Genomic DNA, 144,179 nt, shown 5'->3' with positions numbered 1-144,179 from the left:
ACGTAGACAACCACACAGTAAGAGTGGGAGACTTTAACTCTCCACTGATAATATTAGACAGATCATCAAGACAGAAAATTAACTGTATCAAGTGGACCTGACAGATATCTACAGAACTCTCCACCCCAAAACAACAGGATATACACTCTTCTCATTGCTGCTCACAACTTATTATAAAATCGATCATATAATCAGAAGTAAAACATTCCTCAGCAAATGCAAAAGACCTGAAATTATAACAGTCTCTTAGATGACAGTGAAATCAAATTAGAACACAATATTAATAAATTCACTCAAAAACACATAACTACATGGAAATTGAACAACCTACTTCTAAATGATTCAGGAAAATAATAAAATTAAGGCAGAAATCAAGAAGTTTCATGTAACTAATGAGAACAAAGATACAATGTACTAGGAACACTAGGACACAGATAAAGCAAGGAAAATTAATGGCATTGAATTGCCTGCCTCAAATAACTAGAAAGATCTCAAGTTAACAACTTAATATCACAACTAAAAGAACCAGAGAACCAAGAGCAAACCTGCCCCAAACCCAGCAAAAATAATAATAATAATAATAATAATAATAATAATGAAGATCAGAGCTGAACGAAGGAGATAGATACCAAAAACAAAAACAAAACTTTCAATCAACAACGAATTCAAATAAATCAGTAAGAAAAAAAAAAAAAAAACTCCCATCAAAAAGTGGGCTAAGATCATGAATAGACAATTTTCAAAAGAAGATATACAAATGGCCAATGAACATATGAAAAAATGCTCAACATCACTAATGATCAGGGAAATGCAAATCAAAACCACAGTGCAATACCACCTTACTCCTGCAAGAATGGCTGTAATCAAAAAATTTTAAAAAAGCAGTAGATTTTGGCGTGTGTGTGGTAATCAGGGAATGCTGTTACACTGCTGGAGGAAGATCAGGGAATACTTCTACACTACTGGAGGAAAATGCAAACTAGTAAAGCCACTATGGAAAACAGTGTGCAGATCCTTAAGAACTAAAACTAGAACTACTATTTGATCCAGAAATTTTACTCCTGGGTATTTACCCAGAGGAAAATAACTCATTATTCAAAAAAGATACTTGTACATGCTTATGGTAGCACAGTTCACAATTGCAAAATTGTGGAAGCAACCCAAATGTCCATCAATCAATGAGTGGATAAAGAAACTGTTATAGATACATAAGAAGGAATACTGCTCAGCCATAAAAATGAATGAACAGCATTTACAGTGACCTGGATGAGATTGGAGATTATTATTCTAAGTGAAGTAACTCAGCAAAGGAAAACCAAGCATCATATGTTCTCACTGATATGCAGGAGCTAAGTTATAAGGACACAAAGGCATAAGAATGATAAAATAGATTTTGGTGACTTGGAAGGAAGAGTGGAAGGGGTATGAGGGCTGTAAGACGACACATATGGTGCAGTATATACTTCTTGGGTGATGGGTGCACCAAAATCTCACAAGTCACCCCTAAATAACTTATTCATATAACCAAATATCACCTGTACCTTAATAATATGTGTAAAAATAAAATAAAATAATTAAAATTTAAAAATTAATGAATTCGGGAACTGGTTTCTTGAAAAATTAATAAAATAGACAAATTGCTAGCCTATCAATGGTAGACTGGATAAAGATAATGTGGTACATATATACCATGAAATACTATGCAGCCATACAAAATGAGATTACGTCTTTTGCGAGGACCTGGATATAATGTGAAGCCATTACCCTCAGCAAACTGGTGCAGGAACAGAAAACTAAGCATTACATGTTCTCACTTACAAAAGGGAGCTTAATGATGAGACCACATGGACACATGGTGGGGGAACAACATACACTGGGACCTGTGGAGAATGAGTTTCAGAAAGAATTAGCCAATGAATGCTGGGTTAACACTGAGGTAATGACATGATCTGTGCAGCTAATCACCATGGCATACGTTTATGTAACAAATCTCATATTCCACACATGCATATTTGGCTGTTGTCATGCTGCTAATAAAGATATACCGAAGACCAGGAAATTTACAGAAGAAAGAGCTTTATGAAACTGACAGTTCCATGTGGCAGGGAGGCCTCACAATCATTATGGAAGGTAAAAGGCACATCTCAAATAGTGACAGATAAGAGAAGAGCGCTTGTGCAGGGAAACTCCCATTTTTAAAACCATCATATCTCATGAGACTCATTGGCTATCATGAAGACAATGCAAAGACCTAACCTCATAATTCAATCACCTCCCACTGGGTTCCCCCCATGACGCATGGGAATTGTGGGAGTTACAATCCAAAATGAGATTTGGGTGGAAACACTGCTAACCCATGTCATTCCACCTCTGGTCCCTCCCAAATCCCATGTCCTCACATTTAAAAATCAACCATACCTTGCCAAGAGTTCTCCAAAGTCTTAACTCATTCCACCATTAACTCAAAAGTTCACAGTTTACAGTCTCTTTCCAGACAAGGCAAGTCCCCTCTGTTTATGAGCCTGTAAAATCAAAAGCACTTCAGTTACTTCCTAGATACAATGTGGGTACAGCCATTGGGTAAATATAGCTGTTCCAAATGGGATAAATTAGCCAAAACAAAGGGGCTACAGGCCCCATGCAAGTCTGAAATCCAGTGGGGCAGTCAAATCTTAAAGCTTCAAAATGATCTCCTTTGACTCCATGTCTCATATCCAAGTAACGCTAATGAAACAGGTGGGTTTCCATGGTCTAGTGCAGCTCTGTTACTGTGGCTTTGCAGTACAGGCCCCCTCCTGGCTGCTTCCATGGGCTGACATTGTGTTTGTGGCTTTTCCAGGTGCACAGTGCAAGCTGTTGGTTAATCTACTATTCTGGCATCTGGAGGAAGGTAGCCCTCTTCTCACAAGTCCACTAGGAGGTGCCTCAGTAGGGACTTTGTGTGGGGGCTCTGAACCCATCTTGCCCTTCTGCACTGCCCTAGCAGAGGTTCTTCAAGAAGGCCCTGCCCTTGCAGCAAAATTCTGCCTTGGCTTCTAGGCATTTTGATACATTTTCTGAAATCTGAGCAGAGGTCCCCAAACCTCGGTTTTGACTTCTGTGCACATGGGTGCTCAATGCCATGTGGAAGCTGCCAGGGCTCTGTGCTTCTATCCTCTAAAGCCACAGCCCAAGTTTTACCTTGGACATTTCTAGTCATGGCTGGAGCAGCTGGGATACAGGATGCCAAGTCCCTAGACTGCACATAGCACAGGGACCCAGGGCCTAGCCCACGGAACCATTTTTTCCTCATAAACCTCTGGGCCTGTAATGGGAGGGGCTGCCATGAAGGCCTATGACATGCCCTGCAAACCTTTTCCCTATTTTCTTGGTGATTTAACATACAACTCATCATTACTTATGCAAATTTCTGTAGCCAGCTAAATTTCTCCTCAGAAAATGGGATTTTCTTTTTTATCACACTGCCAGGCTGCAGATTTTCCGAACTTTTCTGCTCAGCTTTCCTTATAAAACTGAATGTCTTTAACAGCAGCCAAGTCACCTCTTGAGTGCTTTGCTGCTTAAAAATTTCTTCCACCAGATACCCTAAATCATCTCTCTCAAGTTCAAAGTTCCACAAATCTCTAGGATAGTGGCAAAACATCGCCAGTCCCTTTACTAAAATACAACAAAAGTCACCTTTCTTCTATTTCCCAACAAGTTCTTTATCTCCATTTGATATTATTTCAGTCTGGATTTAATTGACCATATCATTATCAGCATTTTGGTCAAAGTTATTTAACAAGTCTCTAGGGAGTTCCAAACTTCCTCAAATTTTCCTCTCTTCTTCTGAGTCCTACAAAGTGTTTCTTCCTCTGCCTGTTACTTAATTTCAAAGTCGCTTCCACATAATTGAGTATGTTTTTAGCAGCACCTTACTCCTGGTACCAATTTAATGTATTAGTCCATTTTCTTGCTGCTGATAACGACATACTTGAGGCTGGGTAATTTACGTAAGAAAGAGATTTATGGCACTCACAGTTCCACATGTCTAGGGAGGCTTCACAGTCATGTTGGAAGGTAAAAGGCACATCTCACGTGGAAGCAGATAAGAAAAGAGAGTTTGTGCAGGGAAACTCCCATTTTTAAAACCATCATGTCTTGTGAGAATCATTCACTATCACAAGAACTGCACAAGAAATATCTGACCCCATAATTCAATCACCTCCTATTGGGTTCCTCCCATGACAAGTGGGAATTGTGGGAATCACAATTCAAGACAAGATTTGAGTGGGAACACAGCCAAACCATATCAACCAGTACCCCGTAACCTAAAATAAAAGTTGGAAAGAAAAGAAACTGTAAGGTCATTGGAGACTTTGAAGAAAGCAATTTATTTGTGATAGTTTGAGCAACATCCTAATGAAAATGAAAATAAATAAGCTTTGGAGGAGCTGACATCAAATGTAGATGGCTATTTTTAAGACCTTTCCTGGAAAGGAGAGCAATGAAAACGTAATAAATGATATAAAATGGAAACTCCAGCTTTGTTTTCTCCAGTGTCTTAACATCAAATTTTATTTTTAACTGAACTGTAAATTCAAACCTACTCTACATTTTAGTAGAAATATTAGGTATAACTTTTATTGCTTTTGATGATAGCTTTTGTATATTTTATCTGAATTGCTTTTAGTAAGCTTGTTTTAAATAAATTAAATAAAAAACAAAAGCTTAATTTGCTAAGTAATTTTTTATATATTGTTGGATACTTTTTCTCCCTGAATCATAACTATTTTGAAACATATTATTCATAGTATGAACTTCTCTGAATGATTCCAATTTATCAATGTATTATTCTTTTATGCATCATTTTAATCATTCTATTTTCTAAAATATAATTTTTACTTTTGTCACAGTTTAGAAGCAAAAATAATGATTTTTTTTTGTTGCTGTTATTTTTGTTGTTGTCCTGCTAATTCTTAATATTGGTGCTATGAAAGCATAAAATGCTGGGCATTTTTCCTTATGGTATTTAGCTATATAAAATTAAATTATTAAGATAACTATATGTTGAAAGTTAAGAGATTTCATATAACAATTAGTAATTCACTGCATAATTTTACAAATATGTCAAGTTTGGAAATTTTGAAACAAATATTACCTTTAATGTAATACATATTTTTCTTTGTTTATATACCCAGAAACAGCCTATATGACCATTGCAGCACTACACAACAGCAAAGATGCAGAACTAATCCAGGTGTCCATCAACAGCAGATGAGAAAATGTGGTATATATTCGTCAAAGAATATTATGCAATCATTAAAAATAATGAAATAATGGCCTTTGCAGCAACACAGATGCAGCTGGATGTCATTATCCTAAGCAAACTAACACAAAAAACAGGAAGCGAAATACAACATGTCATTTATAAGTGGAAGCTAAACATTGGGTACACATAAACATAAAGATGGAAACAATATGGAGATCAATGAATACTGAGTGCTAATTGAAAGTTACACAGCTTGATTTTGTGGTTTGCTATGAAATTTTAACTTTATAAATATTTATGCAAATATGTATATACATACATCTGTGTATATTCATGTATATTTTCAAATATAAATATATACATATTTACATGCATAAATTTAAGGACCACCAAAAAATAGCATCTATTTATTTCTAATTTTGTTAAGTTGTGTTAAACTCCCTCTATCCCTCATCCACAATTGGTATTTAAAATGTTCTGAAATGTTTTGTTCCAGTCTACCATTATCTGATTATTTTTGAAACTTTTGACTGTGTATCTTGCCTTTTTAGTATTATATATTCATATTCTATTTTATCATCTATAATTCCATCATATTAAGAATACAAATACATGCACATACATGTGTGAATGGGCTTCAATAAGTTCATGGATAAATAGAATTAAAACATACAAATATAAACTTTATTTCTCAATAGCATCTTCATCAAGATCAAGATACTGTTGTGAGTGATTATTACAGCCATTTAGTCTAGCCCTAAAGATCTTAGGAACCTGAGAATTTAGCCGTGTTAATTCAGTGATTTTTTTCTATTATCAACTGAATAAAAGGTGTCCTTTAAAAATGTTTTAAGATTAGAAACAAACAAACAAACAAACAAAAAAAGCCAGAAGTAGCCAAATCACAACTAAGGTGGATATCTAATAATTTATCAACAAAATTATCACTAATTACCTTTTTTGATGAAAGAAATGAACAGAGGCATTGTTGTATTGGACAAAGACTCTTGATACAGTTTGGATCTGTATCCCTGCACAAATCTCATGTTGAATTGCAATCCTCAGTGTTGGAGGCAGAGCCTAGATGGGAGGTGATTAAATCATGGGGGAGGATTTCCCCTGGGTGCTGCTCTCATTATAGTCAGTGAGTGCTCCCAAAATCTAGTTGTTTAAATAAAAGTGTGTAGCAACTTCTTCCTCTCTCCCTTCCTCTTGCTCCAGCCTTGTAAGTTGCATCTGACTTCCCCTTCATGATTCTAGGTTTGCTGAGGCCTCCCCAGTTATGCTTCCTATACAGCCTGCAAAAACATGAGTCAATTTTACCTTTTTTCTTTAAAAATTATACAGTCTCAGGTAGTTCTTTATAGCAATGTGAGAATAGGCTAATACAATTCTATAGTGAAGATTCCTGGCATTTTTCCTGCTAAAGCTTTGGCTAACTTTCTCAAAACACTCTCATAACTAGCAGATGCTATCATTCTTTTGCTGCCTAGCAAGTCAACCAAAATGCCTTGAACTTCACAAAAAACAATTGCCATGACCTTTCTCTTCATAGGTCTGTTTTTGTTACAACTAGACAACCTCTTGATAGCTTTTGCTTTGATTGTCCTCTGTGTTCATAATTGTATGGGTAAAATCATGTTTCATCTTCCGTTACAAATCTTCAAAGAAATGCTTTATAATCTTGTTTTCACTTGTTTAAAATTTCCATGGAAAGCTCTGCTATTTTCTGCAGCTGATCTGGGTGCAATGGTTTTAGCCCACATTGAGTGGAAAGTGCGCTCAACTTTAATTTTTTTCATTTGGAATTGTGTGTGCTGAACCACCTGGGATGTCTGTGGGGCTGACTTCATTTTCTCCTGTTAAACATTAGTCATCTTCACTTAGGCCGTGAACAAGATTAATTTTTTCCTTGTGAAGTGATATGGATGACAAAATTCTGCAGCTGAAAATTCATCTTTATCCTTGTCTCTTCACTTCTTAAAATGAATTATCCATAGGCAAACAAATTGTTGATTTACTTGGAACATTGTTCACATCAAGTTTTCATAATCAATGATGTCACTATTCCTCTCCTCAAGCTTCACCAAACTATGACGTTTGTACTTTCTTCAATTGTAACAGAATTCTTGTGGCTTGGGAAGGGGTCTGTTTCAAACGAATGTCTTACCCTTCTTAGTTCTCAAACTAGATGCTGTTCAGACGTGATATAACAAGTTAGTACAAGTTTATTTTGGTGCAAAATGTTTTTGAAATCCATGCATAGTTTTCTCCTAATGCACATTTTTCATGAGATTTTGGGAAACCTCTTCATATATATGTTTTAGTGTTTGTATATGTGATATACGAATTCCTTATAGTAATTTGTATATAAACTTTATGATCCTTTTCTGTGACATATTTGCTGAAGAACATTTTCTCTGGAGTTTTACGAACTCTCCTGAAAAAGTAGAAGTCTTCTAATATTACCAGAATCCAGCATGCTCTACCCAATGGTAGTAACAATTGCATGTGAAACAACCAGACATCAGATAATGTCCCATGTTTTTTACCTACATTATTATATGCATACTTTCACAACTTTATGAGTTCTGTGTTTCTCCAATTTTGCATATTGTCAAACAGAACCACACAAAGTTGAATAGCTTGCTCTCATTCATACCCCCTTTAAATGCCTCCTAAGCCAAACGTTTTTAACCTCCAAGGTATTCTTCTCTCTGACAACCTTCTTGAATATCTAATTTTCATACGAGATATATCTGTTTCTATTTTCTCATGATTGGAGACCTTAAACCCTCAAAATCCTACCTTCTGCTTTAATGTGTGTGTTGTTTATGTGTGTGTGTGTTGGGGGGAGATGCCTTTTTTAATTGCCTTGAATTCTGGAACAGAGTTCTTTCACGTTTTCACTATGCTGCTAGATATTCTTCAGATTGAGAAAACGTCTAGGAGTGGAGCTTCAGTGTTTTCATTAGTCTAGAGATTGCTGCTGAAAGGAAAAAGATTAACAAAATAATTTTGCCATTGTGGCTTATAACCTGTTAACCCCCATGCTAAAGGGTTTGGAAAACACTTAATCTACAATTTTTACTTTTAAACATTATCTGTAACTTTAATCTTGGAAGGTTTATTTTGTTTGTTTATAAATTCTACATTATTCCTGGGGGAAATGATAACTTTCTCTATGAAAAATCAAATTATAATCAATGAAGGTGAAAGATGCTTACATGCATATTATCTTCCTAGCATAATGTGAAATCAAGAATTTGTTTTACCTTCATATCACAGAATCACAAACTGATTTAACCCATTGTCCAATCTCTAGAATGAAAACTGAGAAAACATCTGAACTCTTTAATAAAACCGAATCATTTTTAAGGTGAACATGACATTTTTGACATTAGAACTGGACGTCATTTACTTAAGGATTTGCATTACTGCAATTAGAGAACGTTAAGGCATATGGATGAAGTATGATTTATATATATATACTTAGATATGTATGTAATATAATAAAAATCATCTCACTAACATGTAGAAGGTAGAAAAGTGGGAGGAGGTGGATGATAGACAAATCGTGAGGAAAGGAGAACAGAAAGATCATAAAAATAGCTTTTTAGTTTGGATTGAAACATGAAATTAATTTTTTTCTTCAATGCAAACTTTTTTTTTATAGAAAAGAATGAGAATGACTTGCTCAAATTTTTCAAAATATGTTCAGTAGATGTAAGCTTGGAGATGATGTATATGGTATGACTGATATGACTGATTAATTTGACCTAATACCAGAGGCAAAAATAAAGCTGATAATTTTTATACTAATAATAAAATTTTTATTTAGTAGTTCTGAAACACGGGTCTCCTTGTTATCAGTTCAGTGTTTTACGTGGGGCTTCACACCACAGATTTCAAATAATTCATAATAGTATTAATAGTAGTGACAATAACAAAATGACATAAAGTAAACCTAAAGAGTAGAAGAAGTTAATCCTGAAAGACTTCAGAAATAAAAATTTTTGGCCAGGCACGGTGGCTCACGCCTGTAATCCCAGCACTTTGGGAGGCCAAGAAGGGTGGATTATCTGAAGTCAGAAGTTCGAGACCAGCCTGGCCAATGTGGTGAAACTCCATCACTACTAAAAATACCAAAATTAACTAGGTGTGGTGGCAAGTGCCTGTAATTCCAGCTACTCGGGAAGCTGAAGCAAGAGAATCGCCTGAACCCAGGATGCGGAGGTTGCACTGAGCTGAGATGGCACCCGTTGCACTCTAGCGGGCAACACGAGTGAAACTCAATCTCAAAAAAATAATAAATATATAAATACATAAAAATTTTGAAGTAAGTCTCAAACCATAGTTCTCTAGATACATGGGGGTGAGGAAAGGTGGAAAGGTAAGTCCAGCTGGAAGAATGGCCCATGTGCATATAAGAAAGAGAGAAAATGCATGGCCAACTCAGGGAATTAGAATTATCTCTGGATGCTCACAGCTGTTCAGAAAACTTGTTGCAGTGTTTTGAGACCATGAGAAAAAGATCAGATTAGGGAAGCTTTGTTTGTCTCGCAGGAGACTTTGCATTTAAGAATATACAGAGTCAATGAGGGAATTAATGATGAAAATGGAAGGCCATGTGGAGGAAAATGCCAGTTTTCTCAGCAGTTTTGTTTTGTGTTTGTATGTGTTTGTTTTAAAATTTAAAATAACTTGCCTTTTTTCTATTTACCATCTGTGGAAACTTAGGCAAGTACATATTTCCTCAATTTTTATTTCTTCCTTGTAAAATGCAGAAAATGTTATATATCTTAAGGTGTTAGGAAGAAGACTTATTCTAATATTATTTTTGAATACAGCAGAGTGGATGCTATGCACAAAAATAATCTGCTTAATAAATAGTTAATTGCTAAATGCTATGTTCTCTCTACAAAGCTTATATCCCTAGTAATCCTATAAAATAGGCCTTATTGTTTTCAGCTTGCATATAAAGAGACTGAAATTAGGAAGTTTAAATCTTTCAAACCATAGAACCAAGATGCAATTGGTGAAGCTAAGATTTGAACACAGGAATTTGACTCTTGATATTGTACTCCACTACCTCTATTGATTGAACAGAACTTGAAGATTATACTCTGGAGGGCTTATATGGGGAACAGAAACAGCTTTTTATGGAGGACTGCAATCCCTAAGATAAAAGATAATGATCATCTTAATAATGGCAGTAATATTGGGGGTGATTTGGTTCCTCTCTCTTTAGTGAACACCGTTGCCTGTAAAGGGACTTACTTGGGGTCTGAGGAGTTAGACGATTAACTTTGGTGTTTGAAGTCACAAGATTAAAAGTAATTAAATGACCTTGGTAGTTGACTCCTTTGCTCCTGGTGGAAGATGTAATGATAATACAATCTCATCTAAGTTAAAAGGGAGAAGGAAGGCTCCAATAAAGTCTGACATTTAAAGATCAGGGAAACCTAAAAGGAGTGAAAGCTAATGTCCCCTCCCTGGGTGAATGTCCACTTCTAAGAGAGATTTGTCAATCTGCCCCCCAGACCTATGTAAGAAGGGAAATACAGAGTATTGGAGAGAAACAGCAGGGCAGAAAGAATTATACTAGTGAAAAGCATCTATCCTCATAGTTGGCTGGAAAATGTGCAAGTATTTTGCACTAGTGAATTGAACAAGAAAGAAGGTGGATAGATTACATATCTTGATGGTGTACCACTTTATGATTATCAGCATTGAACTCAGAGATGAAAATGGAGGAAAGCCCAGGGGAGCTGTGTGAGGAGGAGATCAAGCCAAGCAAATCTGCTTACAAAAAGTCACAAACTCAAGAATGTATTCTTCTGCTGGACTCTAAACATCTTAAAAACTCCCCACTACAATGCCACCCTTTAAATATTTGACACACAAAGCATATTGTTGGCCATTGGTGTACAGAAAACAAGCAACAACCAAAATGTGTGTTACATAGGAAGCCAGGTATATAATGTATTCTGTAAATTTTCCGCTATTTTTAGATTGACACAGAAAAGGGGAGAAAGGAGGAATGAAATAGCAGACTCCATCATGATCATACACATATACAGCCTTGATCCCAGACACGCACACACCCACACAGAGCAGTGGGCTATGGAAAATAAAGGGAATATGTGCATGCACCTGGAATTTCAAATTGAACAAGTTTGTTTTTTGCAAAGAAAGCCTCCTGACTCCTTATAAAGTGACAACAAATAGAGAGTCACAAAGCATCACCCAAAGAAATGTCAGCAAAAAAGTTTCACTTTCACATGACATCCAGATCAAGATCGTTTAGTCAAGATTATTCAGTAACTGGACGGCATCTTCAAGAATGTCCTGTTTTCAGAGTTTTGTCAAGGATGTCGTAGGATGATAGAATTACATTGTTTACAGCAAGTCCTTTCTTTTTCCTGGAGATAGTTAAAAGTGAAAGTGAGAGCCCTCACGAATCTGCCGTTGGTAATTTCAAGAACACTTAGCTTCTCTCTTCAATTTCCGTTTATGTTTTGACCATGAAGGCAGGTGTTCTGTGTTCTAGGGGCACGATTTCTGTAGGACGGATTTTGTTTTTTTTCTGTAGCTTTTGGCATACCTACAGCTGCCAGCTTCCCCCTGAAAGCCTAGTTTAGCATAACTTAGTTACTTTCCCATCTGTTCTTCCACTTTTTTTTTTTTAATATATATTCTGCATTGCATTGTGGGGAAAAGGCTGGGAAGGCCACTATACAAAGATCTTAAGAAAACAGATTATTTTTGACTTCATACCTAGTAAACTTTCTTTTACATTCTTGGTTCTTAAGAATTTCGACTGTATATATAAACAGAAAGAAATAAAGATTGCGAAGTATGAAGAATTATACAAAATAAGTTCCTATTTGTGGACTCTGAATTCAACAGATTTTGAGCCAGCAATGAAATAAAGAATTCCTCAACCTCCCCTCTTTGCTTAATTACCAATTGTAGGCTTTAGTAGCAAAAGCAGAAAATATCCAATGATGATTATACATCTCAAAAAGTTGACATAATTCTCTGAAGAAATTAGATTAAATTTTGACATGTTTTGAACCCCAGTGCAATTGCAGAGCTTTACCGATCTTTATTTACTTAAAAGTCTTTTCCTACCTACTCATAAGTTATTTTTTAACGTTCTGTTTTATACTAGAACTGGCATCATGTATCATTTGATGTGCCAGCTACTAATTAACTGAGTAAGTAAAATTTGAGTTTTCAGTGATTAAAAGACCTAACACTTTGTTCAAGTTGTATTTTCTATTTTATTTTTTTTTTCTTTGATTTAAAATACAGCTGGCAGTTGGTGATTCTTGAACACAAATTTTCCTTGTGACCTTGAAGGAGCTGTATTTCCTTATGAAGTTTATAGCCACCTAGAGATCTCAATACCTGTAATTCCTAAGTTTAAGAATTCTGTAGGTTATTGAAAAGATCTTACATTGCTAAGTTATGCTCAGGCCAAAAGAATGAGGACTATATTCAGGAATATACATTCTCTGGTGCATCTCATTGCAACCTTAACTTTTGAATTATTTTCACCTTCAATGTCATTATTGACTGAATTATGCTGTTCTATCAAAGGCCAATCCCTACCATATTCCAGTGGGAAACAAGACTTCATCATTTAGTTAATTACATTTGTCCTATTAAGCCTGAAATTCCCATTGACTCTCCAAGTTCTCAGTTTCTGTTGCTCATAGGTGAGTTTACTGATGGATCTTACTGCACACTGCAATCCACACTGAAGTGCACACTGTAATTCAATTGTCTCTAACACAAAAAATTCTTCAGCTCTGTAGAATTACAGGGGTTGAAAATTACAAACATGTTCCTGCTATTTCTGCTTGTCTGTATTTTAGTTTGTAAGCTGTGCCTCAGAATATGTCTGTCATGAAGTCTGCTTTTCTTCGAATTAAAGAGTAGTTTATATGACCTAGGTATTTACAAACTGGTCACACATATACATCATTATTTACTACTGTAAGTATCATCATCATCCCAAATCCACAGATGAAGAAATGAAGGCCCAGAAAGTGAGAGGACCAAAGTTACTCCGCCTAGAAATGTGGCTCCCATTTTTTTTTGGTTTTGTCAGCAAAAAACCAAAACTTGTGAAGTGATGCCCTATTTCACAAGTTTTGGTTTTTTGCTGACAGGCATTTTGGGAACACAAACACCAGAGGCAGAGTTCTAACATGTGAATCCTGGCTCTGGCCACTTAATAGTTGTGTAGTCTTAGTGAAGTTGCTTGCTATCTTTGTGCCTTATCCTCGTCTATAATGTAAGAATGAGAACATTATAATTGTTAACTCCATATAGAGTTGTTGTCAATATATGGTAACCACTTAGCCATGTAGAATACTATGATGACATTTAATTTTTAAAATATCCTCATCATTATGCAGGACAGTTCTCTTGCGACCTTAGACTTATCTAGTTTTCCCACTTTCTTGCTTGTAGTTCTCAGGAATTACTGTAGAATATGCTGGGAATGCAGTCTCCTGAGATAGGGAGGGACTGCCTGTAACAGCCCCAGTCTTGCTACTGTCTCTCCTGAGGACTGTAACATCTTGAGTTAGGGAAGAACTGCCCGGGACAGCCTGGGCTTTGGGCTCTGTTGCTTAGAACCGGGATGTCTTTCAGAGTTTTACTGAGCGAGTTGCATGGTTCCTGAAGATAACAACTGAGTTGGCTGTCTTTTGGGGTTCTCCAGCTGTGGTGCAAATGGGGTTCACCCAGTGAAGGCTACCTCTGCCTTGAGCAGTTTTCTTGAGTCTTAGGAGCCCAGCTCACAATGAATAGGAGACCTCTTTTGTCCCTTGCTTCCTGTCTGTAACTAATACAACCACTTAGCATAACACGTTGTGTGTATGTTCTGCTTCACCAGCCTCAAACAAATAGTTAACCAGTGTATGGTGGACAGAAACAGTAGCCCAGGATACTGCAGGCATGAGTGTATATGGACTTCTGTTTCTGGTGGGTGGGACAGTGATAATCTTTGCTATTCTCCAAGCAGTGGGAGTCTTCTCTTGGGATTGGAAATTAGCAAACCTACTTTGCACATTAATTACTGATTTTAATGAGACCTTTTTTTCAGACATCTTTATCTCTTGCTCCAACATCAAGTGGTCCCTTTCCGTGATATGAAACTCTCATGCTTTGGAATACTTATTCATTATCATTTTCAAAAATGTTCCTTGCCTCTCCCACATGTTGGAAAAACTCTTCTGCATCCCACTATTTTTTTCTTCTTTAGTCCTTATTAGAGAGAAGCAACTCATCTCTTAGTATCTTTAAAAGAGAGAGTGCTTGAGAAATAAAAGCATTGAGAACATATACAGATGAAAATGCCATTGTTAATAGTTTGCCTGGCTATTGAATATGTGGCTACCTTGGCTGAACTATAGAAGTGTAGCCCTCACTGTCTTTAAGATTACATTTTTTTCAATAAAAAATCCACTGTCATTCTGAGCACCAAACTTTTCTAAGTGACTTGTCACCAATATCCAAATATGTAAAGGATGCTTGGTGGGCTTTTATCATTCATTGTGCTAGACACATTTGGGGCCATGGCAATCTATCATTTTTTAACATTCAATCTGGGGAAATTGTTTTTTTTTTTTTTTTCCTATAATTTCTTCAGTTCCATTTTCTCTTCTTCAAGAGATTCTTGAAGAAATGTCAATTTAGGTACTATACTTTCTGGGTCTAGATTCTAAATGTCTATTTTTGTTGTCCTATTCTCTACTTTTTTGTTTTTGTTTTTTACCTTTATGTAATTTCATTCCTTTATCATCTTTCTTTTTGTTTTATTAATTAAAAAATTCTCCTGTTATGCATATCCAAGAACTTTTTAAGGTTACTGAATGTGTTTTGTTGCTGTTGTTTGCTTTGTTTCTATTTTTATTTTGTTTATTTATTTATTTTGGTTTGGAGTCTCACTCTGTCTTCCAGGCTAGCATGTAGTGGCATCATCTCAGCTCATTACAACCTTTGTCACCTGGGTTCAAGTAATTCTCCTGCCTCAGCCTCCCCAGTAGCTAGGAAAACAGGCATGTACCAGCATGCCTGGCTAATTTTTTTTTTTTTTTTTTTTTTTTTTTTTGTATTTTTGGTAAAGACAAGATTTTACCATGTTGGCCAGGCTGGTCTTGAACACCTGACCTCAAATGATCTGCCCACCTCAGCCTCCCAAAGTGCTAAGATTACAGGCATGAGCCAGGGTGCTGAGCCTGTTTCTATTTTTAATTCTCCTTTTCTTTTTTCAGGGTTGTAATAATTTTTCTTAGCTCCTTAAAGACTCTACTAAGAACTTATTTTTAATTTTTATATCTATTGTTTCTCCTTCCTCTGAGATTTTATTATTTATTTATATATTTATGTGTATTTAGGTCACCCTGTTGTATTAATAATCATATTGCTTTCTTTTCTTTTATGTCTATATTTTAAATTTTGTTTTGCATTGTTTGTTTGTTCATCTGATATCTTTTGATTCAACTTGTATTACATATTAGAAGACAAAATATTAACTCCAGTCTCTATGTTCATGTGTAAGGTTTATTAGCTGGTGTACTTCAATATAAAGGAAGTTTAATGATTTTCTTTTGGGTGTTTGTCAACCTTCACTATATGTCTGCAGTTTATGGGCACTGAGGATCTCACCAGAGCAGACTCACCCAATTCCCTGACTGAGTATTCTGGCAATAGGGAAGTGATTCAGGAAAATCTTATTATTCAGTATAGGATTTCCATTATTTTTCTGGTTTTATTTACGATATCGCCAACTTTAAATATGCCTGGTATCTCCTAACCTAATTATTGTTTTTTCAATATCTCCGGAGAGTAAGCTTGTTTTTAGCCCCATCTGCACCACCAAATTCAGTTAAATGGAACCTTCAGATCCCATATACTTCTGGAGTGATTTGATCCCAATCAGCCTTCACCCAGCTGAGCCAACTTATATTTCAGGAACTTCTGCACAAAGTCAGTTGTCACTGACTTATCTACTTTTCAGCTTTCAAAATGTGCGACTTCCTTATTTTTTTCTGTCTTTTTTGTCCTTGTTTCTTTACGCCCGCTTTTATATGCTTACAATGATTTTTAATGAGAATCACAAGATGTAACTATGAGCAGTCAGTCACAAAATTTGACAATATGTTTCCCATGTAAGAGAATGAGAACCAGTTACGGAAATTAGAAGTCTACATCTACCTTTGTCAGATGGAAACAAGACACCTACAGGCTCTTTATATCTAATTGCAAACATTAAAAAGCTCCATTGCTACAAAATTCTAATCACCGAAGTTATTGCTACAGCAGCTGCCAAGAGAAAATTATCACGAAATCAGTAAAACATTGATTTGGTCATTAAATGGTGAGAAACATTACTAATGAATATTTCCGCAAAATGCATGAACTACAATGTTCTTCACATAGTAATGAAGACAGACCAGTCACTAGCAGTGACTGTTAGCCCCTTCGTAAATTCACTTTTAAGCTGTTACATCATACAAGGAGGACTGTACATAGAGATTAAAGCATCTCTCTCGGCTACTTATTAGAACGTCATTTTTCTGATAATGAAAATGAGGCATATGATGACATAAAATGAGGCATATGATAGTTTGTGAAAGTTGACTAAGATGTTATGTGTGAGCACACCAAAAGTTGTACACATAACGCACTTAAACCTCATGGTGAAATGACCTAGCCCTGTGCCCCTTGTCCTTCTGGATTTCTTGTTCTCCAGCAATGTGTGGACAGCAGTGTACTTCCCTTGAAACAACAGTCTCCTGGCCTGACTTCAATATCAAATCTCACTCTGTGTATCTCTTCATGGTATTGAACTAACTAGCAAGGCGTCAAGAGAAAATGACAATTTCATACAAAACTCAACGTGTTGAGATAAAGTGCCTGTCAGAATCTCATTCCCTAAGGGAAGAGCAAAGCCTGCACATCAGAAAATGAGCAGCATGACACGCCGCGCTCTGCTGTGAACTGGAAGGAGCTGGGCCAGCTTCTGCCCCCAGGTGTTCATTCACAAGGCTCAAGGCCAAACACGTGAGTCAGGCAGGGGATGGCAATCCATCAAGGCCCAGCCAGCACCCTGTCGAGCTTGGTTATGGTAATTAAATGAATCTGTCTTAATATTTTTATGGATAAAAGAAGAAGATAATTATTTATCAAATTTTTGTACTACAGCATATTACTCAGTCTAGAAATAGATCTTAACGTTTTGCATGACATGAATGAGATTGAAAAGTGATTTGAAAAATGAAACCCTTTAATCATGGCAGCTAATTATCTTGCAGTTTCTTTTCTGTTCTCCTGGATTTCTCTCATGTCACCCCCACTCCCAATTTCTTAGTCTTTCCCTTGCTCTAAACCTCCCACCTTCGCCCACTCAAATCTGGCTTTCCAGGCATCTTTTGGGAGCACAGAACAGCCATGTGTGACAGTTCGCAACTACTTTAATTCAGATTTTTCTCCTTTCATGTATTAGATAAAAATTCATGCATCAGTACGAACATAATGCAGACTCTCTGTCATCTTCTCTGGCTTCTTAGATCCATGGTATAATCAAATTATACCAGGAAATGAACAGTAGAGAGGCTTAAGGAGAGATACCAGTGTTTTTGGTTTGTTTGTTTGTTTTTTTAATCAATTATATACCTTTTTCCTTTTTAGAGGAAGCCAACAGCTGGAGCCAGGATCTAATCATATCCACAACACTACTCATTCCTTCAATGTTTCACTTATTCATCCTCTACTAGATATCAAGTTCTGTGGTTGGCCCCGAGACTAATAATCACAATATAATTTTTTCTGATTTCCAAGAGCTTATAGGTAGAGTCAGGATTTAAATGCATGAATTTGGAGTATTACAGTGCTCCAAAAATAGTCAGTATAGGATTCTATATGTACAAATAATAATAATAATAATAATAATAATAATAATAATAAAACATTTGATTGCTGGGTTCAGAAAAGGTTCAAAAAGGAGATGAGGTCTGATAAGTATCTTTAAATGAAAGTAGCAGCTCTCCAGATGGATCCAGGCAGAAGCAGGAAAACTATAAAGTCTGTAAATGTGAAAAAAAACTTTGTTCAATAGAAAAAAAACTACCAAAACCAAAATGAAAAACTGCATTGAAAGAATTCTGGAAATTTATGTTTGTCCCTATTTATAAAAAGCCCAAAAGAGGACCTAATAGTTGTTAAGTTCCTCTATGCCAAAGTATAGAATTCAAAATTTAAGGAGCGTGATAAGGGCTTTTTGCAGATGAGTGTCCTGCTAAATTGCATTTTTGAAAAAAAGATTCTCTTTTTAACTTTTATAAGGTTAGGTGTACATGTGCAAGTTTGTTACATGTGTAAACTTTTGTCATGGGGTTTCTTGTACAGATTATTTTATCACCCAGGTATTAAGCCCGAGTACCTATTAGTTATTATTCCTAATCCTCTCCCTTCTCCCACCCTCCATCCTCCCATAGGCTTGCTAACTGAATTACATTTTAGAAACATCACTGTAACTACAGCGTGGCAGCATATGGAAATACTGGAAGTGGACACACTCATTTGTTAGCTACCACAATAAATCAGGTAAGAGCTACCACAATAAATCAGGAACTGACGTGAGGTTGTCAGGGAAGACACCAAATGGAGGTCATTCTTACAGATAATATGAGAGTATAGACATAAAATGGAAATGAAAGAGGTGGACGAGTAAATGATTATTTTGAGGTTCATGGGGAAGGCTAGAAGCACAAACAGAACAAGGAAAATTGGTGACTTCTGTGATTAGTTTTGGGTGTGTTTTGTTAAGTAGTGTTTCACTGTTTACTTATTTCCATCCTCTTGCCGATATCAAAAAGATTCAAGCATGATAGTTGAAATCCTGGATCTACCTGCTTGAAGCTGTGTTTTTTAGAGCCAGCCAGTTAATATCTTTGTGCTTCAAATTATTCACATATAAAATAGGATCAATTTGAGTATTTAACTTACAGGTTTGTGGATAGTTTATTACCAGGCTTGGCATATAGTAAGCACCAACAATGTTTATTGTTGCTGTTGTGTTGATGTGATACTTATCACCATCATCACTATGTTTCCCCCCAAGCAGGGGGAAGATATTAAAGCAATGGCAAAATAATTTACGATTCTAATGTTTCAGTTGCTATCTGTTTTTACTCACCATGTCATAGCTCAAGATTAACTTCCATAAACTATATCCCTATAAAATAAATTTGTTATGCCTCGTCAGCTCTATTTCTTCAAACTCTAGTCAATTACATAAAATTTCCTTGCCCCAAATTCTAGAATAACCAATTTTTTTTCAACTTCTACTGGTTGTCTTTATAAATTACATTCTTCCAGGTGACAATGAAATGATACTTTCTCTAAAGGTACATTTTGTGTTATCCCCTCAAATATTTCCATAATTTATGATCGATAGTCTTGTGTTTTTGAAGGATTTTGTATTTCCAATTTTTATTGCCTGGCATCGTATACTAATATGAAGATAGAAACGTACATCTATCATTCAACTCTTGCTAGTTATTTGAGACGGTTATTATGCCTTAGAATCTTCTTTCCCCCATTATTAAATGCACTAAAAAAAGTACCTTCTTCATAACACAGGTTTAATAAACATATTGAAAAAAATAAAGGTGTTAATGAGGGGATTAAGCACTCCATTCTATCAAAAATTAATACACATTATAAGACTTTTAAACCAGTTTGAATCAAGCGTTTTTGGTTTTGTTCCTCGGTTTTTAGGAAAGCAGGGTTAAGGGATCCAGTATTGAAATGAGGTCTCTATGTCTTCCAAACCTGCTTTAAAATTTTTTCTCCCTGGTTTTAAGTGTTAGGGAAAAGCAAAATATATTATTGTGCGTTATATAATTTTGCTTATGATTTTAATCATTGAACAGAAAATAGTTTACTCAACACAAATGCTTAGAAAAAAAGTTTGTACCTATAGAGAAAAGCAAATAAATAAAGAGTTTAAAAATAAGAGTAAAGAGAAAAAAAAAAAACATAGAAAACAGGTCAGAATTGGGATAATAATTCTAAGAAATTGGGAAGATTAAAGAAAAAATAGAATTAGTCACCAGAAAAAGAATGCTAGGGATTGATTCAAGAGAATTATGTAAAAACGCTCATGCGATGGTAATGTAGTAATAGCCTACTTTTACTCATACCTCATTGCTCCCATTTTATAAACAATGATGCCTGAGGACCTTGTTCTTCATTAACCTGTCTAACCTTGACATGTAGAAATAGTTTAATGTTTTTTTTCTAATGCCATTAGTAAGCAGAAGTAATTTCAATTCATAAAACTAGGGCAGGAAGCAATTGACCCAATCAGACGGTTGCATTCCCTGATGCCATTTTTTAATTAGAAGTTTGTAACTTTTTTTTCTAGTTCTGAATTTCAAAGACCTCTTAGATTTAAAAAGTCTGGTTATCTTACAAAAGTAAAATTTTGTGAGCCCCATGTCATGTGACAACTCTGAAAATGCAGCTCTACTGTTTAAACTGGAGTGTTTGATTGCACCAAAAATGGCATCAGATTTTTCCTCCAGATTTGCATGAATGACTCGTGGCAGATAAATTTTTACAATGCCACATTTGATGTGTTTCTTTCCTCTTGACTGTTATTTTTTGGATTCAGAGTATATAATTCTATTCTGAAAATACTAGTATATATCTACCAAGAAACAGAATAACTTGTACTTTAAATATTAGTCATGTTACTTTATTGGGAACCACAAGTCTCACGGACATAAATGTCTGAATAAAGAGAAGGAGAAAAAGGAAAAGCAGGACGGGAAGGAGAAAGAGAGGAAGAATGGTCTGCAAGCCTGAGATATCTTTGGAATATGTGAGTAACAAAATGGAAGGGAAAAAAAAAGAGAGGAAAGAGAAAGTAATATGAAGTGTACTTCAGTGGTGTTCTTCATTTTGGCCTTGGGAAACCTAAGACAAAGTTAAATTAGAGAGTAAAAATAGCATTATAAGTGACAGAATTTTTCCACTTCATTTTCCACGTTGTGGCCCTGACTGCTATTGTCTATATTTCAAGCTACTACTAATAATACTAAGTGAAAGTCTTTGAGAAATATATCTTTCTTTCTCCAGTGCAGTGAAAATAAATTAAAGCAAATGTCTCAATTAAGAGGAGCTCATAGTAATCACCAGTTTAAGGATAAATATTCTTCAGGAAATATATTAATCAGATAACTTTTTAGTCAGCAATAGTTCTAGAAGTATCTGTACAAAAACTCAGGATACGTTGGACGTTTAGTGGATAATCTTAATCAATTTAAACGCAGCTAATGTCTTGTCCTGAGAAGAAGAACCAGCCAAACAGAAAAGAAGGCAATTACCTTTTTCTCCTGCTTTCTAGTCAACTTTTTTTGTTTCTGGAATTCTCCACATTGGTAAGTGGTCCTATAATACCTTAATTCACAAAAGCTTAAAATATGACGTTCTTTCTTGTTTTCTTCCTCACCAGAATCTGATGTCACTACTTCTGATAACATGTATCTTTATTCAACACATATTTGGATATTTGCTATTTGATGCATACTATTCTAGGAACTCATGAATTACGGGTAAATCAAAGCCTAATACTCATCAGCATTTTAAAAACCATCCCTATTCCATTCTGCAAACAAATAAATAGTAGATGCCAGGTGTTAATATGTTATAATGCATTGGCCACATCTAGCATGCTGCCTGGTTCTGTGCGGCCAGCAAATAAGAAAGGTTTCTACATTTTTAATGTTTGGAATGAATAAAAGAAAAATAATAATCATGTGACAAATGAAAATAATATTGTGTGCCATATGAAATTCTAATTTTACATTTCACAACAAAGTTTTATTGGAACACACTAAAGCTCATTCATTTATATTGTCTACCTTGTCAGCTACAGAGACAGAGTTAAGTCATTGGGATAGATTGCCCACAAAGCCTAAAATATGTACTGCCTGGCACTTTATGAAAAAAAAAATGCTGACTCTGGGGATAGGCCCTTAATATATTTGTCTGCAGTATTGAATACTCTTGTTACTCACTTCCCTGCTCCCTCTCACTTTTTTCCTCAAATCCATCTTCTGCAGAGCTAGAAGAAAGATCTATCTAAAATGAAAATTTAGCCTTGTTACTCCCTTAGTTAAAACCCTTCATTGGCACTTCACTAACTACAGGGAAGTCCAAGCTTTGTAAACCATTCATGACTCAGGTATATGCTTGCTCACACACTTCCTTCACCATGCCGTGAGCAGTGAGACATTCCTATGAGGGAAAAAGGGCAGTCATAGTTGCTCTCTAGAATTAAGTGTTTTAAAGCAAAAGTAAAAAAAAAAAAAAGACAGAAAGTGATGGCTTAAAATAGTAGGGGCCACAGCTGAGAGAGGTCCCTGATGTTGTAGGAATGATATCCTTGCTTTTTTGCATGGTGTAGTAGAGGGTAGCTGAGCTAGCACCAGCTTCACTAATACCGGTAATTAGAAGTGAGAATAGGCCAGGTGCAGTGTCTCACGCCTGTAATCCCAGCACTTTGGGAGGTCGAGGTGGGAAGATCATGAGGTCAAGAGATCAAGACCATCCTGGCCAACATGATGAAACCCCATCTCTACTAAAAATACAAACAATTAGCTGGGTGTGGTGGTGCGTGCCTATAGTCCCAGCTACTCAAGAGACTGAGGCAGGAGAATCACTTGAACCTAGGAGGTGGAGGTTGCAGTGAGCTGAGATCATGCCACTGTACTCCAACCTGGGTGACAGTGAAACTCCAGCTCAAAAATAAAATAAAATAAAATAAAATAATACATAAAAGTAAAAGAAGTGGGAATAATACTGTCAATATGGACATCCACAACATCCAACAACAAATGAAACTACACTAGTTGAAGAACTATGCTAGATGTTGGAAATCAAATTGCAGAGACATATATAAGCTACAAGAATGTCATTAGCCTAACAGAAGTCTACTGATGATTTAAGTTCAGAGACTCCTAGAAATGTGGAGAAGGGACTCCCTAATCAACAGATAAAGGGCTAAGGAAGATTTCCTGTAAGAACAGACTACAAAAGAATTAAATAGGAGTTAGCCAGCAAATTCCAAGCTGAAGATATAGTATTTGTGAAAGCTTGGTAGCAGAAACAAACGTAATATAGGAAAGTCTAAAACTTCTCTCTTAAGGATTAAATATAAAGTTGTTAAGAGGAACTGACAATAGACCAAATAACAAGGAAAAAAATGTGTCCAAATTGATGAACATGCATATGGACACGGGAGCCTTGCAACTATAAGACTCAAGGATGAGCCAGATCACTGAAGTTTATAGACTATAAAGTAATAGAGGCTTGGAGGTTTTTGTGGGTGGGGGAGGTGGTGTTACGTGCTCTAGAAGCGTTGTGGAAAAGAAGCATGGTATATTAGTTTGTTCTTACACTGCTAATAAAGACATAACTGAAACAGGGTAATTTATAAAGGAAAGAAGCTTAATTGACTCACCGTTCAGCATGGTTGGAGAAGCCACAGAAACATATAATCATGGTGGAAGGGGAGGCTAACACATCCTTTCTTCAGATGGCAGCAGGAAGTAGCAGTGCCGAGCAAAAGGGGAAAAGCCCCTTAAAAAACTATCGGGTCTCATGAGAACTCACTCATTCCACGAGAACATCTGCTCTATTTTTACTTTCTTTTGTCTTTGAGGTTCTCTTTTCTAGATCTAAATAAGGAAGATAAAACTTGCCGTGTGGGAACTACAATTCAAGTTGTGATGATTTTTGGAGACACAGCCAAAATCATACCGCATGACAAGCAAAGACTGTACCGTTATGTAGATGAAGCCTCACAGATAGTAGCTCTCAGAAGAATAGACGGTAGCTGTGGTATAAGTTTCTCTGGTAAATACTTAGAAGTGCTGTATTTTTACTTTCTTTTGTCTTTTATTTACTCTTTTCTAGATCTGGATAAGGGACCTCAAAAAATAAAAATAAAAACAAACAAACAACAACAACAAAAAAAAACAGCATCAGAGCCCCAGCATCAGAATCATTGGAAGTGGTAGAATCATGGGCTGGTAAGAAGAATTTACCGACAACAATATAAATTTGAAAAAGGAAAGTTTATTAGAAGGAATGCTCTTTTAAGAGGCTGAGGCAGGTGGATCAGGAGGTCAAGAGATGGTGACCTTCCTGGCCAGCATGGTGAATCCCCGTCTCTACAAAAAATAGAAAAGTTACCTGGGCATGGTGGTCCATGCTTGCAATCCCAGCTACTCAGGAGGCTAAGGAGGAAGAATCACTGGAACTGGCAGTGAGAAGAGATGGCACCATTGCACTCCAGCGTGGTGACAAAGCGAGACTGCATCTCAAAAAAAAAGAGGAATGCTGGAAAAGGGTACAGCAGGGCACCTCAGTGAGAGAGGTCTTAGCATCGCAGTGGAATTTTCCTTAGGAGTGTTTATGGACCTTAAGGCAGGAGCTTAAGGGTAATTTGGACCGTACTAGCCACTTAGGCAATGATAAATAATCACATTTGTGGTAATTTTGGTGCCTTAATGTAAGCAAGGGTTGCACAATGGATTTTGGATATACAGATTCTAGCTATTTATAAATTTTAAGCTTAAAAGAGGTCTGGAACCAGATACCGACTTTAGATAGTAGTGAAGTTGAATTATTTTTTAATCCCCCAGTTTTGCCCGTTTGAGGGCCACCAGGTGGTCTCTGCTCCCTTCTAAATTCCTCGGATAAGGCACTTTGGTCTCTGGGGACTGTTCAATGGTCACCGGGTAATTTTGCTCTCCCCAATAACCACTAATGTGGATTTTCTCTGCAGTTGGAAAATTCTCCCACAAGAGGACAACTTTTCAGAGCTATTTCTGTGGTTTGTAGCCCCTCTAGATAGTCATAGCAAAATATGCCAAAGAAGTGTGAACCCAAAAGTGTTTGAGACAGATCTCAATTAATTTTGAAAGTTTATTTTCCCAAGGTTAAGGACATGCCCCTGACACTACCTCAGGAGGTCCTGGACATGTGCCCAAGGTAGTGAGAGCACATCTTGGTTTTACACACATGTTAGGGGGACATGACACATCAGTTGATATGTATAAGAGGTAGATTGGTTTATTCCGGAAAAGTGGGACAATTCAAGGTAAGTCTTCCAGGCTATAGGTAGGCAAGAGACAAAAGGTTGCATTCTTTCGGGACTTTCATCCTTCATTCACTGAATACACTACTTATATGTGAGAGGAGGATAGAGGAGTAGTCACTTATGCCTTTGTCTGACTCACTGAATATGCATTTTTACATAAGCCATAGGACAGAGGTGGCAATCAGATATGCATTTGTCTCAGGTCAGCAGAGGAATGACTGAGTTGTCCCTGTCTTCTATCCGGCACCTGTGAACATGGGCTATGAATTTCCGTGGCTGGGGTGAAAAATCAACAGAAGTGTTTTAAGGTAAGGATTTAGAGTCCCACAGGGAAATTCCTGTGGGCAAATTGTGAAGGAGGTGTGTTGCTGGTTTTGAATTTGTAGCTAACAACTTCTATAGGAATGAAATGGGAGGCAGGTTTGCATGATGCAGGTCCCAGCTTGACTCTTTTCTGGTTTGGTGATTTTGGAATCCAAAGATTTATTTTTCTTTCCCAGAAATATATTTTCAAGTAAAATGTGCTGGTTTCCTTCAGTTTCCCATTTGAAATTTAATTTCACATAATAGGGAATTGGTAGCTTTGTAGAGATTTGGCTTAGAAATTTTGAGACAGGAGGAGAAAACATATCGGAAAAAGCAGAAAAAAAGCCCACAAATTTGAGTACCTTGCCACATACCTTTTTAAATCAGTCTGTTAGTCCTGCGAATATGTAAGTTCAGTTAAACAGCTCTGTCTCTTCAGGAGGTGCATTGTAAATGGGACCTATCAAGTTTAGGTCCTATGTAGTATAAGAAAAAGGAAATTTAATGAGAGATTTTTCTATGTAAACAAACAGAAACTCACAAACCTTAATGTCTGGAGTCTTCTCCAAGCTACTCTCTGAGTCTGAATAGCAGTTCATTGAGAAGCTTTCTGAATCTGAGCTAAAGTAGTTCCAGTTGGAGCAGAGCAGGCAGTGACAAACTGACAGAATTTTCTGGTGTGCAGTTTAAATGTTTTAAACGTTGTCCACTCTCAAGCCATCAGGTAGTTTCTCCAAAGTCTCTTTATCAAGTTGACTAGCATCAGCATTCAAAGCCTCAGGAACAGTAGTTTCAATGTTAGTGAATATTGAAAAAATCAGAAGGATGGGAAGATATTTGAAAAATATTAGTTCTGAGATTCAAAACTTATTGATAAAAACTAAAAGAAATTAGTATCTAGTCCAGATTGTAGATAAAAAATAAAATCCTCAAAATAATGAGCTAGAATCCAATAACACATGTACTATAACTTATTTTTTAACATAATTTTTCTCTCTACATTCACCCCCATTTCTACCAAAGATATTTACATTCAGACTAATTTGTTTGAAAAGAACGTAAGTTTAGTCTCATTAACTTGGCAATATTATTTGCATAAAATGCAAAAAGAGTAGTGATTGATAATATGGGCTTTTAAAAAGTTGGCTTTGCTGAAACTTTTATTAAGTGACTTCAGGTTAGATTTTTAAAAGGTCTGTGAAGGCTAGGAGCCAAGAGAAAGCCTTACCATCTGACCGCATCTGTAATACCTCTATAAATTGGCAATTTCCTTTCTTCTAGAAGTTCCCAAAATATCTTGAAATTCCTAGGCCTGCCAGAAAGTTACATTCTTTACTTATCACAAAGCCAGAAACCCTATAAGGTAACTGTGTAGACAAGATATATCAGGCAAGTTTTACCGAGGGACCTTTATTGGCTTTATAATTCAACTTCGGTTTCTTAAAGCTGTCTGGTCAGATCAGAAAATACAACACTCTTTTCAAAACCTTGGTGAAAGAGCCAGCTTTTCAACTGCGTGCTGTTAAAATAGAGATTCTTGTTGAAATTATGTAAATAATTATATTGCCATAAAATGAGGATACTCATGAATAAATTCTAAATTCTAGAGAGATTAGGTAGAGAAGAAGGTAAATGTTTGAAATCTGTTTACAAAAATATGCATTCCCAAATTGCTGCAAATTATATATAGGTTAAAACAAAGTTAGCTTAAATCTGAAAAACTGAAACATAATGATCAATGTTTTGAACAAAAACCCTTTAAGAATTATAATATTTTTGTCAGTTCAGTTCCATACAATTAATTCTTATTTTGCTTGATGTTAGGTCAGCAGTTTTTTGAGCCCAGTTTTTTTTTTTTTTTTTTTTTTTTTTTTTTTTTTTTTTTTTTTTTTTAACTAGATTTCTGGAAATTTAGTCTCATGGCACAGACTCAAAGTTATTAGAACCATGTATTTGTCAGGATTCTTTGTATTCTTTCCATATGCAGATATACCTCATTTTATTGGACTTTATTTTATTGTACTCTGATTATACCACATTTTTTACAAATTGAAGTTTTGTGACAGTACATTGCAGACTAGTTCTGTTGGTCCCATTGTTTCTAACAGTGTGTGCTCACTTCATGTTTCTGTGCCACATTTTGGTAATTCTTATAATATTTCAAACTTTTAAATTCTGATTATATCTGTTATGATGATCTGTGATCAGTGTTCTTTGCAATTACTGTTATAATCTTGGGAGGATACCAAAAACCAGACTCATAGAAGGCAGCCTGCTGCTGGCACTCAAGCGTGCCATTCGGGAACCTGGAGATGATCTTTTACTGTCAATCACATCCTGTGCTTGTGCACACCACTGGGGTCCTGAGGACAGGCCCACCTTACCTCGTGCCAACATCCTATATGCAGAACTCTGTCCAGGGATCTGAGGATCAATTTTCTTGCCTGCTGCTTTCGGTGCACACATGCACCATTAGGGGGCCTTAAAAAAGGCTCAGACTATCAGTCACTGGTGCCCAAACTTGTCACACAGTGGCCTGAGAATCACTCCACACTACCTACCATCATTGGTGTCTATGCGCTACTCCTGGGAGCCCTGATAACAATCCTGCTCAACCTGCTGCCACCACCACTGCCAACACCAATGTGTGCCATCTGAGAGCTGAGGGTTGGCCTGCCTTTGATAGTCATTGCTGATATAAAACATGCTGCTCACAATCCCAGTCCACTGTTATGGCTGTTATTATTCAAGCAAGCGGTCTGGAAGCTTAAGAATCAACCTGCCTAGTTCTTCTATCAGTACCCACTTATGCCTCAAAGGGACCCAATAGCAGAAAGGCTTGCCTAGCTCTCAGTGACAACTACTCGGGACCAACGACTAGTTTTTCTGACACCTCTAGTTTTTCTGACAGCTTTCACTAACAAGTGCAGCATAGGCAACTGTGGAAATTACAGACACCACTGATGCTGATTATAACCAAAGTAATCATACAAAACCTATACTGCACACATGCAGAATCAAGTCTAAAGTGTCCTACCCAAACAACATTGTAGATACATCTACAGAAAAAAAAAATGTCTACCTCTAGGAAAGAAAATCAAAAAGAATTGGAGGAAGTGGCTGTTACAACTAATGTGCAGATACAAACATATAGATACAAGAAACATGAAAAAGTAAGAAAACATGATGCTTTTAAAGTAACACAATAATTCTCCAGCAACAGATTTCAACAGCAAAAAAATCCATGAAATACCCGAAAAAAAAACAAAAATAATATTAAAGAAGCTTAGTGAGATAAGAGAACACATAAAATTAATAAAAAAAAAATCAGAGAAACAAGTTATGATCTGAATGAGAATTAAACAGAGATATAAAAAAACAGAAATTCTGGATTTAAAAGTTATAATAAATAAAACAAAATGTAATCAAGAGCTTTAAGCAGAATAAAGAATTACAGAACTTGAAGACAAGTGTTTGGGACTAACACAGTCAGTATATACATGTACACTGATATATATGAATTTAGTCTCTCTATCTGTAGAAAGAATAAAAATAATAAAGAAAGCTTACATATATATGGCACAATATAAATTGACAGAGTTTGAGTTTTGGGTCTTTCAGAAGGAAAAAGGATAGGCAGGAGTAAAAACAAAAACAAAATTCTACCTAACAACAATAAAAAGTAGCAGAAAACTTCCCAAGCCTGAGTCTTAGAGGAGATTTTGACATTCATACATAAGAAACTCAAAGCAAATAAATACAAAAAAGTCTTCTCATCAAAGAAGACTTTTATTATTATCAAACTGTCAAAAGTTAAAGACAAAGGGAAAACTGTGAAAATAGCAAGATAAAAGTATCAAGTCGCATATAAAGGAACTCCCATCAGACTAACAGCAGTTATCTGAGCAGAAATTTTAAAGCCAGGAGTGAATGAGAGACTATATTCCAAGTGTTGAAAATAAACAAACAACAACAATAAAAAAAAAAAAAAACTATACCCAGCAAAGCTATTCCTCAAAAATGAAGGATAAATCATTTTTCCAGACAAATAAGTAAGCAAATAAATAAATAGATAAATAACCTGAGGGATCTAATCACCCCTTAAATAAATGAGTAAATAACCTGAGGGACCTAATCACCACTAGATTATCTCAACAGAAAATGCTTAAGGGAGCCTTAAATCTGGAAGTGAAAGGATACTATCTGCTATCATAAAAACAAATGAAAGTTTAAGACTCCTTGTTACAGTAGACCCACAATTGAGAAAGAACAAAAACTCAAATGTTGCCCCTACTGAAAAACACCAACCACAAGGATAAACAAAAATGGAGAGAAATAAACAAACAATAAGAGAAAAAAGAAAACAACAAAAGATATACAAAACAACAACAAAATTAACAAGTGAAAAAAATTAGTTCTCACCTATTAATAATAATCTTGACCATAAGTAGCTTAAATTACCTACTTAAATGTTATAGACATGCTGAATAGATAAAAAGCATTACCTAATTGTAAGATGCTTACAGTAATTTCACTTCACCTGTAAAGGGACATGTAGACTGAAGGTGAATGGACAGAAGAGGATTTTCCACACAAACAGAAGCCAAAAATGAGCAGAAGTAGCTATACTTAAGTCAGATAAAAGAAACTTTAAGTCACAACCAGTACAAAAAATAAATAAATAAAATGAAGCACAATATCTAATAATAAAAAGATCTATTTAACAAGAAGATACAACAATTCTAAATATATATACACCCAAACCTAAGTATCCAGATATATAAGGTAAACATGATTAGATCTAAAGGGAAAAATAGACTCCATTACAGTAAGAGTTGAAGACTTCACCATCGCAGGCTCAGCATTGTACAGATCATCTAGACTAAAAATCCACAAATAAATATTGCATTTAAATTTCATTTAGACCTAACAGGCATTTACAGACTATTCCATCTCACAGAATACACGTTCTTCTCATGAGTACTTGGAGCATTCTTTAAGACAGAACATATGTTAGCCAAAAAAGTCAATTCTCAACAAAGTTTAAAAAATCAAACTCTTACTAAATGTCTTCTGAAACCACCATGATACAAAAATAAATAAATAGATCAAGAACAAGAGGAACTTTGAAAACTGTAATTAAACAACACAATCTTGGGTAGCCGATGGGTTAGTGAAGAATTAAGAAAAAAATTTTAAAAATACTTGAAACAAATAAAAGTGGAAATACAACATAGCAAAACCTATGGGATACAGCAGTAAGAGTACTAAGAGGAAAGCTTATGGAAATCTGCATATATATATATATATATATATATATATAAGATTTCAAACCTAATTATGCACCACAAGGGACTAACAAATCGAGAACAAACCAAACCTAAATTCAATAGAAGAAAAGAAATAGCAGAGATTAAAGCAGAATTAAATGAAATAAAGGCTAAAATTATAGTACAAAGAATCAACGAATTTAAAAGTTGCCTTTTATTTACTAAACAAAATCAAAACACAGCTTTCTAGACTAACCAAGAAAAATAGAGAATTCTGAAATTATAACATAATCATACATTAAAAAGAAAATATGAAAAATGATACACAGAAATACACACGACTTTTATAGATCATTATAAACAACTATATGCTAATAAACTGAAAGATCTAGAGGAAATTGATAAATTCCTTAACATATACAATCTGACAAGACTAAATCAGGAATAAATAGAAACCAGGTAATGACACTGAATCAGTAATAAAATGTCTCCCCCCAAAATAGTTCATGACCAGATGATTTACTGCGAAATTCTTTCACGCTTATAAAGAATAACATAAATTTTTCTCAAACTATTTTTAAAAATTGGCGAAGGAAATTCTTCCTAACTCATTCTACCAGGCAAGCATAATCCTGTACCAAACTCAGACATAGACATACACACACACATACACACACACACACCCCACTACAGGCCAATATCCATGATGAACAGAGGCACCAAAATCCTCAACAAAATATGAGTAAGCCAAATCCAAAGGCACCTCTAAAAGCCAATACAGTATGATCAAATAGGATTTATCCTAGAGATGCATGGATAATTCAGCATAAGCAAATTAATAAATGTGATACATCACATCAGCAGAATTAAGGATAAAAATATATCATTTTAATCAGTGCAGCAAAGGGATATGATAAAATCAACATCTCTTTATGATAGAAACTCTCAAGCATAGAAGAAACATACCTCAACATAATAAAGGCCATATCTGACAAACCCATAATTAACATCATACAGAATGGGGAAAAGCTTAAAGCTTTTCTCTAAGAACTGGAAGACACCAGAAACACGTACTTCAATGAATTCTATTCAACACAGTACTAGAGGTCCTAACTGAATAGGGCAAGATAAAGAAATACAGGGCACCCAAATTTAAACAACAAAGTAAAATTGTTCCCTTTTGCAGAGGACATGACTTTAAATTTAGAAAAACCTAGACTCCACCAAAAAATTCTTGGAATAGATAAACACATTCAGTCAAGTAGCAAGTTACAAAAGCAACTTGCAAAATTAGTAACAATTCTATATGCCAGTTCTGAACAATCTGAACAATAAACCAAGAAATAATTCACCAAATTTAAGTTCCTTTTACAATAGCTACATAATATACATAGAAATAAGTTTAACCATGGAGGGAAAAGTCCTCTAATAAGGAAAACTAAAAAATATTGATGAAATAAATTTAAAATGATACAAATAAATGTAAAAAATCTTATGCTCATGCATTGAAATAATATCATTAAAATGCTCAAAGTAATCTACAGATTCAATGCAATCCCTATAAATATACCAATGTCATTAATCACAGAAATAGAAAAGAAATACCTAAAATTTGTATGACACCACAAAAGAGCCCTAATAACTAAAATGTTTCTGAACAACAAGAGCAAAACTAGAGGCATCACAATACCTTATTTTAAAATATACTGCAAAACCGTAATAATCCAATAGCATATATTGGTATAAAAACAGACACATAGACCAATAAAACAAAATAAAGAACCCAGAAATGAATCCACATATTTACAGTAATCTGATTTGCAACAAAGGTGCCAAGAACATACATTTGGAAAAGGATGTCCTCTTCAGTAAATAGTGTGGGAAAACTGCATATCCATAGCCAGAAAAATGAAACTAGACTTCTGTCTTTCACTATATCAAAACATCAATTCAAAGTGGATTAAAGACTTAAAACTCAAAACTATAAAATTACTAGACAAAATCACGGAGGAAATGCCTTTGAATATTGGTGTAAGCAAAGATTTTATGGTTAAGACTTCAAAAACATAGGTTAAAAAAATAGACAAATGGGACCATATTAAACTAAAAGGCCTTCTATACAGCAAAGGAAACAATCAGCAGAATAAAGAGAATAACTGCTGAACAGGAGAAAATATTTTCAAACTCTTCATTTAATAAGAGACTAAAATTCAGAATATGTAAGAAATTCAAATAACTCAACATCAGTAAAATGATCACATTTAAAAGTGAACAGAATATCTGAAAAGACATTTCTCAACAGAAGACATACAAATGGCCAACACGAATATAAAGATATTCAACATCATTAATCAGCAGGGAAATTCAGATCAAAACCACAATGCGATATCATCTGACCCCAGTTAGAATGGCTATTATCAGAAAGACAGACAAACAAATGATGTTAAGAAGGCAGATAAGAGGGATTTCTTAAACACTGTGGTTGGAAATGTAAATTAATACAGCCATTATGAAAAACAATTTAAAAATTTCTAAAAAAAAAAAAAAACCCTACTATATGATTCAGTGATCCCATTACTGGGTATTTATTTAAATAAAAGGATTCAATATTTCAAAGGGGTATCTGCACTTTCATATTTATTGCAGCACTATTCACAGCAGAAAAGACAGGAATCAACCTTCGTGTCTAGCAACAGATGAACACATAAAGTAAGTATGGCATATATAATAAAATACTATTTGGCCATAAAAAATAAAATCTCATTTGAATGAAATTAGGAAATAATATATTAAGTGAAATAAACCAAGTACAGAAAAACAAAATGTGTGTTCCCACTCAAATATGAAAGCTAAAAATGTTGTTCTCATGGAGAAAGAGTAAAATAATCTCATACCAGAGGCTGATAAGGGTGTGTGTGTCAGGGTATAGGTGTGAAGGAAGGTAGACTATTGGGACAAACATGCATTTAAATAGAAGAAATATATTTTACTGTTCAATAGCACAACAGGATGAGTATATTTCACAATAGCTAGAAGAGATCTGAAATTTTTCCAACATAAATGAATAATGAATGTTTGGGTGACAGTTATTCTAAATACTCTGATATAATCAATACACATTTTTCTATATATTAAAATATATATACCCCATAAATATTTACAAATATGTGTCAATAAAAAAAATAGATACCAAGTCTTCAAAGGACAGGCCCCCATTTTTGTTAGAAGCTGTTGCCACTCATGACTTTAGCCTGAAGCCAATTATCATTTACCATTTCAAAAATCCTAGGGCTCTTAAGAATTATGCTAAATCTACTTTGCTCATGCTCTAAAACTGGAACAACAAATCTTGGGTGACAGCCCATCTGTTTACAGAATGATTTACTGAATATTTTAAGCCTGCTTTTGAGACTAACTGCTCAGAATGAAATACTTTCTTTCAAAATATTGTAGCTTTCAGACCCAAGAGGGCTGATGGAGAGGTACACGGATATCAATGATGTTTTCATGCTTGCTAACACAACAGCATTCTGCAGCACACAGATCAGGGAGTAACTCTGTCTTTCAAAACATATTATTAAAGAAACACATTTTATGTAACTATAGCTGTCACAAATAGTGATTTATCTAATGAATATTGGCAAAGTAAGTTTTAAACTTTCTGGAGAGGATTTATCATTCTAGATATCGTTGTGAACATTTGTGAATCATGGAAGAAGGTCAAAATATCAACATGAACATGTGTTTGGAAGAAGTTGATTCCAAAATTTATGGATGACTTTGGTGGGTTCAAGTCTTCAATGGAGGAAGTCACTGCAAATGGTGTTGACAGCAAGAGAACTGGACTTAGATGTGGAGCCTGAAGAAGTGACTGAATTGCTACAATTTCATAGTAAAATATGAGTGGATATGCAATCCTTCACCTGGATAAGGAGGGAAAGTGGTTTTGGTGAGATGGCATCTACTCGTGGTGACAATGCTTTTAACATTGGTGAAATGACAAAAAGTGTTCAGAATATTATAATAGTTGATAAGACAGTGGAAGAGCTGGCGAGGATTGACCTCTATTTTGAAAGAAGTTCTACTGTGGACAAAACACTATCAAACAGCATTGCACACTACAGAGAAATGATTTACTAAGAAAGAGTCAATTTATGTGGCAAAATTTATCGTTGCCTTATTTTAAGAAATTGCCACAACCACACCAAACTTCAGAAGTCATCACCATGATTAGACAGCAGCCATCAACACTGAAGCTGTATCTTCCACCAGCAGAAAGATTTTGACATGCTGAAGGCTCAGATGATCATTAACATTTTTAGTAAGAAAGTATTTATTAATGTACATACATTGTTTAGACATAATACTATTTATTGCACACTATATAGACCTCAGTATTGTGTAAACATAGTTGTTATATGCACTGGGAAATCAAAACATTTTTGTGACTCTTTTCATTGTAATATTTGATTTATTTAAGTAATCTGGACCCATGCTCTCAACATCTTTAAAATATGTTTGTATCTCCTTGAAGACACAACACTTTATCTTTTTCATTAGTTATATATTTACTAGAACTTTCATCAATAAATTTTATAGTTTTAGTTATATAGGTATATAATTATTATATATGTATAAAGTTATATATGTATAAAACTATGTATATATATACACATATATGTAAATATGACTATGTGTGTGTGCATTTCTTCTTTTTCAATTTTTATTTTAAAAGCAGGAGTGATGATGAACTTTTTTTTTCATATGTTTCTGGGCCACTTGTATGTTGTTTCTTGAGGTGTCTGTTTATATCCTTTGCCTACTTTCTAATGGGGTTATTTGCTTTTCGCTTATTGATTTAAGAATCTTATAGATTCTGGATATTAGACCTTTGTTGGATGCATAGTTTGTGAATATTTCTCCTATTCTATATACGATCTGTTTACTTCCATGGTAGTTTATCTTGCTATGCAGAAGCTCTTTACTTAGGTTCTGCTTATCAATTTTTGTTTTGGCTGCAATTGCTTTTGAAGACTGAGCAAGTTGTTAGGTAAGTGTCACACTCTGAAATCTGACTGTGAGTCCTTTATTGCTGGTGACCGAGAGTTGGCTCATGCTCAAAATCTCTCAACCCCGAGGAAGGGGTTTGATTGCCTTTTATATGTTGCTCAGGGTAAGGGGGCAAAGTGGAACTTTACAGAAGCAGGATAAGCAAATTAAGGGAGGAGGCTGGTAACTAGGAGGCAGAAGGCTCCCATGATTGCTGATTAACTAAGGAGGGTATACATAGACGGTTCCCATGACTGCTGGTTACCAAGGGCAGGTTGAGGGGGGCATTCAGTTCTTTCCATACAATCAATCAAGAGGGTATTCACAATAGCAAGTGGGCTTGTAAAGAAGGATATGGTTATAACAGTTATATGTTTCTATAGTTGTAAGCACAACATGACCCAGTACAGCTTGGCCCAGGTATGCACTGAAGGGAGAAATGGCAGGGGGAGAAGCCAAGATGGAGTCAGCCAGGCTTACATCTAAATTAGCTTGGTTCATCTCAGTCCTAGCAACAAATTATTTGCCAAGACTGACATTAAGGGTATTTCCTAGGCTTTCTTCTATGATGTTTATAGTTTGAGGTCTTACATTTGCCTGAATTCATCTTCAGTTAATAATTGCACATGGTTAAATGTAGAGTTCCAGTTTCATTCTTTGGCATAAAGATGGCCAGTTATTCCAGAACCATTTATTGAGAAAAGCATTTTTCCTCATTTATAATTTTTGCTGAGTTTGTCAAAGCTGTAGGTGTGCAGCTTTATTTCTGGATTCTCCTATTTTTCCCTTGTTCTATGTGTCTGTTTTAGTGTCGGTACCATGTTACTTTGTTTACTCTAGCTTTCTAGTATAGTTTAAAGCCATTCCTTTGGCTTTGTTCCATTATTTTAGAATTGCTTGACACACATTTTAGAATTATATTTACATGTTAAAAACATCTCCCCAACTCTGCCAACAACAACAATAAAATCAGAATAAAGTAATTACCAGTGGACAAAAAGACTTAAAGTGCCATGGTTAAGGACCTGGTGGGACTTTATTATAAGCCACAATTAAGAATAAAATTGGGTTATTTCTGTGGCATAAAATTTTAGCATAACAACCAAAATAATGACTAATAACATCAAATTTCTAGGAAGCTTATACAATTTTGGTAGAAATATATCAATAATATATTTATATAAATATTACTCAAAGAATGTTAAACATAATTTATTGACAATGAATTCTGTATAAGTTTAATATAGCAAATAAGGCTAATTAGCTTAATATATTTCTCCTATGATTACAGGGGCACTTCTGAATGTCCAAAGGTTAGTTTGAGGTTGAAAAGATTTAATTTAGTTCTTGGAATTTGATTTTGGAAAGTCTGCCAAATATACAAAGGTTTAAAACACTTGATTATAATAGAATTACAGACCATTATTAGATTGTAGTTATTAATTTAAACAAAACACTAAATAAAGACAGCCGATACAGAATGTCTTGCTGTCTTTCTTCCATGTTTTTCTTTTTCTTTTTTTTTTTTTTGTTTTTGCAGTTGACTCAAAAACTAAACAGAAATCTCTTACTATATCTTATCACTATTACACAAATGTGCTTAAAAGAAAAAACAAATTCTAGTTTACTATCAATGTAATTTTGGCTATTAAAGTTCAATTTTTTTAAGCTCTGATAATAAACTTTTTAATCTTAGTACATTTTATCACATGTAAAATTTATTTTATCAAATTTTACAACATTTTATGACATTGATATTCATTCAGCTTATTTATATAATTTATTTGTGTATTCTTTCACTCTGAAATAACCCTTAAAAATCCTGTAAAGTAAATATTACTACTTTTTCTTCAACAAAAACCACATCCTCAGGCTTTCATTATAAACCTGTTTACCAAAAATGTATCTTGCTTTTCTTGTACATTTTGCATACCAACTTTCCCCCCTATTTCTAGTAGTTTAAATTACAGATATTAATGACAATTTTAACTCTTAATGATATAGTTTGAATATGTGTTCCCATCATGTCTCATGTTGAATTGTAATCCCTACTGTTGCAGGTGGGGCCTAGTGGAAAGTGTTTAGGCCATGGAGCAGATGTCTTATGGTTTGATGCTATCCTCACAATAGTGAGTGGGTTCTAAGGAGATCTGTTTTTTTTTTTTAAAAGTGTGTGGCACCTCTCCCTTCTCTTTCTCTTGCTCCCACTCTCACCATTTGTTATGGTTTGACTGTGTCCCCACCCAAATCTCATCTTGAATTGTATGCTCTCATAATCCTCACCTGTTGTTGGAGAGACCTAGTGGGATGTAATTGAATCACGAGGGCAGTTACCCCCATGTGCTGGTCTTGTGATAGTGAGTGAGTTCTCACAAGATCTGGTGTGTGTGTGTGTGTTTGTGTGTGTTTGTGTGTGTGTGTGTGTGTGTGTGTGTGTGTGTGTGTGAGTGTTTTCTTTGAGATGGAGTCTCACTCTGTCACCCAGGCTGGAATGCAGTAGTATAAACTCAGCTTACTGCAACCTCTACCTCCTGGGTTCAAGCAATTCTCCTGACTCAACCTCCTGAGGTGGGGGCTACACCATCATGCCTGGCTAATTTTTGTACTTTCAATCGAGATGAGGTTTCATCATATTGGTCAGGCTGGTCTTGAGCTTCTGACCTCATGATCTGGCTGCCTCAGACTACCAGAGTGCTAAGATTACAGGTGCAAGCCACCATACCCAACTTATCTGATGGTTTTATAAGAGGCTTTTCCCACTTTTGCTTAGCATTTCTCCTTCCTTCCACTATGCGAAGAAGGATGTATTTGCTTCCCCTTCTGCCATGATTATAAGTTTGCTGAGGCCTCCCCAACCCTATGGAACTGTGAATAAATTAAATCTCTTTCCTTTGTAAATAACCCATTCTCAGGTATTTCTTCATGGCAGCATGAATGGACTAAAACATCATGTGATGTGGTGCCTGTTCCTCTTTGTGTTCCACCATGAGTAAAATCTTCCTGAGGCCTCTCCAGAAGTCAAGCAGATCCAGTGTCATGCTTCCTGTACAGCCTGCAGAACTGTGAGCCAATTAAACATCTTGTCTTTATCATTTATTCAGACTCAGGTATTTCTTTTTGGCAATGCAAGAGTGCCCTAATACACATAGTAACCTGAATTTCTAGTAAAAACCAAGATATTAACTAATTTTAATTGTTGCATACCAATATTTTATGAATATATACCTCATAATTTCTAAAAATATTAGAATCCTCTAAGTTCTGAATGTGGAACAGGACATACTAAGAGATCCAAAAATATTGTGGTTTTTTTTTTTCAAATAAAAAGCAAAAGTAAATATATTTAAGCCTGTTGTTAATGTTTCTGTATTTGATTTTATTTGGAAATTATATGAATAGCTATTACTCAATTTAACTTGATAAAAGTATAAGTGTATAGTTATGAATGATTTGGAAAATCTTTAAAGTAAACATCATTAAACATAATTATTGTAAAAGAAGTATGTTTATAGACTCCTACTACACCTGTATCTATTTAATTTCCTAATCCTTAACAATTACAGGAAATTTTTTGAGATATTAGACAATGCTTAGTCATTAGCTCCTTATTTTTCTATTAACCAGTTTTATAGTACATGTATATTAGGCAATTACCATGAAAGAAAAACCTCTAAAATTAGTTACGTATTTTGTTGACAAATGATCAGATAAGCTGTTTCTACTAAACCAGCAATGTTTAATAGTCTTATTCACAAAGATGTATCCATATCATGTGAACTTGAAAAGTTTTTGTGTTAGCTCTTTAATCTGGGAGAGTCTACATATTTCTCAGTTTGGTCACATGTAGACTATATACATGCACATGTATAGACATATATATATATATGTCTATATATACATATATATATATGTCTATATATACATATATATGTCTATATATATACATATGTGTATATATATATATATATATATATATATATACACATGTAGATGCAATGTACGATGCACACATGTATATATTCAAAAGCCCAGTGATCAGGGACCTCAGTGTAAAAGAGAGCAGAGTTTCAAACCTGAGAGAAATCCACCCACAGCTCCTTGGGCTTCGTGAAAAAAATAAGAGTCCCCCAAAAAGGGATTAGTGGTGCCTTTTCTGTGTTGCTCAAGGGGTAAAATGTTCTGATTTCTTTTGACAGTCTAAATCTGTGCACACAGATATGTTTGAACATACTCTGAGGTTAGAATCTATGTTTTATCTATTATATCAGAGTTCTTGTACTATTTTCTGCTGCTGCGACCAATACTAAAAATATCAATGCTCTGCATTTGTCTAAACATGGAAATCAGCTACATGCATCTCTTCACCTGAAACACAGGTAGTTAACAATGAAAAGTAAATGAGAATTAATGTTGAACAAGAACATAAAAAAGAGAGTGAGCATTAAAAATTCCATAGTGTGGAATGAACATAGAAGAGTATGAGTTTAACTTTAGGAAGTCTTTTACCAAGTTCTTTTGTGGGACCCCTTGTAGAGTATAAGAAGGCCTAGAAGTTTCAATTCCTCAATTCCTTTCTGCTCCCAGTAATAGCACTGAGCTATTTTTGAGGATGTTGTCAAAGAAGTCGCTGTGATACTCGTATACAAAAGGATGACTAGCAATCTGTGGAGGTTGGACAAGACATTTTAGAATTTCTATGATATGTCTCAGGAGTCTGTCATTTCAGGAGTGAATAATGAACTAATGAGGTAAATGTTCTTCTTCTGTTTTCTTAAAATGAGAGAGTCACCCTGTGTTAATGCCTCATTTATCCTGTGAGCTTCTTGTGTATTTTTGATCAGTTGCATTATTATGCTTGTATGTTTTTGCTTTTTTGTTATGTTTCATTTGTTTTACACATTTGTCCAAAGCCTGAGGGACAAAAGAATGTGCACCATAAGACTAGTAACAGTAAAAGGCTATTGTAGTAACTTTGTTTAGAAAAGCCAGGCACTCTTCTAATCCTCTTCTTAGTGCTGTGTATTAAATGAAAATATTCCTGTAAAAGTTGAAGCCCAATACTTGGCATATAGTAATCATTCAAAAGATGGTAGTTATATATTTGTCTAATACTGTCATTGTTTTTGTTATCACTATTTTTAAATTTTCTACAGTGTGAAAAAAATTACAAAATATGTGCCACCAAGTATGGCTTAGAAAGCTTTGCAATTTATTTGTGAAGTGTTAGATTAAGAGCAGATACATATTATAGAATTATTTAATTTCTGTTTTCAAGTAATTTATCTGGAGTAAAATTAATCAACTTGAAAGTCTTATTAAGACAAATACAGTAAGAAATATTGCTGGAACAATAACATTTTGAAAAAAAAAATATTAGAAAAGTGAATAAACACAAAGTCAGAGGTCACATTTGAAAATCTGCTTTTCTTCTTACTGCCTTTTTAAAATGTAACCTGGAGTTTTCAGTCTCCATATAATATAATGGTCTTGCGTCGGTGTAAATATCACAAGAAACAAGTAAACAAAGAAGGTAAAAATCTGGAACATAGCCTATAAGACAAATAGAAAACGGTTTATGTTTCATTGTTTCACTAAATAAGGCTATGTTTATGTAAAACATTTTTAATCAAATTACCTAGCTTTGTCCACTTTAACTGCTTGGGTATGCTAAGACATTTCAGTTCTCAGCTGAATTGAAATGGTCGTTTCACCTGCAAACGCATTATGAATAAAAACAGGTGTTGAGAGTCAGAAAAATATGTGTTTAAATCCTACCTGCACTAATTACCAGGTTACACGATCTCGGATAATCATTCTGTGACTCTTCCGTAAAAGAGAAATCACATCTAAGTCGGGGTTCCCCGATCCCCAGGCCAGGTGCTGGTACCAGTTCGAGGTCAGTTAGGATCCGGCCTTACAGCAGGAGGCCAGCCGCGGGCAGAGCGGCACGTGCTACCGCCTGAGCTCCACCGCCTGTCAGAGCACTGGCGGCTTCAGATTCTAATAGGAGTTCGAACCCTACTGTGAACTGCAAATGCCAGGAATCCAGACTGCATGCTCCTTATGAGAATATAATTAATGCCTGATGATCGGAAACGATTACAACTCAAACCACCTCCTCCCCCCACCCCCTTGGGGGAAAAAAATGGCTTCCATGAAATTGGTCCCTGTTGCCAAAAAAGTTGGGGACCACCGATCTAAATCACAGGACTGTTGTAGGAAGTGACATTTGTAGTCTGTAGGTAGCAGCACATAGCACAGTGCTTGGTACATAATCCGTGCCCAAAACCAGCAATGCTGTTTGTGAGTGTTCTGCTTCTCTTTTTCATAACCCTGCAATTCCCTCAGCACGTGCTTGAGAAGACGCCGTGAAATACCGACATAAAGTGCTTTAGGGCAAATTATAAGACATAAAAATAAGAGACAGTTTAAAAAAGAGAAGTTGATGAAAACGTATTTTCTACAGAATAGAAAGCAACCTTGAGAAACCAATACTAAACTTATAAAACTCTTAATTATTACAAACCACCGGCTCTGTGGTCAACATCTTTTCTAAGATACAATGTATTAAGTCGTGTAGCAGAAGAGCCCACTTGACTTCCCTCTCCAGTTTCACAAAGGAGGAATAAAATTGGGCCACTTCGTCCTGAGTTCTAAAGCATAATTCAAATGGTATTTTAACAAGTAGTTCAACTATCCTATTTGTCAAATAGCCTTTTGTAATATGGCCTAGGGGAGCTAACAGTCTTATAGAATATTATTTCTGAAAAGCGGAATTGTCAAGTTCCAAGCAATTGACTTATATGCAAATGTTAATGCTGTAGCGTTTGCTAGTTGGAGATGTTATGATTTAATATTAACACATCAGAATAACAAGGCATTTAAAAAATCTAGGCCTCTACAATTGATGGCTGCTTAAGATGTTTACTGACTCCTAATTCTCAAATGTTCTCTCTTCTGCCAACCCAGAGTAACACTGCAGTAAACCTATTTTAAGTACACCAGCAGAAAAAAAACTCACTGATTTGAAGGTGTGAGTTATGGCATCTAGAAAAAATGCTTTATATTTAGGGTTGCTAGATAAAATAAAAGACTCCCGCTTTAAATTTAGGATAGATTATAAGTACTTTGTTAGTATAAGCATGTCCTATGTAAAGTTTTCTAACTACTAAGACTTGATTACATTGCAGGATATATTATGTATGTGTTTGTATGTGTATGTATGCATTTATATACACGATCTATAGGATATATGTAAAAGTACACACATATATAGTCTGTGTATGTATATAAACATATATAGACTTTACAAAAATATATAGCCTTCATATCTATATATGCACATATATGTGTGTGTGTGTTATAAAACCTGTATGTGACACACACAACCTGTATGGCCTTGTAGAGCATTTTCTGACACCGCTTCTGACAAAATGTATCTTTTTTTGAGATGGAATCTCACTCTGTCACTCAGGCTGAAGTGCAGTGACGCAATCTTGGTTCACTGCAACCTCCGCCTTCCAGGTTCGAGCAATTCTAGTGTCTCAGCCTCCCGAGTAGCTGGGATTACAGGCATGCACCACAACACCTGGCTAATTTCGGTGTTTTTAGCAGAGATGGAGTTTCGCCATGTTGGCCAGGCTGGTTTCAGACTCCTGATCTCAGTTTATCCACCTGCATCGATCTCCCTAAGTGCCGGGATTACAGGCATGAGCCACCATGCCTGGACGTGTGTGTGTGTGTGTATGTGTGTGTTTTAAAACAAATACACATTTTGTTTTTACATCAAACAATTCTCCAACTCTCCAACACAAACTAGGTGTAGAAGAAACCCATACAATTCTGACACTAATTCCTGGAGTTAGTCCTGACCCTAAAGTTTAAGGACTTGGTCCCAGGAGCCTACCCCACAACAGAGATCAGCCATAAATAAGGTCCCAGACAACTTGCACTTCTTCCCAACTGGATAAACACTTGGGGGACGGGGATCCCAGGGCCTTCTCCTAGGTTTAATAATTTGCTAGAATAACTCACAGAATTCACAAAAGCACTTTACTTATCATTGTTGGTTAATTATAAAAGATGCAATTCAGAAAGAGCAAAACAGAATGATTCATGAAGCCAGGTGTGGGGTGGGAATGGGGGTGTGGTGTGCAGCCTGCCACTTTACCAGCACATTGCTGTTCAGCAACCTGGAAAGTCTCCAAATCTTATTGTTTAAGAGGTTTTCTAGCTCAATCTCCAGCCCTCCTCTCTGCCCAAGAGACTGGAAGATGTAGCTGAAAATTCCCATTTTTTTCATGACTTTGACCTTTTTTGTTGACCAGCTCCTTCCTCCTGCCCAAGTTTTGCACCATCACCTCATTAGCGAAACCTTAGGTATGGGCCGGGCATGGTGACTCAATCCTGTAATCCCAGCATATTGGGAGACCGAGACCGGTGGATCACATGAAGTCAGGAGCTCGAGATCAGCAAGGCCAACCCAACATGGTGAAACCCTGCCTCTACTAAAAAATGCAAAACGTAGCCAGGTGTGGTGGTGCACACCTGTAATCCCAGCTACTCTGGAGGTGAGGTAGGAGAATCGCTTGAACCCAAGTTTCAGAGGTTGCAGTGAGCTGAGATTGTGCCACTGCACTCCAGCCTGGGTAACAGACCAAGTCTCCGTCTCAAAAACAAAACAAAACAAAAAACAAAAAGCCTTCATGTATGGTTTATTATGAATAACAAAATTTACTTGTATCATTCAGTAAATTCTAAGGATTTTAAGAGTTGTGTGTGTGTTTATGTACACACAAATTTTATACATATACACACACATAATTTCACAATCTAAAACAAAGATTTGTAAATTATAAAAATAAATGCATTTATTTGTAAAATGTTATTTCAAAATAACATTTTATAAATGTTATTTTGTTAGGAATAATGATTCTAATCAAGTATCAGATATGTGGAAAAAGATACTGGAATATTTTACGTGAGAGTTATAGATTCAGTTCCACGCTTAACCTATTGTGTGATCATCACAAACGTACTTGACTTTACTGAATTGCATATTCCTTTTTCACTAAATGAGTGATTGAACTAGGTAACTGTCCATAAGCTTTCTGTAATTTGTGCTTTCAAAAATATAAAGAAGTATATTTAAACCAATGAAACACCAGATGTTTTCAATACTTACAAGCATGTCTCTTTATATAAATGAAGATATAAACGATGACTATACTAATAACTAGGTATTTTCTCCTATCAATTTGATAATATAAACATAATTCTAGGCCTTTATTTAAATGTATAAAAACATATTAATAAATATATTTTATAATTCAGATGCACCTTAATGTAGGTTATCAGAATTTTGTATTTCTGATCTTAGTTTTCCCCTTTCTTGGTTCCACCCTCTTTAATATATTCCTTTGTAAATGTTTTGTAAAGATAAGGTAGAAATAAAATATACTGAATTTGGGACTATGAGGTCATCATGAGACTATGTAGGGTGAACCATTGACATTTTATTCATCGGTTTGTCATTCATAGGCTCAATATCACTTTGTACTTTGAATAATGCTAGAGAGAAACAGAATATAAAATCCACTGGTAGGCTGGGCAAAGTGGCTCACGCCTATAATCCCAGCACTTTGGTAGGCTGAGGTGGGCAGGTCACCCAAAGCCAGGAGTTCAAGACCAGTCTGGCCAACATGGTGAAACCCTGTCTTTACTGAAAATACAAAAAATTAGCCAAGCATGGTAGCACATGCCTGTAATCCCAGCTACTTAGGAGGCTGAGGCGGGAGAATCCCTTGAACCTGGAAGGTTGCTGTAAGCTGAGATCGCACCTCTGAACTTTAGCCTGGGTGTCAGAGCGAGTCTTCCACTCAAAAAAAAAAAAAAAAAAAAGAAAGAAAAGAAAAAGAAAATCCACTGATATTCTGAAACTCAAGGGAGAGTTATGAACTGCAGATAGAAATCTAGCCATTGCTAGTAAGAAGAAGTAATTGATTTTAGTTACTTATTAGTATACTACTAATAATAAGAAGAAAGATGAAGGAGGAGAAAGAAGAAGGAGAAAGAAGAAGAGAAAAACAACCACTACAACCATCACAAATCCCATTTGAAAAATAATAATTCATTTATTTTATTTGTTTTATTCTATTTTTCAAGAAGGAACAAAGATAATAGAATAAGCAACCTACTTATATTACTAAGTTTTGACATCCGTACAACTGCGTATAATGTTAATATGCGTAAGATGCATTCAAGGTTCTCATTCTAAAAATTTAATCATCACCTAAGTTTATTTAGCAACTACTATACATTATAATTAAAACTTTGTTCAGAGTGTAGTAGGATTTTTAATAAATTCTTTATAATGGATTCACTATTTTAATATGTTATAACAAGAAATATGCACGTTATAAGCATCTTAATACTTATTATCAGAGATAACTTGATGCACAGTTGTACGTTTTTCATGAATACATTTTTTTAAAGCCATATACAGATAATAAACCATTAGTCAGCCAACCAAAAGATACTCTTGGGAGCTTACAATGTGCAATTCCAGGAGAGAACTAAGAGCACTGACTAGGTGACAAATTGTTGGAACACGTTTTTGTGTGATGTTTTGCTTTTGTTGTTTTTAAATATTGCTTAAATTTCTGACATCGAGATTCAATAGCATTAAATTGTCTAGCAAAGCAAATCTAAACATGCCTTTCTTTGGCTAAGCACATGATAGCCAGTATGAAAGTCTGCCTTGGAGAGCCAAGCACAGCCTTCCAGGAAGAGGACATGTGATCAGAGTCAACAAATAACAGGATTTTAAAAAATATAAACAATTTTATTTAATTTCATATGGCATTTATCTTATTTGCTTTTTAAAAAATCTTTTGAATCTCAAGTACCTAGAAGTTAGTCATATTTCTTTTTTATAATTGAGTTAAAGTACCTCATTTTAAAAATTCTAATATGTATTTTAATTAACAAATAAAAATTGTATATTTGGGGTACATGATGATTTGATATTTGTATATATTTGTGAAATGCTTGTCAAGCTAATTAACATATATGTCATCTCATATAATTAACATTTTTGTGGTGAAAACATTTAAAATCTCTCTTGGGAATTTTAAAGCATACAATATTTTATTATTATTGTTATTATTATTATTTTTGAAACAGAGTCTCACTCCATTGCCAGGTGCAAGGCTGGAGTGCTGTGGGCAATCTTGGCTCACTGCAACCTCTGCCTCCTGGGTTCAAGCAATTGTTCTGCCTCGGCCTCCCGAGTAGCTGGGACTACAGGTGCGTGCTACCATGCCCAGCTAATTTTTGTGTTTTTGGTGGAGACGGGGTTTCACCATGTTGGCCAGGATGGTCTTGATCTCTTGACCTTGTGATCTGCCCGCATTGGCCTCCCAAAGTGCTGGGATTACAAGCATGAGCCACCGTGCCTGGCCAATACTTTATTATTAAACACAGTCACCATGCTGTACAATAGATGTCCATAAGTTACTCCTTCTGTCTAACTGAAATTTGGGATCCTTTAGCCAGTATTTTCCCGTCTCCTCCTACCCTTCCAGCCTCCAGTAACTACCATTCTACTCTCTGCCTCTATGAATTCAACTCTTTCAGATTTCACTTGCAAATGTGATCATTTCATGTTTGTCTCTTTCTGTCTGGCTTAAATCACTTAGCATCATGTCCGTCAGGTTCATCCGGGTTATCACAAATGGCAAGATTTCCTTCTTTAATAAAGCTGAATAGTATTCTATTGTGTATACATGACACATTACTTTATTCACCAATTAATGGACACAAGTTAATTGCATTTCTTCGTTATTGTGAATAATAATGCATTGAGCACAGGAGTGCAGCTATATCTTTAACATATTGATTTCATGTTCTTTGGATATACATGCAGTAGTGGGATTGCTGGGTGCTACAGTAGTATTGCCTTTAATTTTTGGAGGAACTTTATTATGTGTTTTTCATAATGACTGTACTAATTTTAATTCTCACCAACAATGTATGAGTTCCTTTTTTTCTGCATTCTCATCAACACTTTTATCATTTTGATAAAAGCCATTCTAAGAGTTATGAATTAATACCTCATTTTGGGGGTGTGTGTGTGTATGTGTGTGTTTCTTTTGAGAAGAGTCTGTCTCTGTGGCAAACACTGGAATTCAGTGGTGAAATCTTAGCTCACTGCAGCCTTCACCTCCCATACTCAAGTGATTCTTGTGCCTCAGCCTCCAGAGTAGCTGAGATTACAGGCATGAGCCAACATGCCAGGCTAATTTTTGTATTTTTTATAGAAACGGATTTTCACCATGTTAGCCAGGTTGGACTTGAACTCCTGAACTCAAGTGATCCACCCACCTGGGCCTCTCAAAGTGCTGGGATTTCGGGCATGAGCCACCATGACCAGCTCATTGTGTTTTTAATTTGCAATTTTCCTAATGGTTAGTAATGTTGAGAATTTTTTTCATAAATCTGTTGGCCATTTTTATGTCTTCTTTTGAGAAACGTCTATTCAAGTTCTTAGCCCATTTTTTAAATTGGGCTATTTATTTTCTTGGTATTGAGTTGAGTTTTTAAAATATATTTTAGATATTAATCCTTCAACAGATGTTTACATAGAATCACAAAAGACCCAAAGTAGCCAAAATAATCTTGAAATAAAACAGCAAACCTGGTGGCATCACCATATCTGATCTCAAAATTTACTAAAATATGTAGTAATGAAATCATCATAGTACTGGCACAAAAACAGACATATAGACTAATCGAGCAAAAAAAGAGAGTACAGAAATAAATCCACATATTTATGGTCAATTGACCTTCCACAGCAGTGCCAAGAACACACAATGGGGAAAGAACTGTCTCTTCAATACATGGTGGTGAAAAACAGAATGTGCATGTGCACAGGCAGAAGACGGAAATTGGACCCTTATTTCATCCCTTATGAAAAAAAAAAATCAGCTTAAAGTGGTTTACACACTTACGTCTAAGACCTGAAACTACTCAAGCAGTAACAGCAAACACAGAGAAAAAGCCTCTTGACATTGGTGGTGACAAAGATATTTTGGTTATGATCCCAAAAGCACAGCCAGTCAAAGCAAAAACAGGCAACTGGGATTGCATCAAACTGAAAAGTTTCTCACAGAAGAAATGCTACCGACAATGACAACCACAAAATCAGTCAATAATGTGAAAACACGGGCTATGCAATGGAGAGAACATTTGCCATACGTAGGATACGGTATTACTATCCAAGATAAGAAGAATTTTCCAAGGAAAAAAGATCAAGGAGGAAAAGTTATAATGGAGTGTCAATGCATGCTGAAATGACCCTTTGCTCATTCATTTAACAGCTTTACTCTTGGTCCCTTTTATGTTCTGGGTAATTTTCAGATACGTTTATACACTTCATATTCAGAGAACTAAAGTAATTCAGTGTTTCTGAGGCATGACCTGTGCATATATTTAAAAAGATTGAGATAACAGAGGTGGAAGAGAGATAAAGTAATGTAGGCAGGCCAGAGGCAAATTGTGAAGGTTTATTCTACCATGCAAAGGCATTTCACTTAACCCTGTAGGGTCTGAGAGCCACTGAAGAGTCTCGAGCAATTGCAGCATTTTTAAATTTTAGGAAAATCACGTTACAGCAGAGTGACAGTTATTCAAGTGGGGTGATATTAGAAGCAAGGTTATTAATAGAGCGATCTTATTACATTTACTTTTTTACTAGAAGTCTTGCTGCATATCACTTCTTCATTTTCCTCCATTTAGCTTTGGTCTGCACCCACATTTAAGGGTGAAGGCAGAGAGGCTCTTTAGAGAGGTTGAATCCATGGGGTGCTGGAGTCTCTGGGGTTGAGTATTAGCTTAACCACCCACTACCTGCGTGAATGAATGCAAGTTATATAACCTCTTTGAGCCTCAGTTTTAACATCTGTAAAATGAAAAAAAAAAAAAAAAAAAAAAAGTAAAAATACCAGGCCAGTTTAAGAATCGAATGCATAATAATTTAAAGTTTAGACCAGGTTTCCACATGAATTACGGAATGTCTACTTAGATTTGAATTTTAGGTAAACAATAAATACAATAAATAAGTTTTATTGTTTAGTATCAAATGACTGTTAAAAGTATATAGTGCAATGTAAAGAAAGATGTGAAGAAATGTAGAAACATTAAAACAACATTGAACCTCCTTGAATAGTAGCTATATCAGATGTAATTAAAATATGGGATGCAATTGACTGTCACATACTTGAACCAGGGCTTTTATTTGTACTATATATGTGTATATATGTTTTTGTTTACAAATATTAAACACAAAATGAAATACTAAAAAAACAAAAAACAGTAAGTTAGTTTTTAGTGAAGGATGTTTCAAAGAATATTGCCAAATATTGCATGGGACATACTTATATTAAAAAGATAAACTGTTCATTGTTTATTTGAAATTCAAATATAACTGGCCATTTTTAAATTTTTATTTACTAAGTCTGCTAAATATCCTTGAATCTAGTAAGCACTCTATAGGCATTAATCCTTATTAGAATCAGCTTCTGTTATTAATTTACATTTACATTCAAACACCAGTAGGTACTAGGGTTTGAAATCTCTTTCTGGATTCTCTGAGATTTTTTCCTTTAATTGAGCACATTACCGACATTCTCTGAAAATAGGCATATTATTCTGATTTCTGTGAACTTACATGTATGTTATGACAGCTACAATTGCGCTTTCAGATTTCATAAAATAATTTCACATATGAGCTTACAGGAAATTTCTCAGATGTTTCTGTACAGCAACTCTCAAGAACATTCAATAGAGAGCTCAGTATCTTTTATATAATTAGGTACGTGGGTAAATTAGCCCAGAGCCTAGAGTCATATGCAAACGTTTTTTCTTCTTGAATAATGAGGCTTGCACTTTTTACTAGCCCCGGAACTATGCAGCCATCTTCTGTTGCGCCTTTGTTTTTGAAGGAGATAATGAAATTTTCTCTCCTCTTAATCCTAGTATTCTCCTCCCTCCCGCTATAAATGGACACTTTCCTCTTAATATTTTGGTAATAAATTTTGCTTTTGTTGTATTTGAGATTGTTATTGCAAATGATCTAAAATTACTTGGAGAAAGCAGCAGCATTAAAATCTGTATATATATATATATATATATATATATATATATATATATATATATATTAATTCTAAACTTATTCCTATTCTAAATAATCTTCCCTCTATTTGCTTATGGAGTTTCCAAAGCATTTTCGATTTCCGTAGCAGAAACGACAATCAGTGAATAAAGAACAATGAAAGGAACTCTTTTCTCTACCTTTGCGGTCTTGGTGGTGATATGTAAGTGCTGGGAAGGGAAGAGTGTGGTCCCTTTAAAGGACAAGGAAGGAGGGAAGGGAAGCATTGGGTAGAGGAGGGCATGATCCCTGGCTAGGGCTCCACCCACATAGACCTAGGTGACGACAGGCATTTCCTGCCCAAATATTGCATTTCCCAAGATCACTCTGGCCTGCCACGCCCCTAGCCTGGGCAGGGCCTATGAAAACCCGAGACCCTAGTGGGTAGACACAGAAATGGCTGGACATCATAAACAGCCTGCAGGGACCACAGGCCATCCACCAGTGGAACGACTCGGAGTTTGGCCCGAACTGTGAAAGGAGAGTTTGGGCTGAGTGATCAGAGAAGACTACAGGGGAAAATCATCTCAGGTCTAGCTCCCCCATCTGCTGAGAGCTCCTTCTACTTAATAAAACCTTGCACTCGTTTTCCAAGCCCACATGAGATCTGATTCATCCAGTACATCAAGGCAAGAAACCCCTGGGATACAGAAATCCCTCTGTCCTTGTGTTAAAGAAGGAGGTTTAATTGGGCTGGTTAACACAAGCCACCTATAGATGGCAACCTAAAAGAGCACCCTGTAGCACATGCCCACTGGGGCTTCCACTGTAAATATTCACCCCTAGACACTGCCACACTGCTGTGGGGTTGGAGCTCCATGACCTGCCCATCTGTATGTTCCCCTAAAGGTTTGAGCAGCGGGGCACTGAAGAAGTGAGCCACACCCCCACAGCACGCCCTGCCACAGGGATAAGGGAACCTTCCCATTTCAATATACATTGTTAGAATTATACACATTAGGTAAATTAGTTTACGAATTGGGATGATATTCATTCTATCTACCTACCTACCTATCTAATCTGTCTTTATCCTTCCAGTTTTATATATAGGGCTGGAAAATGAGAAAACAAACATATTATTACCATTTTGCAGGTACTTTTTTTTTTCTTTTTAAATCTCTTGCACACGTACTCCAGGTTCTATTGTCAAAGGATCTAATGAACTGATCCATGCCAAAATAATAACATCATTTACCTTCCCCTACATTTGCACACATTTTGTTTTGCAATAAAAGGCTGAGGTAAAGGGACCGTGATTAATAAAAATGCTCAGATATACATGGTAAGTTTCAGGCATTGTGGCACCAATGTCTGACTTAGGCTTCAGAGTATGAGAGCTTACCTAATACCTTTTAAATCAAAACACACTGCTGGTATTTCTCCAGTGTACTCACAGTCTGCAGACTTAGAAGAAAACTCTTCATGCAAGTGCCAGAGAGAAACCAAGAGAAGCCCTTTTCTCTTTGTTGCCAAAAAGGAGAATAAAACCTCAAGGATATTATTTAATTATTATTATGTGATAGAATGGCAACTAAATAGTGTCATTTAATTATAAGTAACCAATTGCTTAATAATAGAAGATACACAGAGATCAATGTTAGCAGTAAGGAACACACAGTGATTTTAGAAATAAATCACAAAACACTTCTTAAATTAAGCAAAATATATCCCTTCCTCTCTTTTACAATGCACCACTATGAAGCTTTAAACACATTGGTTAACAACATGAATATTAAAGAATTGCATGAAAACTTTCTTTTAAAGAAGTAATTTATTATTTAATGTTTATTTTCTTTTTATTATTGTTGCCTGGCAAGCAACTTTCTAGTGGTCAAATAAGAATGTTTTCATATTTTAGTGCTACAACATTAGTTCATTTATTATTAATACAACTCATAAATACTCTCACCATCAAAAATAGCCTCAAACAACCTTATCTGGGCAGACTCAGACTTTCCTTCTTCCCCAGGGTTTTCCAGTTTCTGGACTATAATTAGTTGTCATCTATTCTGATGCAGAAGATTCTACCAACCATCCCCCATGTCTCAATAATGTTCTTGACAGATTTTATATCCGGAGGCAACTTAAATAGTTTACTAAGTGAGACACACAAGAAAAGAAAGAAAAGATAGAACGAGCAAAACTCATTATTTTTAGCTAGAAGTTAATTAGGTGTTTTTGTGGGATTATTTTCCTGAAAGCATTCATATTTTGCCAAATGTGGGACTCAGGTTATGTCACCTTTTAGAACCATTTTAGCCACTTGTTTTCACACTCTAATTGTATGTCTGTATCTTAAAAAAAAGCATTTTCTTGTTAATTAAATGCCTCCTATTTAAAGTTTTATGCTGTTAAATAATTCTTTTAGATCTAACACTCATATGTTCTAGAAAATAGCTCAACTGTCATTTGTTTTCCACAATTCGTTGAGACCATAAATGGCCACATAAAAATTTCAGTAGTTTCTACTTCTGATAAATACTACTACTCTCCAGCTAGAGTTTACTTGAAGAAGCTACTCTTTCTATGACTACCTCAAGGAATATATAAGCTCATCCTCCACAGTGCAAGCACTGGCAAATGCTTCCAGAGACTAAAAATAATCACAGCATAATCAGGCCAGGACTTCACTATCAAAGTGAAGACAAAGGTAGAAATCAACTTTTTTTGAAAGGGAGATCTTGACTATATCATGTACAGCTGTGTATGAAACTTCTCGAGTGTGCAAGGTATGCAAATGAAGGACTTTTACAAAATAACTGTGAGCATCTTTTACGCATTGTGTGTTTATACTTGAAATAAAGCAGTGAATAACACAAGGGTCAGCTTTCAAGAAAATGTTTTGTGTTTAGAGTTCATAGGCAGATGAGTAAAGGGACATTTACGGTACAATGTCATGTGTACTGTGATGAGGATCTCAATACAGAGAAAAGCGGTCGTTTATCCAATTTGGAGTTGAGATGGTAATGAGAATTTACCAAGGTATTTCTTGAAGAAAGGACATCTAAACTATGTCCTAAAATGTATTAAATAACTAAGAACTCCTTAAGGTGGAGTTTGTGGTAGGAGTAGAGGTAGACCATAGATTGATCACCCTTGTCATAAGATGTTCTCTGTTGGAAATCACCTTTGCTCCTAGAAATTTTCTTATCTATAACTCTCCCTCAAATTGTGTCCCTCATCTTTTCTACTCTTCAGTTTAATTTGATTTTATAAGGCAGTGAATTGGAACAAAGTAGCATAGCAGGAAGTGGAGAAAAGCATGTTCTTGAGCACAAGGGAAACAGTTGGTCTATTGAGGTGGTAACACACTGGGGAAGAGCGTGAACAGGCCTGTTTCTATTAGTTGTTCAGTCCTAACACATCCTCTATGCGTGACTTTGAGCAAATGACTTAATCTTTCTATGCCTAAGTTTCCTTATATAAAACATTACCAATTTCACAAGGTTTCTATGAGTATTGAGTAAAACATTTAAGGTGTATAAAATATTCAGTGTTACCTGTGATTATGATGATGATAATCATCATCATCACCATATTGTTTTATTAGCTTAAAACTCGGGAGTGTACACTTAAACGTTAGTGTCTCCACAGAACACAGTATACCCGGTCTAGCATATTCAGTTAAATGCAGTTAAATTATCTCTATAAATTGACAAGTTAGAATTACTTATTTTCAAAAGCATTGCTTTGAGGTAAATGGAACAAACCATATATTTCCTGTTTTATTTAACTAGATGTAAATAAAATATATGTAGGATTTCCATTTTTAAAGCCTAACACAATTCCAGTATCATACCTATGCACCCTTTCTAAACAAGTATTAAAATACCCACAACATAAAAGTGTTCAAGCAGTAGACAACACAGAGTGTAAGACTTATTTTATTTGAAACAAGAGAAACACTTTAAGTGAGCTCTGCATTCACCCCGGCTTTTTTTAGACCACAGCAAAGAGAGGAGGAACCAGAAAGGAACCTTGAGTGTCAATGAATGAAATGGGAAGACATAAGAATTTAGATATTCTGAGTGGTGATAAGTTTATGAAGCAGGATAGTAGAAAGGAGAGAGAAGTATAGAGAAGAAACCCTTAGGCCAGCATGTTATATGTTTTTAAGCTGAGGATAACGCTATGCACACTCAAGGTGAGATTTTAAGGCCTTCTAAGAGCAGCTGCCAGGAGGCTAATGATTGAATAAAGACAGCAAATGTTGCTCAGTTCTAGGAAATATTTCAGTATAGCTGAACTAAAGAGGAGACTCTTTCTAAGTAGCAAGTAATCCTACTAAAGTACAGTTTGCAATCCAGAAAGTCATGCTTCAAAAGTTAGAGTTACAGACTATAAGAAAAAAATTAAAACAGATACACTAAAAAAAATAAAAAGACCCAAATGAAGACAGGTGGTGATTAATTATTCATTTAACTGTATGCCAGAAAAAACCACAATACTCTAAAGAAAGAAACAATCCAAACATCTTACAATATAGCAAACATAATTACTAGACATTAGAAAACCTGAAACAGGTATTTCACACTCAAGAGAAAGAGTACTATGTATTCTTCAGCCAGAAGAATAAAAGACAGAGTAGAAACAGACCCACGGATGTTGGAATGTGCATATAAAATCTTTGAAACAGATACAATGTGTATGTTCTAGTATTTGAAGGGAATGATAATCAAAAAATATTAAAAAAATGGGGCATCTCAGAAAAAGTAAACTGTAAAAAAGGAGTCCTAATGAATTCCCATAAAATAAAATATTAAATATCTGAAGTGAAAAAAACACAGGATCAACTGAAAGGAAAAATGAAAATATCCATTAACTTGAATTTAGGTTAATAGAAATTATTCTAACTGAAGCAAAATAGAAAGAAAGCTAGAATAAAAAATGAGCAGAGACTCAAATACTTGAGGGATCAAGTCAACTAACATACATATAATTGGATTTTACAAAGGAAAGAAGAGATAGAAAGAAACTTTTGAAGAAATATTTGTAAGGTTTATTGCTGAGGTAAAATGAGGAAACTGAGGCAAGTATAAGAAAATGAGAAGCTAATTTATTCACCTCCCGGGCGAGGTTCTGTGGTCCAGGAAGGGGCCAAAGAAGTCATCCGCGGCTGTTCAGGGCCTGGGGTTTTATGGAGAGGGAAGGCAATTGATTGGCTATTGGGGAAACAAAACAAAGGCAATTCCATTGGCTGTTGAGAAGCAGGAAAAACGTGGAGCTACTTGTCATTGGTAGGCAGGCGGGACCTTGGGTAAGTAGGTCTTGATTGGCTATTGGGGAAACAAAGTGAAGGCAATTTTATTGGTTGTTAAGAAGCAGGAAATACATGGAGCTAGTTGCCATCTGTAGGTGGGCGGGACCTTGGGTAAGTGGGCTGATGGTGGGGGCAGGCTTATGGAGCAGGGTTTGGTGGGGCTTCTTTAAAAATTTTTCTGCAGGGTTTTTCAACAGCGGGCTGGGGGTTGGATGCATAGTTTTGTGCTGAGTGTGGACTTAGGTATGGTATGCAGAGGCAGGTGCAGGGAAGCCATGTGGCAAGGCCAGATAACGAGCTTGGATGATGATGTAGTTAACAGGCATGGAGAGGGATGGATGTGTCCTTTTGACTCCCTGCGAGGCAACCAGCCTTACAATATTTGTCTTCAAACTTCCCAAATTTGCTGAAAAAGATGAACTCACAGTGTATCTTTTTTTTTTTTTTTTTTTTTTTTGAGACAGTCTCACTCTGTCACCAGGCACCAGGCTGGAGTGCAGTGGCACAACCTCAACTCACTGCAACCTCTGCCTCCTGGGTTCAAGCAATTCTCCTGCCTCAGCTTCCCAAGTAGCTGGGACCACAAGTGTGCGCCACCACACCCAGCTAATTTTTTTGTATTTTTAGTAGAGACGGGGTTTCACCATGTTGGCCAGGATGGTCTCCATCTCTTGACCTCGTGATCCAACCACCTCGGCCCACAGTGTATCTTAAAAGCTTAGCAAGCCCAAAGAAGGTAACTACTTTAAAACAAAACAAAAAATATACCAGGTACAGAGGTTCATACCTGTAATCCCAGCCCTTTGGGAGGCCAAGGTGGGAGAATTGCTTGAGCCCAGAGTTTCAGCATCAGCCTGGGCGACATAACAAGATCACATTTCTGAAAAAAAAAAAAAAAAAAAAAAAAAAAAAAAAAAAAAAAAAAAAAAAGGGCAGGTGTCGTAGTACACATCTGTGGTCCTAGCTACTTGGAAGGGGGATGCAGAAGGATTGCTTAAGCCCAGGAGTTTGAGGCTGTAATGAGTGATGATTGCACCACTGCATTCCAGCCTGGGCAACAGAAAGATGTTCTACTTCCCCCTGCACCCCCTCAAAACAAAGCCAAAAAACCCTCACAGATGCATATCATAGTAAAACTTCTGAAAACCTAACAAAACACAGTATCAATATCAAAAATTTCAGCAACCTTATTAGACAAAAGCATGATAAAACATCATAATATGTTTGATATGTTTTTACAAAGTAGTCAATTATAATCCTGTAGTTAGAGAAATTATCCTTCATAAATAGGACTAAATACAAAATACAGGATTTTCACACAAAGTGTGAAAAAATAGTTCCCAACAGAAAAACATTGTAAGAAATGATTAAGGATTTTCTTCATGTTGAAGGAAAATGTTATCAGATAGAAACACAGGTATACATGAAGAAATGAAGAAAACTAGAAAGGGAAAATAAAATTATAAATATATAATATTCTTTTTGCTTCATTTTCTTAATATATTTAAATAAAAATGGACTATTTAAAATAAAATGCCAACCTTATAACATATCTATATGTAACATATATGACAAGAAAGGCACAAAGGTTTGGACAAGTTAATGAAATAATATTGTTTTAATATTCTGCTGATTTTCTATTTTACACTTGATGTGAAGTAGTATAGTACTAAATCTAAGTAGTTTATTAGAAAAAAAAATATATATTATAATCCCTACAATAAATTTGTAAAAATTATCTCATCTGACATTAATAGGTACTATAGTAATCAAGAGAATTTAGTTTTTACGTAGGATTTTAAAAACTCATATTAATGGAACAAAACAGAATCCAGAAGTAGACTGGTATATATATGGTAAATTTGTTTTCAGTAAAGTTGTCAGTGTAGTGTAATAGCAAAAAGATTATTAGAATAACCATATTAAACAAACAAACAAAACATTTTTGGTCCATCCTACAACACATTAAAACCATACTTTGCAATAGATCATTTTTTTGCATAGATTGAAATGTAAAAGCAAACATTATAAAGGATCTAGATAAAGATTATGATGACTGCTTTCATAGCCAGGCGGCACAAGAAGCATTTTTAGATAGATCACAAAAGCACAGTTCATATAAAATCAGTCCCAAGGTCCATAAAAATGCTAGGGCATTGTGTCCAGAGCTTCCTGTCAGTGAACCAGTACCCGTGTCTGCATTGATCCACTCCCAACTTAACCGCCTATTGTTTCATGAGGGAAAATGGAACAGGTTTCTTCTCTTGCTTGCACTATCAGATTAAATGATTAAAGCCTTGATTGTTACTTGCAATATGTTTTGTTGAATTTATTGGCTACCCTCAACATCTGACATCTTGACTCTCTCTCCAGCTCAGCTGATCTCCTGACATACAAAAAGGACAAAAACCAAAAAGCAATCTTAAGTAGACATCTAGATCATGGAGACTCTTTTTAAGTTAAATATTAAAATTGTTATCAATATGAAAACTTGAAATTAGAAGGTTATCATACACAGATCATTTATTTAACAAACCCAATTTGGTAAACATTGATCGGGTAGTTAGATGTTCAATTTTGGGTTACTAACAGAGGCTCAGTAATAGTTTAAGATGTGGTAAAGGCCTTCATTTGATAACAAAACTTTTTTTCTGATGCATAAAATAAACAATAAGTGTAAAAAGTAAGTACGTAGTCTGAAGAAACACCACAAAATGAACACACCTGTGTAATACTGATAAGGTCATAAAATAGAACACTATCACCTAAGAACTCCTATGCCTTGCCCATCTTCTTAGTACCATTCTCTTCTTTCTGAAGTTAAGAAATGTCAAGACATCTAACATTATAAATACTGTTTTCCTGTTTTTTTCACTTTATGTAAATGACACCATAAGATATGTATTCTTTTTCTTTCTTTGAGTCTTAACATTGTTTAGACTCTTCTCCATTAGACTCTTCCAGATCATTTGTACTCCCATTCCCTCTTCATATGTTATCCCAGATATTTTCTGTATGTTATGATTCTTGAAAGATAAAATTATTAAAAATAAAATTAATGGATCTGATTAACAGCAGATCAAATGTAGCTGAAGAAAAAAATTGTGACTAGAAAGGACTAAAATTTAGTTCTGAAATTTTCATTTCATTTTTTATACTCTTTTTTCTTCAGTGTATTTTACATTTTTTTTGACTTATTAGTCAGTTTAAAGTCTATGTCTATAGCTCTATTATCTGAATTTCTTGTGAGCCTGTATTTATTATTTTGTTTTTGCCACTTGATTAATTGTTAAGCTTTGTCTTGTTGCATACTTGGTTATTATGATTTAAATGACATACATTGCAAATAAAAAAATATAGCTATAATTTAAGTGTTGTATCAATCCATATTGCCCAAGAGATAATTTTATTTTGCCTCTGATAGGCTGATAGGCTAGGGAAACCAGCAATTTCATTTTATTTTGATCCAACCAGGGAATAACAGTATTCAAGGATGAATTCAGTCCTTCTAAGGACAAGTCAAATTCCACTTCCCACATAATTCTGGCGGTTATCCCTTCGGAATCTTGACTGAATGCCTGAGATGTTTCTAGAATCTTTCTTCTTGAGTCACTGAACTTCACTTTGTGCCACTGTTCTCATTGGCTTCCTGAGTCTACCAAAAGCTCTTATCAGTTTCTCAGCCTATCAGACACTGTATTTTACATTACTGTAAAAAAATACCTGAGACTGGGTAGTTCGTGAAGAAAAGAGGATTATTTGGCTCATGGCTCTGCAGGCTGTACAAGAAGCATGGTGCAGTCACCTGCTTGGCTTCTGGGGAGGCCTCAGGAAGCTTTTAGTCGTTGCAGAATGTAAAGTAGGACCAAGTGTCTCAAGTGACAGAGCATGAGCCAGGGGTTCTGGGGGAGGGTACCACACACTTTTAAATAAACATATCTTGCAAAAACTCACTCACTATCACAAGGACAGCACCAAGCCATGGAGGATCCGCTTCCCTGACCCAAATATCTCCCACCAGACCCACCCCCAACATTGAGGATTACAATTCACCATAAGATTTGGGTGGGGAAACAGATCCAAACTATAGGAGATACCATTTAAAAAGCCTGTAACTACCTTAAGGGGAAAACATAAACATAATGATAAGAAGGTCAAATGAAACTTCCAAAATGTAACAACATAATACCTGAGATTAAAAATTTACTTGAGAGACTAAACTATAGACACAACGGAAGAAAGACCCAACAAAAAATATCCTTCAAAAACGTGTTTCTGTGTCTTTGATCATATTTCTATCTTTTTTCAGTGTCGAGGGACATCTAGATGTTGGAAGTCCCTTCAGATGGGTCCCTGGTGTGAGGATGTCATGCATCAGACTGCCTACTGAAGTTCAACCTGTGGTTCAAGACAGATAGGATCCTTTGATGTTGAAGTTACTAAGACTGGAAGTTAGTGTTCTTGTTTGTTTATTTTGTTTTGTACTGAAGCCTATTCTATACCCTCAGGGCTAATTAATATATTTTAACATTGGGAAATCTATAAATATAATTTTCCTTATAGTTTGTCAAGTTAAATGGGGAAATGGATTATATAAATATACAGGGAAAATATAGGACGGCTTTCATCACACATTCATATTTTAAAAATCTTAGCAAAACAGGACTAGGAGAAAATTATTTAATATTTTTGAAGGGTTCTAATAATACTTTTAATAAACATTTTAAATGCAATTTTTATTTTAGAACAGTTTTGGATTTTAAGAACAATTATGAAGATAGTATGGAAAGTATGCCCCAGATTCCTGTATTATTAATATATTACATCAGTGTGGTACATTTTTAGAAATAATGAACCAATAGTGACATGTTGTTTTTAACTAAAGTCCATTCGTAACTCAGATTTACTTAATCGTTACCTCTGCCCTTCCTGTTCCAGGATCTCATTCAGAATACTATATTGCATTCAGTCATTGTGACTCCTTGAACTCTCCTGACTGTGATGGTTTCTCAGATTTTCTTTGTCTTGGAAGATCTTGACAGTTTCGTCTGTATGTTTTGTTTTGTTTTGTTTTTTTGAGGCAGAGTTTCGTTCTGTCTTCCAGGCTGAAGTGAAGTGGCACTACCTCAGCTCACTGCAACCTCTGCCTCCTAGGTTCAAGTGATTCCCCTGCCTCAGCCTCCTGAGTAGCTGGGACTATAGGTGTGAACCACACCACCAGCCAATTTTTGTATTTTTAGTACAGACAAGGTTTCACCATTTTGGCCAGGCTGGTCTCAAACTCCCGACCTCAAGTGATCCACCCACCTCGGCCTCCCACAGTACTGGGATTACAGGCATGAGCCACTGAACCTGGCTAATTTGACAGTTTTAGGGGGTATCGGTCAGACATTTTGTAGACTATCTCTGTATTGGAATCTGGTTCATGTTTTTTTCATAATAGAGTTTTATATTTTTGAGAAAAAAACAACATTGATATATACTGTCCCATTTTCACTCATATCAGAGCACCAGCCAACACTAATAACATCATCTTAGAAGTGTTTTGTTCACTTGCCTTCTGTATATCACATTCTCTGATATTTTTTTTTGTATGATTCTAGTAATAATTTACCAGTTTGGTTAAAACCAATTTTCACCAATTTCTTAATTTTAGAGCAACTTATGGATAATTTTTTTAAGCTTTTATCTACACTTCCTCATTGGTGATTTCTTCTGGTTTCACAATTTCAATTGCCATCTGCATACTGATGACAAGTAAATTTATATCTCTGATTCAGATTTGTCCACTAAACTTGATAACACTATATATAACTGCATACTTGCTATCTTAGAACATCTCAAAGTTGATATGCTCAAGATAGAGCTGCTTATCATTCCAGTAGAACCTGATTCACTCACACACATTCTTCCTCATCATTGTAGTTGGTCATTCTAACCCATCCAGGGGGGAAAAAGAAACCCAATCAATCAGAAAAACCTGATTTATCCTTGAAATGTTATATTTGAATCCCACATCTAAAACATCAGCAAAATTGACTTTAATTAGTTAAATTTTTACAAAATATAGATAGAATCTGAAAATTTCCCACCATCCCACACACTTCCACTAATCTCCAAGGCACCATTAGCTTTCATACAGGTGAGAGTGATAGCCTCCTCTCTCACCCAGGTAACAGTGACAGCCTCTTTCTGTCACTGTTGCCTTCCACAGAGTCTCACTGAAACACAGCAGCCAACGTGACTCTTCCAAGATGTCAATGAGATCGAGTCCCTGCTCTGCTAAATACTCTCCAGTGGCTCCTCATCTGATTCAGAGGAAAGCCAGTGGCTTTTAATGGCCTAATATTTCCTGCACAATCTAAGTTCCAGTCAAAGCTCTGAGCTCATTATCTACACTGTCACAACACACTGCTTCCAGTTACTCAAATATGCCAGTGTGAGCAAGTCTTATTATTACTGTTCCCTTTTTTTGAAACACTGTGCCCAAGTGTCATTGTCTCCTCAGTTCCTATCCTGGTTTCTTAAACTTAAGAGAAAAAAAAAAAAAAAAAAAAGAAGGAAACTCTCATATGTCCTCCTCAGACTCATGATCATATTTTACATTCCCCCAGCCTGTCTCTTCTGCTAATACATTATGTCCTGAACTTACTTATGTTTACCCTCTTTATCTTCCCATTAATAGGTAATGAGTTTATGAGATCATGAGTCTCTCAGTTCTTACAGCTACGGTAATACACTATATAGTATTTGATACATTGTAGGGACTCTATAAAGGTTTTGTGAATTAACTAGTTAATGAAAGTTAAAAAAAAAAAAAGAAATAGTCCGGACCCCTGACAGCTTTGACAGCAGCAAGAAAACAGCATCGTCTTCAGATTTTTACGTATTTTAGTGTTAACTATTTAAATCAGCTAAATAATACAATAATAGAATCTATTTTTATTTTTAATTAGAGTCATGACTGAAAGCACTGCTATTCCCTAAAGGGGAAATTCCCTCATTTGCAGAAATAACAAAAGACTAAAAAATCTAATTATGTAGGACTCCTAAAGTATTAAAACACAGAGATAGAAGAATCAATTTGTAGGCAACATTTTTTTTTCAACATACACTAGCAAACAGATATGACCTTCAAAATGTTAATAAGTAAGGTCTGAACTTCATTTGATGAGTAACATGGCTGGCCTCTAAAAAGTCATCTTTATTAAGAGAACAGCAACTGAAAATACCTCAGCAAAGAAATCTCAGGGGATTCTTCCACCAAAGATAGTGGAAACAACCTATTTAGGCTGGGGTTTGGACATGAGTAGTTCAAAGTCAGTGAACTGTGGGTGGCATGCCGAGAATAGAGACTTTTTTTGAGAATGGAATAAAACTTATTCCAAAGAGAGATGTATCTGTCATTGATTTCTTATAGTCTAGTGCAATGGAAATGAAAGAGTATAGAATCTGTGTGCAAGATGAAAAACAGGAGTTTTCATGCTGGCCCTTTTACCACTTCTAAAATCCTTCGTGGAGTAACTATAATTATTATTGTATTTCCCTTGTTAAAGGGTATTCAGTAAAAAAAAAACTATTAAAAATTGTAAGAATCAGTGCCACTGTTAGCTTTCATTTTTCCTTGTTGTGGACAGTAAGATCTTAATCTTAGAAGACAAAATCTGGAAGCCGCTTTACTTGAACTTTAAACTAAACAAACCTATATATCTATTTTGCCCAATTCTAATGGTGGCATTGTATCATACAGTTTGTTAGAGATAAATGGATCTCAATTATCCTGTGAAACTTAAAGATGTGTTTATAAGTTAAACAGCAATACCAATTCTGATTGCAATTTATTTAAATAATTTTATTTTTTACAAGTGCATTCATTCTTCTACCCACATATTCATTTCTTTAAATCATTATCAAGAACAAGATATGTTGAGTATCCATTTCAACATACAGGGCGATTTTATATATCTTTCATTGTTGATTGTAAAAAAAAAAAAAAGTACTGGTTAAAAAAAAAAGTGGGGGAGTTAATTGTCTCCATTTCTTAGAGATGATTAAAGATAAAATACATACCCTTTGACCCAGTGTGCTTTGATTTTAAGTCTTGATTTTGGGTGGATAGTCTACATAATAAATTCTGTTGGCAATTTCATCTCTATTTTCCAAATCATCACACACAGATACACAAAACAGAATGTACTATCAATAACTAGTTATTCAAATATTGACTCTGACCATCACTCAGAATAAAAGTTTATAAATGTTGAAAGTGGAAATATATAACAAAAAAGTTAGGTTCCTTTTATTTGTAACAGTCATACTTTAAATAAAGTTGAACATATTTTCGTCAAATTGGGAAGCTATGTTTTGGATATGTAGTCTTTGTAGTGCAAACAAAATTCTTTGGGTGCACACTCAAAAGGAGCCTCAAAAGGTAACATGAACCGCCAAGAAAAGCAGAAACTTGTTGCCATTAAGAGACCTCTGTGAATGCAAATCAGGAGATGAACCATTTGTTATACGTACCACAGAGAGGGGTTTTAAATAACACTCTATAATTTGGAGTTATAAAAGTGCCTGTCCTAAAACACAAGCTCTGTTTTATGATTGAGCTACGTCTCACATGGGCAAGTCTGTATAGCAAGCCCCAATGTACAAGATTCAGAGAGTTAAGATAATTGTGCTTCATGATTCACAAGAAAAATACAGTCTATTTCTAAAATGAGATTTTGAAAAATGAAAGCTTAGTTTGTGTGCATGATTTACATGTAAAACAATTGTTTTAACTTCTAGAAAATAGATAATCCCTAAAGATCCTATTGTCCCAGTATATTTTCAGGGCCCAAAATTTTAGGTGAGCTTTAATTGTACCTATATTAATACATTTATCTCTATAGGACTATAGTATTTTGAGATACACCACACATTAGATATTCATTTTAAATATTCACAGAATAAGGCTATGTTAACAGGTAATTTCTTTACATCATTTGATTAAGGTATAATTCCATCCTGGCATGTACTCTCTCTTAAGTTGTATGGTGCTGATAAATTACTTGCTGACTAACAAGTAATTCGCAGCAATACAAATATCATATCTTTATATCGTTTACATAAAATGTCTCTATTTGTTCCTTCTTCCTATAATTCACAGCAATACAAGTAGTATATCTTTGTGTTGTTTACATAAAATATCTTTATTTGCTCCTCCTTCCCTCAACATTTCAACAGGCTATGTTTTAAATGGAGTAATCCAATGATAATAAGAGGGGGAAAAGTTCAATTTTGATTCCTGATGGCAGAATCAATGTTTAGATCCACTTCTCCAAAATGCTACTTAAGTCAAATAAGAAACGAGTGTTATAGCAAATATATCTTGCATGTCAAAAATGAAAGAAAAAATATATTTTGTATGAATTGAAGGAGATTGTGATGGAATTCAAGTATTTTATTACTAGCATATTAGTTTACTAGGGCTTCCGAAACAATCTCACCAACTGGGTGGCTTAACCAACAGAAATTTATTTCCTCACAATTCCTTAGGTTGGAAGACAGATGACAATGTTGGTAGGGTTGGTTTCTTCTGAAGCCTTTCTTTGTTGTTTGAGAATTGCAATTTTCTTCTTGGGTCTTCAGAGGATCTTCCTTCTGTATATGTTATCTATCTCCAAATATTCTCTGCTTATAAGGACATCAGTCATATTGGATTAAGACTCAATCCTAAGGACTTCATTTTAATTTAATTATCTCTTTATAGCCCCTATCTCTAAATACAGCCATATCTCAGGTACTGAGCATTGGGACTTCTATTAGTCTGTTTTCATACTGCTATAAAGAACTGCCCAAGCATGGGTAATTTATAAAGAAAAGAGTTTTTATTGACTCACAGTTCAATATAGATGGAGAGGCCTCAAGAAATGTACAATCACGGCAGAAGGCAAATGAGAAGCACAAGGCAGCTGGAAGAATTGCCCAGCCAAGGGGAAGGGCCCCTTATAAAACCATCAGATCTCCTAAAAACTCACTCCCTAACAGAAGAACAGTATGGAGGAAACTGCCCCCATGATCCAATTACCTCCACCTGGTCTCTCCCTTGATATGTGAGAATTATGGGGATTATAGAAATTATAATTCAAGATGAGATTTGGGTGTGGGGAACAAAGCCTAACAGTATCAGGACTTCAGAATACAAATTTCTGAGAAGCACAATTCCACTCATAATTCTTGGGAAAGGACATTTTTCCATGAGTTATATCATGATTTCTAACTACATTTTTAGGAGTTAAGCCTGTAGTTTGTAATGAAATGCAAGTTGTTAACCAGCGAAACAATTATAACTCCTATACAGAATTAAGGTATTGGGTGAATAAGTAGGTTGAATAGTCATAGAAAAATAAATGTTATAAATACATTTCATACCACAGTATGGCAAGGTTCACTTGAGACTGAATTGCGTTGGGAGTGATTGATCAAAGAAACTAGAATATGTCATTGGATAAGGAAGGGTTTTTAGGTGGAATTATTCTCCCAAAATACTGGATATAAAATCCTGGTAAGGACCCCAGGTAATGATGAAAATCCCCTACTGAAATGGGTACTTAAAGTTTGAAAGTAAAAAGGGGTAAACACTGGGAAATATTAAAAGGTTGACATTCCCATGGAATAAAATGGAGAAAGGGGTTTAAAAATTTGGGAATATGGACATGCTGAAAAAGATAAGCTATGTACATTCAGAATATATACCAGATTACTATGTTTCATGGAAAGGCCAAGCCACACCGTTTACCAAATACATGAGAAATCCACTGTTTAGAGGGATATCATAGGCATGTTAAGTTGTGGCTCTTCTACAGCCAGGACAGAGAGTAGGATAACAATGTTAAGAAACAAATCAACAAACCTGGCTTTATGTTAACTATGGATATGGTAGACTCTATAAACTAGAGGTGAAAACGCTTATGGGCAAGAAGCAAGAGGTTGCAATTATTGCAATAATCAGCAAGGTCAAGGTGGCTGTCAAGGTGGCCTGATATGCAGATATTTGGGGAGTAGTTAATAGAATACAGAATCTTGAAGGGCAAAAGAAATGGGCATAAAACACTATTAATGCTCAAATTGTAACAGCAGAAGAAATCAGTGATAGATCCTTGAGAACAGAGATCAGCCACAACCATAATAGTCATGACCCTATGCAGAGTTTCCACATTTTAGGTAGGTTTTAGATCCAGAAACAAAATACATGAATCAGTGGTGTTATATGCAGGAAGAAGATCCCTGAAACCCAATGCCAAATATAAATGGTAATGCTCACAAGTTCTGACCCTCAGGGACTTGTGATCATCTATTTAGGGAGCTGACCACTATGATAGGAGAATGCCCAGATTTTTCAAAAACTTGAAACACAGCATCTGAGTTGAAGGGTTACCAATAACTATGAAATATCATTAGGCACCATTTTCTCTGTCTTCCATTAGAATCCCCCCTACAAAATATTGTTAGATCCTACAAGACGACTGTAGAATATTGTAAGCTCATTTGCATGTAGGCCAAATTTATGACAGTTTCAGATGGTCAGATATGTGTCTTTGCTGGGGCTGAATAATAAGATCTCAGGTATGTGACTTGTAACAACTGATTTGGCAAACGATGTTTCTTCTACATCTTTAGGAAAGAAGGTTGGAAAAAATCCTGCATTCACATGAAATAGACAAAACTATTCATTTGCATTTTCCCCAGGAACGTGCTACCTTTTATATCTTCCGTCATAAAATAGTTCCAAGATATCTGAATTATATGGACGCTCCACATAATATAACATTGACCAATTACATGGATAGATTATATTGAATGAACTAAGTGAGCATGAGATGACATGCATTTACAAAGCCTTGCTAAGAAACATGTACGTCAAAAAGTAGAAAGTAAGTGATGCGAAAATCCAGTGACCTACTCTATCCATAAAATGTATATAATTGCAATAGTAAGGTAAAAGCCAGGACATGCCCCCAAGGTCAAAGACAAATTATTGCATCTTGAATTTCTTATCCTAAAGAACAAAACATAACCCCTGCCAACTTTCAGTGGCACCCAGATTAAGAAGAGGCTTTGTGGCTGGTTAACACTGATGCAAGTGGTCCTATCACCAGTGACATAAAATTTAATAAATCCAGTATATCTTATAGTGGTGGAATTATTTGTGGTACAAAAATATGAAATGTGGAATTTACATAAAGACTCAGTGCCAGAACTACAAGGCAGACCCCTGGGGCTTTGGAACAAGGGTATGCCATCTGCAGTAATTCATTATATTCCTTTAAAAAGTATCTTTTGGTCTATTACTAGGTCCCAGTAAAGACAAAATACATGGGACATCAAATGAGCATGGAGCTAGAATTGATCATTAAAATCTGGTCCTGATTGACCCGCGGTGGTATGCAGAAGAGTGCTCCATCCACCCACCCAAAGATGTTCATGCCCTAATTTGGTACCTGTGAATATTTTTCCCTATGTAGAAAAAGGAATTTTACATATATGGTTTCAATTACAGAACTTGCGATGGGGAGACTATCCTAAAGTATCTTAGTGGACTCAATCTAATTATGAGTTTTCAGAAGTGGAGGACCTTTCTAGGCTGTGGCCAAAATGACATATGTTGGAACAATGGTCAGTGAGTTGCGACCTCGGTGTACTGGGGATGGAGAAGATGGTCAGGAGAAAAAATAAAAAATAAAAATATGGGAGGTCTCTAAAAGCCAGAAAAGGCAAGAGAACAGATTATCCTTTACAGCCTTCAGATGGAATGCAGCCCTGCTGACAGCTTGATTTTAGCCCTTGTCAGAATTCTGACCTGCTAAATGTAAGATAACACATTTGTGTTGTTTTATGCCACTAAGTTTGTAGTAATTTGTTATAGCAACAGTAAAAATTAAAGAAAGATTTTTGTATAGGGATGGAGTGCTGCTATACTACATACCTAAAATTATAGAAGTAATTCTGAAATTAGCAATATGTAGAGGCTGGGTGAATTTTGAGAAGAAGGACAGAGACAACATAGATTGCCTTAAATATCCTGTTAGTAGAAACATGGATATTAACAATTCTACAAGTGAGTACTCAGGCAGAGGTGAGGAACATGGTAAGTGGAATATAAATCTCCTTAGAGAACACAGTCAGCCCTGAATATCCAAGGGATCCGCATTCATGATTCAACTAACACTAGATTTAAAATATTTTTTTAAAAATTAAAAATAATACAACAAAAAATAATACAAATAAAACTATACAGTATAACAACTATTAACATAGCATTTACCCTGTATCAGGTATTATAAGTAGTCTAGAGATGAATACTATACACAGGAAGATGTGCATAGGTTATATGCAATTACTACATGACTTTATGTAGAGCACTTGAGCGTGAACAGATTTTAGTATCTGTGTGGTCCTGGAACCAACCCCCTGCTGTTACTGAGGAGCAGCACTACCTAAATTGTTGTGAACAAAGTGTTATTAAAAGTACAAACATTAAAGTCTCTGTTGGTGAGGGCTTCGATAAAGAAAAAGAGGAACAGGCAACTAGAAATTGCAGCAACAAGGATTTTGTTTCATAATGGCAGAAAGCTTTGGGTAATTGTGTCCTGCAGTCATTTGAAAACCAATACTTATAAATGGCAAAAAAGAACAGTAAGCTGAGAAAATTTCTGAGGAAAGTGTTGAAGGTACAGCCTGGTTTCTTCATGCCATGTATAGTAAAATGAAAAAGTAAAGAGATAAATTAAGGGATGAACTGTTTGATAAAAAGAAACTAAGCCTGGAAGATTTGGAAAAATTCTCAGCCTATCCGTATTGCAAAATGTGGAAAATATGCTACATTTCACTGTCCTGAAAGGTGCCTTAGAAGAAAAAGCCAAGGATGTGGCTGTAAAACCTTTGCTAATACCTCAAAAAATTAAAAGATTGAAAGTTTAAAGTATTCAGACACATAAAGCCTCTTTAATATGATCCAGAATGTGATTATCTTATCCTTTCAATAAAATTACAGAGCGTCTAGGGAGCTTAAGGGTGTTGTCTTTCAGCCATTTCAGCAAGAGCCAATAATACATATGAAATTACATTACATTGTATGCATGTATTAAACTGTTAAAAATACCCCATAAATATACAAATATTATGTATCAATGAACAAATATTTTTAAAAGTGTGCTATTGAGACCCCTTAGTTTCTGGCGATTTCTTATGGCAACAGTAGAAAGCTACCATGTTCACCAAGTCATAAGGTTGGATACGAACAACAGTGATCCAACTCATCAAGGCTCACATGGTTTCCTTCTTCTACGGAAGAAGTACATCCACTGGGATTAAGTACAAGCAGGATCAGAGTGCACAAGAAAGCTGCCTGAATAGGTTTCCCTCAGTGCTCTGTCACCCACTGCTATTCTTCTCAGCTTGCAACCATAACTGCATAGAAAATCTGTACAGCTAACTGAAGGAGGAGCTTTGCTTCACATGTGGGTTAGCTTTGTAGGTGGTATGAGATAAAAAATGAACTGTATCTGTACTATGCCAGCACTACAGAGGTTGCCTTTAAACACAGTCATAAGAGAAAATGCTCTCAATACCTAGAGCTTCAGGCAGTGCACTTGATCTGTCACTATGGGTGAAAAGATGAGTTATTTGATGTTGTTATATATAGTTTATGCACCTTGGTTAATTTCCTGACCAGCTGGTTAAATGTGAAAGATAAAGGTTGTCAGATGAGAAATAATGAGTTCTAGTGACAGAGGCATGTAAATGGACACACGGCAGTAGACACGAAATGTGGTGATTTTTATTGGATATTAATACTCCCCATAGGATATCTTCCATGTTTAGGAAGTGGTCCTAAATAACAAAAGAGCTAAAAAGGCCTGGCCTGTTATCTTTAGTCAGTTTTTTACACTAGCCATGGCAAAACTGCCATGTGAGTGCAAAACAGCCACGTGAGTACACAACAGCCACACGAGTGCATAAACATAGTGGCTGCAGTGGCAGAGACAGAGGCTGCTCATGGGCACAGCACAATAGACTCCTACTTACCCAGCCTAATCTAGCTACTGTCACGCTGAGATGTCCAACTTGCCAGCTACAGACGACAAAATGAGTGCATAATAGAACATCATTGTTTAAGGAGACCAGTGGGCTGCTTGGTTACGAGCTGATTATATCCCATACAGAAGGGCTAACTGCTACATACATACTTCAGCTGTAAGATAATCCTGTCTTAAAAATATAATGCTGAAAAAGAATAGTTAAACAAAATGAAGTCGGGAATACATCTCTATCAAGATAAATTCAATTTACTTAGAGAAAATAATAATACAAGTTTTACGGTAATGTACAAATAAAAATAAATGATGTTTTCTCATAAGGGTAAGAGAATGGGAAACAAAACATGGAAGAAAGAAAGATATTTTAAAGAGTTGATTGAGTATCAAAGATAGTGTGGCATGAACAGTGGAGTGTGATTAACTCAACCTTTTGCATATGTGGTTCGAATTTAAAAATGGTATGTCTAACTAAAATTTAAAATTAATCCTTGATCTTTTATGTATATATTTCCTGTTGGATTAAGTTACAGAATAAAAAGGCTAATCAATGATTTAAGACACAAAATTAGGAAATGTAGCTGGATGCTGTGGCTCATGTCTGTAATCCCAGTCTTTTGGGAGGCAGAGACAGGTGGAAAGAGTACTTTCTTTTTAATTTTGTAAATCATTTTTAATTTTTTTCTCAACAGATATAGTTAATGCATGTTTACAGATTCGTTGAATTCATTCTTTAAGGATACAGATAATAATATAGAGTAAAATATATAGTTGCTAGAACTTCATTTGAAAGGCATGAGTAAAGGGAAAAGAGGGTATTAATAGTGAGGGAGGGCTCAGCTCTTAAAGGAAACAGGGAGGTATCCTTCACTTTAACATAAAGAAAATATATGGTCACAAATTTAGCTAGGTTGATAAAACTGATAGTGGCTTAATGAGATACTTCTCTTACTATCACATCAATGTTCTTATGACTTTTATATTGGGTCACCAATATAAAAGAGGGAGTGGAAACCTGAGATAGAGTGTGATGGTTAATATTGAATGTCAAATTGATTGGGTTGAAGGATGCAAAGTACGGTTCCAGGGTGTGTCTGTGAGGGTATTGCCAAAGGAGATTAGCATTTGAGCCAGTGAACTGGGAAAGGCAGATCCACCCTCAGTATGGGTGGGCACCATCCAATCAGCTACTACTGCAGCTAGAATAAAACAGGCAAATGAGGTGGAGAGATTAGACTGGCTTAGCCTCAGAGCCGACATCTTTCTCCCATGCTGGATGCTTCTTGCCCTCGAACATCGAATTCCAAGTTCTTCAGCTTTGCGACTGGGACTGGCTTCCCTGCTCCTCAGCTTGCAGATGGACTATTATGGCACCTTGTGATTGTGTGAGTTAATACTTAATAAACTCCCTTTTATATATACATTTATTCCATTAATTCTGTTCCTCTGGAGAGCCCTGACTAATACAAGAAGGAATTGGTTTCTGTTTAGGGAAGAGTGGTAGTATTGACTGGCATTATTGAGTTCATATTTAATATTTGTAACCACTAAGAAGAAGGTAATTCAGTCACCACTCTTGTATAGGTTTGTTCCTACAATATTCAAACATATAGGTCCAGGAAAACGATATAAAGGTAACTGAGTAAAGCCATAATTGAAGTTTTTAAAGGCAAGTAATTTGGAAAACATCAGTAAATAAGGCAACTCAACGAGAACATTAAGTTGCTGAAACATTGAAGGTACATGTAGATAGGAACAGTGATTAGTAGACTGAAACATAATCAGTATGAACAAGAAAACAAAATAATGGGGTTGATAAGTCAGATAATTCTTGGTTAAGACAAAACACAGCGAGTTAACTGAGAGATGGAGAATAGGGAGTGGGATGTTTGAAAATGGGGTTATATTTTTGTGATAACAAATTTTCTTGCCAGACTATGAAAATGGTGGCTGGGATAAAATTAAAAATAAAAAGAAGGAGAAGAAAAGAGAAATCACTGTGGGAGCTAAAGAGTGCAGGAACTGGGGGAATGAGAGTTCTCTGTGTATGTACCATTTACCTGGATACTGAAACAGCTAACATGGAAGAGGCAGACAAGTGAGGAGGAAGACAGTGAGTCAAGTGATGAAAGAAATGGTGGGAGGAATGGGCCGGGAGTCAGAGTAACAGCAACTAGGAAGAAGTGGGAAAGTCTGACTGCATACATATCATAAAGGTTGAGCTTCTGAGGAAGTATAAAGAAGAGTTTGATCAGCATCAGCACACAAGGAGCACATTGACCTTGCATACATGCAGGGTGGTAGAAAAAAACAGCCTGCACTTGTAAGGTCTTTGGGGAAAATCAGTGTTAATAGGAGCCAGCCAGGTTTCACAGAGCAAGAAGATAAAGGAAACCTGGAAAGAAAAGAGTGTATTGATCACGGCGTAAATGCTTCTATTTCAAGGTTGAAATATTTAAGTATGGCTGTATATTTGACAAGTAATCTCAACTTTTATTAAATATACTTTATTAAATTACCACGAATTTCTCAATTTCTCTTTTACATTCAAACAAAGGTTACTTCCTATTGATTAAAAATAGTTATTTATGTACATAACTACATAATCTGATTTTTTTCTGAATTACCTAGTCAGTTGAGATAATTTCCAAAAGGAGTTCTTATAAAACAAATTAGTAATTAATAAAATTCTCATATAACATAACCAGTATGAATTTTGTACTGGATGTTTCATACGTGAAAGTAAAATCTAGGCAAGAGAGCCAGAATGCTATAACCATACAAACCATCATACAAGAAAACCCATTTTTTCAGTGTAGAAAACTGGTAATGGGAATACTTAAAATCTTCCCATTTCCAAGCCAACATTCCACTCTGCCCTCAGAAGCACAGTCTGTTATCAGAAGGCTATCCTCCGTAAGTTTATTTTATGTGCTTGCTTTGAATGAAAGTGATTTTTTACTCACCTTCTCCAGTTTTTCTTTTCCCATTATCTATTAAGCCTTCTCTAGGACCCTAAAGACACGCTTATCGCCAAACTCAGTTTTCAGTTGTCTTCCACATCCAACTTTACAGCTCTTCACTGAGAGATCAGTTGGCAAAGATGACCACTCCATTCGGAAAATGCTTTTTTTTGTTTGGCCTCCAGTATATTGCCCTCATTTTAGTTCTACTTCTAGATCTGTGTCTGTTATACATTAATCACTTTTACAAATTCTTCCTCATCTTTACAAACTCAAATGTTGGGCTCCCTTCCGCTGTTTATTTTCTAAGTGATCTCATCTAGCCTCTAGTTTTACATACCCTAATACTCATATTTCTGTATCCAATAGCTACTCAACATCACCACTTGTATATACATATAATAAGCAGCTTCAATTTAATATTTTCCAAACAGAATAATTGATGTTCCTACAAAATAAATAAATTTTGCCCATCTCATTGCCTTCCTCATTTTAGTAAATAATAATTCATTTTTTTCTAGTTTCTAAGGCAATAAATCCTTATTGCACAACTCTTATCCAATCTACCAATAACTTTCTATTGAACATACCTGCATATTACATACAGAATCCTACCATGCTATTCTCTAATATTCAGTTTCTAGCCATCATTACTCATCATTATTAAAATAATAGCGATGTAAAATGTTATCCTCAAGAATTTGTTGGTCCTTTATAAAACTTTACTCTCAAAACAAGGCTTATCACTAAGCCTTGTATCTTACATCTTAGCATCTTACCTTATCCTGAGAAGTATCTTGTATTTCAGCAGAGGTCTGAGGAAAGTAAAGCAGCAAGCCATGACTATCTTGACTACATGACCGTATAGTTCTTTTGTTGTTGTTACCCAGGAGTAAATTATGAGAGCAGGGTTTCGAAGGACAGTTTGTGAAAAGCTGGTAGGTCTCAGAAGGATTCATAGCCAAAGTTCTTACTTCTAGGAAGGTATTCCTGGCAAGCAATATCCTTACCAGAGTGCTAACTTACTTAGTCATTATTCCCTGAATATGGCACATATTGCGCCATCATAATCATTGGTTTTGGAGAATTTGATTCAATGATTTAGTAAGTGCACAAACACATACAGTTCTTGATTCATGTCAGCTAAATTGAGTGTTGCCCTAAGAGCTGTTCTGTTTTCATTAAAGCAAATATTTACAAATATATTCTGTGAATATAACTCTATTTTAAAGAATGAACAACTGGATCAGAATGTATAAGATGCATTCATCAAAGCTGTCATTGTATTTTATGCTGTCTCACATCAGGACAAGCAAGTTGAAGAACTGCATTTTATTTCCATTGAGTTATTGCTATCATTTTAGTTATCCCCAGGATGACACAATTCCATTATAGTAGTCTTTGCATGACTAGGGTATTCAGTTAATGTAACCTCATACATTTATTGAAAGCCAAAATAAGGGCTCTTGTTTTTCCAGTGTTTTAGCAAACAATGAGCTCATATTGTTGGCTCTCAAAAATTTGCTTTAAAGTAATTAAAAGCAGTACTTACGTCACCCAAGGGCATTTTCTGCTTATTTATTTATTGTTTTATAATTTACCTTCATTAGTTCAGAATGACAGGGCTAACTATAGAACAAGTGTCAAGTTATTAGGATGTTATGACTACTGACTATTTGAACTCCCATATTTAGTGAAGTGAAAATTTCAACATGTAAATAGTATGCCCATTTAAAAGTTATTAAGGGAAGTTGTGTAGACCACAAACAGATGGAAAGCACACAACTAAATTTGGTCAGATTTATATCATGTTATATTGTTTGTTTGTTTTTTTCATTACATATTCTATGGGTACATGGGCAGGCTCGTTACATGGATAAACTATGAAATGATGAGGTTTTGGACTTCTAGTGAGCACATCACACAAAATGTGAACACATCACACAAAATGTGAACACATCACATAAAATGATGTAAACATTGTACCGAACAGGTAATTTTTCAACACTCACTGTATGCCCAGCCTCCCCCATTTTGAAGTCCCCACTGTCTATCATTGTCACCTTTATGTCCATGGGTACCCATTGTTTATTTCCCACATATAAGTGAGAATATACAGTATGTATAGTTTTGCTTTTGAGTTATTTCACTTAAGATAATGGCCTCCAGCTCAATACACATTACTGTAAAAGATGTGATTTCATTCCTTTTTATGGCTTCATAGTATTCTAGGATATATATAATATGCCACACTGAATCCAATTATTTGTAGATGAATAATTAGATTGATTTCATGTTTTTACTATTGTGAATAGTGTCCCAATAAAAACATAAATGTAGCTGTATTTTTTATATAACAATTTATTTTCCTTGGATAGATCCTCAATAGTGGGATTGCTAGGTTGAATGCTAACTCTATTTTTAGTTCTTTGAGAAATCTCTTACATTTAAGTCTTTAATTCACCTTGAGTTAATTTTTATATAGCTTCATTCTTCTCTACTCTAATTTTTTTATAGCTTCATTCTTCTCCAAGTCCAGCTTTATTCTTCTCCACTCTCACTACCCTATTAACATAGTCCTGGAAGTCCTAGCTAGAGAAATCAGGCAATAGACAAAACAGGTCCAAATTAGAAAAATGGAAATCAAATGATCTCTGTTTGCTGATGACATGATCTTATATCTAGAACACCTTGAAGACTCCTCTTTAGACTTCAGACTTGACAACATGGTGTTATATCTAGAAAACCACACTCTTCTTTAGACTTTAGACAATAATTGACTTCAGTATGATTTTAGTATATAATACTAGTGAAAAAAATCTTAGTAGAGTTGCTCTAAACCAATGTATATACATTTTAAATAAATAAAAATACCTGGGAATGCAATTAACTAAAAATGTAAAAGAAGTCTGTAAAATAACTACAAAGCACAGATGAAATTAATCATAAATGACCCATATAAATGGAGAAATATCTCATGCTCATGGATGGGTAAATCAATATCATTAAAATGTCCATAGTGGTCAAAGCAATCTACCCATTAAATGCAATTCCCATCAAATTACAAACATCACGTTTCACATAATCAGAAGTAACCATCCAAAAATTTGTAAGAAACCAAATCAAAGAAAAAAACAAAACAAAACAAAACAAAACAAAACAAAACAAAGCTGGAGGCATTTCATTACTTGTGGTATCACATTTTTTTGCAAGCACAGATATTATTTAAATTATACTACAAGGATATAGTAACCAAAACAGAATGATTCTAGAAGAAAAATAGACACATAGATCAATGAAACAGAATCGAGAACTCAGAAGTAAAGCCATTATCTCGACAATCTACTGATCTGTGGCAAAGTTGACAAAAATAAACAATGGGGAAAGGACACCCTATGCAATATATGGTGTTGGGAAAACTGAATAGTCATATTCAGAAGAATGAAACTGGACCCCTGTCTCTCACTGTATTTTTAAAATGTCTTTAGGGAAAAAACCAACCAACAAACTGAGCCTGAAACTGATTTCACAGATACATGCAGCATCATATTTAAGTAACCAATCTGAATTATTGCAGTGGAAATGTTTTATTGGTCAAAGTAACTAACCCTTTATTCAGAGTCATATGATATGACTATATCTGCATAAAACCAAATCAAAAAGTTATCTATGAATGGGCACCTGTATCTCTGTGTGTCTGTATTATATCTTGGAAAATTAGATAGGTCTTATTAAAATTAGATAGATCTTATTCGATAGATCTTAGGATCTATCCAAGGGAAACAAATTGTTATATATAAAATACAGCTACATTTATATGTTTATTGAGACACTATTCACAATAGTAAAACCATGAAATCAATCTAATTATTCATCTACAAATAATTGGATAAAGTGTGGCATATTATAATACCCTAGAATACTATGAAGCCATAAAAAGCAATGAAAGCATATCTTTTATAGTAATATGTATTGAGCTAAAATTTAAACTTCAGCAATCACTGAATAAAAATCCATCTGAAAGTTAAATGCACACTCCTTAACTAACTTCAGGAAATTAGAGATACATTTAGACATATACATTATTTTTCAAACCCAAATATTAATTTTCAAAAAGTTTATACACAGATATGTGTGAATATAAAAATACTCAAGTACTACTGATACTTCATCTTATCTAAATATTAACCAAAGGGAACCATTATTTTGTTATTTAAACAAACATGAACTCAGTACCTATAAACTCTGTAATTAGAGTTTCTGAATATTCAATAAAATATGCAAAATGTAATTTTCTGGTAGATTATAACATTATATTATTAAAGTAATAAGTAACTAGGTACTAAAACTAACTAAATTAGGTACTAGTACTATGGTAAATTTATTATATGTGTTATTGATACACAATTGCTACATAATTGATGGAATTAAGTTATGTCCCATAATTTGGAGATGATTTAACTGAATGAGAAATAAAGTAACTCCTCCATTTCACACAGCTTTTAGTGGTCAGAACTGAGAAATAAATGATACTTTTGACTTTTAGATCTAGGTGTCTTAATGGCTATATTTTCTTGTGCCTCTAGAGATATATAGAAAAAATATTTCTCTAAAAGTTTATTACAGATTGTGTGATAACTATGCAGAAGGACCAGTATTTAAAAAGCGGACAAAGCAAGGCAAGAAGTCAAGTATACTCTCTTAACTTGAATGAAGCAAGTCAAGAGAGTTTAGGCAGGATACCACCCAGTTGCTGGGCCTTGAAAGATTAGTCAATGTCCATGAGACAGATGGATTAACTGGCCAAGAAGCAGTACATAAATAAAGGATTCAGGTATAAAATATTCTAGCATCATGAAAGAATTTCAGGAGTTCAGTAAGGCCAGATGACATGATGCTATTAAGGTAAAGAAGAAAAAGGGAGGGGAGATAAGTCTGAGGGATAAAAAGGCAAATGTTAAACCACTTCATATTCTTACACTTCCAAATATAATACATATACAAGAGAATTCTTGGAGGAACCCCAAGAAACCCAAAATATATTTCTTTTAATACAAAAACAACATATATACTTTTTGAGCAGTCTAATGCTTATTTTGAGGCTAAAAATGTATATACATTTGAAATGATGAGGTGATATAAAGAAAACCATCAAATATATAATAATGCTCAAGTGTGGCACACAAAGTTTGGAAAAACATTGGGAAATTAAATTTATGTACAAAATAAGGAGCTTAACCTTTATCTGTTGAATAGTTAAGAGCAGTTGAAAGATTAAAAACATTTTTGTGTTAGAATTTTTATCTTGGAAATATTCACTTAGCCAGAATTTCAGGAGAATTTGGTCACTGGTAAAGTGTTGGAAGGTAGGCAGCAGATACTGATGAAGAAGACTCAGGTGACTGTGGCTTGGGAAAAATGGGGGTTACTCGTACCAGCCAATGAAATGCAGAATGATAACAACAGTTGTTTTGTTTTGTTACGTTGTATTTTGAATTTGATGGGAGCAGGTTAAAGATTTCCAACTTAGACATATTCAGAGTGAATGCTCAAGTGCAGATGACAATACAATGGGCATTGAGGATCACTAAGTGCTTTCATGGGGAAAGTGACTTTCACCACGGGGACGGTTGTACTAACAAGCACAGCACATGTTGAAATGGTCTAAATGTATTTTGCACTATGAGACTTCAGAAATCTTGTGATTAGACAATAGTTCAAGACAGTTGGATCAAAAAATATCAGGCACACACTAAAAGTAGATTCTTGTTTTCTTTACTGAACCTATTTAATCAGAATTTGTAGGTGCTGGGGCCTAGGAATTTGTATTTTTTGCAAGTTTCTCACATAATTTACAAGGATAGCCTAGATTGGAAACAATTACTCTTAAATTAATTTAATGCTTCTGGAGGTGCCTGTATTCCACACACCCTGCTACCATTCCTTGTGGTTAAGATAATATACAAAACATAAACCAGAGTAAGAGAAGGGATTATTTTTGCTCAATTTCAGTAATCGTCATAGAGGAGTCCACGTTTCAGCAAGATAACATTCATAATTAAAACAAATCAGATATAAGAGTTGGGTCCGCATCTCTCTTAAACTAAAGGGGACAGCTGGTACTACATGGCAGGTGATTGTCCTCTTGCTAGCATGTGGTTGCAGCGTCATAAATGTGTATATGTTTTAGATATTTAATTGACAACCAATCAAAATTAAAATAGACACAACATATCTACGGGCTGGTTTCAACTTGTTCATCTTTTTGAAGCTCTTGTCAAATGCATCCTCACCCATTGTTTTTTTATGGAGCAAGGAAGAATTTCAAATAATGGTATCCCTTAATTTTCAACCCCAGTACTGACATAATCATAATTCATTTGTAAATGAATACAAACATATGAAATGCACAATTATGCTTCTAAGGGTTGATGTACATACAGTAGGTCACCAATTGCTCAGACACTTGTCATTAATAATGGGCATTACTATTTTTTCACTAAATATCTCTCTTTGGTCTAGCATCTAGACTATAGCACTGTTTAATATATGATAGCTACCCCGAATCTTGGCATTCTAAAATTATCATATTTTATGCTGGCAACGTATCTCCCTGCTTAAGAAAAAAATAAACAAAGCTCAACCCCTTTGGTCCTCTAGATATGTCTTTCAGTGAAACAAAAGTTAGTTTCTTCAAATAATGACTCCGTGAGCTATTAATCATAATAGTGTCTGCTGAATGAATGTCTTCCGTTTGGCAGAAACGTACATAGTTTCAGACAGCAACTTTGGGCTTCTGTGCTAAATACCTTCAGTCTTTTCTTTCAAATTTTATTCTCTGTAATTCTCTACCTTACTTCTCTTCCCAGAAAGATGACCACTATGTTGCTATATCAGGTGGCTCTCTTGTCTTCTGGCCAAAGGAGAACCACAGGAGATGAAGAAGAGAAGTTTAAGAGTGAGATTGGAGTTTATTCTCCTAGCATCCTCCCTGAAGGCTTCCACACTCCTCACTAAATCAAAACTCCCTCCAGTGTGCCTATTTCTTTATTACTGCTCCTGAAAGTGTGATCTAAGGGCCAGTGCTGATGAGAAAGCATCTGGAAACATTAATTATAATTTTACAGAAAAATTGCAGGTCTACTGGGTTTAAATTTTAAAAGCAGACCTGGCATTTTGTGTTTTTAAATTTTAATTTTCTAGTAATTTATTTGGATTTTATTTTACAAAAGTATCTGTTTGCACAGGATTACAAAGTAAACAAAACAAAACTAACACACACACAAAATGGATTCTTCTTCATAAAGTTGCCAGACTGAACAACCAAAAATAAGTAAATCAGTTAATTGTGAATTTTAGAAAAACAATGAATAATTTGCTTAGTATAAATTATACGGTGTCCAAATATTACACGGATTTTCTTTGGCAACCCAACTACAGATGGTTCGAGAAGTGCTGCTCTGTGTGATCCTGTCCTCTCAGGTTCTAACATGCACTTGTAAGCTTTGCCCTTTTGGAGGTAGGGGTGGAAGAGCTCTGATGTCAAGAGCAGAGGCTTGCATGATTCCTGTGGTTCTCCAACATTATACTCATACCTTTTTCGAAAGTTCCTTTACTAAACTCTCCTTTGATGATCCTAATTTCAGTATGCCATCTGTTTCTTGCTGGGACATAGACTGATACAGCTCCCATGCTGAATTCTTTCAGTTATTTCTAAATTCTAGTATGCAATGCCCTTCCCAGTCTTCTCACTAGATTCTCACTCCTCAGAATTGCCACGTTGTATATACACCAACATGTTAACAAAAAGAATGGAAACAGTCACAGGATGCCTAATTTGGAGAAGACAAGAGCCATTAAGCTGCCAATCAACATTATCCAGATGTCTGCATCCAGTTACCTCCTTCCTCAAATCCTTTTCTCCCTCTGGCTAACCACTTTCAATATGTAGTTTACTTGCTCTCAGACTCTTGTCACAACCTTTTCTTAATTACCCTAATTCACTTCCTGCAACTTTGCAAGGGAGAAAATGAATAAACTTGCTGTGAACTAACAATGACTGAGTCTGACACTGAGCACTCCTGTTTTTCAGTTTTCGTTTTATACCCCATATGGGGACAGATCCAAGACTCTCCCAAACAGCAACGGTTTCTCTCACCTTCACAAAGAATGCGAGAACCCTTGGCTTGAAAATTCTTTGCTCAACTCTTTACAGGCAACTAGCTCAAATATGCGAAACTCTTAGACATCGTCTTAGGTTGAACTGAAATCTGCTTCCCTGTAACTCTGAACTATTACTTCCAGTTCTGCCCACTGTAGTAAAAATACTGTGTTCTCTTCTACACTAGACTTTATTGATTCTATCAACATTTACTGTGTGGCTAAAAAAATATATCATTGTATTAGACTTCTAATTACTATATACTTCAATGTAATGACCTTTTTTTGTGACTAATTATACACATACACACACACACACACACACACACAATTTGTATGTGTTTTTTAAAATCCATGTAAACTTTTAAGATATAATTATATCTATATGCAACTTAACCCTGCCTTACAGTACTAGTATTAAATTATATAGAGCCTCTAAAGATATTCTGTAAGCAAGCAAATAATTATTTTCTATTTGTGAGAAAAATAATGCTCCCAAAATTAAAAGGAAAAAACACATGCATTTGGAGTGAAATCCAAGTCTACCATTTATTAGGAGTGTGATCCTGAGCAAGCCATTTAATCACGTTAGAACTGGTAGATATAACACTTTTATTGCACTATTAGTAACAGAAAGACTCACTTGCATTTTTGCCAGGCATGTTATGCTATTTTGTGAATCTATTCTGCTCAACTTTCCTTCCTTTTTATGCAGTATTGGACTTGGTTTGCTCATTAGTTATCCAGAATTTTTGCATTTATTTTTACTCAGAATTAACCTATAACTTCCTTTCTCTCATCGTCTTTGCCTCATTTTGGAATGAAATGGGCAAAACAGACACAAAAGCAAACCACATCCATTGATCCAAATGGTCTTATCATTTCCCCCAGCTTGGCTAAAATTGATACCGTTTTTCTTCCTGACTCTAGACCTCCACCCTCCATTTTCTTAGAGAATTTACTTTAGAAACCTTGTACATTCATTCTCAGCTCCTTTGAAATGTAATTTTTTCCCAGTTTTACAACCACGAAAACTTTTCTTTAGGACCTGGGAGCCACCTTCTCCAAATGTCATCATAGAAGGAGACAGTGTCCTTGTCTCTCAGTCTTTGTGGGAAGGTGGAGCTCAAATTTGCTAAGTACCAATGAGCAAACACAGATAGTCACATTGATCAACCTCCCAATAATATTCTCCAGTACTTCTCCACTAGCTTCCCAGTGCTTAAAAGTTCTTCATTGTCTTTTGTTTTAGTAGAGTTGAGTCCAATCTCTCTTTCCTAGTGCAATAGTTTTAAATAACGTCTTATCTGCCTTTTAATGGTACACTTTTTCTTTAACAACATACACAGGTGTTGCTCTTTCACATCTTCTTTTCTCTCTATCCCTTAAGCTCTTTTCAAAACTCTCTTTCTTTTTTTTTTTTCTTTTTTTTTTTTTTTTTTTTGAGATGTAGTGGCACCTGTCACTACGACTAAGCCCAGCTAATTTTTTTGTATTTTTAGTAGAGACGGGGTTTCACCATGTTGGCCGGACTGATCTCAAACTCCTGACCTCGTGACTGGCCCACCTCAGCCTCCCAAAGTTTTGGGATTACAGGTGTGAGCCATGGTGCCTGGCCTAAAACTCACTTTCTTATTATAAAAAATGAGTCTAAGAAGTAAAGACATGTGTCCTATTTACCGTCTTTACCTAGAAATATTCCTCGGATAGATGTATTCAATTTCAAAAATGTTTTTCCAGGGCTTTCATTTCCTTGTAGTGAGAGGAGCATTTATAACCGCTGGGTACACAATGTTTTCTGACCTGATATCAACTATTCTTTTAGGAAAGAAGATTGTGAGTTATGATCTCAATGTAAGTTTTGTAAGCAACATTTATTTGTCTTTTATTTCTTTATACCCAACAACTAGCTCATGGCCAAGTACATATTAGGGACAATGTACATGCCAAATGATTTAATTAATTTACAAGTTTGCTTTATGTTATATCATCCATGATGACCTTTTGCAATTACTCCATACATAATTTCTAATGGAACTTGGTCCTGGGTTATAATGGATCTGTCTTTCTCATGTAGTGACCCCCAGCTTGATGATGTATTTCATGAGAGCAGTTACATTGGCTTCGTTTTACATATTCTTTACATATTCTAGTAAAGTGAATCCTAATTTTATCCGATTTCAGGAGCAACCTAGAGGCAATCCTTCGGTGTTCAAGGAACCATTGGGCTGTATAAGTCCAAATTTGGACAGATAACTTGAAAGATATAAAATTATTTCAATACTTTAAAAATACTTCAAATAATTTTACTCATAGATTTCCACTACATTCCACTATTTCTTCCCTATGTAAATGCCTCATAGTTGTTGAACATTAAGTTTGCTGAGAAAACATGGGGAGTTTTTTAATAGAAATGTTTAAGAAAATAAGTAATTATACAATTTTAAAAATTAACCTATGAGGAGAGGTCAGTGTCCACAGGAACTCCAAACCATTCAAACAGAAATTCTCATTTCTGTAATAGCTTTCTCTCCAAGCCATTATCCACCAAGTAGTCTTATTAGATATAAATGAATGAATGCCACTCTTCTGCTTAAAATACTCCAGTGTCTCCCTTTGTTCAATAAATAACAGGAAAATGTTCTTACATATTCTTAGAGATTCTACCCTGTTTTTTTTGTTTTTTTTTTTTTTTTTTTTTTTTTGGTGCCTGGCTCAGAACCTGGTCCATGTTAAGAATTTCGGTCCATATCTGTCAGTTACCTGGAGGAAATCATGATTCTCTCACTGACTTCACTTTTCCCTATTCCTTGCAATAAAAAAAAAATACACATTTTGAATGGCATTTGTAGCTAATATTTTCAATAGATATGTGATGTTTAAAGAGTTGAAGGTAACTCTTACTGAATGAGATCACATGATTCTTGATTTGGAGGATGAAAACAATTATAGCCTATATAAACATTTTTATGGTATTGAAATACTGCATGTGGCTGACATTGTTTCCAGAGTCTGCAGACTAAGTTCAGTTAGAGGAGGAAGTTTTTCATTTTGATAATTTGAGAACATTCTTCTAAGGGAGAGAATTATGTTACTGATATTGCCTCTTTTATGTTTAAAGAACTAAAGACAAGCCCCACTTTTATTTGACTCAGAAAGAAGTGACACCCTACTAAATATTTTTAAAAAGTCTGTAGCACCTTAGAAAAGGTTTGAATAAATTCTTCCTGGAAATAGCATCTACAGGGAAAGGGAAGAAATACATTAAACTTTAGCTTTATTGCAGTTTATTATAAGAATGTATATGAGACTATGAATATTATTTAATATACCATATAGTATCATACATTTCAATACATTTAAATAAAATATTCTGGAATTCTGTTCTAGGGAAGTATGACACTATCTGAAAATAAAACTGGCTAACTTTTACCCAAGCCCTATTTTGTCTTTAGCAACAATTTAAATGGCTTTTAGGCACTCACTCAAGGAGTCTTATACATTATTCTACCCATGATAAAAAAAAAATGTGTATTGATCTCCAAGTCTCACTTTACTTCATTGCTAAGTGCCTTACCAACTAGATTTTACACTGCTATATTTGTCTACATTCCTCTGCCTTTTAATTTAGGTGGGAAAACAGCATCACACCATTTCAGACGTCAGGAGATAATTATCCCTGTCTTCACAGAACCAGCTTCTTCAAAGGAGTCAGGAATTTTTATGACAGAAACTACTGAGACAATGCTAAGGAGTTTATAGGTTACTGAGAAGACAACTTCCTGCCCTCTGCTCGAGGAACCCGATGGAAAAAAGGAGAAGACTTGGTCAACACAGCTCATGAAACGCTGATTTAGCGTTACGGGATGTAAGGTGTCCTGGCCAAGTTATAGCAAAATGTAACACTTCTGAAGAACACCATAAAGAAAGAAAAACAAACGACTATTTTCTCTTTCCTTTTTCTTCTCTGTCAATCATCACACTAGAGTGGGGAATAAGGGGGTTATTCTTAGGCCAAGAAAGACAAACATTGCGTGGTACAGATTATATTTTCTCCACTAAATTCAACTTTGCTTAGTAAAATAATCATGCATCTTAGCCCATTCAGATGGGATAATTTACTAACAGCATAAATGTATTGCTTACAGTTCTTGAGGCTAGGAAGCGCAAAATGAAGGTGCAGGCAGATTTGCTGTTTGGTGTGGCTCTCCGCTTCCTAGACAGCATTTTCTCTGTGTTCTCACCTGGCAGAAGAAACAAGAAAGCTCCCTTTAACTTCTTTTACAAGGACAGTAATCCCATTTATGAAGGCAAATTAGCTTTAACTTATGAATTTGGGCAGGCGGCAGGGGCGGGGACACCAACATTCACATCATAGCACCATGTAATGGAAAAAGTAAAGATTCTAGTTATGGTATCTATGTACAAAAGCCCTTGTGTAAGATTCAAGAGGGCCGGTATCATGGCTGTGCCTTTGTACTACTAATATGGAATCTCATCACCCCAGGTGCAAAGTAGGATGAGATTGCTGTATCAGACTTCCTTTTGTACTTTATATCTCTTGTCTTAAATTTTAGTGCCCACGTTGATCACATGAGGAGGTTTCAGACATTCTAATGTACGGGTTTTATTAATTTAGATTAATAGCTCTAAAAATAAGGATTAGAAATCATGATTTTTTAAACCTTACCATATAATTATAATGTGCAGCCAAAGTTGATAAACATCAATGTATGAGTTTGTTTTCTGTTGCTTATAACAAAACATCTGAATCTGGGTAATTGACGAGAAATGAAATTTATTTCTTACAATTCTGGAGGATGGAAAGTCCAAGGTTAAGGGACAGCATGTAGTGAGAGCCTTCTTCCCTGTGGGGCCTCTCTGAAGAGTACCTGGTGCTGCAGGGAGGTAAAGCTGCTTACTCGCTAACACAGGTCTCTCTTTCTCTTCTTATAAAGTCACTAGTTCCCCTCCTGTGATCATCCACTTATCTATTTACTCACTAATCTATTAATCCATGAATGAATTAACCCCTTTATGGGGGCAGAACCCTCATGACTCAATCACCCTTAAAGGCCCCACCTCTTAGCACTGCCACATCAGTAATCAAGTCTCACTATGAGTTTTGGAGAGGACAGTCAAGCCAGATCAATTGATCTATACCATTTCTTGGAAGCTAGGCATAGCAAAGGAATATTTTAAATAAATATTATAATTATTTTATAAACACAATGTAATATCTAGAAAAAGTACCAATTTTAATTTAAGATTAGCTGCATCAAATCCCACCATCTTCATACACACTTGGATAGATTTGATTTTTGTCAACTATTAAATGGAGACAAAATTGCACATCTTACTGAAACCTTACAAGGATTATAGATATAATTATAAAACTCACATAATACTATATATCATATACATGAGATCATAATGTTTATATAAGAGTATAATGCTTAATATCTAGCTCATAATCATGGAATAAATAGCTGTTCATATAACAGAGATGATCTTGGCGTATCCCTGAAAAAAACATTATCTCACAGTAAATGTGTGTCCTCTCCTCCTACAACTTTGGTGAAGCAGAATCTATTCTTTGCTCCCTTGCCATCAGAAACTTGATGTTTGTGGGGAGCGTGGAGGGATAATTGTACTCAAACTTTAATTTGTATGTTGGTATTGTCTCATTTCTTCTCTGTCTACAAGTATGGATATGTGATTGGATATAACCCAATAAATACTGTATCCCATAAATACAGAGAGATGCAAATAACCCAGTGTGGGGAAATAAGAGTCTATTCCAGGAGTTTTGTTCAAACTTGAAGGACAAAGAACTTCCTTCCTGCTGGGCTTGGCACTGCAAAAATGTAAAACTATACTACTGGAGTCATTTTATCACCAAGTAGGTTCTAATTACATGAAGGACAGCAGAACTGAATGCAGTAAGGAGATCAAATCCTGGTATAGTTGTGAGGACATCTAGATAACATGGTAACTTAAGCTAAGTAAATTCATGAACTGTCAATATTTTTTGTTAGTTTTTTGACTGTTTTGGTTAAGACAGTCTACAGTCTGGATCACATTTGCTGACATTTTTGTTATAGTGAACCCCAAGTTTCTCTTCAAGAATTAGTATGTCAGTATGTTCAGCTCTCTTACTCTTTAATTCTCTATTTTGAGGTTTAGCTGCCTTGTAATTCCAATAAACAACCTTCTCCACCGGTTCTAATCAGTAGTTCACATATGTTCCCCTGGACCCCGGCTCCATCCTGACTCATCCTGGTCACCTGCTCCAGTGACCTGCTCCTGTCACCCTCTTTGACCTTGGTCAACCCTAGATACCTGCTCTGCCCCATGCATAACCATCCTACCTGCCAAAACACCCACCCTGCCACTCCAGCTTGGACCCCTGCTCTCTTTAAAATAGCCAATCCAGATTAGTCTACCTTGTCTAACCCTCCACAATAGGGGAATGACACAGGAGTAGGGACGACCCCTGTCAGGCATAAGTACCCCTTCCCCACTTGTCCAGTGTGGCCACCATTGTTCCATCTGTCCACCACTCCCTTCTCTAGAAGCAAATTGCCTTTCTTAGAGGATTTATCTTTGAGAGCTATTCCTTTTGTGACATCAAAATTTTACTTATAACAATTCCAACCAAAAATTACCAAATGTACATACATCTTTCTAAAATGTTTTTTTATTATTTTTGTTACCATTCTATGTGTACAATCTATAGCCTACAGATTACTATTTGTAATTTAATAACAATAGCTTATGTACTTTTGCTATTCTTTTCTTTTATGTGCTTTATTTTGGTAACAAATGGTTCATTAATCTGCCAGAATTTAGATCAGATGTTAAATCCTTATTTTTGCTTCAATGACCAATAAAATTTATTCTTCTCTACTTCTCTATTACCTTTTATTCACATTAATTAGTTAATTCTATTGTATACACCTGATAGTAAGATTAATTTTTTCATCTTTTAACTTTTGCATTTAGTATAGTGGCAAGTATACAATAGAAACTCTATTAATATTATTCAATTAATCAAATTGAATTTTTTCCCAAGTTAATAAAACTTCAAGTTGGCTTCTTAAACATAATTACAATTTTCAAAACAAGGACAGAAATGTCTCAAATGTTTAACCATACCTGAAACTTTGTGTTCAGTTCTGGTACAGACCTTTTGAAGGAATAGAATGGACAATAGCAAATTTAAATATTTCTGTAAGAAAGGATCAGGCAGAATTATTCAAACTGTTGTATTTAAAGCAACTAAAGAAACTTGAGATGTCTATTCTAATATTTCTTTTCAATATTTGAAGAATTGTGCATCAAACTAGAAAAAAAAAACTAAAGTCTGTGGTAGAAAATACAGGGCATTGGGAGTATGTGCAAGGTATATTGGGCAAATGGAGATATACACTCGGCATCTTCACATATTGTAAAAGCATCATGTTATTATAAAAGCTACCAAAGACAGATGAGAAGGTTAAAATAAAGGACTTCTAAAGTCTGGCAAGTATTCTGGATTATTTAATTTAGTAATAGGTTGCAAATGTAATTGACCCATAAACAGGAGACAAAGACAATGTTCAAATCATAGCCATCAAGTAGATCCAAATCCATTTAAATTTTTTTTTCAGGCATTGCTGTTTCATTTATTAATGATTGGATAAGATCTGAATAATCACAAATATTTTCCCAGCTTATGATTTGTATCTCTTCTATAATTTTCCTTAATCTTAATTAATATTCTACATTGATGAGCAGTCTGAAATCAAATTAGGGAAATAAATATCAATCTAAAAATGTTTACTTATATAGATAAATGAAAATAAAATACTAGCATGTAAATTAAAATGTTAAATTTCTGGGATAAAAAAAAAACCTTTTTCATTTTAATGTACTAAAAATAATTCCACAATTAGTAATTGAAGGAGCATATTTTTTATCTCTCTAATTTATTTTTTGTCACTGAGTGGAGGTATGTCCTTTGAAAATTTTTTCCTTTATATTTTACCAAGAGCAATACAAAGGTCATTAACTGACAGTGGTGTTTTAAAACAATGGAAAAAATTTCCATTAACTTTGTGAGGGAAGAGAATAGAAAACTATAATAAATCATGTAAGACTTTAAAGAAACTAAGAAGCATGCATTTTAGTAAAATTGAAATTATACATATTTTTTCAAGTAATTATTATGACGTTTTAAACATTGAAGAACAAGATTGGGTATTTTGATTTAGATTAGGGAGTTTCATAATTTTCTGCTTCATTGGAAAAGATTCTCCTAATAGAAATATCTTGAGAGCAAAATGTTCATTTTAATAGTCGATACAGTCGTTCCTTGAGGGCTTTATATACAAATGTGATCAGAAGGAATCAATTACTGCTTTTAGGAATTTTAAACAAATTTCTGTACCACAAGTAGTTTAAGAACTAAGTTAAAATTAGAACTTGGATGGATGTTTCTGCCTTAGTCAACATTTGTATAATGATCTGGAAGTGAAAGTATAGCTTGCCAATAATTCTAATCTCTCCCACATGTTGAAATATCAAGTCAACCGTGACCCATTTATAAATCAACTTTAAAATCTCACTATTAGGGTGAATGAGTAGGCATGTGTCAGTTAATAAAAGGACACATAAGGTTATAATTTGAAGCAAATAATTCAAATCATACTTGTATAAGAATAAAATTTGAGGGAACCAATTTGACACTCTCTGTCGCCCTCACCCCCCCGCTAACAACAATAATGAATTTTAAAATCTTTAAAGGTAATTCACTTGCATTATTGGGTCAATACGATGATTTAGTCTAAAAGGATAATATGTTTTCATACCACAGCAGGAAATAAATAGGAAACAAATAGATCAGCAATCATGATAATAATAAACAGTATCTTCTTTGTGCCAAACTAGTAAACATTCCGCATACATTAAATCCTCTTGAAAATTCATGGAGCTTTTTAAAATTATTTTTAAATATATCTGTGAAAATGGGACTCTGTTAGTTAAAAGCAGTGGTTCTCAGTCTAGGTTGATTTTGCTCCTCTGGGTACCTTCGGCAAATAAGTCTGGAGACAATTTTGGGTGTCAAGGGCGGTGGTGGTGGAGGGCTGCTACTGGCATCTAGTGGGCAGAAGCAAAGGATACCGCTGAACATCCACAAAACCTTAAGACAGCCCCTATCTCCGCAAAATACGAGCCAGCCCAGAGTGACATCAATAGTGATGATTTTTCCAACTCTGGCTAAGAAGTGAGTCCCTAAAACTTGTCTGGCAATCCTTAAGTGTTGCATTTAGAGTTGTTACACTTCGTACTTTATTCCTGTCCACTTAGGGAAAAGTTTTACAGGTCAATGAAGGATTGAAGAGACTTCAACATAAAGCAGGCTAATATCGGAAGAAAGTATATTAGTAAATGAAGAAAGTGAAGGAGACATTTTTTTTTTCATTTTATCTCATGAATTAAATAAACAAAATATAAAAATATTGAATTAAATGATAACAAAACTGGGAATCTACTCTCAAAGATTTTGAAATCATTTAGACATAGGTAGGTGCAAAAAGAAAAAAAAAACAAAGCAGAACAGAGCAAAGCATAATAAGTATAAGCAAAGTGTAATAAGTGTAAATACTTGAAGTTTTAAGTAGAGAAAAAGCATATTTGGCTAGAAAAATCAAAGCGACCTTCTAAAGACACTTAGATTTTATTTTTTTTCCTGATTATTTTATTTTATTTTATTTTATTTTAGTAGAGACAGAGTCTTGCTGTGTGGCCCAGGCTGGTCTCAAACCCTTGCCCTCAAGCCATCTACCTGCTGTGGCTTCCCAAAATGTTGGGATTGCAGGCAAGGGCCACCACACCCAGCCCACCGTTTTCCTTGAATAGGTGAACATGTAATAGAAAACGAAAGTGTCTATTTGGGCAACTGCATTTGCTCTGTGTTTTCTTTCCTTCTCTCTTCTCTCTTCAGCTCTCTCCTCCTTCCCTCTCCTCCTCTCCCAACTCATTCTTTACCCTTCTCTCCTGATATCTCTTTCTTTTTCCATTTACTTACTTTCCTTTTCTTCTTTGCTTTCTTCAACAAGCATATATTGAATTCTTGACATGTCCTACTTCAGATAAAAATGAAAGGACGTGGTCCTAAAAGGTTTCACTCAACGGGCATCACAATTATTAAAAAGTAATTATAAAATAACGTTGAAAGTATCACAAAAGAGAAATAATACAATGTGAACAATGTGCCATTTTGGGGGTAGCAGAAAGATGGGTTAACTACTCTGAGAAGAAAAGAGTGAGGAGTGTTTTCTGGGAGACGTAAATGTTGAGTCATGTGAAAAGGGAGAAGTGCATGAGAAAAAAGGTTCTCCGGGAAGAGGAGAAAGTTCAAGTAAGTCAACAAAAGCCTGGAAGAAAGAAAAGGTTCTGTTTATAATGTCCTTCCACTTCTTTCACTGCAAAGAAAGCGTCTACATCCTTCAATCCTTCAGATTTTTGCTCTGAAATTCCATCTCAAGGAAGTTTTCCCGATTGCTCTGACTTAATCTAACTCCTCTGTAATTGGTCTATAGAAATACCACGGTGTTCCCCCCTTTTATGCCTCTTGTCACAGTTGTGATTTTATATGTATTTATGTGATTATTCAATTAGTATCTGTCTCCCCATCAGACTGTAAGAATCACAGTATCAGAGACTAGGTCCAATTTTTCTCACCCAATACAGACCACAACACTTTCAGCAGAGCAGTTGAATAATAAATATTCATAGGAAAAAAACGGATACATAACATAATGAAGTAAGGCACAGAAAAATACTGTTGTAGTAATAAGTACTTTCCACAACGTGGCAAATTTTGATTTGGAGGAGAATAATAATACCAATTAGGAAAGGTTCTTTGTTTTGTCTTGCTAAAGGGCTTGAACCTTATTCTATGAGGACTGGAAAACCACTGAAACACTTGAACCAGCACTGTGGATTTGTGTTCATATTTCCCCTTAAATAACTTATTTAAACAACAATGTACAGAATGTGGTCAGGAAGTGGGTAAAAACGGAAAACAGTCTTGAAAATATTGTAGTCTAGGGGTGAAATAGTAAGTGCCTTAGTAGAACTGTGGTATAATGTTCATAAGAAAAAAAAATCAGCTTCAGAATTTGGGCTTAGAAACAAGAGGTAAATTAGAGCCAGATTGATTATGAATATCTTTTTGCATAGCAACTAATATTAAAATTCAAGTCAAGTCGGAAAACAATTTTCTTTTCTTTTCCCTGAGTGTCTGTTATCCTTTCCAAATGATCCTGGTACCATTGCGTATGGTGTGGTCATTATGTGTGTTCCATCCTTTTGATATTCCTTCTTTTGAGATAATTTATGATAAATCTATCAATGCATTGTTGTGCTCTAAAAAAAATATGTTTCTCAAGCATAAAGTCAGATCCTATCTTTATAAATAATGCTGCAAGAAGAAGCTAACTACATGATGTATCTTCGGAGTCTTAAGACAATTTATTGTGGTGGATTTGATTTTAAAATGAAATCATAAATTACAGGCAGCACTAAAAATTATAAGGTGTAATGATGAGCTTTACTGTAACTCTCATCTGAGACAAATGTTGCCATAAAACTCTAAAACAGCATTTAATGAATTGACAGAAGCTGGAGAATATGAGTTGGTGCTATGATGGGAAAGATTACAAAACATTTAAAAAGAACTCGGGTTAGCATTTAAAATCTGTGCTTCCTCCATTCAACCTGCTGGGCTTTGAGAGTCTCTCAAATTATCCCTCTCTAAAATATATAAAAGGTTCTGAGGCTGAGGCTTGATCTGTGCAGGAACTAGTCTCTCATTTTTTAATGCTCCAAATGAGACAAAGAATTAGTAGCTGAAGCATCTGTTCCTGCACATGCTGAACAATGGATAAATCCTATCTTTAGTGAAGTGGCAGACAAAGCAGAGTGATCCGGAAATGTAAATCACCAAAAGGATTTTCCCTGGAGTGTTAATAACAGGTCAGTAATTACTCTGAAAAGGAAGGAGGCAGATAACACTCTACTGAGAATCCAAACCACCCGGTTTTACACCCACTATGTTTTCTTTGGGGAAAGTAATTTAATTTCAATGGGAAAATATATTTTCTGGCTACAATCTCTATTAAATGTTTAATTAAAGTTAATGGAAGGCTTCCATTTAAAAAAGCAATTAAACACTAGAAAACTAGAAAGTGTTTTTTTTCCCCTTTTGATTTTTACTCTGTTGGAATCAACAGTATCATAGTTATCCTTAAGGTTAGAAAAAAATCCAAATGGAAATATATTACTTGGTCATTTTCCAAAGCTTAGTTTATATGTGAGAAGAAAATAACTCATTTTTAACACAATATGGAACATAATTATTTACGATAATTTTTCACTGGGAAATAAAGAAATTATACTGGCGATTACTTAAGACTATTATTCTTTTTCAATATTGCTAATATAAAGGCATTTACATAGCCAGAAAACCATGATCTGGTTCAGATGGCAAAACATAAGTAAAAGTATTTCTTTGTGAAAAGTGCTGAACAAGCCAGACTTCAAAAGAATGAGTATCTGAGACCTTCTTAAATATTATATTAACACTTGCCTTTTCCTCTTGACAGTGCTGGGAGAAAATCACACATTCAATCTTCTGGACTTCTAGGTATATTTAGAAATTCACAAAGAGAGATTCAATGGCCTGAATGTGTCCTTACACTTCCTAAACCACAAAAGACATAATGGAAATAGTAATATGTTTTTTTTTAATTTATTTATTTATTTATTTATTTTTATTTTTTTTTTTTTTTTGAGATAGAGTCTCACTCTGTTGCCCAGGCTGGAGTGCAGCGGCATCATCTTGGCTCACTGCAACCTCTGCTTCCCAGGTCCATGTGATTCTCCTGCCTCACCTTCTTGAGTAGTTGGGATTACCGCTGCACACCACTATCCTTGACGAATTTTTGTATAAGGTAGAGATGGGATTTTATCACATTGTCCAGGCTGGTCTCGAAATCCTGACTACAAGTGATCAGCCTGTTTTGATCTCCCAACTTGCTGGGATTACAGGCGTGAGCCACCTTGCCTTGCAAGTGACATGCTTTCTTAAAAACTCTACTCCAAGCCGGACGCGGTGGCTCACGCCTGTAATCCCAGCACTTTGGGAGGAGGAGGCGGGTGGATCACGAGGTCAAGAGATCGAGACCATCCTGATCAACATGGTGAAACTCCGTCTCTACTAAAAATACAAAAAATTAGCTGGGCATGGTGGCACGTGCCTGTAATCCTAGCTACTCAGGAGGCTGAGGCAGGAGAATTGCCTGAACCCAGGAGGCGGAGGTTGTGGTGAGCCAAGATCGCACCATTGCACTCCAGCCTGGGTAACAAGAGGGAAACTCTGTCTCAAAAACAAACAAACAAACAAACAAACAAACAAAAAAAAAAAAAAAAAAAAAAAAAACACCTCTCTACTCCACTCTGAGAGTCCATACAAACAGGACTATCTGTGTCTTATTCATCTTTGAATCACCAGCACCCAGTACAGTGCTTCTTACATAGTAGAAACTCAATAAAATGTTGTGAAATGAAGAAATGCATTTTTCCTGTATATTTCATGTTTAAAAAATGGATTTTCCACACAGCTGTAATATGAGTATGTGTGTGTGTTTAAAGCAATATTTTCTTTATTGATTCTGTTATTCATTTTGTCTCTCCTAAAATCACATTATGTTACTGTGAGTTCCAGAAAAAAATGGAGAAATAAATTCATGTCTGTAGTGTAGACAGCAATAGTCTTACTAAAATAATTGGAAGAGTGGCATATGTGTTATAAGCAATCATTCTTATTTTGATTTTGGCATTTACACTTAAGATCAGTGCAAAATGTGGTAGTGTAGAAACAGAGGAAAAAGCAATATAGTGAAAAGTGGTTGTGAATATTGTGCTGTTCAGCGTACCATCTCTTCTTTCCCTTAACCTACTCCTCTATACCTTAACACGCTAGAAATAGACTGGGCCACACTGCAAAATGAGGATGTGAACTTACGTTTTGCAGAAAACATCCAAACTTCCATTTCTCTAGAATAGAGATGATTAGGTGGACTTTCTTGTCCTCTACTCTTAAATTGGACTAAACCAAAAAACTTGCTCTGTTAGCAGAGTCTTTAATTGAGGGACCTATTTACCAATCTAGTAAGAATGTGAAAACAAGATGTAAAGGACAAAAGGCAACCTTTGTGGCAAGTGGAAAAGCAGTCTACAAAGGAGGAAGTGAAGGAAATTGGATTATAAAGGTGGATATCCAGGCATGCAGAAGTTGAAGTAAGGAAAGGTAAAAAAGAAAGTTTTAGGAAGAAGAGGGAAAAGAGAAAAAGCAAACAATAATAGAAATAGAAATGAAAATAAACAGACTTTATTTTTAAGGAGGCAGAATACTTTGTTTATATTTTTTAAAAAGATAAACTGCAAAAGGAAATATAACTGTACTATGGCAATATAAGAGAAATATGTTGTATTTTGTAAAATCTGAAATGAGAAGGTATACTTTTAAGTCCTAACAATAATTTTTATCTTGAGGAAGAGTTCCAAAAGCAGAAATTACTTGAGTTCTCTCTCTTTTTTATGCACCATACAGTTTCATGCAATTCTTGTTGGCATACCTCCTAACCTTATTTCACTTCTGTCTCCATTATTACCATACTACAGCAATCCATCCCATTATCTTCCTAATGAGCCACAGCCTTCTAACTAGACCTCTTACATTCCCGCTTAATTCTATACAATCTAATCTAATCTTGATATTGTCACTACCAGATCTTCGTAATTATAAAATATATTAAATCACTCCTCTACTTAAAAAAATGCTACAGTCTCACCAATGCAACTCAGTGTAGTAGTCTCTGGTAGCCTAAGGCAGTACCCAGATTCCTACAGTTGAATGCAAAGGCTTTTATAAGAAACTGGTGAGGGCTGGGCATCTTATTTCCATAAGGTGCAAATTTCTGGTAGCTCCATCCCATCCTTCTAGTGTGCATGCAGGCTCTTCCTTAGCTTGAGTTACTCCATATTGCTTTGTTCCCCTCACTTCGCATGTGACACAGGTTGGAATTTTCCATTGTGGGCATGTCTGGGAAAGTCACTTGTGTTGTTTTTCTTATCTGTGCAGCTGTGGCCATGTCTTTGGCAAGCCCCTCAGTGCAAAATTCCGTTTTCTGTGCCTGCAGGCTATTTTTTTTTTTCCCTCAGAATTTAACCAAGGACCTACCCTAACTGCCTGCCTGACCAGTTTCTTTCTTTCTCCACTCTCAACAATTTGATGATTTTCTGTCACACTAAAAAAAAGTCAAAACTCTTCATCTTGGCTTACAAAGCTTCATGGATTGCAACTGTTTTCAATAATCATGTTTCCTCCCCTGTAAGAGTATGATATTTCTGTTCTTATCATGGCTTCCTGAGAGGAAATATTCTCACCTATGCCACTGCTAGACTTACACATTTGTATTTTATTGGGTAAAGAAATCACAGGCCATTCTTAGGATTGTAAGAACACATAATATGCAAGAAGAAAGTATAACATCTACCACTGTCTCTTCGTTCAATCCAATCCCAGTCCACTCACACAAAAGCCTGCTCACCAAAAGTTCTGTAGTATCCATATTCTTAAGATCCAGAAAACATAAATTAATGCTTCTTTGGAATGGACACTGAAAAGTGCCCCTTAGGACAAAAGTTAGAAGCTTTGTCCTGTGGAGAGCTTCAGTACACTGCTGGTCATAATGACATCATAAGTGATTTAAGTGGAATGAATAGACCATATTTAACAGACCAAGAGAGAAAATAGTAGGTTCAGAAGCAAAACATTAGTATGCCAATGGGCATTAGCAGGCCAGTCTTCTCACAAACCTTGAACTGTTGAAACACGTTCAGAGAAAAATGACAAAACGGACATGACATCTGACATCACAGTGTAAGAGTGGAAAAACCCTGATAAACTCCCTGAAGTGTGTGATTTTATTTTTTTACATGAAGAGACACAAATCACAGCAGAATTCTTTGTTATAAGTGAGACTAAATTATTTACCATAAGATGGGTAATAATATAAATCTTTAAATCCTACCTCTTTGAATATATATCATGATTTCTACGAACCCCATCTTTACCTAAATCAGGTAAGATCAGGTGTTTATTAAATTTCAACAGCAGAATAATTTCATTTTGCGTTTTTGCAATATGATAAAGGTTATATTAAATTTTACTTTGGCATTGAAAAGAAATGGGCTCCTCTGATATTTTACACAAGAGTCTGAAGTTTAACAGATTCTTTTAAGCAAATCTGAAACAGAACGTTCATAAGTGCTTGTGAATTGAAGTTTCAAGTTACTTAATCTAAATCACAGCATGAGAAATTGTAGTAAATCCTCCTCACACAGCTAACAATTCACCAGAGGCCAGATCTGTGACAATCTTGTTCTCTAGGCTGCAATTGTGAATAGAACACTAAAAAAGACACTGCATTTGTGAACTTAAAGTGGTTTTATTTCTGCCTAGGTTATTTTCAACTTCACACTATTTATTCCATCAAATAAAATACATATAATAATGTTTTAATAATAATAATAATATTTTAGTAGTAAAGCATTTTGTAAAACAACTTTAAGCATAGTTTACTTAAGTTCTCATAAATGTTTAAATCAATATTCATGCTTAATTTTCGATTTTGAAATTAAATATTTGATTTGACTGACTAAATGAAACCTGCCATGAATTGAAGTTAAGAATTGAAGACTTACTTAAATGAAACATCATTGTCATTTTATAAAGTGTTTGAAGTAAATTACAGAAAGCAGTTTGGGACGTTAGTATTGATTTACAGACTAGTTTCATCACAGAGCAAACATGAATATTATGAACATCATAAAAATTAAATATGCATGCATTCTTGCATTTTGAGCACACATTGCATGAGTACTGTGTGCGAAATACTGCATTTGCAAGGTATTGGTAGATTAAAAGATAAAAGAATATTGTTTCAGAGGCTTGCCTTCTTTTATTTTGAGTGGGCTTATATACATTGCAGAGGATCTGAATGGATCTGTGACATGTCTGGATCTGAACTGTTTTCACTCTACAGAAGAGGTTTACTATAGAATACATGTACTGAGATACAGAAAAAAAGGGAATAACTTAGAATTTCAAATTTTTAAAGTTATTGTTACTGCGAATTTAACCAAATTACACAGGAATGTTAAATCCATCTATTATCCATATCACATTCTAAGCGTCAGTTCGAACTACGATTAAAATTTGTATATACAGTTGGTCCTCTGTATTTGCGAGGTCCACATGCTTGGATTCAACCAACATAGCACCAGAAATATATTTAGACCTACAACGATTTCCTCTGTACTGAATGTGTATAGACTTTTTTTTTTTTTTTTTGCTATCATTTCCCTAAGAATACAATAAAATAACTATTGACATAGCACTTGCCTTGTATGAGGTATTATAAGTGACCTAGGGATGATTTAGATTGGGGAGTGTGTGCTTGAAGAATATGCAAATACTATGCCATTTCGTATAAGGGATGTGAGCATCTCTGGATTTTGGTACCTGTGTGGAAGTAGGAGTTGCTTTGGAACCCCTCACCAGAGGTACTAAGGCACAACTGTATAAAGAAAGAGAGATACTTATTTTGCTGCACATAAGCATTGAATATGACAATTACCAACTGAAAAACAATTAAAGCTATACATTTAGGAAAGAGACTTTATATATTACAAAAGATTACATCCTGCAGGGATACCATTCTGACAGGCTAGGAAGCAGAGCCTCGGGCTGAAAACTAAAAGGCAGGTACTTTGAAGGAGGGGAGGGTGGAACAGGGATTTATGCTGAATGAGTTGGTCAAATATACAGACTCAACAGGGTATAGGAAGAGCTATGAATATTCATGAAAGGGGTCCTACTGCATGCATACCGAATAAACATATGTGTTATGAATAACCCATGTTTACTTCGGGGTGGAGACTTGACATTTACATATATGACAATTAGACCCTATACATCAGAAGGTGAAGCAAAGACAGGGAGATACGCAAGTGTATAGCCTCTGTAAACTGGCCAGAACCACTCATGGTCAGTCATCTTATCAGGAGAAAGATATTGAAACTAATCCCTTGTCAGGTCAAAGATGGAAATATGGCTTGTGGAACAGGAGGGTGGAATCAGCGTCTGGTTAGCTACAAGTTTTTAAACATTTATTATCTTAAGGCCAGTCCTTCTTTAATTGCAAGAGAAAAAAAATGAAAAACTTTGTGGCAATTAGAACATTGTTTACTCTTAAAGTACAGGAACACATGAGTTAAGTTTTGCCTGGCATGGCCTTAGTTCTTTTTTATAATTTGGTATCTTACTTCCATAGAGCCTATTCTGTCCATCTTTTTATTATTTTATTTTATTTTTTAAATTTTTTAAATTTTGAGATGGAGTTTTGCTGTTGGTGACCAGGCTGGAGTACAATGGCGCGATCTTGGCTCACTGCAACTTCCACCTCTCGGGCTCAAGTGATTTTCCTGTCTCAGGCTCCCGTGTAGTTGGGATTATAGGCATGCACCACTATACCCAGCTAATTTTGTATTTTTAGTAGAGATGGGGTTTCTCCATGATGGTCAGGCTGATCTCAAACTCCCAACCTCAGGTGATCCTCCCGCCTCTGCCTCCCAAAGTGCTGGGATTACAAAGCCACTGAGCCCAGCCCCATTCTTTCAATCTTATGACCTCTATTTTAACATTAATGATGATTATTGTGTTTAAACAGTGAAGGGGAGTGAGCATCAAGAGGTGTGTCTGACCTCCCATCCACCATGGTCAGGAACTCAGTTTATATAAGGTTTCTCTGGGGTCCCCTTGACTAAAAGGGGGTCTGTTAAGTTGGTTGAATGGTATTTAATTTTATGTTTAGTTCTCAAAATCTAGTGGTAAAATTATATTTTTTAGAGTTTCTATACAAACCTTCTCCTTTCAATGACAGGCATTTCTTTTTAATTTTATATATTCTAAAGCCATATGCTCCATACCTGGTACTGATAGTCATATATCAATTAGCATTAACAATATGAAGAAGCCCCATACAACTAGTGCTATATAAACCCACAATCTTTTACTGCTTTTGCAAAATTTTCTTAATCTTTGGTTTGAGTGTGTTAGATACTGCCAAAAAGTTTGTTACCTTGATTTAATGTTCTTATGGTGGACTATGATGGAGGCCATCCTTTTCTTCCCAGCTTTAGGATGAGAATTGAGTTTTATTTTCTGTTACTCTTCAATAGAATGACTGCATGTCTTCCCTCAAAATTCCTATACTGAAATCTAATTCCCATTGGGATGGTGTTTGAAGGTGGAGACTTAGGAAGTGTTAGGTCATAGCAATTGAGCCCTTATGAATGGGGTTAGTGCTCTTATAAAGGAGACCTCAGTGAGCCTCTTTCCCCTTTCAGCTATGTAAAGATGCAAGTAAAATATGTCCATTTATTTGCCAGGTAGCAGGTCTTTACCAGACAGACACTGAATCCACTAGTGTCTTGTTTTAGACTTTCTTAGACTTCTAGAACTATAATAGACATTTGCTGTTTATAAGCCACTCAGTCTATGGGATTCTGCTACAGCAACAAGAAAGGACTAAGACTCTTCTCTCTCCTCCCTCTTTCTTTCTCTGCCTCTCTTCTCACCTTATTCCTGATTCTTCATAACACCCGGGATATAACAGATACCATACTTAATACCAAAAGTCATCAGCAGAAGGCTGAGGAAGTAGGTTTATAGCCCTAACGTGTTACCAAATGATTTCCCTAAAAATACACAGCTCTGAAAGAACAGAATTCACATATATTTCTCTTAAAATGAGAATGGAAGAAAAATAAAATGAAGAGCTTTATGTTTCTCTGATCTCAACGTTAAGTTAGGTTCATACCTTGAAGACCCTTCACTGCCTTGCAAAATTTCCCATTTGTATTTGTCTGTGAAGGGCTACACAGCACTCTTTATAATATCTTAGCAGTGCCAGGCACTCAGAAGAAAACTCTGTATTAGCCTGAAGTGTCAACATATAATGCTATAGTTTCCAAGACGCTTTTAAACTGTACTGTGGTATATAATGCACATCCCTAAGCTGTCTGTGAAGAATATTTCTACAAAGTAAACCTCTAGGAAATCTCATCTGCTCTCCCCATGTTTCTTCATGAGCGTGTGCCATTAAAGGTTCTAATATATCCATAAGCTTTATGCTAATGAAAGATGAAACTAAAAAACAGAAGAGGGTGAATCAATAATTCAACAACATAATTCGACAGTATATTTTAATTCTATGGTCATGAGAGGACAAATTGTATTCTTAAAAGTTTATGCGTTCGATATGGCTAGCTAACTGCTCTCATACTTCTAGCCATACCCATGCTGAAATTGTAAATAGGGAAGTGCAATGACATTCATTATCACTGGAGAGAAGATACTATGAGGGGGTCAGACAATATGGCCTTTGGCAAACAAGGCTGCCGGGAATGGAAGCCTGCAAGTTCTGTGCAAACGCCCTAACCGAAGATGTCATGTAAATCATGAAGACCAATAACCAAGATGCATCAGTTTATAAATCAGATACTAATTTTATGTTTCCTCTAGATAAAGAAACACTCAAAAGATTTAAGGATTTTTTTAAAAACTGCAATTTGCTCTTAACATCCATGTAGTCCTGACAAAAGAAAAACAAATCAACAAAATCAACACAACGGAAGACAGAAAAACAAGCATATAATCACTTCAGTTTGACATAGTAGAAATAAAAAGTAAAAAACATTTTTTTTTTTTGGTAAATTTTTCTCAAAATGCTACCTGACAATATAATTCAATTAAATTATATCATTTCTTTTCTGCATAATAATTTGTACCATTTAATTAATAGACATGTCTAAATTTGGGAAGTAATTAATTTTGCTATTAGAGAGTTTTTTAGATATTGAGGAAAAGTGATTTTTAATCCTTTGAATTTGTATAAAAATACATTATTCCATCTGTCAGATAATTTCACTCCCAAATTGGTGAGCTCCAGGCTACTGTTATAGAACCTGAATTGTCAGGTCCTCTGAAGCATTTTGTTCATGCTTTAATCAGTATTTATAACCTTGCTGTGTGACAAAACTTGAAGTGATCATGTTATTATATTATATAAAACCTGTCCCAGAGCTCAAACTTAAGACAAGGCACAATCACAAATATAATACGTGAGAATTAGTCTATTCAAAACAAGAAATGCAAAAGCGATGCTGGGAGACAAATGTGATAAAGGGAGAATCATAAAACATGCAGTCTTTAGATACCTGCTGAGAGAAACCTGCCTGCCTGCCCCAAATTTTTCAGAAGACTTTCAAATCCTACTGTTCCTTTTCAGGTAGATGACCTACAGTGAATTTTATTTTGAATCTGAACCCCTCATATTAGCTTCCCACACTCAACGCAGCCTCCTTCTCTAGTGGTTTATATTGTCTGTATACATGGCAATCTCCTGTTGCTCAGGACCAAAATCTCAGAAGCATCCAAGAGCCTCTCCCTCTCTTGTACTTCACATTTCTCTTCACCCCTTGCAAATTATTCTAGCTCTACCTTAAAAATATGTCAACACATTGGGAGGCTGAGGCAGGTGGATCACAAGGTCAAGAGATGGAGATCATCCTGGTCAACATGGTGAAACTCCATCTCTACTAAAAATACAAAAAAATTAGCTGGGCATGGTGGTACGTGCCTGTAATCCCAGCTACTCAGGAGGCTGAGGCAGGAGAATTGCCTGAACCCAGGAGGCGGAGGTTGCGGTGAGCCGAGATCGCGTCATTGCACTCCAGCCTGGGTAACGAGAGAGAAACTCCGTCTCCAAAAAAAAAAAAAAAAAAAAAAAAAGAAAGAAAGAAAAAGGTCCACATATATGCAGAATCTAAACCTTCTTCATGGTCTCCCTCCTATCATCCTGGTCTGAGACACCATCACAAGTTTAGAGAACTCGGGGGTAGCCTCTCAACTAGTCTCATTTCTTTCCCTTTGCACCTAAGCTCTCCTTTCTCCATGTCCCTTGCTTCAGACTGTACTCAACGCAGTAGTCAACATGGCTGTGTGACAGACTGAGTCAGATACGTCACTTCACCACTGGAAACAACCAATAGCTCCCCAACTTAGTCTGAGTGAAAACAAGTCTCAAAGATGAGCTGTGAGATTTGAACTCCACACTCTAGACCTGCAGCGTCACAATCTCTAGGAAACCATTGCTTTGTCTCTGTTGCTGCCATATATTCCATTCCAGGCACATTGATGGATTGTATGCCACTCATCATTCTTTTTTTCTGGAATGCTTCCCCAATATCTGTCTGGGTTGCTGTCTCTGCCACTTCTAACACTTGCTCAGATGTCACCTTCTCCTCGATTTATCCTCCGACCACTGTATTTCACATTTTAACCCTGCTTCAATCCTAGACCTCCCAACCCTCATTCTTGATTCATATTTTTCTCTATCTTAAGTACTCCATTCATCATAAACATTGATTTCATATTTTTCATGACATTTTCAGGTAATATTCAGTAGGAATTATTGCTAAAAGTCAATCCTTTGGGCTAATAACCTCTTTCTTCCTTTTCAGCTCTTATTCCTTGATCAAGTGCTTTACATAGGGTATAATTGACTTGTAACTTAGCTTTTATACACCTTTTTCTAGAACATCAGTTTAATGAGAGGAGGATTTTTGATTTTTTTTATTAGCTTCCAAATGGTGAATATTTAGAGGTGTATTGGAACTTAATATTGCTCAATAAATAAGTAGTTGAATATACTTTGGAATTTATTATTTTAAAGAATAATAATGGCTTTTATTTATTCCTTCTCCTCAATATTTATTAGGCTTATAGATGTCAGGTTTTGTAGAATAGAAGGGAAATGTGAAGGATTTCCACAATTTACAACATGTCTTTCTTCCTTCTCTACTCCCAAACCCCCGATATTAGGATTTTAACTATTCAGGTTCATTTTGATAGTTGATATATTCAGTATGGGCCCTTGGCTAATGGGGTATTTAATAAATATTTTGGTTTGGATGAATGAGTCATAAATATACTTTCTTTTTGTTTTTTGTTTGTTTGTTTGTTTGTTTGTTTTTTGTTTTTTTTTTTTTTGAGACGGAGTTTCGCTCTTGTTACCCAGGCTGGAGTGCAATGGCGCGACCTCGGCTCACCGCAACCTCCGCCTCCTGGGTTCAGGCAATTCTCCTGCCTCAGCCTCCTGAGTAGCTGGAATTACAGGCACGCGCCACCACGCCCAGCTAGTTTTTTGTATTTTTAGTAGAGACGAGGTTTCACCATGTTGACCAGGATGGTCTTGATCTCTCGACCTCGTGATCCACCCTCCTCGGCCTCCCAAAGTGCTGGGATTACAGGCTTGAGCCACCGTGCCCAGCCTATAAATATAATTTCTATAAAAAGAATAGCTTGGTTAAGACGTGTTCCTCAATCTGGGTGCCACTGTCATTTTAGGGAACATTCTGGGTTACATGCTACACGCCAGTAGCACTCATCCAGGCTTTCAGTAGTGACAACCAAAACTGTTGTCAGGTATTACCAAATGTATCCTGGGGGCAACATCACTCCAGCTAGGAATTTCTGCTCTGGAAGATTCTAACATTTTACAAAATGAGGCTTTGAACTTATCATCTACTACCCTAATGGATGATCCAGGATTTTTATTCTATCTCTTGCTTTCTTGATTTCAACCACCAAAGATTTGCTGTCATCCACATGGCAGAATAAAAAGATGAAATATCAGTGAGTTGATCTATGTTGCCCTGATTCAAAGTTAGTGATACAGCCTTAGGGTTTTTGTGCTTGTAACTATTTAATCATCTCTGCCATAAACTCACTATTAAAGGTTTTGTTTCCTTATTATATGTGCAAAGGTGATATATAAACTAACAATACACTGAGGTGAATAGGTGTGCAGGTTGAAACATTGAACCATTAAATATCTGCAAAAGCCAATGAAAATTAACACTTAGCTTTTTCTGATATTATCTGGTTCTCAAGAGACTCTTGACAAACAGGGAATTATTAAGAAAACAGCAAGAGTATCAAATAGTTGATGTTTATATCATATCTTCAAACTGGTGAAATAATAATTAATACAATATTTCTGTTAGGACATGTTACATCCATAGAATGAATACTGTATATAGATTTTTTAAAAAAAACTATTTTCATCAACTACTATGCTTTTCTTTTACAATATTCCAAACAATTAACAAAAAACTTAAACTATTTCATTAGTGAAGTTCAGGCTCTGGAGAACTTCCATCAAGTTACTCAGCCAACAATTCAATGCCCTGCTTCTCAAGTCTCCATTATTTCACAGGGAAATTGGAATGTTGCTGAAACACTTTAGCTAAGCACATGCTGGCCACAGAAAATACAGTACAACTTTCAAGTCAATCATCAATGTGATTGACATAAAAAGCAGGACGATTTCTACCCTCATGCCCCTCTTTACCTTATCTCTGTCTCTCCACTACTGATAGCATAAGCAGAGCAATCCCTAGTCAAAACTGTAAAATAAATCACTTTAGGGGTTGAAATTTGTATCTGGCCTCTACATCCATCAGGATAGATAAGCAACTCCCACAAACTTACAAGTTTGAAACAACAAAAGTTTACTTATCTCATGCTACCTATCCATCTTGAGTCAGCAGGGGAGTTTGACTTGGAGACTCAAAGTGAGGGGATTCTCACTATCTGGAACATTGCTAAAAGGAACATAGCATGCTGAGTTGTGAGTTAGTACTTAAAGGCTCACATTTCATCGTCCAAACCATATCACATAACAGTGTATCACTTAAAGGGGAGTGAGGTAGGGCAATCCTGCCATGTGCCTCACCCATAGGGAGAGAATCATAAATAGGTGAAATAGAAATAATGGCCACCTCAGAACTCCTTTCTTTTTCAGGAATGTTTTGCTTTATTGTCATTACTTTCGTCATTTAAATCCCTGATATGTGATTTTTTTTTGAACTACTGAAATCTCTGTAATGATAGAAAAAAATGCAACTGACTATATGATTTCAACAGAATAGCTTTGCTTGTTCCTAGCACAGACATATTTTAGTCATCTTACTATCCTCAATACCTAAGACAATGTCTAAAATTAAATTTGGAAGCACTCAGTAATACTTGCTTAAGACAGATATGAAAAGATACTTTTCAAAAGAAGACATTTATGAGGCCAACAAACATGAAAAAATGCTCAACACCACTGGTCATTAGAGAAATACAAATCAAAACCACATTGAGATACCATTTTACGCCAGTTAGAAAGGCGATCATTAAAATATCTGGAGACAACAGATGTTGGAGAGGATGTGGAGAAATAGGAACACTTTTTTACTGTTGGTGGGAGTGTAAATTAGTTTAACCATTGTGGAAGACAGTGTGGCGATTCCTCAAGGATCTAGAAATAGATATTCCATTTGACCCAGCAATCACGTTACTGGGTATATACCCAGAGGATTATAAATCATTCTGTTTTAAAGACACATGAACATGTATGTTCATTGTGGCACTGTTTCTGATAATAAAGACCTGGAACCAACCCAAATGTCTATCAATGATAGAATGGATGAAGAAAATGTGGCACATGTACACCATGGAACACTACACAGCCATAAAAAAAAAGGATGAATTCATGACTTTTGTAGGGACATGGATGAATACGGAAACCATCATTCTCAGCAAACTGACACAAGAACAGAAACCAAATACCGCACGTTCTCACTCATAGGTGGGTGGTGAACAATGAGAAAACATGGGCATAGGGACGGGAGCATTACACACTGGGGTCTATTGGGGGGTGGGGGGCTAGGGGAGGGACAGTGGGGGTGGGTAGAAAAAAGAAATCTTCACCTACATTAATGGAAAGTCAATAAATAATATATGAAAAAATGAATAGTTTTTTAAAAAGTAGGGAATAAACATGACCTCTGAATATTAATACAAAAACAGTGATGAAATAATTACTTTCAATTCAAATATAAAGTGAAAAATCCAGAGTGTAAAGAATGTGTCAGACAACTTCTATTGTTATTGATTTCATCCTAATCGTATTGAAATTTCGATGTTGCCATAATTCTGCTCCCAGCCTTTTCCTGTCAGTATACATGCTCACGCAAAGTGATAAGGTAGAACCATGAGAGCAGAAACAACATTTACTTCTGTTTTTCTCTTATAATGAAGCCAGGCAACATTTTTTTTTTTTTTTTTTTTTTTGAGGTGGAGTTTCGCTTTTGTTACCCAGGCTGGAGTGCAATGGTGCGATCTCGGCTCACCGCAACCTCCGCCTCCTGGGTTCAGGCAATTCTCCTGCCTCAGCCACCTGAGTAGCTGGGATTACAGGCACGTGCCATCATGCCCAGTTAATTTTTTTGTATTTTTAGTAGAGACGGGCTTTCACCATGTTGACCAGGATGGTCTCGATCTCTCCACCTTGTGATCCACCCGCCTCGGCCTCCCAAAGTGCTGGGATTACAGGCTTGAGCCACCGCGCTTGGCGAAGCCAACATCTTAATCAGGACTCATCACGCAATGGACACTAAACTGAATGAATCGCCACCATTAAGGCTGAAGATATTCTCCCTAAGATTATAATTCCCAATTCTTACATCCACAAGCCCATAATCCCAGCACTTAGGGAGGCCGAGGCGGGTGGATCACGAGGTCAAGAGATCGAGACCATCCTGGTCAACATGGTGAAACCCCGTCTCTACTAAAAATACAAAAAATTAGCTGGGCATGGTGGCGCGTGCCTGTAATCCCAGCTACTCAGGAGGCTGAGGCAGGAGAATTGCCTGAACCCAGGAGGCGGAGGTTGCGGTGAGCCGAGATCGTGCCATTGCACTCCAGCCTGGGTAACAAGAGCGAGACTCCATCTCAAAAAAAAAAAAAAAAAAAAAAAAAATTCTTACAAATATCTCTCTTAATCTTCAACTGTGTGTGTGTGTGAGTGTATACACATACATATATCTATTCTTTATATTCTATGGACATCTCAAACTACACAAGTCCAAACTGGGTGCATTAACTCTTCCTTCCAAACATGATCTTATGGCCTACAGTTCCATGAAAAACACTATAAGTTATCTAAATGAGAAATCTGAGTATTATTTTTGACTATTTCCTCACTCTTACAATCCATAGCCAACTATCAGTAAGTATGGTAAAATATGCCTCTTCCTTATCTTTTAAATATTCCTTTCTTCTCCCCAGGTTCCTTGACAATGAGCTACATTAAGCCACCATTACCTCTCATGGAATTACTGGAACATTTTTTTGACTTTCCTCTAGAGTAGACCCTTTGCAATATTCTCTTCAAGTGACACTTGCAAATCTGTTTCTACCATTTTCTTGTTTAAAGTCATACAGTAGCATATTTTTGTCTCCAGTAAAAAAATCTAACACAAAATGTTTTCATTTAATATTTTTGAATAATAATTTTTTTTTGCTTCTGTGTTCCTTTTTAGCCTTACCTCTAAACATCGGCAGATTTGACACCACATCAAAACATTGGCATTTAACAGTGGGGATTACATAAATCTTTGATAGTTTAACTGATATGAAAAAAAAAGAACTTTTAGTAAAACAACACACACACACACACACACACACACACACACACACACACACACACACACACGATTTCTTCCTAAAGGAAAAAAAATACTAGGATAGATGGATGTCTGAAAATCCACAGAGGGGTAAAAATTGATGGATTTCATCTCATTAGCTGAGTCTGCCACTGATGTTCTCAGATGTTAGATATGGAGCTTGGATATTAGTCCATTTCTAAAATGCTATGAATTTTGTTAGAACACTCTTTGAAACACAGGGAATATATTATTTCTACATTGCAAATGGGGAAATCGAATGTTAAGTGCATTAGTAGATTTGCCAAAGGTCAGTCAATTATTCTGTGACAGAGAAGAGATGAGTCTTCAGTTTTTTCACTCTTTTTTCTACTCCAGTGTTCTTCTGAGACACACAAAAGTGTGGATAGGGATTGCCAATCTCTGCATCCTAGAAGATTAAATCTAGATCTAAAGGAAAAGGAGAATTAAGTAGGCTAAAACAAAAATTATGGTGATAATTTGACTTTAAAGGATGTCTTGCTTTTTCTGTGCTATACCATTTCTGCTAATAAACTATCATTTCAGTGTTTATAGTAAACCAGAGTGGTAGCAATACACTTGCAAAACAAGTGGTGAACACTTAAATAAGATTTTAAGATAATGCCATATACAACATGTGCTTCTGTACATTAACTCACTTACTTCTTAATAATAATTTTGCTTACTGATTGCCTGCATATTTCCTTCTGACAGCGCAAGTCTCCAAAATATGGGTGAGTTAGCACAATCTTAGATAATTTAGAGAAGACTGCATTGCTGTCACAGTGAATGCTAAATAACTCCTGAATTCTGCTACTGAGTTTGATAATACTTGTAATGTCTGTTACTTCTAAAATCTGTAGCTATCTTGCATTATACTAAATTATTTATTTTTTTAATCAGGAAATATTCTTTGGGATTTTTGTTTTTCTTGAAATTTTATACTTTTTTATGATCCTCACCAAAACCAATCTCTAGCTAATCACTTACTCCTTTCAAAATCATATTTTGAATATTTTGTTTAGCAAGTAGATTTTGCTAGAGTTTAGAACACAACACAATGAATAAATGTTTTTTAAAAAGTTTTGGATATGCATCTAACAACATGCTCTACAGTTTGGTCCTAAATCAATCCCTAGAGTTTCTAATATCTCCACCTACTTTTTAATATCCTACTGGTTCTAGAACATTTTGAACATGAACTATGTGGTAAGAGGCAAAAGATCTAACAAATATATGACGGTGTCACAGTTAAGAGTTTTAGCTGTAGTTTTTTTTTTTTTTTTTTTTAATTCCATTTCCCTCTAAATAAAAGTAGCACTATAACAGAATGAGTTTTAAGTGATCAGGCATTTTTCCCATTTTTTGTTTGTGAGAATGAAACAAATATTTGGTTGTCAATTTAAGTGAGTACCATAATTTGACAATGTCTTTTAAGCTGACAATGAAACTCACAAGTCACCACTTTCTTACTTACATGGCTGAAATCACTTTATTTATCTGCATTCAAATATTTTATCTGGGAAATGCTAGAAATAATATTGACCTTACTCACTGCTAACTAATAAAAGTGATCATCACGCTCTTAATAGATGCAAAATGCTATGCAAATGTAAGAGCTCAATGAGGCATTAGGTCTGATGGAATATTTTTCTGCTCTGTTAAAATGCTTGAATGTTACATCTTCATAAAATCAGTTCACATTACTACTAAAGATGTTTCATTAATAAAGCCATGGCAAAGGGTATTGATTTTTTTCAATTAAAAGGTAGGATACTACTTTAATGTAAAGTTGGGGTATTTGAAGATCATTTGTAGCAAAAGTCTATTAAAAATGCATATCCATGAATGATCAGTAAAACATTCAGCACGTTGTTTGAGCCAAAAGCCAAATTACTTTTTTAAAATAATGCTTTGTTTCTATAATGTGACAATTTCATTCCATATCTACGTAATTTGAAAGCTTATGGGTTTTTTCTACGATAGCATGAATAAAGTACACAAATATTTGAACTTTGTCATCATCATATTACTTTCAAATGGCAGCAAATTCTGCTATTTCTAATTACCAAATCACCTACTATTATAAATAGAAAATATTGAGATACTTACACATCACCTAATGCTCACTAGAATATCTGCTTATATGATTGGGGCTAGTAAAAACAAGGGATTCTGAATGTAAAAGATCATGCAACTGGATTTAATTGCTCTCTGAGCAAACCAATGTAGAATAAACTGGGAATTCATAAATAAAAATAAATATAACATTGCCAATTTTGAATGACTAAGGTGGACCAAGTACTTCACAATGGTACCACTATGAGATATTTATCAGGATAGCAGTTTTGGAGATGAGAAAATCGAGACTTACTGTGACTTTCTCAGGGTCATATTCTCTAAGGGGGTTACTAAGATTTCTTTTCATATCTATATAATTTGAAAGCTTCTGGGTTTTTTTTCTCCTATAGCATGAATAAATTATACAAATATTTAGACTTCTTGATCATCTATTACTTTCAAACGACAGCAAATTCTCATGAGGAATGGATTTGTAATTATTAGTTGTCAAATTTTAAGAATACACTTAAAATTGGTTAGGTCAAGAAGGGTTCATATATAAAACTTAAGCTGAACTCATATTTGTGGAGCACCTATTTTATACAAGGTGCAGTGCTTAATGCTGGAGATAGAAATAAAATATTAACTAACAGATACATTACTTTTGCATAAGACCTCACTCGAAGCATTTTACTTATTAATAATTCAATCCTTACAACCACCCCATGTGTTAGATATAATCACCACATTTAGTATTTAAAATAATGAGGATGGGGAGGGTATCATACTTCGCCTTTGAGACATTGGATCTCCCAATTGTGGAACCTGAAAGTCAGACATTTGTAAACAGGAGGGCAGGCTAGATACACAGGGAAGCGTTGATGATGATCTGAAATCTGCAGGATGGAAATTGAGCAAGGTTTCTATGTTACAGTTTTTCAATAGAATTATTTTCAATGAAGTCTGAAATCTGCAGGATGGAAATTGGGCAAGGTTTATATGTTACAGTCTTTCAACAGAATTACTTCAATTACTTCAACATTTAAATTCTTGAAGTAGAACTACTACTTCCAGAAGAAAGAGAAAACCTCCATCTGACTGGATGACATTCATCCACATTATGAAGAATAATCTGCTTTATTCAGCTTACTGATTTAAATGTTAATCACATTAAAAAAAATCTTCACAATAGCATTTAGACTGGTATTTAACCACACATGGGTACCATAGTCTAGACAAGTTGACACATATTAACCAGCATATCTTCATTTCATAAATGAGGACATAGATATAGAGTAAATATTTTTCACAAAATAAGCCAGCTATTAAATGGAAGAGACAAGACTCAAAGCCTGGTTCTCTTTTTTGAAGTTTCAGTTCTTAACTACAACTCCAGCATGATCCAATCTTTTTACCTTCTGTTTGCCTTCCAATCTAGTGGAAAGAGAGACAGTGAGTGTGAAGGCCACAGGGATTCTACTTTGGGTTTCCATGTTTTCATGTCACGTCTTGGGAAGATGATGAAGATGCGCTGCTCTTATCTAGTTATATCAGCTATTTTAATTATGAATGTTTTAAAAAAATTGCCTATAATTAAAGGTGATCAAAAGAAAATAGTAGGTAATCACTGTTATAAAAAATACATGAAGAGTTTGAAGTAGTTGGCCAAGTTGCATCTTTTTTCAATTCTGAAAGCTTAAGTGTCTATGTCATAGAATTGCTAGTGCATTCCTCACATCTAGCAAACCCAGAAGAGAAAGGGCACACCAAACTCCACAGCCACGACAAGCACAGTTCTCCCTTGTTGACAATTTGTTCCCTTACTACAGTCACTATCTATTGTGTCCTTGCTTATTTGCTGGATTATTTTGTTGCGTTTTGGATTTTAAGATCAAAAGGTATCTCAATTATGTAATTATTCCAACTTGTCAAGTAAGAGAAATTTTACTATGCATTTTAGTACATTACATTAAGTAAGTTATGTATTGCATGTTAATTGATTAGAATAGTTGCTGAAAAATGTTTGTTGTATTGTCATATAACTGACTGATGTTACCGATCAATTTTATAATTCGTATAAATATCAATACATATTGACTGTTGAATTTTAGTTGCATTTTTTGTTTGTTTATTTGCTAGTTGCTGTGTTACCCCAAAAGATTTCAAAACTAAGTCCTGGCTACAAAGAAAAAACTAACCTCAAAGCAATACTCTATATTTTTACAAATATTATTTTATAATTTATTTTCTGTATATAGAATGATGACTGCGATGAAACATTTCCCTAAAACTACTTTTAATGAAGAAATTGTGAGTTGTAGAATAGAGACACTGATAAGAACTTTTGTGATGTCTCTGAATATTGCTGGATTTTAGTCAAAGGATTTAGTTCCAATCCTTTCTATCAAGATGAGACTTTTGTTGGCAATTTATTTGCAAGTCTTGTTTCTGGATCCGAATTTAATAAAGTACAAACCTCTTGGATTTCATTCAGTTTATCTCCTATCTATTAACGCCCTTTGACTCCAGATTTACCAAAGGGAAAATTTACTTCAATTTTACTCAGAAATTATATTTAATTCATTCCCTGATAAAACTACCTGCTGATATCCCATCTGTTAATTTTCAATGTCCTGAGTGATAATCCTGTGAACACGTAAGCTAGATATAACCTCTAAGAAGACATTCTTTTTTCTTTTAGTACACACAGGCTAATTTATATTATACACATGTCCATCAGATAACTTCACTTTATTCACAGATCTCTGGAACTTCTTATATTTATGAATCTAGAGGAGATTGCATCAATGTTTTCTTTCACCAATGCTGTGTAATGGACAGTGAAATCTAGTGCAGAGGAAGAAGGTGAAAGCAGGAGGAAATGATTGAGCCAAGGAGACTTTGAAACCTTGGTCTTTCAAGAGAGATCCCAGTAAGAATCAAGAATGATCTTGCTTCAAGAGATCCCAGTAAGAATGAAGAATGATCTTGCTTCAAATCTAGATTCTCATCATTCTTCATGTTTATGAATTCCAATATAGTAGATCTGATGAAGGGGACCCTGAATTCCAAATTTTTAACTAGCTCCAAAGGTGAGTCACGAACTACCTTTGAAACACACTGGTCTATATAACACAGGGCCTTGTTTCCAAAGTCTTCCCTTTCTTTAGTGGGCTTTTGGTTTATTTTACCCAAAGAGATTGCAAATATTCACTCTATTTCTCCTCTCTCACTTCTATTTATTTCATGTATGTCTGCCTTTGAGATTTGTATTAGTCTTTTCTCACACTGCTATAAAGAACTTCCCTGAGACAGGGTAATTTATAAAGGAAAAAGGTTTAATTGACTCAACAGTTTTGTATGGCTGAGAAGGCCTCAGGAAACTTACAACATGGCAGAAGGGGGAGCAGGCACATTTTTCGTGGCGGCGATGAGAGAGAAGGCTGAAGGAGGAACTCCCAAATACTCATAAACCCATCAGACCTCATCAGAACTCATTCTCAGGACAGCATGGGGTTACCCACCGCCATGATCCAATCACCTCCCTCCCTTGACACATTGGGATTATAAATGGGGATGAGGTTTGGGTGGGGGCACAGTGCCAAATCATATAAGGATTATTTATTAGGTTGTTTGACATCAAATATTCTGTCTTTTCTTATTTTCATTTTAATTTTAGTTCTGCCAGAGTTGGTTTTACACAAAATTGATTTCTAACCTATACTCTCACTTCCACCAACTCAGCTGTAATGTCACAGTCAGAATTGTGACAGCTTTCCCATGTTCTTCCAAGCATGCCTTTACTTAAAGACCTTTTTTTTCCTGGCCCCATTGTGACTTCACACTCTTAGGCAACTGATATTTATTATAAGTCAGAGACCATCAGTAAGAAACAGATGAAGAATCATATGGGTCAACTCCAAGGTCTGGTTATATATATCACGTTATTTGATGGTTGATGATCCTCTTTCCCATAAATCTGTAAAGATAATATGCATTGGATGTAACTACACAGATAGAGACTCAGACATTTCCATCCCCCAAGGCTACATATTTGCCCCTTCACCTGAGACAATAGGGCTTTTAGAGTCCAAGCATCCATTCACTCAACTTAGATGACATTTCCTTTGTCGTTTGAGTTAATAGTAGAACAGTAACCTTATGGAATTGGGAAAGGATGTCAAAAGCCACTTCAGCTTTGCTGCTACTTCTAGTGCTTTCAGAAGATGACAGGATGGATGAATCAACCCTAAATGAAGCCATAGGCACTGTCAGTTACAGACATGCAGGGCATATACTGCTGCTAGTTCTCAAGTCAGGAGCACAGTACATTTCCATAGACAATAATTTAAAGTTAACTTCGAAACTTTCTCCTAGCAGAACAAAAGAGGGTTAATATTAACATAAAATTATAATCTAAAATTACTATTGAAGTTTATGTTTTGGATTGCCTAGAATATTAAGGACACTCAGTGTTTAAAGAACAGATAACTATATGTATAAATTTCTCAGGGACCTCTGGGATCCTCAAGGTCAGCCTTGATATTTAATTTACATAAATAAATAAGGACAGAGTCTTTAGAGTAGAGAATATAACAGGATTTGATATCACACAATCGTTTTCAAATGAAGGCTACAGCATTACATCTCAGTTAGAGATAATATGAGATAATTTACAATACTATAAAAGAATGCCTATCTAATAAGATAATTTTTAGAATTATATTACTGTAATAGATAATATAAAAAAATTGTACTATAATTAGCATATATTACATTGTCAGGCTAATTTTAAGTGCCTAGTAAACAAACAAAAAAAGACATAAAAATCAACTAGGGAAAACACATGTTATAAAAAATTCTATAATCAAGAATTTGGTTAAGAAATATAATTTTATTCCTAAAAATAAGAAATATATATATTTCTAAAATATCAATACCAATGGTTCACTAATTTTTATCAAAATGAGTTTACTACTAGCTCTGTAAATTGGTATTAGCATTTTGGAAATAATATTAATCCAGATATTTTGACATGATAGACCTTAAAAATACTTGTAAAGAAACTTTATACTAGCATGTATATGAAACATCTTTTTAAATAAAGGAAAATATAAAATAAACTATCTAATTTTAGTAGTATAGATAGAAAAAGTATAATGTATGGATAACAGGTAAACATACATAAATTAAAAATTATAATCGTATGAAATACGAAAACACATTTATTTGAATTGAACATGCCTACTAGGCAGAAAATAGAAACTATAAAATCACTATACTTACAACTACTTAAATAGCTATAAAATGGTGTCTAGGTAGAAGAGAAGTGATTAAAACTTTTTTTTTTCTTGTAAACTTTGATTTTTTTTACTTTTCTATTGTTTTAAATGTTTGCAATGCTCACAGCATGGAGAAATAGAAGCCTGTACAATTTGCCACTCCTTTCTTCATGCCTTTGCTATGTCACTTAACTTATCTGAATTTTGGCTTATGAATTTATAAATTACAGATAATTAATCTTACATTATGGATTACTTGGAATCATATGAGTAAATTTCCTGGACCACAGCCTGCCACATCATGGGTAATCAAAATATATTAGTCTGCATGAATTCCTCTTTTATCCCCACATATCTAAAATGTAAAGGGAATTAACCGTATTACCTCAAAATCATCTTCTTATCTGTAGTTAACAGTTCCAGGACAACACATTTTAGAATATTTAGCATGTGAGATATTTTAGAATGAGGCATTCATATTTCTATAATATCTTTTTATCAAAAAATTCTTGATATTGTATTGCCATGGGACTGTGAGATTTTCTTCATTAATCTCCTAATCACCTTAAAGTAAAACTAAATGAAAAGCCAACCCTCATATGAAGAAACACTGGTAATTTAAACAATTATTCATAATATATACCATCTTTTGAGAATGACCTTAGGAAAATTAAATCACTATACAGCAAAGAAAAATGCAATAGAAAAAAAACAAAACAAAACAAAACAAAACAAAAAACAAAACAAAACAAAAACTAGTGTAATCAACTAAGTAATTTATTTCTTCATTTAAATAATGTTTGTAAGTAAAGCATCATGCTAATGAGAGAATCAAAATGTTTCCCAATTCAGAAGTTATGTTCTAATTTTGCATTTTTCAATAAAACAAATTTCTGTTTTCTGAATATTTTTCCACTCCTATTTCCTCAGAATGTGTTTTTCATCCATGCGCTGGTAAGTAAAGGGTCACTTTAATGGGTAAAGGTAAAAGCTCTTCTAAGAGAAGCAGTTCTCCCAACTCTGGCCACCTTGCTGGCTGATGACTTTTTGGAGAATTCATATGTGATATTACACATATCTATGTAAAAGGAACACATTTCTTATTGAAGGAATAAAACCTTTTGGGTCAATGGGGAAATTTTGGACCCCCTAACATGGGCAAAGGTCAACACGGATACTTCAACCATACAGTTTCAGTTAGCAACTGAAAGTTATTTTTTAACCACATCCAGATACTGCTTGCCAGTTCCATAGAAACTAGGAAACAACAACAAGAAAGAGAAAATTTGGGGGCTCATGGTCACAAGCCCTCTCCCTACTCAGAACTAGTGGACAAACACTCTGCAACTCAAGAGCCTTGAAACCGTGTGAGTAAATTTCCTGGACCACAGCCTGTAAAAAGATACAAAAGGTAAAAAGGATCCAAAACCCCACCATTTGGAGGGAGATTGAAAATATACACCTTCGGCTGGGCTCGGTGTCTCAAGCCTGTAATCCCAGCACTTTGGGAGGCCGAGGTGGGTGGATCACAAGGTCAAGAGATCGAGACCATCCTGGTCAACATGGTGAAACCCCATCTCTACTAAACATACAAAAAATTAGCTGGGCATGGTGGCGTGTGCCTGTAATCCCAGCTACTCAGGAGGCTGAGGCAGGAGAATTGCCTGAACCCAGGAGGCAGAGGTTGCGGTGAGCCGAGATCGCGCCATTGCACTCCAGCCTGGGTAAGGAGAGAGAAACTCCACCTCAAAAAAAAAAAAAAGAAAAAAAAAGAAAAGAAAACATACACCTTCCACCTTCCACTGGCCAACAATCAAGAAAGGGAGGAAATTTCTTGGGGATATGAGCCCAGGCAGCTCTAACCAGCAGTTGCTGCCCTTTCTGGTCCCCTTCCATGCTGTGGACGCCTAACTTTTGCTTGCTCAGTAAACTGCATTTCTGCTTACTCTCTTGGTCCGTGAACTCCTGTTTGGAGCTGGAACGCTGTGGGGTTAAGGCTCTCTGCTCGATTCTTCGAGCAAGGGAAGCCAAGAACCTGAGTCCAGAATCTAAGCTGGGCACGAAGAAAGGCCCTTCTCAGGCCGTCCTTGGACTCGACAATGGTATTTTCGGAGACATTATTACCTATCGCTTTTGAACAATAAGAATGTTAGCCTCACACTTTTATTTTGGTTCTCGTAGACTGTAAAAGGCGTAGGGAGCATCACATTTTGACTATTTTTCTCAACACTTACTTCTCTTCTCAGCCTAGGGAGGCCATGTATCCTATCAGTTAATGAATTTGAAGATGACATAAGGGTTGCCATGGTCAGTTTGCACCGTATTTTTCTTTATATATATATTTCATTGCAATATGTATGAATACAAGTGCGAAAATGGTCAGGGCTTCTAAATTTTAATCTAGATTGTACCATGAGGTCTTTGGAGGAGGATATCTTCATATGCTTCGCACTGCTCATTTATACAAAAAGGTACATATTAATAGCTTAATTGCAGGTTTATTTAATACATTCTGCATCTCATTTCTCTTTCCAAATTTTAGAACATGATAATCCTCTCAGATTCCTCATGTGTTAGTTTCCTGGTGCTGCTATAATAAAGTACTACAAATAGAGTGGCTTAAAGCAACAGAAATGTATTGTGCCCTGAAGGCTGGAAGTGAGAAACCAAGGTGTCCGGAGGGTCAGTTCCTTCTGAGGGTTCTGATGGAGACCCTGTTCCACGCTGCTCTTCAAGCTTGTGGTGACGGCTGAAATCTTTGGCATTCCTAGGCTTGTAGATGCAACCCTCCAACTTCGGCCTCCATCTTCACATGGCATTGTCCCCGTGTCTCTTCCCATGATCTCTCATAAAGATGCTAGCCACACTGATATAAAAGCCCACCCTTCTCCATTCATCTTACATTTTTTTAGTCTGCAATGAAGGTGAACTAGCTGAGCTGTCTTCCCATTCCACCCTCAAACCACATAGAGGTTTATCAGCCACCTGCCTGCCATTCTGAAGACCAGAGAATTACACTTTTTTTTTTTTTTGTATTGCTTTGTGGCATTTGTTACAAAGAGACTATTTTCAAACTATTGAATCTACAAGTTATTCTAATAGACCTATGCTACAAATTGTACCCTCATATATTGATTTTATTTCCCATGCGGCCAAAGATGCTGCATACAAAAAAAGAGAGAGGCTCCTAAACTTATATGAGACCATCCATCACAAATCAGGCTGACATCTTCTCACACAGGTAAGGGAAGCTATGACACTTTAATCCCTGACTAATGCTCTTACTTTAAAAATCACCTGTAGTCATCCACTAGCCAATATTTTAAGAGAAACAAGCCAGAGCGACAGCTCTATCAATATGAAAGGGGCTGCTTTTAAAAGTGACCTTGTTTATTGAATACTCAGCATTTTAAAGGAGTGGCATTTTGCACACACACACACACACACACACACACCCTGGAAAATGCTGTGCAGAGAAGAAAGCTCTGGAGAATGATAACATGTCTGTTAGCAAAAATGAAACTTGTTAAAATGTGACCTAGACCAACCTGCCGTCAAATCAGTGGAGCAAAATCCTCTGTGAGCCAACAGAAAGCATAGTGCCAACATCGAACAAGACATCACCTGGTTGCATGTTTCTATGTATATTCTTTGTGATCCACGCTTAGAATCCTGTATATTTACAAATTCTCTAATGACAAAATTGTAACTTGATTAAAAACTTTAAAACTTAAAATTTTAATAAAAAACATATTGAAACTCCCTTAGCAAATGATTATATTAAAAAAGAAATGTTATGATGAGAGTAAGTTAATGTAGAATGTTATCTAGTTTCAAAATCAGATTATTCAACCAACTTAATACTTTGAATTTACTAACCTTTTGCTAAGTGAACGTATATTGTATTTGTGTTTGTTAGCATAGTTACATAAATTCTTTATCAATCTGTTGTCTATTCTCTGACAACTGTACACTACTGTCTATACATTACTTGATTGACCTATCTGTAAGCAGGCTGATAAGGAATAGAGATGCCTTCTCATATTCACAATGAATCTAAGTATCACTATATTCCAGTGATGAGATGTGTGTAATATGCACAATAGAGCATATACTCTTTGCAAATTTACATGTATTTGCTGTGCCATCAAATCAGTTTAGCCATTTTGGAACCAAGCCACCTAGAGAGGTATTATTGTTATCCAGATCTGTGTGTGTGTGTGTGTGTGTGTGTGTGTGTGTGTGTGTATGTTACTTAGCTGGTAGGATTTACTCATTTTGACAAGGGCAGCTGTGCAATTTTTTTTTTTCACTATTGTTGAAATTGCAGGGAAGTATGTTTCTCCTTCAAACTTCAAATTGTTTTAAAATTATTACTGTCAACAACTTGTTCTTATAAATTTTGTTCCCAAGATCTCTATATATATTCATTAAAATGACTAAGGAACCCAAGAACATTTGTTTGTATGTATTGTATTTACTAATATTTATTGGGTTAGAAATTACATCTCATTTAGAAATGTTTAAATTTTAAGTTGCTTTCAAATTTAAGTATATACGATTATCAACTATTTACAAATATCAATAAGCACATTATATGCTAATGTAAATAATATATATGTTATAAATTAACAACTATGTTTTGCAAAGCAGACAAAGTGAGACTAGTGGCACTGTTCTATGTTTTTATAAATATCCTTAACTTTTGGATTAATAGTATACAGCTGGATTCTCATATCTGCATCTGCATACAATGTGGAATGAAATGCTGTTTTAATTGAAATACGTAAAAAATGAAGGCTCACGTAGATAAGTATTTTGACGTTGGATATTTTAATAACATTTTTAGGTAATTTGGGATATTCTTTTTGATACACTACCAAAACTATCCTAGAATGGTTTATTCAAGTTACCTGCAGTGTGGAAATTGAAACTGTATTTGTGAGAAACAATTGTTTGAAGTAATAAAGTTGAAGGAAAAACATTCTAACTATATACAATACACTTCTCGTATTATGTGATATTGGCTTACCTTGAACTTAAAATGGGTATTTTTACCCAAGCATAACTTGGTAACATCATTCATCTTTGGCTTATGTTACTTTTCCAAAAGAAGGCATGTTTTGTTTAATACAACAATTATTAATATCACCAGTGACCTCAGCAAAAAATCTTTTTTTTTTTTTTTTTGACAGTTTCACTCTTTCTGCCTAGGCTGGAGTACAATGGTGTCATCCCAGCTCACTGCAACCTCTGCCTCATGGGCTCAAGTGGTTCTCCTGATTCAGCCCCCAAGTAGGTGGGATTACAGGTGCATACCGCATGCCCAGCTAATTGTTTTTTATTATTGTTTTTAGTGGAGATGGGTTTTCACTATGTTGGCCAAATTGGTCTCAAATTTCTGACCTCAGGCAATCCACCCATCTCAGCTTTCCAAAGTGCTGGGATTAAAAATGTAAACCACTGTACTAGGCCAAAAAATCTTCTAAGTATTAGTGAACTACCAAGCTCGGCCTAGAAACTACAAGTTTTCTAAAATTTTAATTCTTGCTTAAATCTATAATTTTATCATTTGTAATAAATACTATTAGTTTTCCTTAAAAAATGACAGGCTCACTTTATTCTTCTATAAAATAATGTCTACCAAATACCCAAGCCATAATAATGATTATTTATTTTGGTCAGTTGTGTTTTCCAAGAAATGGTACTCCTGAAAAAAATAGCTAGTGTAGCAATTACATAGCAATTACATAGCAATTTTTGTGGAATAAACCATGTACTTTGGTCAACAGCAAAAATGCTTTATACATAATTCTCATTTTATCACACTACCTTAAGTGTTGGGGTCTTATAAAATAATACGTTTTACTGTTTAATAATGAAAACAGTGTAACTGGTAGTAGTGGGTGTGTGTGTGTGCATGTATTTGGAAGGGTGGGTTTCTCCGAGAACACAGTGATGAAGAATACAATGACTACTAGCATACTTTAGTGCCACTATTTCAATTCATGATAAGGCACCAGAAGTCTTACCTGTTAATTGTGTCTGCATCTTCAGGGCAAATATTAATACATTGATAAAGACAAACAATATCTTAGAGTTTTTATAAAAATAGTTTTGATATCACCTTGCATACCTGCTGAAAGTTCCTCTGGAGCAAATGGACTATACTTTGAGAATCAATTCACAGACTGGTAATCATTAGAGGAAGTACCAATGGAGCCCATATCTCCTGACTGTATTTATACATTTAAAATAGGAAGCTGTTCTTTCCTTTTAATCAAAATTGCTCTTTCTAAATTATATTTCTGCTTTTAGCATTTTACTTTTTTTCTTGCTGCTTAAGTTGCCTTTAACTGCACTTTTTTCCTCCAATGAACATTTTTCAAATTGTAACACAAAAATGAACCCATTAAACATTTTTCCTGCAAAATATGTTATGCAAGACACTGACAGTACTTATGCTCTTCTTTGCCCATTATACTAATCACTACGTACTGATAACAATTTGAAACTTCAGCTTTTCTCTTTTGGCCATGCTAAGTACAGAAGTTCTCACTGTGATTTTAACCCATAGGAGATCAGGCAGGAATTTTTCTTGACATTCTGAACATCTATCAAAAAATGTACGGTCATAACTGTCAGGCTATTATATTAATTCCTTCAAAAGATTTCAATTTAGCTGAAGTTTCAAGTAGTGAAAATCTTGGTTCTTAATAGATACTATTCTAGTAGCATATCCAGGCATACACACACAAAAAAATCATTTTTTCCTCAAGTGGTAAATATATTTGAAGATAACTTCAGACAACCATTGTGAGATGATGATCTTAGATGATAGTCACAAAAAGTTTTTATTTCTAAAACATCAGGATGTAAGTACATGTATTTGCTTACGTATGTATATGTATTATCCATGTGTCTATATGCATAAACACACAGGTATACACACAAAAGTGGGTGTGTATGCTTGTGTATGCATAGATAGAAAATCATTATGCATATATATGAAAACATCCTCTTTTGCTAGTCTTTGTTTTTCCGTCACTGGAGAGTCTGTTTTAATTTTATATAAACTCTGTTGAAATCAAGTAGTTTCAGTAATTAACAATTTATTTAATTAGTCTTAGTTATAGGAAACATCACTCTTATTTAAATTCATATTTATTGGTTACTAAAATTTTAATTTTAGTCACTCTATTAGAAAAAACTTGATTGCAATCACCTGCAAATTATAATAGTAAGTCATTCATTCATTCAGATATTTGTATCAAGAAACAGTTATTAACACTTGGGATAAAGCAGTAATGAAGAGCTGTGTCTCCTTTCCTTCATGAATTTTCCTTTCTGTTAGAGGAGGAGGCGGGATATTATAAATAAGTAAACAAATTAATAATCGAGATAATTCCTGTGAGCGTTAAGTGTCCTAAAGAAAATAAAACTAAAGGTTGGAATAGAGAGTTGATTGGTTTGGGGAGGTTCCAATTTAAGTGGACAAAGGAGGCAACTCTTCTATGTTATACTCAAACTGAATTATGAGAAGCTAGGTGTGTAGAAATCAAAGAGAAGAGAATTGAAGGTCAAGGTCTGAGATGTCAGAACAGAGACGTGGTCATTCCATATGGCAACATGAAGATTATTCTTGCTGTTCATATAAGATAAATGAATGAAGTCGAAGTGTCCAAATTCCTGACTCAAGTTTAGGTGAAGGACTGAGTCACAAAGCCTGAGAGAATGTAGAGATTTTTTCAAGTTCACATGTGTATCGCAATAGAGAAATAGAGAGTGAAGTAAAAAAAGAGTGTAGTGTCAATGGAGAAGAAGTTTAAAATGATTATACTAGAAGGTGATTTATCTTGATAGGAATTGTGGTAAGCTAAATAATGATCCCCTCAACATGCTCATGGCCTAATTCCCTGTGAATATATTACTTAAAAGGCAAAAGGAACTTGGCAGATGTAATTAAGTAAAGGATCCTTTGATGGGGAGATTATCTTTGGTTATCTCTTAGGGGTCAATATAATTCCAAAGGTTCTTATAAGAGAAAAGCAAGAGGATCAGCGTCAAAGAAGAAAACTTGATGACAAAAACAGACTGGAGAGATGGGGCCACAAACCAAGGATTGTGGGGAGACCCTATAAGCAGGAAAATGTAGGGAAGTAGATTAGTCCCTAAAGCCTCCAGATGTCACTTGGATATTATATGATTTTAGTTTAGTGAAATTGATTTTGGACTTCTGATCTCCAGAAATGTAAGATAAATTGATGCAGGATTAAGACATTGCATTTGTTGCAGCAGCAATAGAAAGCTAATATAAGCATACTGCAATAAAATGTGTGGGGAATTACCAGTTTATAACAGAAAGTAGTCATCTAATACAAACCCTGGGGAGACAAAGAGGGATGAAACCCAAAGTAAGTTACAGATGGCCTTTGGTAGGAATAAGAATATTTCATCCAATGGAAGAGAATAAAGCTGCCAGTGTGATTACATATGGAAAGATTTGAAAGTCTCAGTTAAAATGCATTTATTTTTCTCAAGACATATACACAAACTCATATACTGAAAATGAGGGATACAAGGGAGAAAAAGAGAGTTGAAGAGAAAAGATTACATATAAGCTAATCCTTTTTCATAGGAAATGTAGCATACTAGGAGGAAGCAGATTTGTCTCTCCTAAGGAGAAAAGACTGGTTACATTTAGTACAGTATTAAGGTATCGATAAATCTGCAGTATCCAATGTAATGTACGACAGTTTATTGAATTCAACGAACAATTGTTTAACACGTAATATGAGGTGGGTACTTCAAGATTAGTACCATAATCACTGCTTGGAGAGTTTATAGTTGTTGGTCAAGATGTCAAATCCAAAGGTAACTTCAAATAGAATATATGAATCTTGTGTCTTGTGAACATTCAACAGGAGAAAGAACCCAATCATGGTTTGCTAAACTAGAGGACAAGTACAATTTTCCAGAAGAGATCAATGTGTCATTTGGGTCTTGAAGGACAAGCATAACAGGATGATAAGAAGGCCTAGGATAAGAGGTTTCCATGTAAATGTTATTTGTAAATGCTATTTTAATGTTTATATGATGGAATGTGAGAACTACCAAGCTTATAAATTGTACTTATTAATTAGTTATTACAAAATGTTATAATGTAACGTTTTCCAAGCCTTAGTGAGATAATTTGCTTCTTGATTTTTCTAATTTACTTACTGAAGCCAAAGAGTTTCTAAGTTTAATTCTAAGAAAGTTCTCAGCTCTTTCTTTCATGTACTCAATTCCCACTAACTTACTGAATGTTCACTTTGTTCCACCAGGATAAGGAGAAAAATATGAGAAAATTTAAGAGGTGAGTTTTAATTGATTTTGTTTATAATTTATCCCTTTGATTTGTAACATTTTCTAATCAATGAAAAGCAACTCTACTTCATAAAAAATTGCCTGGGGTCAAAATTCAAAACCAAAATATTCACAATAAAGCACACAGAGATGTAGCAATTAAAATGGCATAGCAATAAAATATCACATTGTGATACTTTCTTTTAAAGTAAAAAGACCACACATTATATTGCATCATTAATTTTACATGAAAAGATTCATAAATTCTTTCTCTTTGCTATCTGCCTGCAGTCAAACTTCTGCACATTAGAAAATAGTAATTTGTGCTTGACTGGATATAATTCACTCAGTAGCAATTTGTTTTGCTGCTACTGTTGTATGTATTTTTTCTTACTTTATTGTTAGTTTTAATTAGAAAATGAATACATATTTGTCAGAATCCAAAGAATAGAGACAGTTATAAAGAAAGTGTTAATAGTCTTACTTTTTCCCCTTCTTGCCTCTCTCAACCTTGAGATGTGCTAAGCAGTCTTTGCAATTTGGTATTTCTGCATTCAAACTTTACTTTTATTAAAAGCTTGTGCAAATACACACACACATATGTTTTATTTTCCCTTCTCTCATTTTTATATTTTACAAAACAAAATCATCGACTGCTGCATAACATATTATAGACATGTGTCTAGGTCAATACACAAATAACAAACTAATTTATTTACTGAATTTTTTTACTGCAGGTATAGCATCATTTATTCAATAATTCCATATTATTTGGCATTCATCCAGTAATGTAACATGCTTCAAAAAATGTCCTTGTACAAATAGTACAAATACATACCTGTGTACAAATCTGGCAGTTTCTTGAGTTTTTGTTATTGGTTTTATTTTATTATTATTATTTATTTTTCCTTTTTTAATATTCTTTAAGTTCTGGGATACATGTGCAGAATGTGCAGGTTTGTTACATGGGTATACATTTGGCATGGTGGTTTGCTGCACTCATCAACCCATCGTCTACATTATGTATTTCTCCAAATGATAACCCTCGCCTAGTCCCCCAGCCCTGGACAGGCCCCTGGTGTGTGATGTTCGCCTCCCTGTGTCCATGTGTTCTCGTTGTTCAACTCCCACTTATGAGTGACAACATGTGGTATTTGGTTTTCTGTTCCTGTGTTAGTTTGCTGAGAATGATGGTTTTCAGCTTCATCCATCTCCCTGTGAAGGACATGAACTCATCCTTTTATTATGACTGCATAGTATTCCATGGTGCATATGTGCCACATGTTCTTTATTCAGTCTATCATTGATGGACATTTGGTTTGGCTCCAAGTCTTTGTTATTGTGAACAGTGCCACAACAACACAAATGTGCAGTCTACTATAAATGTGTCTTTATAGTAGAATGATTTATAATATTTTGGGTATATACCCAGTAATGGGATTGCTGGGTCAAATGGTATTTCTAGTTCTAGATACTCGAGGAATCTCCACACTGTCTTCCACAATAGTTAAACTAATTTACACTCCCATCAACAGTGTAAAAGTGTTCCTATTTCTCCATGTCCTCTCCAGCATCTGTTGTCTCCTGACTTTTTAATGATCACCATTCTAAGTGGCTTGAGATGGTATCTCAATGTGGTTTTGATTTGCATTTCTCTAATGATCAGTGGTGATAAGCTTTTTTTTTTTTTTTATGTTTGTTGAACACATAAATGTCTTCTTTTGAGAAGTGTCTGTTTATAATTTTTGCCCACTTTTATGGGGTTGTTTGTCCTTTTCTTGTAAATATTTTTTTTTTTTTTTGAGTTCTTTGTAGATTCTGGCCCTTTGTCTGATGAATGGAATGCAAAAATTTTCTCCCAATGTAGGTTGCCTGTTCACTCTAATGGTAGTTTCTTTTGCTGTGCAGAAGCTCTTTAGTTTAATTAAATCCCATTTGTCTACTTCGGCTTTTGTTGCCATTGCTTCTGGTATTTTTCTTTGCCCATGCCTATGTCCTAAATGTTATTGCCTAGGTTTTCTTCTAGGATTTTTATGGTTCTAGGTCTTACATTCAAGTCTTTAATACATCTTGAGTTAATTTTTGCATAAGGTGTAAGAATGGGATCCAGTTTCAGCTTTCTGCATATGACTAGGCAGTTTTCCCAACACCATTTATTAAATAAAGAATCCTTTCCCCATTGCTTGTTTTTGTCAGGTTTGTCAAAGATCAGATGGTTGTGGATGTGTGGTGTTGTTATTTCTGAGGCCTCTATTCTGTTTCACTGGTCTGTATATCTGTTTTGGTACCAGTACCATGCTGGTTTTGTTACTGTAGCCTTGTAGTATAGTTTGAAATCAGGTAGTGCGATGCCTCCAGGTTTTTTCCTTTTTTTTTTTTTTTTTTTTTTTTTTCTCTTATTCCATGTGAAATTTAGAGTAGTTTTTTTCCAGTTCTGTAAAGAAAGCCAATGTTAGGTTGATGAGGATAGCATTAAATCTATAAATTACTTTGAGCAGTACAGCCATTTTTGCTATACTGATACTTCCTATCCATGAGCATGGGATGTTTTTCCATTGTTTGTGTCCTCTCTTATTTCCTTGAGCAGTAGTTTGTAGTTCTCCTTGAAGAGATCCTTTACATCCCTTGTAAATTGTATTCTTAGCAATTTTATTCTCTTTGTAGCAATTGTGATTGAGTGTTTATTCATGATTTGGATCTCTGTCTGTTATTGGTGTATAGGAATGCTTGTGATTTTGGCACATTGATTTTGTATCCTGAGACTGTCCTGGGAAGATGGGGGTTTTATCTGTAAGTCCCTGACTGGGGCTGCTGTCTCTTTTTCAGAGATACACTGCCTGGAGAGGAGGAATCTAGAGAGGCAGTTTGGCAGCAGTGGCTTTGTGGAGCTGAGGTGGCCGCTGCCCAGTTTGAACTTCCTCGTGGCTTTGTTTACACTGTGATGATAAAACCATCTGCTCAAGCCTCAGTGATGGTGGTCACTCCTCCTCCCACCAAGCTTGTGCTTCAGCCCCCTTTTGCAAGAGAGTGAATGATTCTGTTGCGCTGTTGTTTCAGTTGCCACTGGGTAAGAATAAAAATAAAAAAAAAAAAAAAAAAAAAAACTCTTGCCACTAGCTCGGTGTTGGCCCAAATGGCTGCCCAGCCTTGTGCTTGTAACCCAGGGCCCTGGTGGCCTAGGCACTGGGTTTGTCAGTTGCAAAGTCGGAAAAGCACAGTATCTGGGCTGGAATGCACCTTTCTTCCCCATACAGTGTCTCACAGCTTTCCTTGGCTAGGGGAATGACATTCCCAGACCCCTTGCACTTCTCAGGTGAGGCAACACCCCACCCTGCTGTGGCTGGCCCTCTGACGGCTGCAGCCATTGCCCAGCCAGTCCCAGTGAGATGAACCAGGTACCTCAGTTGGAAATGCAGAAATCACCTGTCTTCTGTATCAGTCTCACTGGGAGGTGAAGACTGAAGCTGTTTCTATTCCGCCATCTTGCCAGTGGCTCTGTTGTTGATTCTCGTGTGTGTATGCGTATTTGTGTGTGTTTTAGCAAAGTTTACTTTTAATAAATAATAGCATACAGGTATTGATCGACTTATGACCTATGCAACTTAAGACCATTCGACTTTACGACCACAATTGCTAGCCACGACTGCTCCGCGTCTGGCAGCGCAAATGTTGCCCAGCTGGGCATACGACAGTGTGGACCAGCTTCTAGCAGCACTACCATCTCCGTGTGCACCATTTCAACTGTTATCCCAGACTCAGTACAATAATGAAAGAAAATTATGATAAAATATGACTTAAAGATTTTTATAACATCATTTCACAGTACTGTACATATAGCCTACTCAACTTACGATGAAATCATGTTATGACTGGTCTGTCGGAACCAATCGTGGTCATAAGTCGAGCACTAGATGTATTCTTTTTCAGAAGGTGGTTTTAATATCCACTTTCCCTCTTACATTTAAGAGCGACAAATACTGTCAGTCTGTAAAATACTTGCTGATACAGTAGGTAAATATGGTACCTTTTTTTACTGTTTATATTTTCATTTCCCTCAACATCAGTAATGCTGAACCATTTTCTCATATGATTTTTTTGCCATTTTCTTTCTCTTTTTTGTAAAGTATAAATTTATAAACTGTTTATTTTTATTGGGATTTTTATGTTCTTCATGATTTTTCAAACTTTCTTCATGTCTGTAAGTTTAACCTTTGGCTTATTATGTGTATTTTCAACTTTATGTAGAATACAACTGTTTTCATTTTATGCAATTATGCATGATTATTTTATTTTAAAGTTTCCTAAGATTAAGTTTTGACAACTAGAGAATATGTCAATATTTTTCTTTTTTTATTAATAATTTCAGCACTTATTTTGAAAAATGTAGTACCTTAAAATTTAAAAAATATACAGTGATTATTCTTATGGAAAAGATCTAGATTCAGTAACTGTTAACATTTTCATTGTTTGCCTGTTTTTTATTTGTGGAACCATTTGAAATTTACAGAAATCTTGACATTTTTCCCCAAAATACTATACATGCATCTCCTACAAATAAGGACATTTTTCAGTAGTTCATCCAATTAGTTGCTCCATTTGACACAGAAAATCAGCTACAATTCCCTAATACCATCTACCAGCAATCCATATTCAATTATACTTTTATTGTCAAAAGTTATATATTTTTTTCTAAACCAGTATCCAACTCTTAGTAATGCTGCATTTGCTCACTTTTTAAAGAAAATTACCACCATGTCATTTTTTTTTTTTTTTTTTTTTTTTTGAGACGGAGTTTCGCTCTTGTTACCTAGGCTGGAGTGCAATGGCACGATCTTGGCTCACCGCAACCTCCGCCTCCTGGGTTCAGACAATTCTCCTGCCTCAGCCTCCTGAGTAGCTGGGATTACGGGCACGCGCCACCATGCCCAGCTACTTTTTTGTATTTTTAGTAGAGACGGGGTTTCACCATGTTGACCAGGATGGTCTCGATGTCTTGACCTCGTGATCCACCCGCCTCGGCCTCCCAAAGTGCTGGGATTACAGGCTTGAGCCACTGCGCCCGGCCCTACCACCACGTCTTTTAAAGAAAAATGCCCACTTACTTTTCCGACATTTTTTGCCCTTTGCAATTTTCGGAGAATCTATGCAGTGGTTCTTTGGCACTTTACAAATATCTTTGTTCTGCAGCCCTTCAATTACTGCTTTTAGCATTCATTTCTCTCTGTCTGGCTCAAACATACACATACACACAGATGTAAACAAACGCCCACATATAAAGGACTCATGAAGTTTTAATCTTCTCCACTCAATTACAGAAACAATATTAATAATAGCAAAATACTAATTCAAATGTGTCAGACTTAGCCTATAGAAGCCCCTGTAGGTTTGACTTTATCCTTCAGCATGTTCTCATGATAGTTTTTGACTACTTGCTTTGCTTTCTGTTATAAGATGTCCCAACATCACTTAATGCTTTTCTTTTTCTGGTCCAGGAAGTGGCCACTTCTAAAAAGATGCTTTTACCTATAAGTGGGCCTTTCCCTCGTCCATTTAAGAGTAACAAATACTGCCAGTCTTTAAAATACTTGCTGATACAATAGATTAAATATGGTATCTTTTTTTTTACCGTTTTTATTTTCATTGCCCTCAACACCAGTAACGCTGAACAGTTTTCTAAAGTGATTTTTTGGCCAGTTCCTTTTTCTCTTTAGCAAGGAATGATTCCTAGAAGCTAATATATTTTTCCTTCTGGCTCACTGTCACTATCTTATTTTTTCAGCTGCTTTCTTTTCTTCCCCCTCACCTCCACTTATTTAAGGGAAATCTCCTATTCCTAGCTGGTTCTCTTTCTTCCAGAAATGGGGCTTTTGCAACATGACCACCACTAGCCCATGTACTTTTCAAATTATGTGTAGTCATGGGTTATGGCGATTTTACCTTTCCTTCTTGCCAATCTGCATTTTCTGTTTTTGTTCTTTTTTTTGTTTTGTTTTTTGTTTTTTACTTATTTGGATGACGTTAGAGATAGTCCATTTTATGTGGCTACTTTATGTTACAGGAAGTAACTATATCTATGTAGCTATACCCATATCATCTGTATCTAGATATATTGTTGGTTGTCAATATCCATCTATTTCTATATTGTATCTCTTTACACCAGTCTAATGGCAAGTTCTACCAATCCTATTTTAATTTGTGCTACTCAAGTCCCTCTTCCATCATCACCTTCTTTTTCCCCAACTTACTTGAACATTCATATGAACTATTTTTACCACATGAATTCTTAATTAGCTTATCCAGTTTAAAAGTAATTCTCACTGGAAATAATGTAATTACAGATAAACTAGTGAAAGCTAAAGTTTTCTGATAAGTTTTATACTCTAAAGGATTGTGCATCTTTTCCGGAATGTTTTCTGTCTTTCAGTTATTCATTATAATTTATGCAAGTAACCCACTTTGAATTTACCTTTACATGCTTATGGTTGTTGGGGCTCAGAAAATAGTATCACAGAATGAAGGCCTCAGAAGCAGTCTCAGAAGCAGTGTTCTCTGATCTTCTCCTGCCTTCTTGTCTCTTAGCCCAATTCTCCCCCGAGGATACCCACAGAACTCTCTTCCCCAAGGCAGGTCATAGAAACCAGAACCATTTTTCCCCAAAGGTAGCCATAAAACCTAAAACAATTACTCTAACTTTCCCTTCATCTTTTTGAGTAAAAACTGGTTGTAAATAAATTATCCCACTACCTTGTTTCAGTGTAAGTCATAAAAACCCTTTTCTAGAGAATGCCTGCCTCACGCCCAAAAGAAAGAAACGTATGTTCAAAAAGGACAAGAAGAATCTAGACAGACAGCCTTGCTGAATTTTGTCTCTCAGTTTATTAACGTTAGATTATACCCTTTATGTTCAATCATATTTCTACACAGCTGTTAACACTTTGTTGAATGTAAGGACACAAATGGATAATTTCCTCGTTTTCTTTGGGTCTTCATTTTGAAAGCTCCCACGTATACAGGTTAAGAGCATTTGTTTGCCTTTTCTCCAATTAATCTGCCTTTTGTTTGTTGATTTTTAAACAAAGCTTCAGAGGGCCCCACAGTTGTCGGGTTATAACAAATGGAACATTTTCCCCATTTCTATTTATAAACAGGTAAAGTGTAATAGCAAAAAACTTCATTGTATTTACCTACTGTAAAATTAACAGTTATCTTCTATCGAAATTTGTGTAAATGTCTTAGGTTTTCTTATAATGCAATTATAACTCATTCTGTACAAACCTTTAATTTATTTTCTTGTCTCTACTTAAATAATAATAGTAAGAAAATATTTATATTTCGTTTTTAGAATCTGTAACAGTTTCAATATTTAATGTACGTGACTTTCATTCTTGTGTTAACTGTACACATTGAGTTGATACCTCTATTCCCATTTCACTAAACTTTGTATTACTATTGATTAACTAAAATGTGTAAAATGTATCTCTACACTACAATGTTATAATTGCATTGATTTTTTTTAGCTTGTAAATATAATAACATATTTGATTTATTTCCTAATAACAAAGCATTATTTTATTTCTTGAATGAAATACTTGGTAGTATTATTGAATATACTGATTTTATTTTTTGTTGCTAATATATTTACATTTTTTCAACTATAATTATAAATCAAATTACTAGGCTTTTGTTTTGTGATATTTTATTAAGGTTATGCTCATTTTTCCTTCAGTTTAGTAGCTTTCTATAATTTTCTGTGGTCTTTATAATAGAAATGGCAGATAAATTATTTCACTGAATATTCAATGGTAAAGCAATTCTAAATAGAACATTTTAAAATGTGTATTTTTAGATTATTTTTTGCATTATTGATCTTCTGAGATTTTCTACCTCTTGTTGAGCTTCTCTAAAACTTTATATTAATTGTCCTGATATTATATATTACATGTGAAATTCTGTATTGTTTCCTCATTATTTTACTTATTTTCTTGTGTGTGTTTTTGAGTGTGTGGTTGTTGTTGTTTCTGCTTTTAAACAAGCTTACAAATGATTCCTCTAGTTTATTTACCTTTTCAGTAAAGTTTTAAACTTCTGGTGCTAAACTCTTGCAACTCTTTGGTTATATTTATTCCTAAGTTTTTTATTTTTTGATGCTGTTGAAAATCAAATCAGTTTTAAAATTTTTTTTCAGGATTTTCTTTGCTAGTGTATAGAAAAACAACTTATTTTTTCATGTAGAACTGGTATTCTGAAACTTTTCTGAATTCATTTATTAGCTTTAAGAATATTTTAATTTTTTTTTTTTTTGGATGTAAGTCATGTCATCTGGGAATAAAGATTATTGTACTTTTTCCCTTTCAGTTTGGATCCCTTTTATTTCCTTTTCCTGCCTATTTGTTCTGGCTAGAAATTCCAATACGATGTTAAATAGAAGGTTGCAAAAGCAGGCACTGCTGTCTTGTTCTCATTTTATGGTGAAAGATTTCAAGTTTTCACTATTGAGTATCATGATACCTATGGGATTTATATCAATGTTCTTTATCAATTTAGAGAAGTTTGCTTTTATTTCTAGTTTATTGAGTTCATTTATAATAAGAGAGTATTGAATTTTGCCAAGTTATTTTTCTAGATCAATTGAGATAATCATTTTTAATGTAGTTGTTGTGGTAGTGTATCACATTGACTGATTCTAATGTTGAACCACCCTCCCTTTCTTGAAATAAACTCCACTTGGTTATAATGTATAGTGCCTTTACTGTGCTACTGGATATGGCTGTTAGTATACTTTTGAGAAGTTTTGCATCTGTATTTTTGAGTAATTTTGGTCTTTAGTTTGCTTTTCTCATAGAGCCTTTGTCGAGCTTAGTATCAGGGTATTAGAACAAGTTTAGAAATGTTCTCTCTATTCTAATTGTTGAAAAGAGCTTAAAAACATAGATGTTGATTTATTTTTACATGTTTGGAAGAATTTACTGATGAACCCCTGTGGTTCTGCACTTTTTTCTTGTTTTTTTTTTTTTTTTTTTTTTTGTTGTTGTTGTTGTTGTTGTTGTTGTTTGTTTGTTTTAATCTGTTTTTAATATCTTTCCTTTTCATATGTCTGTCCACATTTATTTTTCTTCCTGAGTCAGTTTTTGTATTCATTCTATACCTGTACTATTCCATATACATTGCAGAATAGGCTTATCTGTGTCTTCACCAAACCTGACCGATATTTTGCTGGAATTACATTAAATCTATAGATCAATTTGGGAAGAACTGATATCTTTACTATGTTGAATCATATATGTAATAATTTGTCTACATTTTTTGTTTCCATTTCTCATTTAGAAACTTCAACTAAACATATATTAAATTACATTACATTGTTTCCAGTCTTTTTTTCTCTCTGTGTGGTTTGGATACTATCCATGATGTTTTTAAGTTCAATAATCTTTACTTTTACAGTGTCTGGTCTCCTGTTTATCCCATCCGAATATCGTCATTATGTAAATCTCAGCCACGATTTCCTTCTCTGGAAGTTCAGTTTGTTTTGCAATGTCTTCAAAATCTCTAATTATTTAACCTTCCTTTTTCTCAATGCAGATATTATAGCTGTAATAATGGTTTAAATATACCTTTTAGAGAAGTTTATCATATGTTTAATTTCTGGGTGTATATGTATACACCATAATTTCTTCTAATTATGATATACTTTTTTTGTAATTTTATGCTTAGTAATTATTACTGGATTACAGACATGAGTTTTAGAATGTTGGGATAAAGATATTTTTGTAGTACTATAAATTTCTTGGGCTTTGCTCTCCAGCACAGTTAGTTTACTTAAAAATATTTGATCATTTGAGACATGCTTTTAAACTTTGTTAGATATGACCAGAGTAGCCAATCTGTTTCAGTCTGGCACTATCCCTAATAAATTCTAGCTACTTTCCCTTCCCTAAATTTCTATCTCCCAATCCTTGGATCAAACAGACTGTCAGGAACTTCTCTTTAATTGGTAAATTGAGGCAATTTTAGGGATTATTTAATTTCATTCTCTTGACTAAGTGATTGCTTTTCTACATGATCCAATGTCTTAAAACAATTTGTATATTTTGTCTGAAGTATTAATAATTTCAGGCAGTAAGTAATTTGGGTACTAATTGCAACAATTTTTTGTAGAAGCAGAGATCACTTGAAAAAGTCATAATGCAGTTGCAGATGAAGATTCGTAGGAAGAACGTCCCAGATATAAAAACCAATTAGTAAGAGGTTCATAGGTGGATATGGGGTTTTCATGTTCGAGGAAGATAAAAAGAGATGTAAGACTGTTAAGCAACGGGTGAGAAGAGAGTGAGATGAAATGATACACACAATGTACCAAGAATATGCTGTGGAATGTAGGCCAGGTTATAAGCAAAATTAGATTGTTACTTTCCTATATGTAAACTGTACCATTTATTACTGTTCCGGAGAGATTGGATTACTCTTTTATGATTTTTCTGATTTGTTACTTTTAAGAATATGCTATATTGATCTATCTGTAGTTTACTTAATATTTCATCTGTAACTATAAATGTACAATAAATTATTTTTCATTCTGGTAGAAATTACAGAAATATAATTTTCAGAATTCCTGTTTTCATAGAGCACAAATTTCCAGCAGTATGATGAAAGAAGTATCTTGATATACTTCTCATGTATATAAAATACTTAATAGATAATTTTTCAAAATTTGACCTTTTGACATATTTGCATGGAAATAGCAATTGCCATTAACTTGTGTCCCCCAGATTTATAGGTTGAAGCTGTAACAGCCAATGTAACTATATTTGGAGATAAGAGTCTTAAGGAGATAATTTAGGTTAAAGGGAATAATAAAGGTGGTCCTGTAATCTGGTTGGGCTTGTGGCCTCATCAGAAGAGGAAGATACATCAGAAGTAGGTATGCACAGAGGAAGAGCCGTGCTGGCCTACAGTGAGAAGACATGCCAACGGGAGCAACCTCGGGAGAAACCACAGTTATTAACACCTCGATTTTAGACTTCCAACCTCTGAAAATGTGAGAAATGCATTTAGATTGATTCAGTCACTCACTCTGTGGTATTGTGTTATGACAGCCCTAGATAATTAACACACAAAGAACTGATTGTGAAACTGAACACTTCTGAAAAATCTTTATAAAAGACCAAATATGATTAACTTTTATAGGAAAAAGACTGAATTATCTTTCTACTATCTTTATAGATAATAACACAAAATATTTGCAATATGAATACAAAATCAAAAAAGTAAGAAAAAGAGTATTATAGAGATGTATTAGGCAGCTAATTAAAAATGCTATTTTTTCTAGGGTTTGCAATCCTTGTTAATTTTGCACAGAAATGTGCAATTTTTGCTTTTTGTCCTTGTTCTAAATGTTCACTCTTATATTTGAGTATGCATTTGTAATTTTGAATTAAATTCTTAAAGTAGACTCCTCAAATTAGGTAAAGCTCAGCTTTTACATAATTTGAATCTATTCCTCGTAAAAAGGTCTGGCTGTGAAGCCAGAGTGACCTGAATCCTTATACAACTTCAGCATTCATTGTCTGTGACTTGGGAAATATTTCAAAGGACTTAGGTGTTCTATAACAATACCTACTGCATAAGAGAGTTGTGTTAATTAAATGGCATAGCTGAATATAAAATGTCTAGAGGAGTTCTCTTCTTACTCTTATTTGGTGGCCTTCAAAATATTGTACCCCAACAAAAGTGACACACGACAATAAAAGTGTGGTGTTACAATATTTTGTTTATAGTCATATGTGACTTAATGTTAGAGATACAGTCTGAGAAATGTGTTGTTAGGTAATTTTGTCATTATGTGAACATCATAGAGTGTCCTTACACGAACATAGATGGTCCAACTTACTACATATCTGGACTATATGGTAAGCCCTATTGCTCCTTGACTACAAGCCTGTACAGTATGTGACTGTAATAAATATTGTCATCAGTTATTATACATTGGTATTTATGTATCTAAACATAGCTAAATATTTTTTAAAGGTACATTAAAAACAGTATGAAAGATAAAAAATGGCCAGGTGCAGTGGGGAGTGGCTATCATCCCAACACTTTGGATGGTTAAGGTGGGAGGATCACCTGAGCACAGGAGTTTATGACCAGGCTGAGGAACATAGTGAGATACTATCTCTAATAAAGCAAACAAAAATTAGCCAGTTACGGTGACATACAGCCGTGGTTTCAGCTACTTGGAGGACTGAGATGGGATGATCACTTAAGCCCAGGATTTCGAAGCTGTACTTAGCCATGGTCATGCCATTGCACTCCAGCTTGGGCAACAAAGTAAGACCCTGTCTCGGGAAAATTTTTAAAAATTAAAATTAAAAATAATACATATGTCTGAACCTTTTGAGTACTATAAAGAAAATTTGAATATCAATTATAATAGGGCAGCTACATTATAATCTTATGGACCACTACTATACATGCACTCTGCTATTAATCAACATGTCATTATGCAGTGAGTGACTATATATGCATTTAGGATAAATAATATATTATAAAACAAATGAACAGGCCGGGCACAGTGGCTCACTCTTGTAATCCAAGCAATTTGGGAGACCAAGGTGGGTGAATCATGAGGTCAGGAGTTTTGAGACCAGCCTGGCCAATATGGTGAAGCCCTGTCTTTAAAAAGAAAAATTAAAAGAAAATTAAAAAATAAAGCAATGAACAATAAACATTTACTAATATATTTTAACGAGCTTTTCATGTTCCTAATAAAGTTAGACTGCTATGGTTTTAATGTATTTTTCCCCCAATTTATATGTTGGAATTTAAATTTCAAACTAATGGTAAGAAGAGATGAGGTCCTTAGATGGTGATTAGTTCATTGGTGCTTCACACTCATAATGGAATTAGAGCTCTTGTAGAAAGGTTTGAGGGAACTAGCTAGACTCTTTCTTGCCCTTTTTCTCTTCTGCTTTCCTCCAATGAGGACACAGAATTTGTCCCCTTCAGAGGATGCAGGAATACCCCACCATCTATAAAGCAGAGAGCAAGGCTTCACCAGTTACTGAATCTGCTGGCCCCTTGATCATGGACTTCCAGCCTTCAGAACTGTGAGAAACAGAGTTCTACTCTGTATGAATTACCCAGTCTGTGGTATTTATTTTGTTATAATACCAGGAATAAACTAAGACAGAAGCCCAGGGGAATTTTATTAATGGAAAATATGAACTCACTGGAATCCTAATGAAAAGGTGCAAGGAAAAGGAAGCTACAACACTGAAGAGTGAAAAGTATACAAACTGACTATACAATTTTGTTCTGGATTAGCCCAGTGTGAAACAGAAATTAGGCCTATCATCTCCACCAACCTCAGAAGATGAGAATAAATGAGAAAATTCAACCAGTGTATCCAATATTATGTAGAACTATTTAGGTCAAATTCTCTTTTTATAGGACCATAAAAAAATCACAGATGATGCCTATGTCTGTGCATATTTGTTCAGTCTCTCATTTAAACAGAAAGCCAATTAAGATGCTTTTTTTTCCATTTATGTAGAGACAGTTTGATCCACAGTTGAGGTTTCTAGGATTTAACGGCCAATCTATAGCAACGTTAGCCATGCAATTGCAGCACCAAACCCTTTAATATGTCATTTTCTTCACTTTCACCTTATTTCTTACTTACTTAAGAAAATTTTAAGGTTCAAAAATCTTGTTTAAACTTAGTATTTTTTTAAATTTCAATCTCTTTCACATTTCTGTTCGCTTTAATTAATTTTTTCCTCTTTTTTCTCTTTCATGAGTTTGTTCTTAGTTGGCATCTTCTCTTCTATGCTAGGCTTTATTTAAAAAAAAAAATTAGACAAAATGAAAAGTATGAGAAGTATAAATGAAAATGGCATAAGAACTCCAAAGCTAGAGAAGATAATGGAAGGAGACATTTTAAAATTAAATGCAAACAGTGGCTCAGAGAGTACAAACAAAAGCAGGTGGAAAGAGGACACTCTCCAGCAACCAGAACGAGAAGTGATTCTAAAAGGTCAGCACATGAAGCATACAGCCAGGTCAGCAAACATCCCTCTCTCCTCTGGCCAGAGAATTAAATAGAAAATTCACAGGAGACTTGAACAGTAAAGAAACAGTAAATAAATTTGCTACTGGAAAGCCAAAGAGACAAGATTTGCACCAAACGAGAGTTTTAAGTAAAAATCATATGAAGCCACCTGAGGCTAGAACCACTAAAATTTCTGAAGACATAAATATTCTCAAAAGGTCTGAGATATTGTTGAAAAATTAAATTCTCTAATGTAAAAGAGGTAAGAGTTTAATTTCTTTTATTTGCTCTTTCCTAGCTGTGTGACCCACTAAAATTTATTCAACCTCTCTGAGCCTCAGTTACCTATCAATCAATAACTGAACAACACATGTGAGATCATCACATAGATTAAATATACAAAAATTGCTGAGAACAGTGTAACATATAAAATAAAACCTTCCCAAATTATAGTTTGCTTCCTAAGAGACTGGATTACTAAACTGAGAGTCTGTTGTCATGGTCAATAAAACTGAAGAAAGTATGATCTGAGCGTAGTTCTGGATTGTTATTTAGAAAGTGTGCAAAATTATAAATGACTCATTCTCATACAAAAGCAGCTTTCTTTTGTTCTCAGATGCCTCAGACTCTCCACAGCCAAAAATGAATTAGAGAAATGAACAAGTTCTGGGTAAAATTCAAGTACACACTTCATTGGAGTTCTTCAGAATAAAGGTAAGAGTGACCTGAACTCTTTTTTTATTATTTTGTCTAAGATTCCTTGAAGGTATTCAGTCAACTTTTCCTTTTCAGCTCCAATAGGCTACTGAAATAACTTTAATGAATACAATGTACCAATTGCTTAGTTAGGACACTTAGGTCCTTAGATCTCATCAAACACTCGTCGTGAATCCTCCAACAAACCAAAGGTGATACTAAATAGCAGCATTCTTATATAAAAATTTTGTTTTCTGTTCTTTCTTTTGTATATTTGATAATATAATAGAGAAAGAAAAAACAAGAGTTCTTGGAATAGGTAATCTCAAATGGAAAAATATGTTTCTGGATAAATGAGAGCCATTTTTGCTGCTTGTAATTTAGAGTTCTTCATACTGACATTCAGCATCAGCTAGAAAGCAGTGCTCTCTGCAGGTCAGGCTGTCTGCACAAGAGCTGTCTGCAAAACCAGCATTAGCTAGTGACGTGTCAAGTAATTTACTTTTCGCTAACTAAAGATTTATTAAACATTATTTAGCAAAACTGTCCTAGGCCATGAAAGGATACAAAAATTATACATGTTCCAACTCTCAAAAGAATTATGGTATCTTTGCATCCATAAAGGAACCAGAAATGGAACAATAGAAAAGATTGGAAGTTAATAGTAAGTAGAATTGTGAGTAAAATGACAACAAACAGGGAAAATCACATATAGGAAATTTAGCATCCAAATTAGGCATAGAGATCAGGGATAATCAAACTTAATTATGTATCATAATCACTGGGAAGGCTTGGTGAGTTTCTGATTTAATAAGTAGTCTAGGTTGAAGCCCAAGAATTTGTATGTTTGGCATTCACATGTGATGTAGCTGCTGCAAAGGGAATTACAATTTGCAAAACATTGCTAGAGCACTAGAAAGCCATTTAGGGATTAGTTAATTTCAGATCATTTCTGCATCTTAAAGAGACTGAACATTCTGATGTCTATCATACACACCCACACACACATGGGCAGGTGTACACACACACACACACACATGAGCACACACACAGCACAAAAACACCAGGAATATTTAGTTGGATTGCGTTAGGAGTTTCTTTCTCTTATTAGAGATCCTCAGCTATTGCTTTTGGATGAAATGCGGCGCTCAGGTTCAGATTCCCCTCTTCATGTAAGGTTGTTTCTGCTAACCTCAGCGCATGATTTCACAAATTAACATAAAAACAATTCAGGTATTTTGGGGAAAATATTATTTCTCTCTGCAGTTCCTCCTCTGATATCTAACCATTCCGATTTCCTGACTTGTGGTATTTCTAGATTATAATATAGCATTTAAATATATTTTTGAAAATATTATTACAAATATTAACTAAAATTACTAAAAATTGCATATTTTTCTTTATAAAATTGTAATTTTTCAACAATTACATAAGAACTCTGTATTATACAATACTTAGGAAAAAAATCACCAATTAGATGAAACTATCATTTTTGTAGATTCTCCATTCTAGAACCCTGTCTCTCTTATTTTCCCTTTCTTCTATTCATATATATATATATATAATATATATAATATATAATATAATATATATATATTATTTCCCTTTCTTCTATTCATATATATATTATATATAATATATATATATTATTTTTCAAAGAATAAAAGCAGGATTTGCATTTTGATCTGAAACTTGTTTTTATTATATAATAATATACTTTAAATCACCTTCATGTCAACAAAAATGTATCTAAAACATGAGATCACAAAATTTTAAAAGGTAAGTCTTCTCAACAATGTTTTTATTTTTTTCCATAATTTCCTGGTTTTAGAGAATTTATTATATAATTAAAACTAGTTTTTTTGATATTGTGAATTTCTATTATTGTCTATATGCGCTTTTTTTTGTCTGTAAATATGGTTGAGTTATGATTGTGCTTTCTATTATTGAGTATATCTTATCTATTTTTCAGGTCCACCTTAGCATAAATTTGAAGGCAGAAAGCCACCTATCAATAAAGACATTTGTAAAACTGACTCCATGAACAAAAATGTAGCTTTCTTTGATTAAATGCCTGACATTTTCTGAAAGACCTTGAGAATTCTACTCATTTATGGAAAGATAATTTCCTACTAATGAAACATAGGATTAAAAGTTGAATCAGAGAAAATTCAAAAACTAATTATAATCTGTGACAATTAGGGTCTCTTAACCAGTGAGATGACCTGTAACTAACAGA

General features: G+C 35.1%; 1 long non-coding RNA gene across 1 annotated transcript; it reads left to right on the top strand.

Moving 5' to 3' along the window:
* The first annotated feature begins 25,626 nt into the window (after positions 1-25,626).
* On the top strand, positions 25,627-142,014 carry LOC141583980 (uncharacterized). The gene is made up of 4 exons (XR_012516817.1): positions 25,627-25,759; positions 38,989-39,138; positions 127,176-127,207; positions 141,861-142,014. It is a non-coding gene; the product is annotated as an uncharacterized LOC141583980 (long non-coding RNA).
* The last annotated feature ends 2,165 nt before the right edge of the window (positions 142,015-144,179 follow it).

Source organism: Saimiri boliviensis, chromosome 3 (genome assembly GCF_048565385.1).
Source record: "Saimiri boliviensis isolate mSaiBol1 chromosome 3, mSaiBol1.pri, whole genome shotgun sequence".
Lineage (NCBI taxonomy): Eukaryota > Metazoa > Chordata > Mammalia > Primates > Cebidae > Saimiri > Saimiri boliviensis.
The sequence above is the reverse complement of the archived record's forward strand: the minus strand, read 5'-3'. Positions and strand labels throughout refer to the sequence as shown.